This window comes from Mytilus trossulus, chromosome 5 (assembly GCF_036588685.1).
Source record: "Mytilus trossulus isolate FHL-02 chromosome 5, PNRI_Mtr1.1.1.hap1, whole genome shotgun sequence".
Taxonomy (NCBI): domain Eukaryota; kingdom Metazoa; phylum Mollusca; class Bivalvia; order Mytilida; family Mytilidae; genus Mytilus; species Mytilus trossulus.
Window position 1 is genome coordinate 64,063,632 of NC_086377.1, and position 144,179 is coordinate 64,207,810.

General features: G+C 32.3%; 4 protein-coding genes and 1 long non-coding RNA gene across 5 annotated transcripts; 1 reads left to right on the plus strand and 4 right to left on the minus strand.

The window, feature by feature from the left end:
- Window positions 1–28,564: 28,564 nt before the first annotated feature.
- On the minus strand, window positions 28,565–33,999 carry LOC134718194 (putative mediator of RNA polymerase II transcription subunit 15). The gene is made up of 8 exons (XM_063580687.1): window positions 33,994–33,999; window positions 33,331–33,405; window positions 32,810–32,877; window positions 31,788–32,076; window positions 30,973–31,326; window positions 30,179–30,226; window positions 29,461–29,641; window positions 28,565–28,920 (listed from the first exon to the last, which is right to left on the minus strand). Exons 1-8 carry the CDS (start codon window positions 33,997–33,999, stop codon window positions 28,832–28,834), a joined length of 1,110 nt encoding a protein of 369 aa, XP_063436757.1. The 3' UTR covers window positions 28,565–28,831.
- Window positions 34,000–34,297: 298 nt separating this feature from the next.
- On the minus strand, window positions 34,298–36,178 carry LOC134719799 (uncharacterized). Its single transcript, XM_063582757.1, has 2 exons — window positions 35,956–36,178; window positions 34,298–34,562 (listed from the first exon to the last, which is right to left on the minus strand). The coding sequence occupies exons 1-2, from the start codon at window positions 36,143–36,145 to the stop codon at window positions 34,402–34,404; spliced, it is 351 nt and encodes a 116-aa protein (XP_063438827.1). The 5' UTR covers window positions 36,146–36,178; the 3' UTR covers window positions 34,298–34,401.
- A 10,970-nt stretch (window positions 36,179–47,148) lies between these two features.
- On the minus strand, window positions 47,149–54,101 carry LOC134719800 (uncharacterized). The gene is made up of 4 exons (XM_063582759.1): window positions 53,889–54,101; window positions 53,244–53,305; window positions 50,753–50,886; window positions 47,149–48,006 (listed from the first exon to the last, which is right to left on the minus strand). The coding sequence occupies exons 1-4, from the start codon at window positions 53,901–53,903 to the stop codon at window positions 47,789–47,791; spliced, it is 429 nt and encodes a 142-aa protein (XP_063438829.1). The 5' UTR covers window positions 53,904–54,101; the 3' UTR covers window positions 47,149–47,788.
- A 7,555-nt stretch (window positions 54,102–61,656) lies between these two features.
- On the minus strand, window positions 61,657–63,177 carry LOC134718195 (uncharacterized). Its single transcript, XM_063580688.1, has 2 exons — window positions 62,330–63,177; window positions 61,657–62,068 (listed from the first exon to the last, which is right to left on the minus strand). The coding sequence occupies exons 1-2, from the start codon at window positions 63,175–63,177 to the stop codon at window positions 61,657–61,659; spliced, it is 1,260 nt and encodes a 419-aa protein (XP_063436758.1).
- Window positions 63,178–109,952: 46,775 nt separating this feature from the next.
- On the plus strand, window positions 109,953–111,915 carry LOC134719042 (uncharacterized). The gene is made up of 2 exons (XR_010107487.1): window positions 109,953–110,523; window positions 110,578–111,915. It is a non-coding gene; the product is annotated as an uncharacterized LOC134719042 (long non-coding RNA).
- The last annotated feature ends 32,264 nt before the right edge of the window (window positions 111,916–144,179 follow it).

Below are 144,179 nucleotides of genomic sequence, written 5' to 3' on the forward strand. Positions count from 1 at the left end.
GTTCATCAATAATAAAAGAAAATAATGTGATTACCTGGCTTTCAAAACTTTCATTGAACATTTTTAAAGCTCCATCGTCAACCATCTTCACTAGTTGTATATATTCCTCTGCTTTTATAGAAACGCTTTTTTTGTCCATTCCTTGTATTCTGTCTTATATCCACACACGTCTTTCTTTTGTGACCGTTGATACCAACAGTTGGGATATCCCCACACACGTCTTCCCTTTGTGACCGTTGATACCAACAGTTAGGATATCCCCGAACTTCCTCCTGTGCTCTCTATATGGCATCACCGTATTTGATGGTTATAAGCGTGTTCATTAAGGTAGCATTCAAATTAAATATTGAAAAAGGGATTGAGTCAAAGAGACAACAACCCGACCATAGAACAGACAACATTAGAATGTCAACAATAGGTCTTTAATACAGCGAGAAATTCCCGCACCCGGAGGCGTCCTTAAGCTGGCCCCTTAACACATATATATATCTATACTTGTTCAGTACAAATTATGTATACGGTATTACACCTTTGAGCATATTGGCGTACGAATTAAAATATTGATGGTGCTTGAAATGCATTGCCTGTCCAGACACACTTCTCTCAATCCCTCTCGTCGTCCGAGAGGTCCACGTAGTCCAGTCTCTTGACTGGCAGTTTCCTCTTCTTCTGAGGTGGCTGAGTCTTCTCCTCTGAGGTCTGCTGTTCCAGACATCTGAACGCTTCCTCTTCCTCCTACACTCTCACACTGTTCTAAATAAAATAAAAATACAATGAGTTTGGTGTCATGATGAACTCTTCAGTGAAAACAGAAAAAATATGACATCTCAATAAAAGACTTTATCTCCGAACATTAAGACAATTTGTCACAAGCACCTATCGTTAGCACCAATTTAGTTAGAATTTCATCGTTATTCATCAAAATATCCTTATTGCAATAGACCTTAAATAATAAACCGCTATCGTCGTTTTTGGTTGCGATAGATCTTAAATAATAAACAGCACTATTCATTTTATCATCGTAAACGACGTTTAGCAAGATGTTTTATCATTATTCATCATAATGGCGATGCAATTATTAACCTCATTAAATTGTGACCATCAAAAGTTATCTTCATAACATAAATTATATAAATAAACATCAAAAAACGAAAAAAAAGGAATGAGTTGATTCTATAACCATACCACAAAGCGCTTTGTATTATTTTTTTTAAAGCAGACAAGAAGGACTTCATTGGTATTTTATCCAATAAACATGAATTTCAACAATAATGAATGAAAGTAATGTGCTTACCTGTTTTTCAAAACTTTCATCGAGCAATTTAATTGCCCCGGCATCTACCATCCTCATGGGTTGGATGTATTCTTCCGCCTTAATGGAGAAGCTTTTCTGTTGGCCATTTCTTGCAGTTTGTCTCAAATGAACCCATGTTTTTCCGTTGTGGCTATTTATCCCTACGGTCAAGTTGTCTCCAAACTTCCCCTGTGCTCTAAATAAGTTCAATGATATATATATATATATATATATATATATATATATATATTTTGCCATTGAAAATAATAAATTATAACCAAATCATTTAAATTATATTAAGATTTATTTAAGAAAAAAAAATCGGTAATCTTTCGTCTGGTCTGGTCTGGTCTTCATTAAATTGGTCACAATCATTCCTACAAAATAGAAATAATGAAAATTATTCAAAATTTTTAGAATCTAATACGTTACACCTTTAAAGATGGCTGAATTACTAGTTGTGTCAGGGGTATAGTAGATTTTTTTATTTTACATGTATTATGATATTATATTCAAATTGAATTAAAAGTATTTGTATCAAATTGATAATTTAAAGAAAATATATAATTTCATATACTTTAGCATGATTATAATTACATGTTACTACAATTATTTATATGCAAATAAACTGATAATGTGAAGAAGTTTTTGTAAACAAGCACCTTTTCAACATATATGACGTCCACTATCACTTCTTCTTCTTCTATGTATCCTTCATCTTGTACGTCTTCTTCTTCTCCTTCTTCTGACGTATTAGAGTTTAGGGGGTGGGCATTCCATTGTACATGATGGCAAATATTTCTTCCCTAAAATGAATAAATGATCTTTTGTTTTAGACATCTAGCAAAGAAGGATTACCTGCATGGGTTTCAAGTGTGATAAGTTCTACAATAGGTGAGACTTTATTTATATTCACATTTATTTTCATAATTTTTTTTCTCTAATTTATTATTTTTTCTTAATTATTTTTTTTTCACTTAATTTTATGTTCACATTAAAAAAAATTATCATCCAATTGAAAATGAAAAATTATATAACCCTAATGAAAATGTATTATAATATAAAATTAAAAGAGTGCTATAATTTGTTTGATTTCAGTGTCATAAGTATGTTCTGTTATTGGTTTTGTATATTTCATCCGTAGAAGAATATCAAAAAAAAAGAACAACGTCAACAACCTACAAATAGTCCAGATTTTGAATTGAGATGCCAATTACATGCCCACACACCAGAATCTTATGAACTGTATCTTGAAAGACTTGCAAATCCACAACAAGACATTACGCAGCAATTTATATTTAATGATTCTCATAGTTTTGAAAGTGTTAGTTCAGATGACTTGTTTTCTTCATTGTAGATTGGTTTATATATATAATTGTCACTATTATAGCTGTTTCGGAAGTGTTTTTAAGAGGAAATCAAAATTTAAGAAGAAGATTGGAAACTATTCTACAAGTAATAATTTATCTGAAAAATCTCCTACAAAATAACCATAATTTACTTCAGCAACGACCTAATCATCAACAATTATATGCACCTCAACAATTACCTCAACAGTTACCTCAACAATTACCTCCTCAACAGTTACCTCAACAATTACCTCAACAATTACCTCAACAGTTACCTCAACAGCAAATGGATCAACAACCCAACTTACGAAGATCTCAACGTATTCGTAATCCTGTTGTGAGACTTAATTTGTAAAACTTACCTTTCAAATAACATTTTCCAAATTGCATCATGAACATGTCTCCCTATTCCGAATCCATATTTGTCCTTCTCCATTATCTTTGTTGCAATATATTGAACATTACAAAGTTTGATAGCGTCCACATTATAAAAGTTTTCTTTTATTTGATTATGTGATAGATGCAGCATCTGATGGTAAATCTCCTTTAAATATGAACTGAATGAATTCTCCTCCATAGGTAGCTTGTTCAACAAATCTCTCTCCATGCGTATTTCAGCATTCCCATCACATATACTGCAAGGAAAAGTATTCAAATTTGTAATCAGTGAATATGGATAATATCTCAACTCTACCAATACAAACTCCCTCATCGCCTCTGTAAATTCCATAATAAATTGTTGTTTTTCAAGTGAATGAATATATGAAAGAAAGTTAATTCTTAATAAAGTAAAAAAAATAATCTTAAATTATCTATTAGGATTTAAATGTGTGAAAAGGGTTAACTACAAAAAGAGGTTATAGGTGTCATGAAAAGATTAAAATATGTGTTAAGTGAAAAGGGTTGGCTACAAAAAAGGGTTATAGGTGTCGTGAAAACATTAAATTATGTGTTAAAGATAATAATTTTTTTCTCAGATGTGTACATTTTTATCATAATCAATTTTCATGATTAAAGTGAAAATTTAAAATAGTTTGAGAGAGAGAAAAAAAATACATTCTATAAAATTTGTATAAATGTACATATTGAAATTTTTTTATATACTAGAGTGAAAACAATGAAGGAAATAATGATTCAATATTTAGATTAATTTTAAAAGTTGATAAAAACATGATACTATTTAGGTTTGATTAAATGAATTTCAAAGAAGAAAATATCTGATGGTGTTTTTATAATATGATTTATGTTGATACTTGTGAATGAAAACCTCAAACTGCTGGAAGTAAATGAACTTTTTATAGAATATGTATATAATGTGTATATGTTATGATATTATTTTTTTTTAATATTTTAAAAGATGATGTGATTTCATTCCTTTTTTTTTTCCAAGATGATTTTAAGTATCTTTTAGTGTTCATGTAATAGTAACATCTGTGAAGTTATATAGACATTGTAGATGTTTTGTTTTAAAGGAGGTAAAAATGTTACAAATCATTCCATTTATATTATAGAATTATCATATCATCCTTAATGATCTCTCAGATTTTTAAAGTGTAAGCTTTATATAGTTTTGTTATTATATGAGATTTGTTTTTACTGTCTCATTCCAGTTTGTGCTTTTTTTTAATATATTTTATGTGATATTTATAAGCACAGTTTTTATATATTTTTTTTATTTTTCAGATGGGTCTTCATTCATCATTTATATCTCTCAGGTGTTTAATGTAAATGATTTGTTTTAAGTGAGAATGTTATGTTTCGAATAGTTTCAGTTATATGGTATTATAGTATTATAATATCATTCTCTATGATCTATCAAACTTTTGTAGTGTTAGTTTGATATAGTTTTATTATTAGTTTGTGTTCTATTAAAAATATTATATGTAGCATTTACAAGTATAAAATGAAGAAAGTTTTTTATCTTTCTCAAACGATGAAGTTTTTTACATAATCTTAATCTATATCTTTTAAAAAAAATATATAGTGCTTAGGGAAATTTTGAGTGGATATATATTTAAAATGATGCAAAAACAATTGGTGCTGATTTTCTTACAACTGATTTATAATATATGCAAAAAGAAAATGCTTTTTATTTATTTGAAAGAAGATGTGTTCTTAAAAAATTAATATATGGTGCTACATTAAGTTGTTATGTATATATGTTTTTATGTTGTTAAAATAAAAAATTTGACTTTATTCGTTTGTTATTTTGAGAGAAAGAATTTGGATGTTTAGTATTTTTCTTTGAACATGTAGAAAGGTGTTACATTTGGGTAAGTTCCTGTTGAGTGATGTTAGTATTGACAGCTATTGTTAGTTTTCATTATCCTCACACTTTGATCCTATTTGAAAGTGATAGATAATGGTAAATAATAAGTACTTGCTCCATTATAATACAAAGGAGATTAATATACCATTACCTAGTAAATAAGTGCTAACATGTTACTATTATCTTTTAGAAGAATAAAGTTTGACATAGGTCTTTGATGTTGTATAAGTAACACCTGAAAATGTTGACATTTGTTCAATGATAGATACTATTTCTTATGAAAAGTAGAAGTTATAGCTTTTAGTATATAAACAAAAAAAATAAATACAGATATATTTACCTACATAAACTATGAATGCAGTATTTGAACAATTTGTCTATTGATGTCTTGCTTCTTCAGTGGCTCTATTGAGATGTTGTCTTATAGATTGTAAATATTTCCATTGGATTATGGTCAGAGTAACTCCTTTGATTGTTGGCTTGTTATTGAGTAGCTGTCTAATGTCTAGAAGAATACTGTTGTCAACATATTTGCAGACTGTTACAATATAATCATCCGGAAGTCTGAACAATTTCATATATCTACATATTGTGGTATTGAAACTTGGTAGATTATGATCATTTATAGTATAAGATGAATTAGGTAGAGTTTTTTCAAAGTTATATAAATTAGTAGAAACAGTAAGGGTAGATGCTGTTAATACTAATAGAGATATTGCACCAATCCATTTTAATATATTAATATGGATGTTGTAGTGTTGGTAAAGGTTAGATAAACTTGATGATAAAGATTTGTCGCAAAATCTCATATTTTCTGGTATATATTCGACAGAATTTATGTGTGGAAGTGACATGTTGCGTTGGTGAAAATTTGTGAAATGAGATTCTTTTACAAGTGAAATCTATTATATATGAATAGTTTTTGAGTGGACTGTGTTAGTACCGATTTCGATTAGTGAATATTAGTATATTTATTTAATTTTATAGTTGTATTGATAGGTGTAATTATTTGTACAACTTTTACAGCGTGTCGGGTTCTTTGTAACATTCAACCTTTTCTGGAACAATAGTATTTAGACTCCGCCCTAAAAATGTGTTACCTTTTCCAGAACAATAGGATAAGCAAATACCGCGGATTCTTTTGATCTGAAACGTGTAGTAATAAAATAGGGTGGTTGAGCCTGGTTGAGACTGGTTGGATCTATTGTTCTGGAACGTGTAGCCACTTTTTCTTTTGTTCTGGAACGTGTAGTTTATAACTACTTGATTACTAGTATCATGATTACTATAAAAATTCAAAGATGTGGTATATTAAATATGAAAACTATCACGGCTTTGAGAAAGAAATTGTAGGCCTGTTACGACCTTCAATAATGAGAAAATCAATACCCTATACTATAGTCAAAGTATAAAAGACCTAAAGATGAAACATTGAAACAATTCAAACTGTAAAACTAATCATGCTAATTGCCTAGTTTATAACAAAATGAATTACAAAAAATAAATATGACCGGTATGAAACAACAACAACAACCACTACATTTTAGTGTCAGACTAAACTGATAAAAGCTACAGGCTCTGAACTTTGGACAGGCACAATAGGAATATGGCAAGGTTATATAAAAATAAGATGTGGTATGATTACCAATAAGACAACTCTCCACCAGACAACCAATGATGTAAATTTCCTGCAAACATGGACTTGACTACTGTAAATCAACTAATTTTTCGTGAATACTTTATCTTGCATTTTATACTTTCTAGTCTACATCGCAGTTATTTATTTTTCTCGAGTTCAATTTTACTTAATGTATTTTAATAAGGAAAGATGCACATGAAAAACATTTATTGCTGTTTCTCTCTCCATTTATAACATTTTATTTGCTTTTTTTGTGTATTTATAGGTGATCAGACATCTCGGTTTTCATGATCAATAGGTCATTACTGAAGAGGAAACTTAAAGTTGAAATTTATTTACATAGTGCATAATTGGATTAATTTGAAATGGAATGTGTGCTTTCCTGCAAAAAAAAATTAGGAATTTTCAACATGTGATAATGACCATATAAACCAAAATTGAGTTCTATCATAGATACCCGAAAACACTATTGCATAAAAGCAACAACATATCTTAATCAGAAGAAAGGAGAATGCAGAACAAATACTATTTTGTTGTTGAAAAAAGGAACACCAGTTTTATCCACTCATTTACATCGCTCCCTCATATCAAATATACAGAAGAAGATCATTGAAGAACAATTTGCAAAAATGATTTCTCTTAGAATTGAAGGGAATTGTTTAGTGAATGGAATAATGTATTCACTGAATTCTTACATAGTGGATTGAATAACTGTACACAAGCTGAAACAGAAGAAATTCTAATTTAAAATAACACGAAAAGTGTTTATTTTATTATTTAATCTGCAAATATATAAATATTTTTTTTAGAACACCACAAATGATATAATGACATTCAAATTGGTTGCTTATTATTGTATCGCATTGAAACAATTACAAAGAAAACAGAAGCATTTGCTCCAAAAAAATTATAAATCAAAGTTAAATTTATATAAAAAGTATAAACAATACCTAGATCTAAACAGTCAGACTGTATTATTTTCAATGTCATTAAAATTTTGAGTCAAACATTTATTATTAAATTTTTAAATATCATTTGCATCAATTCTACAGTCTTTTAATAATTATATTCATACTGTTTGTATACATGGTGTAGTGAAGAAATGTTTAACAAGTAAAAATAAGGAAAAACATTTCCTTAAGGGAAATTTGATGTTCAGAAATTTCCTTAGAGGAAATTTGAAGAATAATGATTTCCTCAGAGGAAATTTGTTGTCATGAATTTTCCTCCAAGGAAAAGTGTTTGTCAAAAATTTCCTCACAGGAAAAAGTATTTCCTCAAAGGAAAATGTGAAGCTACAAATTTCCTCACAGGAAAAAGGATTTCCTCAAAGGAAAATTTGAAGCTGCAAATTTCCTCAAAGGAAAAAGAATTTCCTCTAAGGAAAAAGAATTTCCTTTAAGGAAATAGAATTTCCTCAAAGGAAATAATTATGCAGCAAATTCCCGAAGGGAAATCTTTTTCCCTTGAGGAAAAATCTTTTTCCTTCAGGGAAATTTGATTTCCCTTGAGGAAAAGTACTTTTCCTCTGAGGAAATTGTTGAAAAAAGGGGCATAACTTTTTCAACAGTGGTGCTAGAGCCAATTTTTTTTAGGACAAATATCAGGGAACCAATACCAACCAAGTTATCAACTTTGTTTTGACTTAACTCTAAAAATTAAGGTGACAACTTTTGCACTCAGCGGAATTGCAAACTTGTCCCGGAGACTGTTTATACCACATTCCTGTATGTTATTTCATTGTGACATCAGATTTAGACGTAGATTTGAGGATCGGACGTTGATTAGAGACCGTACATCGATCTGAGTCTTACATATATGTAGGACTCTAAAGTGTGATGGGGACGCTAATGTGTGATGGTCACCCTAAAGTGCGATGGAATACGCTAAAGTGCGATGCATCCACACACTAAAGTGGGATGGTCCGTGAAAGTATAGACGTAAGAAATGTAGTTTGATTATGACTTTATCAGTCGTTTATGCAAACCAAAAATGAACATGTCAGAAGACATATATTCAGAATATTTTATTAACAATTTTTACAATAAATGTCCATGACTTTAATACTAGTACTAGTTATTGATTTAAACTTAACCGTTCTTTGTCGGCTGTAGCACAATTTTTTTTTTTTCAAGTGCTGGAAGGACTTGTATTCTGTAGTTTACAAATTTACTAAATACATACAAAACAGTATACAAATACTTTTCCTGCTTCTATTAGAAGCAAACGGATACATTTGAAGCATTGTTTATGTGACAGTTTACTTTGTGATCCTCGTTAAAATGCTGTCGATTTTAATAAAAGATACGTCCAGTGTCATATGGTATTTTGAACCCCTAAAAATTGAACCCGGGGTCAAAATACCATGCGGTAAAATGACCCTCGGGTCATTTTTCACATATGGTATTTTGACCCCCCTGCGGTATAATGAACCCCCTTATTTTTGAGAAATGGTATAGTAGATAATCTAATTTACAATTTATTGGCTGTTACTTTTTTAATTTGAGGTTTTGAGTAGGGGGGTTCAAATACTGCAGGGGGGTCAAAATACCATGGCTATGTAAAATTTTGCAAAATATCTTTTCCAGTATGCTAAATAAATAAAAACTACTTATTGGAGTATTATAACTATGTTAAGGAGTTAGAATAGCTTGGATTTTTGAAATTCAAGGTCTATTATTAAGAAGGGGTTCAATATACCCCAGGGGGGTCAAAATACCATGGCTAAGTAAAATTTTCAAAATATCTTTTCCAGCATGATAAATACATACAAACTACTTATTGGAGTATTATTACTATGTTAAGGAGTTAGAATAGCTTGAATTTTTGAAAAATCAAGGTCTATAGTATTTCACGGCAAAGAAAAAATATCCAAGGGAAATATTTTTCTCCGGATAAAAAAATAACAACAACTACTGTGACATTTTTTCCTCTGGTTTAAATTTCACCTGGATATAATTTTGCTTTACACTATCACACATGTTATACCTTAGCATACTAGCTTTTGCAAAACTTTTTTTAACCACTATGTTTTAACCACTATGTTTTAACCACTCGAATTACCCTTTGGACCATTGCACTTTAGCGTAATACACCAACGTACTTTAAATAGCGAGCAAACAACCATCGCACTTTAGCGTGAGACACCATCGTACTTTAGCGTAGACCATTGCACTTTAGCATGACCTTCGCACTTTAGAGTACCATCGCACTTCAGAGTCCTACATATATATATATGTCCTTATGACATTCATAGACATAGTCCCTAAAAATGTCCAAAAATATCATAAGGACCTAAAAGCTATAGTTCTGCAGCAAGTCTCAGAGACACATGTACACTTCACATGTCTTTTTTGAATATTCCAGAATTTAACAAACAAACAATTGAGAAGTTTTGCTATTGCACATTATCAGTATGTTTTGCTTTATATATCAATCAGAAAGAATCAATGTAAAAATAAAAAAAATTAAGCAAAATAAACCCCAAAATTATGAAGAAGAAAATCCACCCCCTCCCCCAAATTATTTTAACCCTGTTTTAGCAATTGCCCCCAAACTCTATCCATATAAAAAAGAAGATGTGGTATGATTGCCAATCAGACAACTATCCACAAAAGACCAAAATGACACAAATGCTTTTCCTTTCTGGTATATTACCTTGCAGTACAATTTCAGAGAGATCTATCACTCACTTAAACACAAGTTATTGTCTGGAAACTAGAAAAACGAATTTTTTGGCCCCTATTTGGCCCCTTATTTCTGCATATTTACTGCAATTAATTAACCCCAAACTACCCTATATGATATGGAACCTTGTGGTACAATTTCAGAAAGATCCATACACTTATACACAAGAAAGTGTCCGTAAACAACAAAATTGCATGTTTTTGGTCCCTTTTTGGGCCTTTTAGAATTAAAATTTCTAAACTGTTGATATCATAACCCTGTAATTCAATCCCAACTTACAAACTTAACTGGCATTTTACCCATATATATTTTTAGCCATGTTGGCCATCTTGGTTTGCAAACCAGTTCATGGGACACACTTTTAAAACAAGATACCTCAATGTTAATAGGAGCCAAGTTTGGTCAAATTTAATCCAGTAGTTTCAGAGTAAATGATTTCTTTAAGAAATTAAAGGATGATTAAATAAGGACAAAAACTCTAGTGAAAATAAAGCTTAAAAAAAGTACTTGTTATATTTTTCATAATTCATATGGAAATAACTTTCTTAAATTGTACTGTTTGTTACACCACTGTCCCTGGTTAGGGGAGGGTTGGTCCAATACTGCTTACGCTTTCAACTCCACCACATTTGTATGTTTTTGCCTGTCCCAAGTCAGGAGCCTGTAATTCAGTGGTTGTTATTTGTTGATGTGTTACATATTTGTTTTTTTTTTATAAATTTGGTTGATTATCGGATAGTTTGTTTATTTGATTGAATTGTTTTACATTTGTCATTTTGGGCCTTTTATAACTGACTTTGCGGTATGGGCTTTGCTCATTGCTGAAGGCTGTACAGTGACCTACATGTAAGCTCACCAGGGATAGCTCTATTAGCCAGGTGACATTAAAAAAAGTAAGGTTAGCAGTTTAACTTGAAACCTTTGATCATGTGACAAATTGAATATTTGTTTTACCCCTGCATTTATTATGCTTATCTATGGTAATAATGAGACCTCCTCCTAAATTCTTAAAAACTACATGTACTATTCTGCATATATATATATATAAATAGAAGACTACAAAAAGGTCCAATCAGTGAATAAACAATGTTCTGTATCGTCTAGAAAAGACGATACTGTACAGATAAGGAAAAACAAATTAAATAAGTCTATCATAATCAATAACTTACAAAAATAACGAGGTCCAATTTGTCAGCCATCATGGGGTAAAAACTACAAACCAAAGAATTCAACTTTATATATATAGCCAATATATAGGAAAAAAGGTATTGATTCAAAATTATATCACTCCAGACCCTTTTGTTTTACACATAATTAATATTGCCAATAATTAACAAGTTCCAGGTCGAATCTGATACCAATACCAATAGTATGTTCCTATTGTAGTATCTTAATCAGTAATACTTTCTACGATGACAATACGAATACTAAAAATCTGGACTTAAAATAAGGCGTATATATGTGTACAGTTTTCAATGTGTTAACCGGCATGACGTAAAACAGCAAATCAAAGAATTCAACTTAATTTATAACTTATATAGGACAATGCTTTCGTTTTCCAAATAATTAATATTACCAATAATTGACAAGTTCCAGGTGGACAGGTTGAAACAGAAAGATTTTGAAAGCAGTGCATTTTATAATCAACATGACAATCCCAATACAAAAGTAAGGCTTACACATAGTTATATGTACTTTAATTCAGTTATGGGGTATGGGCTTTGCTCATTGTTGAAGGCCGTACGGTGACCTAAAGTTGTTAATGATTGTATCATTTTGGTCTTTTTGTGGGTAGTTGTCTTATTGGCAATCATACCACATCTTCTTTTTTATATGGACCTGTGATATCACTGGTGTGTTCTAGTATATAAATACAAGATATTTATACAAAGTTAAAACACTAGCACTAAGTAGTGAATTAATTAAATTTTCCTTTCTCTAGTTTTTTTCTTTTTTCTTTTATCTTTCACACTGTGCTGTACATATGATATGATATTTAATGATCATAATATGGTTACTTATTTGTTATGTATATCCACAAGTTGTAATGATGTTTGACATCCTTAGGGATTACCACCCATGAAATTTAATGTTTTCATACATTATTAACAAATTGGGAATGTAAACAAGTTATAATTTCTTCACAGTCAGCAGTTTAAACATACACACTATTAACCCAGCAGGATATGTGATCCTATAAACTGATACTGCTAAGGTTAACTGCACGGGATAATACATTAATTAGGATAAATGGTCTCTTTAACAAACAATGCAAAATTTAGATTGTGTTATAGACTCTGTGCTAATTTAAAAAGTTTTGGTTTAAGGTATAAACCAGAGGCGGATTTAGGGGGGGGGGGGGCCAGGGGGTCTTTTTGGAAAAAAAATTGGTTGCTTATATAGGGAATCACTGAAGCGTGACTGGAGCGGGCCCCCTCTTAGGTCAGTCAGTGGGCCCCCACTTATGAAAATTCCTGGATCCGCCACTGTAAACAGCATTTAAAGTTCACAATCTGTTTAGAAAAGCAGTAGAATTTTCTAGATATTAAAATTATTAAAATTAATATATCAAAGATATGTGTGCTGATAACTTCTGAAACCATTGTTTCCTAATATTTGTGTAGCATCATTGCATGAAGATTATAATACTACTTAAAATATTTCATTTCCAACAATTTCCTATTTAATAGAGGGGTGGGGGTAGGGGTCCTGATCCTGAAATTCCAGGGGTCACCGTCTAAATTATTTTAAATTGTGAAATCCCAAAATTGGAAAAAAATAATTCCTGGATCCCAAAAAAGTCTCGAAATCGCGAGCTTTAAAAAAAATCCCCTTTCCCTATATAATTTATTATTAAATAAAATCTTCCGGCGACTCTGGTATAACCTTTTTTTTTTTGACATTTGAGAAAAACTGTCATTTGGTTGGAATACCCCCCCTTTTTATCCTGGGTTGGGAACCCCCTATTTAAATGGCTGGATTGATCAGCAATTCATAGGACTATGGTGATACATTATAGGAACACATCAACTCATAGTATCTCCATCAGCCGGTTATAAATCCAAAGGGAACCAGTAACTTGAAAGGGAACCAGTTTAAAAAGATAAAAAAACTTTCTATGACCTTGATTTTGGATTATTGATTTTTGAGAGGTGCAAGATGAAACTTTATGCTAACCGACTCTGTGTTGAATCTGTGAAAAGTTTTGAAGATCTTTGAAGATAATTTGTAAGGTTTATACAATATTATGGGGTCTGTAAGGGGGGGGGGGGCTGGAGTATTTCATATCTATAGGTTATGAGGGGGAGGACAGGGGTAAGGGAGACAGGGAGAAAGGGGGTAGGAGAAAGGAGAGGAAGGGTGGAAAAAGGAGAAAAAGAGTTGGAGAAAAAAAAAATTATGAAAAAATAGTAAATACTCATGTGAAAGGACTAAATTTACACTGGTCCAAATAATTATGAGGTCTTGGAAGGCTATTTCAAATTTTTGCTTTTGATGCCTTCCTAGCCTTTCAAGATGTCATAATTATTTGGACTAAATTTGCACCTGAAAAAGTTTCACATTTGTCATTTTGACTTATAAATAGGTCTTGGAGCACTAAAGTAAACATGATTCTAAGTTCTATTATAATTGCAAGAATGTCTACTACCCAATTTCATAATTTATTATATTGTTGTCTCATTAAGACCCTCTTGAATTTTTCAAAATAAGGAAGTACATGTATGTAGTCTTGAAAGGCTATTAACATTTTTAGGCTTACATGCTTTACTGCTGTGATGCGTCAAGGTAAAAAAAAATTATAATAATATTTTTAAGACATTATAACTATTCAGTGGCGGATCCAGAAATTTACAAAAGTGGGGGCCCACTGACTGAATTAACAGGGGGCCCGCTCCAGTCATGCTTCAATGATTCCCTATAAGCAACCAATTTTTTCCCAAAATGGGGGGGGGGGTGTCTAAATCTGCCTCTGCTATTATCATTTTAACTAAGGGTGACATTTAGGGGCTGGGGACATATATTTTTTGTCTGATTAAGTGTTTTATTTAAAGCTTTTATACACTACTTAATATAATAGTATCTATAGCCATTTCAATTAAAAAAAATTCTTAAAAAAAGGAAAATCTGGATTAAGAATTTTTCTTATTGTTAAAACACAAAACTCCATATTTGAATAGGCAGTGGTGGCTAATTAGCAATTTGCAGAGATGGCAAAATAGCCACTGCACTGCCTATTCAAATATATGGAGTTTAGCAATTTGCATAGAGTTTTGCTATATATTGAATTGATTGACAGTTCTTAACAGACATAATTTCACATATATATATATATATCAATTATGTTTAAGAAAATATCCAACTCTGAAAGTAAAACAAATAAAATTTTCACCATTTAGTGTTAACATAATTTCTATGTGTTTGTGTGTTTTACTATAAAACGTTGTGGGCATACATGTATTGTTTTACCCCCTGTCTGTCCTTCCGTCGATACGTCCCATTATGGGTATATAAGTGTTCTGCATATATCTCCTACTACAGTTTGAAATTTCAGAATCCTAGGAAGTTTTCACTTTGCTGTCTGTTTATACATATATATTGAAGGTGTGCATGTGGTCTGGGTTTAGATTTTATCCTTTGATTTTCTGTTATGTAAACTCAATTGTCCTACATATTTCATAGAAAAAAGAAATGATTTCGTTTTACATCTTATTTTGGTCATTTTTTAGCTCACCTGGCCCGAAGGGCCAAGTGAGCTTTTCTCATCACTTGGCGTCTGTCGTCCGGCGTCGTTAACTTTTACAAAAATCTTCTCCTCTGAAACTGCTGGGCCAAATTAAACCAAACTTGGCCACAATCATCAATTGGGTATCTAGTTTGAAAATTGTGTCCACTGACCCGCCCGACCAACCAAGATGGCCGCCATGGCTAAAAATAGAACATAGGGGTAAAATGCAGTTTTTGGCTTATAACTCAAAACCAAAGCATTTAGAGCAAATCTGACATGGGGGTAAAATTGTTAATAAGGTCAAGATCTATCTGCCCTGAAATTTTCAGATGAATCGGAGAACCCATTGTTGGGTTGCTGCCCCTGAATTAGTAATTTTAAGGAAATTTTGCTGTTTTTTGGTTATTATCTTGAATATTATTATAGATAGAGATAAACTGTAATCAGCAATAATGTTCAGCAAAGTTAGATTTACAAATAAGTCAACATGATCGAAATGGTCAGTTGACCCGTTTAGGAGTTATTGCCCTTTATAGTCAATTTTTAACGATTTTTCGTAAATCTTAGTAATGTTTTACAAAAATCTTCTCCTCTGAAACTACTGGGCCAGGTTAATTATAGATAGAGATAATTGTAAGCAGCTAGAATGTTCAGTAAATTAAGATGTACAAACACATCACCATCACCAAAACACAATTTTGTCATGAATCAATCTGCGTCCTTTGTTTAATATTCACAAAGACCAAGATGAGCGACACAGGCTCTTTAGAGCCTCTAGTTTATATTAAAAAGGCTGTCTAAGTTTTCTCGTTTTACATTGTCATATTGGGGCGTTTTATAGCTGACTATGTGGTATGGGCTTTGCTCATTGTTGAAGGCCGTACAGTGACCTATAGTAGTTAAGTCTGTGTCATTTGATCTCTTGTGGACAGTTGTCTCATTGGTAATCATACCACATCTTTTTTATATTCATCTTTTATCTTCAAACTTCAAGGATAATATCATATTGGCATTTTAATTGATATTTTTCCTTATTCAAAACTATTTTTATAATTTATATTTGAGTAATTGAATTCATATTTATATATATATATATTTGAATTAAATTGTCTTAATTTTAATGTATTAGAAAATATTACAGTTTTTCATAAATATTTAATTTTAATATTTCAAAGGATATATTTTGATAGAACTTTATCTTTTAATTCAATTTTATGGGTTTTTTTTTTAACTGATTTTCTCTCTTTTTTAGCTCACCTGACCTGAAAGGTCAAGTGAGCTTTTCTCATCACTTGGCGTCCGTCATCCTGCGTCCGTCGTCCGTAAACTTTTACAAAAATCTTCTCCTCTGAAACTACTGGGCCAAATTTAACCAAACTTGGTCACAATCATCATTGGGGTATCAAGTTTAAAATTGTGTGGCGTGACCCTGCCAACCAACCAAGATGGCCGCCACGGCTAAAAATAGAACATAGGGATAAAATGCAGTTTTTAGCTTATAACTCAAAAACCAAAGCATTAAGAGCAAATTTGACGGAGTAAAATTGTTGATCTGGTCAAGATCTATCTGCCCTAAAATTTTCAGACGAATCGGACAACCTGTTGTTGGGTTGCTGCCCCTGAATTGGTTATTTTAAGGAAATTTTGCAGTTTTTGGTTATTATCTTGAATACTATTATAGATAGAGATAAACTGTAAACAGCAATAATGTTCAGCAAAGTAAGACCTACAAATAAGTCAGCAAGAACAAAATTGTCAGTCATTCCCTTAAGGAGTTATTGCCCTTTATAGTCAAAAGTAAACCATTATAGAGGTCAATGTACGGTGTTCAACACGGAGCCATGGCTGCTTTTGTTTTTATAACTTCAAAAATTGTGATTTTGCTTTGAAAAAACTTTTTTTAATTTGTTTTGATAGCGTTTTTCAAATTTTTTTGGAAATCACAATTTATTTTAACAGTCAGGGGCGTTACTTAAACAAGTAATTTTTTTAAGTTACTTATTTAAGTAATTTTTGTTTTTAAAAACTATAAAATTACTTAATAGAGTTGAGATGAATTGGACAACTCGTTGTTGGGTTGCTGCCCTAAAATTGATAATTTTAAGGCAATTTTGCAGTTTTTGGTTATTATCTTGTATACTATTATAGATAGAGATAAACTGTAAACTGCAATAATGTTCAGCAAAGTAAGATCTACAAATAAGTCAACATGATCAAAATTGTAAGAGGACCCCTTAATGAGTTATTGCCCTTTATAGTCAATATTGAACAACTTTTCTTCATTTTTGTAACTTGTACAAAAACCTTTTCTAAAACTATGGGTCAAATTTAACCAAACTTGCCCTCAATTATTACTAGGGTATCTATTTAAAAAAAATGTCTAATGACCCCACCTACCAACCAAGATGATTGACATCAGTAAATACAGTAACAGGTGAGCGAAACAGGCTCTTGAGAGCGTCTAGTTCAATTTGTTTTCATGTAATTTATTTATGTTTCTTTTATTTGTCATGTTTGTCAATTATGTAAGATATATTTTCATGAAAATGAGCCATTTAGATAAACAGAAAGATCTGAATAATTATGATATAATATTTTACAATACTTCTACCAGTAGATATATTTAAATGTTGAAAATGACATTGAAAGTTATGCAAATTAATTACATGTCAGAGGCGGATTTAGGGGGGGGGGCCTTTTTGGGAAAAAAATCGGTTGCTTATATAGGGAATCACTGAAGCGTGACTAGAGCGGGGCCCCCTCTTAGGTCAGTCAGTGGGCCCCCACTTATGAAAATTTCTGGATCCGCCACTGCATGTTTAGTTTAAGAAAAAATCTACATGTATACATGTACAAAATGTATCTTCAATAAAAAGTTTATTATTACATCCAAGCTGTGATCTGGTATATTTGTTACTGTCCCATATAATTTGTGTTAGAAGAAAATTAACTGCTTGATTGGGAGCAATTATTTAAGGTCAGTACAACTGTGAAGAAATTTATTGCTTTCAATTAGTTGGCTATGTGGCACCTGGTTAGAACATAAATCAGACAATGTTAGTGTCTGTATACCTATGAGAATAAAGATCTATATAGGCCAATTCACTAGAATAAAATGAGTGCCAGGGACCTCAATATCCATTGTTTTCACTTGATATGATTTATTAATTACTTTCAATTGATAAAACTTATGTTCAACATATTGTTCTGCCTTGTTTTGTTCGACCTGACAATTCATTTAGTTTGTTCTTTTAAGCTTCAATCATTTAGAATTGGTAATTTTTTTTAAAGAACAATGCAGTTAGACATTCCTTGGAAGATAAAAAAGTAGAGAAATTATTAAATAATATAAGATAAGATAGATTGGTAGATTGATTGTTGGTTGCTGTATTAATGTGACTTTTTATGTCCAGTGTATGATAAGATAGATTTCATATATATCTGAGTTGGGTTTTTTTTCTGTTTTTTTTTCAAATTTTGTATCACTAATTTTGAATCTAACACTTTCCTATTCCTACAAATGATACACTTACTGTGTAACTATAACAGAATTTAGTTAATTGATGTAGCAACTAAGCCAAACGGGATACATGTATATAAAATAAATTAATATATATTTACTAGTATATATATATATTTATAAAGTCCCTTGAAAATCAACCTAACAATGTTTGAGTAGATCTGATTTTTAGCTTCCTATATCCGAGTGGGGCTGGAACCTGTAATTTATATACCCTGAATTCAGAAATAGATATAGGAAGATGTGGTCTGAGTGCCAATGAGACAACTCTCCATCCAAATAACAATTTAAAAAAAAGTAAACCATTATAGAGGTCAATGTACGGTGTTCAACACAGAGCCATGGCTGCTTTTGTTTTTATAACTTCAAAAATTGTGATTTTGCTTTGAAAAACCTTTTTTTAATTTGTTTTGATAGCGTTTTTCAAATTTGGAAATCACAATTTATTTTAACAGTCAGGGGCGTTACTTAAACAAGTATTTTTTTTTAAGTTACTTATTTAAGTAATTTTTGTTTTTAAAAAATATAAAATTACTTAATAGAGTTATTTTAATTTTCAATAGAAACAGTTTTCATGAATTTTTACATTATTTTATATCATAAAATAAAGAATTTGTCAGATTTGAGGGGTGTAAAGAGATAAAGGGTTACTTTAAAAATAATGACAAAAATATTACTTGAATAAGTTCTTTTATACATTTTTGTAAAAAAAAGTAATTGCACTTTTCTAAGGAACATATGTAATTGATTTTGGTTACAAATTATAAATAACTTCAAGTCTTAATTAATTCACAAGTATATATCTATTTATATCAGTCTACCTTCAAGATTATGGAGGAAAATGATAGTTTAATAGTCCCAAGAGACCAATCTTTGACCAAGAAGCATCGGTATGAAAGATAAGTGCTCAGAAAGTTAATTAGTGTTTCAGAAGAATTAGATTTTATATTTCATGGAAAAAATAACCAGAAGACTGTGAAAATTAGTCAAAACTAGTAAAATCTGTATTTTTGGACAACTATAAAAATTATATTCAGATAAGTTACTTATATTATGGAAGTAATATTTAGAAGGAATATAAGTAATATTTAAAATAGCCTCGTTTTCAACATAATTTGTATAGGTAATTTTAATTGTTACTTGTTTAAGTAATGCCCCTGACTGTTTAAGATAGGCATGCAGTTAAATAGGTATGTGATAATTATAATTAATATACATAAAACTTACTCTTAAACCTGTGACTTGGTGAACTTCTAACTGGTATTGCTTTGATATCATGGAACTGTTCAGGGTCTATGTCATTATGTGCTGTTTCTGATGAGTTTGGACTGTCTGAATGATCCGAATTTGACTCACATTTGTAGAGATTCTTCTTCCATTGAAATTATGGTATCATCTAGTGGTTCCAAGCAAACATTATCGGAGACGGGAGAACAATGCTGGTCTATGTCAAACAGCTACACATCATTTGGCAGCTTCTGTTCCAAAGGTGTACTTGTGGAATTGGAACGTGATTCTCTTCAAAACAGAAGGAATTGCTTTTTTCTGGATAGCTGTGATTCAGCAGGGATGCACCTAAACTACAATTGGTAAACAGTGATTCCCCTAAAGGATTCAGTAAAGAATCACCCAATACATGCTGGAAGTCTTCATTTATAATATCATAACAGTCATCAAATATATCTTCAAAGGCATGTTCCTGGATTGTTACCTGGTGTTCAACTTTTGAATATGTCCTCATCTGTAACAATTGAAAATAAGTATATTTAGGAACTATAAACAAAAATTTTTGATTTTTTTTTCATTTAGTGTTAGTACATTTATGACAAACTATATTATTTTTTATTACATATTTTTTTTTCAACCTGTCCTTTATGATTCACAAGTGTTTTAAATTAAATTAAAGTGTAAATTAAATGAATTTTAAATCCACTTTGATGAGTTTTTGAAGAGATTGATTAAGATTCATTGTGTTTACATATAATATCAAACTATCCCAAACTGATCTAGAATTTAATACCATACCATTTTCTTCTTTGGACTGTTTGGCTCCTCTTGTCCTCCACAAAAAACACCACAAAATAACAATATAAATACAACTTGTAATAAGAGTAGAGAATACATGATGAATTTTCAGTATAATACTTAAAATAAATTCTATAATTCCCCAATTTATATCAGAACTAAAGGTGGATATCAACAAAAATCACAGTAGCCAATCAGATTAAAGAGAAAATATTTAATGACTACACAGATCTTTGGAGGTCATATTTTCTTGTTTTATTTGGAAGTTTGTGATTCTATAATTCTAATAGCATGTACATTTGCAAAATAGAAATATTATTACATACTCCTTACAGTTTTAAAAATGGATATTATAGAATATGAAGGGGATTGGTCTGTTTGTATTAATGAAAGTGAATTCATATTCAATGAAGAAGGATTAGAATACACTATATTGGACATACAGCCAGGGAGAGAATTTATTGTAAGTTTAATTAATTGTAAATGCTCCTTAGATTTTGATCTGCAATCAATGCAATAAAATATATATTCATTTAATCATTAAATAAAACAGTAAAATAAGTAAAAAGTTAACAGTTTCATTCTATCGAGTTCACCCTTCCATTCTTTCTAATGGTAAAGATTATATATTGATACTATAAATTAAGGTGTATAATGGAGTAAATTAATTGACTGTGACAACAACTACTATTGATTAGATGTTCTGTTAACACATTTCTATACATATATATTTTCCCTATCATTTCATTGAAAAATGGTCTCTATTATCTGTTTCAAAGTAAAATTTTGAGCTTAAATGGTCCGTGACCACCTAATTTTTTTTCTCGACCAATTTCATTCATTTTGTTAAAAAAATAAAATAACCAAAAATATGGCACTTCTGATAGAAACTTCGAATAGGCCCGAGCCACCTTAAGGTAAAAGTTTTTGGTCAAGGTAGTTTTTAATGAAGTTGTGAAGTCCAATCAACTTGAAACTTAGTGCACATGTTCCCCATGATATGATCTTTTTTAATTTTAATGCCAAAATAGAGTTTTTTCCCAATTTCATGGTCCACTGAACATAGAAAAGGATAGTGTGCTATGGACTCATTCTTGTTTTTTAATTTCAGAATTTGCAAGTGTCTTTAATAAATCAGAAGAAAGAGATGAAAGAAGTAATGTTAATACAGGTAATATTTTTTTAAGATATTTTGAGAATTCTTGAAAAAGGAAAGTATTTATCTTATGGTATCAAGCTAGTAATTTATCCCAATGCAGACAAAAAGAACAGCATGTAGTACATATTTTGAACAACGTAGTTCCTTCACATAACTGTAACTTTGTCAACAAGTAAATTAGTTTGGTAATTTAACTATCAAATGCAAGCTTGTTAATAAGTACAGTACTTGAAATCACAGCCAATCCCTTGTTATATTTTTAGTAACTTTTGAAAATTTAAACATAAAAGAAATTAGAATAGGAGAGTATATTTGCATTAAGGCTTTTTGCTCAATTCAGAAGTACTGTATAATGTTAAGCACATAGTGTGAAGTCATGATAGGGTAAAGTTTTAACATGGAATGACTATCACTTTTTTATAACTAAAGAGAACATACCTATGAATGCTTGAAGTTGCAAAATTGAAAATAGAAAGCAATGAGGCTATGGATATGTGGTATTATTCCTAATGCATATATATATATATATAAAAGTCTATAAAAAGGACCAACCAGCAAATTTACAATGTACCGGATCGTCTAGAATAGGCGATACTATGCAGATAAGGAAAAAATTATATCAGTCTAAAGATTTGCACAACGGTACTGATATAAGGTGTTATAAAACGAAAATGTTGTTATAAAATCGTGTTGACAAATATTTCCGCTCAACAAATGGCCTTCTTCTTGTGTCACAAGTTTTAACAATACTGATTGTATTGTTAAAACTTGTGACACAAGAAGAAGGCCATTTGTTGAGCCGAAATATTTGTCAACACGATTTTATAACAACATTTTCGTTTTATAACACCTTATATCAGTACCGTTGTGCAAATCTTTAGACTGATATATATATATATATATATATATATATATATATATAAAGTAATTAAGTTCCACACATAGGTATATATATGCTGTGGCTGCAAAGAAATTTACATCGACAAACTGTTAATAGTTTAGTAGAAGGTACAGGCAGTCATCAACAACATATCTGACAGCTGCAGTATAGGGAAATCCCTCTTAGCGATCATTTAGATCGAACACAGCAGAGGGCCTTTTTGAATTTTCCCCTTCTTTAAAATTAATGTAGTGTGACATTAGAAGATTCGTAAAGGAACAATATTTTATAACCGAATTCAAGCAGAGGCTAAATGCACATTAGGCTAAATTCCTTTCAAATTGGCTTTCAATATTTTACTTGCTGTTTATCTCCCTTTTGTAATTGTTTTGTGAAGTTACATACTTAACTACCGTCTCATAGTTACAATATATATAGTGTGTCTTTTAAAGCGAAATACTAAATATATTGTCAAGGTGCAACTATAAGCTTTCTCTGCTTTTTTAGCCTTCTAATTTGGCAGCCAAACAAATATTTTATATTTATTTAGTCTTTTTGATAACATCTGTCAGATATTCACAAGAATAACGGTTATGATATAAAAAAAGATGTGTTGTATGAACAGGCCAATGACAAAACTTTTCACGATTTAAAAACTATGTAAAAACTTAATATAAGCTACTATTAATTTTTTTTTTAGGTTTGTAAGATTTTAAAAAACCTACTGTAAAGCAATGCTCGTAAACATCTGCAGTACAATTTGTTGAAATGATATGATGTTTTTTCGAACATATATATCATGTGTACATTCAAGTATACATAATTTTTATGTTTGTTTCGATTTAGTCAAAATTAGCCCAAATACTTTTATCACAAATATGATACATAATCATTTTCATTCTTGTAAGACGATGATTGCACCTAAATCGGATGATTTGTTTTTTCCATCTGTATGCAAAATAATCTCAACTGGAGATTAATTGCTCATATCCTAGAGATGCATGTTCAGTTGTTGAAAAGATGTCCAGATGACAACAAATACATGAGTTGTTACAAATAATTATCCTTATCTAAATTGTTTAAATACACTTATACTTTGTAATTTAGACAGAATTAATGGAGACATTTTTTGTAGCATACTGGTAAACCAAAGTTATCCTATAGGTATTGGCAGGAGATATTTTTGATTATCTTTTTACAAACTTTTTGATTTGAAATTATACTTCTATTCTATCTTTGCGAACAAACAGGTGACATAGATGAAAATAAGACTGAAGAAGGAAAAAGCAGAATTACAAATGAATGTATTTTTTAAATTTTTACAATAAAAAGTTGAAATTGCCAATTAAAAAATAAGAAAATACTATATGATTTCCAAGGAGACAAATGATACAATGGTGTATTGCCATCAACAATGAGCAAAACCTATACTTCATCATGAGCCAGCTATTAAGAGCCCTTTAATGATATATAAAAAGTTCTAACAAGAAAATTAAATAACAAATATATGATTAATCATTTATGAGATGATGTTAAATTAAATAGGATACACTGCTTTTATCATGCTTTTCAATAACACATGGTAAAATCACTCTCCTATTAAACTATTTTGGTGTAAACAAAATACACTGATTAGGCTAAAGGCATGCTCAAAAAATGAACCTAATACTAAAACCGGTCACATATTACAAATGGCTTTAATACCAAATTGGACCTTTTTTTTTTCTCCGAAAAATGGAAAATGATGTAATATATATATACTCCTTAATTTAAAATGTCATTCATATGACCTGAATTTACGTGTGCAGATGTTGGTAATTTTGTGAAGCTTGCAAGGAAAATGTCATCCAAAATAACTGAGTTTTTAAATAATCATACTATAGTCCACCCATTACCTAGAGCTAAGGATACTCACATAATAGGAGGATTACAAGGGATATCTGAAACGGATGATCATGATTCAGAAACTGATTCATTGGTTAATTATCTCAGTCAAACATACAGTGTATTAAGGAACTTGAAAAATCAAGATTTATCATCAATGATAAATGACCTGGTGATTTTTATTAAAGAAAGTTCCATACAAGGTTTGTTTACACAATATATAATTAAATTTACACAATTTAAATCACTAATGTTTCCCAACCAGAACTTGTAAAGGGGCAAACTTATACTGTGAGCTTATGTTGTTTCACAATAATCATAGTTTGAAGCTTTGTGTCATTGTAATGGGCTGGTTTGGATTTAGTTATTTTGTCACTATTGTATCTTTCCTTTAACTAAATCGGAAAAAAATATTCTCTCAATCCACTGGTCAAATTTAAAGTAAACTCTTAGTAACCTGCATGATCGTAACAGAGCATTGCAGTGTAAATGTCATTCATATAATTTATCAGAAAGGAAGAAAATATTTAAAAAAATGTTCTTGGTTTTAGTTGCAGGCTAGACAAATAGAAAATTGTAAAAGAGTAAATATCCTGTATGTAAGATTTTTATTTTATTATGATGATAATTTTTTTGAAAATGAATGATTTTAGGCACCTTCGTTAAGAGAATAAATTTGTAAATTATACTCATTTGATAATATTTAATTCCATCACTTATATTATATTCCAGTACACAATAAACATATTTTCTTCTTCATATTTCAAATATTCATTTATATTAATACAAGAATATAAAGTACTTCACTCATATATATAGTTTTTAAAGTACAAATTGTATTTACAAACAAAAAATAATTTAAAAATCTCAATAATTCTGTGTATGTAAATTCAAAAGTCATATGACATGTACAGTTTGACACTGATTTTAAAGCCAATCTATCTTTGTGGAACATTTTTTAACAGTTCATATTACACATGTACAGTTGGTAATTTCTTATCAGTCATCTATAATATTCTGGTCATAAGACAACCTCCTACTGTGAAGATAAATAAATAAGTGTTTGATTAAATGAAGTATCAATAAGTGTTTAATTGGTTTAATGTTCTGGCTATATTTAGCTGATGAAACCTGGTATTTGTACTTTAACTATGATCAAAGACTTGTGCTTGTGTGTTGTTGTAGTGTAATATGTTATAAATGTTAAAAAAAAAAATTACCAGGGAGTAATTGATACTAAATAATCTATATGCAAATAGCCTTTTAGATGAAAAATGCAATTGTGCTCAAAATTATTTCTATTAAAAAATTATAAGGTATGTTTGCCAAAGAGATAACTTTCTGCAAGAGACAAAATATCACAGAAGTGAACAACTTAAAAGGTCACTGTCCCACCTTCTACAATGAGAAAAACCCATATCCCATAGAAAGCTAAAGTCTCGGGGGGGGGGGGGGGGGGGGGGCACTTCCTATGTAATGACTGGTAGGGATGAGCCGCTGGAATAGGTCACTATGTCATGCTTCATGATATATGAAAAGGGTGAGAAATGCAGATTAAATATATCAATAGGTTGATATTATCACTTGCTGGATATATATTATAAGTATCTGAAACTAATCAAATGTTCCCGTTTTTAATGCGGTTAATCCACAGTCGTAAATGCATCAGCTATTTGTTAAACTAATTAAACTCTATTTATTCAATGTGGTATTTCAACTGAGGTTAGATATAGGAGCAATAAATCCAATCATTTTGACATTTCCACCTCATTAACATTCAAAGGTTTGCATACATGAAACATTAGAAGAAATTCCATAGCATAGTGTCTGCGTCCTTCAAGAGGGAACGACAAATCAGTTTTTAATTAATGTAAACTCAGTAAAAGTGATACTATGATATCTGAAGTGTTACTACAATTATCTGATAAAACATTATCTATTGTCTTTTCAAATTGAAATTTCTTCATAATTAAAGTTATAAAAGGGGCAAATAGCACTGACAAAAAGAAGAGTGAAGAATTTATTGGAAAATCAATGTGTGATTATTGCGACTGCGTTGCTTCTAAACAAAAACGTAAAATGAGCGGGACCTCAAAATTTTTGTAAACTCTAATGTAACAGAAGATGAAAAATATCCAAATATATCTATAGGTCTGTTTTTTGTTCATTAATATATGACAAGGTATATATTTTTGATAAACAAAATATATGAAAAGGGTGGGGTACTTGATGGCTCAGCTGCTCACCCCTACCCAAAAAAGTTTGAAGTGCCCCCCCCCCCCCCGGGGCTAAAGTGGCTCCCCAAATGACAAATGTAAAACGATTCAAACTAGAACAACTGGATTTATATTATTGTACAATACAACAATGAAAACAAATATAATTTACACCGAGAATCACCAACTACTGAATGATAGGTTCCTGACTTGGTACAGGCAAATATAGAAAGTACCTGTTTTAAACAAAAAAAGGAGGGTTCCCCTGGTTCCCCTTGAACCTTCCTCCTGGATTCGCCAATGTATACCTATTGTGTAATCGGTATATGACATCTAAATTAAACCTCTTAATTTGTACATGAAGCAGTGGATAAAAAGAAAAAAAAGAATGTTGCTATTTTTATGCCCCACCTACGATAGTAGAGGGGCATTATGTTTTCTGGTCTGTGCCTCCGTTTGTTTGTCCATCTGTGCGTCCGTCTGTGCGTCTGTCTGTTCGTCCGTTTGTCCTGCTTTAGGTTAAAGTATTTGGTCGAGGTAGTTTTTGATGAAGTTGAAGTCCAATCAGTTGGAAACTTAGTACACATGTTCCCCATGATATGATCTTTCTAATTTAATGCTAAATTATAGTATTGACCCCAATTTCATGGTCCACTGAACATAGAAAATGATAGTGCGAAGTTCAGGTTAAAGTTTTTGGTCAAGGTAGTTTTTGATGAAGCTAAAATTACATCAACTTGTAACTTAGTACACATGTTCCCTATGACATGATTTTTCTAATTTTAATTCCAAATTAAAGTTCTGACCCCAATTTTCACGGTCCACTGAACACAGAAAATGATAGTGGGAGTGGGGCATATGTGTACTATGGACACATTCTTGTTAGATAATGACTTAAGAATTATTATGAATCAATGCAAGGTATTACCAATGTTATTACATTTAATCAGGCGGAGCTTACGCTTAATTTGCATACTAAGGACAGTCTATATGAAGATGTGTATGATAAGGATGATTGCTGCTATAATTATTACTGATTTCGAATCACCTAGGAGTGTCATTAAAGGAATTTACAAAAGAATTACTAGACACTTAATTGATGTGTTTATCGTAAACCACCTATATATAGATGGACTGGTTTATTATGAGCATACTGCCTCTAGCAGGAAATTCCAAATGTTAGTTCGGAAATTTATGTACGGAGTATTCGGACTTCTCCGAGCTCCAAAAAAATATTTTCGTGCAAAATGAGAGGTTTTTGAAAAAAAATCCAAGCTGGTCTCCGCATATATTCGGAATTCCAAAATTTTGTTTGGAGATTTGTTTAAAATTCCGCATTCTATTCGTGAATTATTCGGAGTTATCAGAAAACTCCGAACTGACCTCAGAAAAAAGGTCGGAGTTGTCCAAATACTCCGAATTGACCTTTGAAAAGCTGTCGGAGTTGTCCAAATACTCCGAAGTTAGGTCGGAAAATTATAATTAGTTTGGAAATTCACTAAAACACTCGGATAATTTCTCCGAATAATTCGGAAGTATTCTCCAACTCATTCGGAAGATTTCTCCGAATCATTCAGAAAATTTCTCCAAAACATTCGGAAATATTCTCCAAATCATTTGGAAATCTTTTCCGAATCATTCAAAATATTTTCAAAAATTATTTAGAAAATTTCTCTGAATCTTTTGGAATATTTCCCCAAATCATTCATTAAAAATCTGCAAACCAGTCAGGAAAACATTACCAACATTGTAGGGAAACCCTAAATTATTAAGCAATTTTTCTAAATAATTCATTAGAAGTTCTGTTGGGTTTGCAGATATCCCAATTTTTTGGTCGAAAAGTAGCTCATCTCCAGTTTTTTGCTTCTGTTATGGTTTTTGAAGGTGTTTCAAATATATCTATCCCATAATTCAATATTATTACAAAAAAAACAATTCTATGAAAAATAAAATTTATTAAACTTCAACATTTGATAACAATATAGAAAATAAATACATGCAGTTGTCACATAAGAAATTACTAAAATTGAACCTCTATTTTTAAACAATCATTGGGAAATGACTCATACATATCAAGTATCATGAAAAATATAAATATTTGTCTTAAAAAAAAATGCACTATTTGTAAAAGACAGTTAAAGCAAACATGGAAACAAAATCCTTATTTTCTTGAACAAACTCAATTACTTGCTGGCACTTGGTTTCAGACATTCAGCTAGCTTGCCGTTGATTTCTTTTTTTGACACAGTGGGCCATCTCTTGATTATGATATCTGTAAAAATTAAAAAAATCAATATATTTCAAGTTTATGAGATGTTGTAACCTAATAAAAAGCAGTTAATGAATTCTTTGAAAGAGCTAATACATAGCTAATCCTACTGCAAATGTCTGAAGTATTCATATTGACCTTTACCCTGACAAGGATGATAATTATTTATCATGTTCCTCTTGGTATGGATTCAAAGTCAATTCCAGTCAATTGTATTAAAATTGTTCTACAACACTTCATGACTAAATTAAGTCTATGAGCTGATAGAAAACAACATCAGCCAATCAGAAGAAGTGTTGCCTCAAAAATTTCATTTTTGCAGAATTTTTTGCAGGATAATGTATTACCGGTAAAGAGGCAAGAAAGATGAACAAGTTCAAGGTCCTTTTGGTTTTTTTTAAGTTTGTACAAAACACATCATTACACAAATAAGTTTAGCTGTAGAAAGCAGTTTTAGTGTGCTGCCCATAGATTTTGGTAGTGTGCTTTGTTTAAAGACTTCACAGCAGTAAAAATTTGAAATTAATACATTCTATTACATACCATAAATAACCTGAATTCTGTTAGGATGTTGTAATGCAGGTTTGGCCTCATACTTTGAATTAGCAGCTACACCTGATATACTCCGCCCCTGACGTTCCTGGTCACTGTATAGTAGTCTCAGTAGTACCTTTGCACATTTGCTGAAGTTTTTCACTTTGGAAACCTTGGCTTCTAGGATTTCCTGAATTTAAAAATAAATTGTAGTCATATGCTTTTAAATACATGATCATGTTAAATAAAATTTAACTTATGAGATTTTTTAAATATCAATGACATAACATATTCATATTTAAATAAAAATATATTTTGAAGTGACTTACTTTAAGTATAACACAAAGAGAAGCTATTACTAAATATATCAAAATTCATTTTGTTTTAAATTTATAATTCAATAGTATTAATAATAAGTTATTAAATCAATCAATTTAGGTGTACAAATCTCTTAATTGCTTCAATATTAAATTTGGTAGCTGTCTCATTGATTTCTACCATTATCTAAATAAACACAATTATGTCCTTAGTACACAGTTGCCACACAAGCACTATTATTTCTATACTGGGTTGACCAAATTGGTTTATAGTTCTAATTTGGCCTAAAATTAGATGTGACTTATCTTGGGGGACATGTGTACTAAGTTTAATATTGATTCACCTTCAATTTCATTAAACAGACCCAAAAAACATGACATCACTTGGTTAAGCATAAAAAATATAATACCTGTGTGTAGTTGTTGTAAAAGGCAACTGTGGAAGACGCTGCTGTATCCTATAAAATAAAATAAACCATTAAACAATCCGAAAGATAGCATTGTAAAGAATTAAACTTTAGACAATTAGACAGTTGGTTAGCCTGTTTTTCACTAGTATTTTTTTTTTTATACATTTCTATACTATTCTTTAGTTTTCTAAGTTGTGTGTGCTATTGCTGTCTGTTCGTTTTTATCATTTTTTGCAATAGTGTTTTCAGTTTATTTTTGATTTATGAGTTTGACTGTCCCTTTGGTATCTTTCGTCCCTCTTTTATAGCTTGTTGATCAGTGTGAGCCACAGCTCTGTGTTGAATGCTGTACCTTGACCTATAATGTTTACTTTTATAAATTGTTATTTTGATGGAGAGTTGTCTCATTGGCACTCATACCATGTCTTCCTATATCCATTTGTATCTTTCAAATTAGGTCATATTGATTTTTTTTCTGTTGCTAAAAATTAATAAAACAAGTGCTTTTTCCAAGCCTTTTGGGGCTTTTCATAGCTGTGATAGTTGACAGAGAGATAATGTCTGTGTCTCCTGTGAAGAGTCGTCTCGTTTGGCAATCATACCAAATTATCCTTTTTATATATAGCATAAACGCTTTATTATTTCAGTGTAAATGTTGTTATTTTAAAAAAGAAATAATCATTTTCATTAGGTTTTTTTTTACAAGTTTTCATTTTTGATTTAGAGGAAAATTTTAACATTTAAAGGTAGACATACAGTTTCAAGGTTTAAAAAAAATTTAAGTGATATAATACCTGAATGAATGATGAATTGGCCATTGGTGTTGTACTGACTGGAATACAGCTGATGTCAAGAGTTTCATTCTGTGAAGTGGCAAATGTAACTCTGTTTAAAGATGTATGGTGGTCAGTTGACTGAGGAGTAGATGACTGAGGAGTTGACGACTGAGGAGTTAACTGAGTTGTTGATGGCTGTGGAGTTGATGACTGAGTAGTTGATGACTTAGGAGTCGATGGCTGAGGAGTTGATGGCTGAGGAGTCGATGGCTGTGGAGTTGATATCTGTTGGTTGTTGTTTCTGTCTTGTTGAAAGCTGCTCTCACCTCTATAGCAAGTACTAGGGTCATTGCGTGAGGACTGAAACCAACCCTGAAATATAAAAAAAATATCATTACCCTATTACTCGGCAACTGGCTTGTTACCATTATCAGGCATTATCTGTACTACTCTAGCACATATAACTATAAAAATTTACAAAATAAAAATATTCAGTTATATACAGTAAATGACAGAGATCCGTAAAATTACCTTTATCATCCATAATTTAGTCCTGTATCTATGAGTCACAAAAAGCCTGGTACATTTAATTTAACAAGTATTTAGATATATATTAAGTTGTTGCAATATTTTTTTTGTATGAAGCTTTTTAATCTTTAGATTAAATATCTATTTAATTATTTATCATGTCCCTACTAAACAATTTAATTTATGTCAAATATTCAAATAATGTTATTTTTACCTACTTGGGTACAATGGGAGAACTGTTTGTTTCTATAAGCATAAATCTTAGGAGGAGAATTATTGGTATTAAGTTACATGATAATTCTTACCGGATTCTTACTCCACATTATCTGCACATAGTATTGGAGATTACTAAGTTGATGTTGTAAGCTCTGGTTGAGGTTTAGTGAAGACTGCAGTTGGCTCTTTGTTGAAAGGAGCTGGCTATTATAGGACTGCAGCTGGTTTTGTAGACCACATATCTGGTTGGTGTTGGACTGGACCTGTTCCTGTAGAACTGTACAGTCAATACAAACGTCACGCTCTGGTGTTGCTGGTCGAGAATCGGTTACCAAGATATCCATCGACTCTCTTATAACTTGGCTGATTGGTAAGTACCTACAAAATTTAGAATTTGTTATGTTTGGACAAAAACACTAAGCATTGTCATTTTTTGATGATTTAGATTTAAAATAAAATATTATTAAAATAGATTAAAACTTTAATGTTATTTTATGCTATAAATATGTGTAACTTTTATAGATGTGTTATCTTGCACCAGATTCATATGTACATGTATATATATATTAAATTACTTTATCGAATCATATTGGCATTTGGTGTTACTTACAAGTAACCAATTGTAATACGCCCGTCTTTTAGACGGGACGTATTATGTATACCGTTGTCTGTCCGTCGCCACACTTCGGACAATAACTCAAAAACACTTTCACCAATTTCCATGAAACTTGAGTGAATTGCTTATATCTATTGACGTAAACTCCCTTTCGTTTTTTTTTTAATTTAAGATTTTAAGTTTTAGATTTATGGGGCTTAATTCATAAAAAGGGGGGATTTTCAACACTTCGGACAATAAACTCAAAAAGGCTTTCACCAATGTCAATGAAACTAGTGCCAATTTTTTCATGCATTTTTATTTATTATTTTTTTTTTGGGGGGGGGGGGTATTTGACAGGGCTCACACTTTTTCTAGTTGATCATATAATTTCATTTAAAGCATAAAAGACGAGTTAAAAGAGCAACGGGCGTATCATGCGCTAAAGTGCAGCCCTTTATTAGCCTACTGTTGTGGGTTTGATATACAAAATGTATTTTCCAATTATGTACTTACCGGTTTTCCTCAAGCTGCTGGTGAAGCTCTGTTACCTCCAGTTCTCTGGCAACTGTCTCAAGGTTTTTCTGAAAATTTAAAATATAGGTCAATGGTGTTTTCATCATAAGACAGTGTGTTTTCTTGTTTATATAAATATTATCACTTTTGGGTTCTTTCTAGCTTGAAGTTTTAAGTGAGCAAGGACTCTGCATAAAAGGCTGCTCTGAAAGCTATAATTCTTACTTTTAACTACATAATAATCATTAAAATACATTGTTTCTTGGATGAAGAATCGTCTCCTTGACATTCATACCACATCGTATTCATATTGTGTCTTGGATAGAGCATTGGCATTAAAACCACATTTTCTTATTTTAAAAAAATACTAAAATCATTTAGGCGATACTACATGTACTACCATTTAAATAGCATGAATAGTGCCAGAATAGAAAAAAAGATGAATTTATGAAACGTTCATATATATTCATAACATAAGAAGAAAAAAATCTGTTGATAACATTCATACCAAAAATACATACCTCTACTGGTTTGGGTGTAGACTGTTCTTTTTGTATCTTGCGCTTTTTGACCAACAGGAACAACAGGTTTTTCAACTACAGGAGTTTTGGAAGATGTCTAAAAAAGATATAAAAAATAATGTTTTACATGATAATAGCCTTAATATTTAATATATACAAGGGCAACGGTTGGTACCTATTAAAATGTTTAAACCTGCTGCATTTGTTTTCACCTGTCCTATGTCAGGAATCTGATATTTAGAAGCAATATATAGTTGTCATTTGTTGATGTGGTTCATAAGAAGGTATCAATTTTATATACATAAGACTATTGGTTTTCCTGTATGAATTATTTTACACTAGTAATTTTTGGGTTCCTGTATAGCTTGCTAATCGGTGTGAGCCAAGGCTCCATGTTGATGACGTACTGTACTTTGACCAATTATGGCTTACTTTTTTGTGACTTTGATGGAGATTTGTTTTATTGGCCCTCAGGCCTAAAATAAAATATTGTTTGTCTCCCAAATCCCGACCGACCCTTCAAAATTGCTGCTACTCATAAAATTTTAATTGTCAAAACTGAGTCAAATATTATTTTCTTCATTTTGGATTTTCAGGCTTGTCGGATCGTCCGAAAATATTCAAGCTTTTTGGAAAAATTAAATTATTTGCCTACCTATCTACCCACATCTGGCTTGGCAGGACAGGATTGGGGAAACAAACAAAAGTTTAATTTAGGCCTCATACCACATTTTCTTATATCTAGATGTCTCATTTTCTTACATACAATGCATCTTTTTTTTTATTTTGAGTTAAAAAAAATCAAATGGTCAACAATCCCCATAAATCTTCTTTAAATATTTGAACCTTTATATATATATATATATAAGCTTGTGAGAGCTGTATACTATGATTATAATATCAATAATTTTATCTCCATAAGATTTATAAAAAAAATAATTTTTAAATGTGGTATGATTGCCAATGAGACAACGTTCCACAAGAGACAAAAATGAAATGATGTTTATTAAAGAGCTTAATATGGTAACTTATGATAATGATCATAGTCAAAGTGAACCCTGAAAAAACACTTTACACTTGGTGTTTGACCTTCCATGCAATATTTAAGATAAACACCTTGTCGGGGATCTTTTCTGTTCTTTCCTCTTGGTCTTTGTTGACATACGTCTTTACAAGCTGATTAAACTGGCCACCTTTCAGACAGTCTTCCAGCTGCTGCTTCTCTTCTAAAGCTAAAATAAAGATACAGTATATAAAATGCTATAAACAAGCTTTTTTCAAAATAAGATAATTCTTAGAAAAGTAATTTTCATACTTTGACAATTGCAAGACATTTGCTCAATTACTACAAGATATACATGTAATATGATCAGAGCTAGAAAGGGGTACATTCTGCATTTTGTAAATATGTTATTAGTTTTCTTATTTAAAAAAATCTATCAAAATGTTATAGTCATTCTGTTGCATATTTTTATTAGACTTGTGATTTTAAATTATTCATGTAAATTATTCATGAATGTGGTCACATATGATTAAATAAAGGATGTGTATTAAATATTCCTTTTTGTTATGTCAGATATCCAAATTACTTCTTAATTTTATCAAGATTTTATTTTAATTGCTGCCTATTTGCAAAATGTTTTATTTCAAAATTATCTAATTGTTTAAATGAACCAATTTTTCAAGACGTTTCCGCCATTGGCCTTCTTCAGTTCTTTATTTTCCCTCTCAACTACATGGCTGACATTACATTTGTATTTCCTTTTCAATCATTGATATAATAAATTTATGATAAATTATCTTTTTCTCTGCTCTTTAACAATTGTCTTTTATTTTAATCTAAAATATATATATACCTGTCGTCAAAATCTATTAATTAATTTAAGCCTTTTAGTGGAAAATGATGCAAGAAAATATAAGCATTTTCACATGTTTTACATTTTCCTAAAAAAACAACATATAATCTTAACTGACCATGAATGCATTCTTATCCAACTAACATGTTTACATTATGTATGTATGTGTCTGTCCCAAGTCGGTAGCCCATATTCAGTGGTTGTCGTTTGTTTATGTGTTGTATATTTTTTATATTTTAATAAGGCTGTTCATTTTCCTGTTTGAATTGTTTTTCATTATCATTTTGGGACCATTTGAAGCAGACTATACAGTTTGGACTTTGATCAATGTTGAAGGCCGTACGGTGACCAATAACTTTTTTAATTTCTGTGACATTTTATTCTCTTGTGGACGGTTGTCTCCTTGGCAATCAAAACCAGTATATATATTCTTTATCATGTTTATTAACTTATTTAAAAAAAAATTATAATAATTTTGTTGGCAGATAATGATATTCTTCAATTTTTTCATTTTAGATCTTTAGGGAATAAAAGTTATTTATAAATGTTAAACAAATTTAATGGTGAATTTGACCACAGGGAGTTGCATTTTTTTGGGTGTGGTACTGATTACACGCCCAGGTCATAACATGGGTGCTCCGTTAAGGAGGAAGTTAATTTGGAAAAAATGTTTTTTTTTTCTCTCAAAACTAATTTAACTTAAGAATGAGATAAAATTATTTAACCTTATTCACAACTTCTACTAAGATATATATATATATGCACTTACAACCAATCATTGCAATAACACCGTTGTGTACACCACGAAAACCAGGGCACTTTGCTGTTACTTTCTCACCGACACTGTATTCATTGAAGGCTTTGCGTGGCTCGGCGATGTTAGTAACCTTCACAACGTTGCCTTTGATAGGATCGTCGTTTACCCAGATGATAAGAACAAACATACCAGTAGAAGCCATTGCAAATTACACTTTTCATCGCCATGCTGTATCACGGTGTTTTATATTTCAAAATATTTACTTTTTTTGGCGCCGCCCAATCAGTTCACTGATTGGTCAAGTAATTTCATTCGATAATTTCCGTTCAATCCCGGAATGTTTTTACAACATCATTGTAACAAAAACTACATAATTTCACAACGATAGTGCTCTAAATATTTCATTATTAAAGAAAATATTAAAATCGTAGTGAAAAAATCTGTAATATCGCTAAATTTCAATGTTGATGATAAATTTTGTTTTCCCACAATGCCATATATGTAAACATTCCTCCATCTTGGTTGTTTATTGACAATACAGAATTTTAAAAAATACTACAAGAAGGAAAAAACGATTTGTAGGTACATAGCAAATGCAGGTCCTTTATAATAAATCATAGTTGTAGTATCACTTCCAATTTCCTGATAGACCTTAAAATAGATACACAAGTTTATGAAACGAACATTTGCAAATTTCCGAAACAAGTACCGAGCAGACACATAACTGCAACTTGATGAGGACAAGTGCTTAAAGAACTACTGCACATTAAGACACAAAATTATACCACTATAAACCAAAAGCATAGACATTAAAAATACATTAAATACAAACATGTATGCGTAGATTAAATATTTCAAACTTTGATGGTCAGAATTTAACAAAAAACACTGGTTTCATTGCAATGCTTTTTGGCTAGCAGTAACAAAAAAAAACCTCAACAACAACCCAAATAATTATCCAGTATAAATGGAGCATTTGTACAAGAAAATGTATTTATTTTAATGTGTAGGACAATGTATGAAGCTTATCATTATTTTGTAAATTTATGAACACCATCTTTTTGTAAAGTTATCAAATCACCGCTGGTGGTTGTCAAAAATTTCTCAAAAGAAGCCAGTGTGTTCTTGATTGCATACCTGAGGTGCCTTAAGTCTTAAACAAACATGCAAATAAATGGCTTTATAATGCATAAATAAACAGCTTGAGTTCCTTTTCAATACCTTTCCAGGCTAAACAAACTTTTAGTGATTATAATAACATGTGCAGCAGGGATGGGGTAATCGTAATCTGTAATCGTAATCGATTGTAATTGATTACATTTTTTCAAGTAATCGACAGTAATCTGTAATCGAAGACATTTTCGATTACATGTAATCGTAATTTAATCGATTACAGAAAAAATTTGGATGTAATCATCGATTACTTTTCGATTACATTTCGATTACTTTAGTAAAATAGTTTGATGAAAATTTACCTATTTCAGAGGAAAATATGCACGTTATCAATTTGTAGTACAGATAAAAAAAAGTATGCATCAACAATACTTGAGAGTTAATCAACTGCCTTATTTCTATCTATTGTCTCAATCTGCATTATGAGTAACCAGATCCTCTACCTAAATGTACTTTTATATCTAGTGTTTGAAACAAATGGATGTATGTGCTTGTCAATAATTCAAGAATTTATGATATACATGTACATTTGTATATAAAGTAAATTAAAAAAGAACACAAACCCTTTTAGCAATGAACCAATGGCAATGCATAGCAATTCTTTTCAGAAATAGATACATGTATCCCTTTGACACTATAAATATATATTTTGTATATAATTTGATTGAAGAAGTTACAAATCTTAACAAAATTGCCTTTACTAATGATATGATCAAAGTCTTCTAATCAATAACAAACATACTTTGGTTTTATTTCAATTATCTTATGTCTAATTAAGAAGGAAATTTACAATATTTGGCCCCAGGTTATAAATTGTACTCCAGTGGCAGTTAAATAATCTGTAATTAGTGTTGTTATCCAAACAAAAGGTTTAAATCATGCATGTCATTATAAAAATAAACTTTGATCTTAAAAATTAGCTGAACTAATTAATTATGCTTTTTTTATATTTTCATTAAACATTATACTTAACTATGCTAAAATTGTTTTTTTATAAAGAGTAAAAACAAAAAAAGCTAACATAAGTCAGTAAGATAGCTTAATTTTTGAAAAACAATTATTTATGAATAAGCGATTATTGCAATGCGATGACATCTTTCATTTATGTAGAAAGTCAAAATTTCAAGATTTTTTTTAATTATTTTTAATCTTCATCAAAAGATTTGATATAAAAAGCAGCTATTAACTTATAATTTAGAAACATGCAATGCTTTGAATGATGCATTTTGTAAAGATCTTAATTTCCACTATTCAAATGGTGATCAATATAATTGTGTTTTACGGATGTTATTTTTTGTTGAAATGTTGAAGTATGTAATCGACAGTAATCGAAAAGTAATGTAATTACTTTTGATAAAGTAATCGATTGTAATCGATTACTTACTAAGATTTGAGTAATCGATTATTAATCGATTGCACAAAAATCCTTCATGTAATCGATTATTAATCGATTACATTTGTCAGTAATCGTGCCCATCCCTGATGTGCAGCTTATAATCCCTTTGTTGTTTATATCATATTAATTAATTACGGATTGATTTTTTTACCACAACAAACCTTTGCTGATCATGGTCCTAATCGACATTTCCGTATTCATTAGTAAGCTTCACAGCTGGTGTTACACACATTTTTAATAAAAAAAATCTGGACTATGCAATTAATAATTAAACTCTTGGTTTACAATTTGTTGACATCAAATCTGTCACTGTATCACTTTATTTAATTTTATTGTTGGCTCCCCCCTTTTTTTACTATGTCAAAATGTTTACTGCAATTTGATGGACTATACCTTGTTATAAATTTAATTGGCTTGACCAAAAAGATACATGTTTTCCTTTTAAATACATGTACATTTGTATGTGTGGCTGAAAAACAGTTGGCAATATTATTTTATTTTACAGACATTTATTAGCTTGGTTACTAAGTAGGAAATCAGTAGAGATTTAAATATTCCTCCTACAAAAATGAAATAAAAATTTAAGGGTGAGCAAGAGATATGTATATTAAAAAAATAAATAACATCAGATTGTAATGTCATATTGATTTGAAATTTGTTTATTAGGTTAAACATTTCCTGATTACATTGAAGCCATATTGTTTTATGATCAATGAGGTCCTTGTCATTCTTATTAATCAAGAATTGTTTATGTAGGTAAAATCATTTTTTTTAAATTATCCCTTTCAATTGATTTGAAAGTTGTTTCCTGTGATAAGTGTAATGCCTGCATTTCCATTTTACTGCCAATTTTGACACTTCCATATTGACAATAAACAAGCTTTAATACAGTTTTTAAAAAAAGGCATGACATGCAACTCCAAATAACATTTTAAAGTATAAAAAATGGAAAAATGAACGATCAATCTGATAATATTTTTCATCTTAAATGGTTAATGTAAAAAAAGTTCCAGGGAAAAATGTCATACAATTGATATATGTACATGTATGGAAAACAGTAACAAACCAAACAAGAAGTAATCTTCTTGTTTGTTAAAATGCTGAATTATGTTCAAATATCATTGTTTTTCTCTCATTTTTAAGTAACACACAACTATCAACATGCAAATGTCATGTTGAATGGTAAATTACAGGCATATTAATTATAGTATAAGGATATATAAGAATAAGAATATTTACTTAATACCATTAAATGTCCTATTGTTGACAAATGTTTGAATATAATATAAGGGAATAATCTTGAAATATTTTCTTTTTATAACATATTTATTTTTAAGTGTACAAAATTGTTCATACGACTTGATAAATGAATATTTATTCAGTTTAATCAATTTTAATCATGCAAAGGATATATTTCGTGGCACAATAAAAGCATTTAAGTACCAATAATAGAAATATAACAAACTGGAATAATTATAATATAACTAATCGCCCTATTTGAATTTAAAAAATTAGACAAAGTGCGCAGCACCAGTTTAATCCATAGCGGCGTTCTGTCACAAGTTGTCTTATTTTTTATATTCAAATAGGACAATTAGATAAATACTTTTTATTACATTGGCTAATGGCTTTTTTTTATATGAAATTAATGTAGAAAAAGTACGGAACTATATGTTTTTTCTACGCATTCACAATTTGTTTTGATCCACCGTTATCGACGTCTTGACAACGCCTATTGTTGTCAGAGAGTGAAATAACCACGTTTATTTAACATGTCAAATTATCAGTTTTTATCTAACTGGGCAATCAATGTAATTTATTGCAACCAATGTAATAAATATGTTTAATCATTAGATTGTTTTCTTCATCTCTATAATTTTTTTCCTTTCCTCTGAGAGCTCATTCACAGAGAGAAAACTCACACCATTAAAAAAAAAAATATTTAGTACAAACTGGCATGACTAAAAACTTTTTTAAATCATCAAAAAGTTATAGATAGTCTTCTCCTAGAAATTACCTTTGTTCTTTGAGCACGTTTTTTCACACAGAGAGTAAACTTATTATTATGCACCTTTCTTAAAACTAGCATCACTGAGAAATGATATGAATAACAGTGTGCTAGTTTGTCTTCTCTGCTGAAATAATTCAGCCGTTCTAGGAGCACCCATCTAAACACTGAGACAGACACTACTAATTGTACATTCAAGCTCCCATGGATGGATGAAATGAAAAACTATTTAAAACTATCAGCAGAATGCATCTGTGCATATAAACAGTTTGAGAAACAAGAACCCAAAAGGTGTTTCACTCTAAACATTTCAAGTAGTCTTCCAACGAAACACGTTATCATGTCTTTTTCCCTAGGTAACTAGAAGTTTAATGGGAAAGTTATAAAGATCTCCAAATACATGTCAAACCCCGACACTTTTATGCAACTGTTCTCAATCAGAAACCTCTAGCCTTTTTTAGTCTTGTACTTTTTTTAAATATAAGATGGTGTGGTATGCAAGGTATGAGTTCCAACGAGACAACTCTCCATCAAAGTCATAATTTGTAAAAGTTAACCATTTCAGGTGAATGTACAATTTTTAATACAGACCCTTTGCTCACACTCAACAGTTAGCTATAACAATGTAAAAGGGCTGACCCAAAAAAAAAAACAACTAGTTTAAAACCGTTCCAAAATGACAATAAAAAAACATATGTGAACCATTTCTCAAAAGAACACCGATGAACATCAGGTATCTAAGGACAGGTGCTATCAATGCAACCGGTTTAAATAGGTACCTTTATATGATCACCCTATCCTGAACCAAAAGTGTAACATCATTACATTGAAAGACACAATCTTTGTTTTGAAGTGTAGAGTGATATCCATTTTTCTGATCTAGTATACATTAGCATTTAGGAGACTGCTCAATCCCGCCTCTGTCTGTGGAATTTTTTGCTTTGTTGAAGGTCTATTGGGGATCATTGGTGGCTCTGGGTTGTTTTGTACATTTGTATTATGTTGTTACAAGTCTCTTTGCGACATCGGGTGATTCATGAATCCCAATTTCAATTCTTTTTCTCAAAGTATTTAAGTAGGTACAAAAAGTTAACACCAAAATTATTAAAATTTATATATGGATTCTATTTAACATATTTTTTTGACGTTCTAGATGTACACTATGTATATATGGCTATAATTCTCACCAATTAACCAAAATAACAATCTTTATTTTTAACTATTGCAGAATTACAATGGATGAAGAAGAGCTTGAGGCTTGCAGAAAAAGTGACAAAGAATGGTTTTGTCCAGTTCCTAATTGTGGAAGATCTTTATCAAGAAAACAAACTCTACAGAAGCATTTATGGAGCTGTCATGAAATTAAAGGTATTTTCATGAATCGTTCGTTGTTTGATATATTTTTTAAAGAATGAACAACAGCCAGAAACATAAACATGTATATAATCTGAAAAAAAAAATGAAATCAAAAAGGTAGCTCACATCAATTGATCAAACATATTGATGACAAATGGACAGATTTTGGGGCCCTTTATAGCTTGTTGTTCGGTGTGAGCCAAGGCTCCGTGTTGAAGGCCGTACTTAAACCTATAATGGTTTAATTTTTAAATTGTTATTTGGATGGAGAGTTGTCTCATTGGCACTCACACCACATCTTCCTATATCTAGACAACAGTATACCGCAATATGTCCCATAAACAGGCATATAAACACTTTAGTACAAAATAACATTTAATAAGCTACTACTTTGAGAAATTTAAAAACATCACAACATGCACAAGAGCTGTAGGGTTATAATTATGCATACTTATTTACTTGATATCAACTTAAAGTGTAAGTGAGTCGAATGTCGAACATGAATATGTCAGTCAAACATATATATTATTATAAATCAGCTTTTTTAATCCATGTATAGTACCATATTTCGAAGTTTGTATGAAAATTGATCAAATACATGTAATGTTAAATAAAATGTTGTTTTTATTATTTCAGCTGGTAACCCGTCAAAGAGATACAAAATATATAAAGTCAGTGAAGACGTTCCATTGCCAAGGAGTACCTTTTACCATCAGTATGTTTTCAATATATACATTGTTCTCCTTAAAGATAAATAAATTAGAATTGCACTAAAAGACTTAATGAATAGGCAAAAAAAAGAAGATGTGGTATGATTACCAATGAGTCAATTAGAGACCATATGACACAGAAATTAAGTTTACAATACGACCTTCAACAATGAGCAAAACCCATTCTGCAAATTCAGCATTTTGGACCTAAACTGGTTAGACAATGACACATCACTAGACACTATAGTATGAGTGAGTCTTATTTTCCTATAGACACATATTTTTGTTTCTACTGATCCCAAAATAAAACGATAAATAATTGACTATTTGTCAATTTGAATATCATGTCTGGACACAGTAAGTGTTAATAGTGATAAAATGACCTTGAGCTTAAAACTAGTGTATAGTTAACTTATGTGTAAATCGAATCAAAAAACAAATTTTCAGTAGATCTTTAATTTTTGAAACCAAAGTTATTGAATTTGAAATAACATTTTTTTTTAAAATCAACAAATGTGTCTCAATGTCAGGCTAGCTTATATACACTAACTTAGATCATAAATATATTCAATTTTCTGAACCATGTTTAAATTGTTGTTTTTACCCCTTTTTGCAGGAAAAGCCAAGAAGAAAGAGAACTACCTGAGCCACCTGCTGCAGCAGAGCCACAACAAGCAATGCCAGTTCAGGATACTATGGCAAGCATCGGTGATAATAATGACAATTCTCCAAACGTTATACATGATACTCAAGTAGACATGGATATTGAAGATGAAGAAGAGCTAGTTGAAAATTTTGTTGAAAGTTTTGGACCACCACTTTATGTCTTGCCACCTAGTCAGCAGGTATACAACGCTCCAATTCCACAGTATCATCATTAAATGACCATGTGTGCTTTTGCAACTTACCACAGTCTATCAGACAGAGGCTTTCGTCATCTTATCCAATTAATGGGACTCCATATACCTACAGAAAACCTCATGGAAACCAACATCGACACACTGAAACAAGTATGTGGTTTTGACACAGACTGCCTAATACATCACCTCTACTGTCCTTCATGTAAAAAACTTTTCACGGGTGATGTAGAAAACTGTAAGACACCAGGCTGCCTAGGAAAAAAAGAAAAGAAGACCGCCAACTATTTTGTGACTGGAAGTATGCAAGCCCAGCTAAAAGAGATCTTGGAAAGGGATGGCATATGGACAGCAGTTCAAGACTATGTAAGCACTAGATCTTCTGACCACACAACAATTTCTGACATCTTGGATGGTGAGGAGTACCGAAAGTTGAAGGAACCAGGTGGATTTCTGGCTGACAAGAACAACATCACCTTCTCCCTGTTCACAGATGGTATACCACTTTTTCAAAGTTCAAAAGTATCACTCTGGCCTGTGTACATGATTTTGAATGAACTGCCACCAAAACAACGCTTCACTAGAAAGAACATGGTGTTATGGGGAATTTGGCAAGGTTGTGGTAAACCACAAATGAACATGTTCCTGCGTCCATTGGTGGAAGACTTGGGTCAGCTTTTCCAAAGAGGTATTGAAGTCAACATTCAGCAAACTGAGATCAGAACTAGAGCCATGATGATTGTTGCTACGATGGACCTGCAGGCAAGAGCTTATGTGCTGCAAATGACTCAACACAACGGCGAGCATGGCTGCTTATATTGTCTAGAGCCAGGAAAAGTAGTGAAGAGCGGTAAAGGAAACTGTAGAAGCTACCCATACAGAGATGTTGATCCAGAACCAAGAACCAAAGAAAACATCAAATCAGATGCCCAGGAAGCAATTGCTAGTGGAAAAAGGGTTCATGGTATAAACTCAGAGTCAGTCCTGTCTTGCCTTCCATACTTTGATGTCACCACAAATGTTGTAATTGACTACATGCATGGTATCCTTTTGGGCATCCTAAAGAAACTGATGAGTTTGTGGTTTCATTCCAAAAACAGCAAAGAACCATTTTATATTGGGAAGAGAGTTGATGAGGTTGACTCAATCATCAAGACCATACAGCCACCATACTTTTTGAGGAGATTACCCCGTAAGATTAATGGAAATTATAACCACTGGAAAGCGTCTGAATTTAGATCCTGGCTGCTGTATTTCTCCCTGCCAGCATTACAGAACATTTTACCAGATATCTATTTAACTCACTATACTCCGTTCTTAATGAGATGCTCATAAATATTCATAACATGTTCAGAACGAGGCTATATTCGGTCACTAAAGTAAACAATATGGCGGCAAATGACAGCGAGAAACTAACGGACCATACTTCAACAAAGGATTTGACTTGTTTACCGGCTATCAATTTTAGCTTTGTCGAGTCTATCGTAAAATCGGGAAGTAAGAGTCAGGGAGACAAAGAATTATCAAAGGGATATAAGTATTTCAGCGAGAAATACATATTTTATATTTCAGGTATTTGTTCTTCACTTTTGGCGCCGATTCCTCATTTTTAACCCTTCTTAATTTCATGTTGTTTCAATATAGTATACACTGAATTTTAAAATAATGAACGATCTGTTTGTCTACGTAAACCATCAAGGGGCCTTTAAATACATGTTAATGTTGGTTTTGGCTTCTTCATTATTTTATAAGCCTCATGTCATTGTAAAATTAATTGTTTTGTTTAAAACTGCTCATTCAGAATTTGACTTTTGGAGCATCCATTGGGGAAATCATCCCTCAAATAGTGACCGTACGATTGCCAATAAGTCAACTCTCCATAAGAGATCAAAATGACACAGAATTTCATAACTATAGGTCACTGTAAGGCCTTCAACAATGAGCAAATCATGTTAATCCTTGAGACAGAGTGCAGTCTTGATATGACATTAGATCAGGAATCAACCACCATTTTGTATGCAGATGTACATGTACAGTATATAATTAGTTGTCTCTTCTTTTTTTTAACCCTTTATAAGCATGAAGCACATGTGTCCGTAAATATTGTGAATTGATTAAAAATTCAATTTCCTTTGTGGCCTAAGGGTCTGGCATAAGATACACTGTACCATCCATACTTTGTGTTTTTCAGTCACTCCTTTCTATGAAAAATATTCAGTGCATTAAAACTGATTTATTAATATTCCATTTTTGATATAGTGTTGTTTAATCTTTAATTTAACTATGCAATTTGACATAATGCAGACATCAATCAATTATGTGTTAATCTTAAAGCACTATTTGTTTACTCTTGAGGGTCACTGTGGCATCAGTTTCAGTTACATTTGTATTTGCATGCTTTCATAAACTGTTTAAATTTGTTTACAGTTCATAAATTGGATAATGGTTGTATGGTAACAGCAAGATGTCACAGATCCCAAAAAAAGAATGAAAGTCCACATGAAGTAGAGGTAAACAATTAGAATCCCTGTTACCATATATAATGTGTCTTAAAATAAAATAAAAATAGGTTTAAAACAGAATCATTTGAAAGGTGTATATTTTTCATGTAGGCTACCACAATATTCTTTATAAAGAAGTGGCATGAGCACCTATGAGAAAATTCTCTATCAAAGACAATGTAGTTTAATAACAATAAGCTGCAGTGTATAGTCTCAATGTAGAACTTAACTCTTCCAAAAGAGCAAGCTATTTACTGCTGTATACATGATATAAGGTCCTATTGTTATGTTTTGTGTTAGGTTCATTATGTGTACTGATACTTTGAAGGAAGGCGATCACATCTCTTAAACTGTTCAATGCTGCATAATCTATATTTACAAACCTTGTTAGTATAATGTATTACACTTACCACTGGTAAGAGATTGAGGTTCAAGTCCTCAACGGGGAGTATATAGATGTGCATTTATTGTGTTGACAGTTTGATTTTTTTTGTTTTAATTATATTGGTCCAAAAAAAAATATATAATCATCTACTTGTTAGTTATATACGTTAACTGAATATCAGACTTCTGCTTGTCATCACTTTCGTTCATTTATCAATGAGTGACCTTTAGGTTTTTAATTTGTTGAAAATATCACCCTTCTAGTTCTAAAGCACACGAGTTCAAATCAGATATGATGATGAACAGAATTTAAAGCCCTTCTCATTGTGTAATTGTCATTTTTCTATGTACAATTTGTATCATCCCACAAAAAGTTTATTAAAACAGCCATTACTCCATATATCCCTTATATTTTTTACCTGATTTTGATTTGTTATTCTAACAAGCCCAAATGACAGAAGCTATATAAGCACAAGATATAGAATTTTGATTTACTTATACATTGTACTTATCATTTGACATTATCAATAAATAAATGGTGATGAAGTCTTTGTGTATCGGTATACATGTTCATGTTGTATCTTTAATATTACATACACAATTTTGGTATTTTATGCATATAATGGATGAACAAAGAAAACTGTTTTCTTGTTTGAATTGTTTTACATTGTCATATCGTGGTCTTTTATAGCTCAATATGCGGTATGGGCTTTGCTCATTGTTGAAGGCTGTACAGTGCCTATAGTTGTTAATGTCTGTGTTATTTGGGTTTTTTGTGGACAGTTGTCTAATCGGCAACCATACCTCATCTTCTTTTTTATTTTAAGAAAAAAATGAACATTTATCATTGACGATTTGTGTCTTATTCTCATTTTGTAGATATCCTTAGTGGAAGGACCTGCTTTAGAGTCCAGCAATTGTTCCTGTGCAATAGGAAAATCAGGTACATGTGGCCATGTTACTGGTCTTCTTTACACATTGGCACATATGAAAGTTTCTAATCTGAAATCAATTCCATCTGACATCTTGAAGACTTCTTTGCCTCAGACATGGCATATACCAAGAGGTGAGAAACTGAAAGGCAGCCCAGTTGACGATGTTGTTGTTTGTGGATACAATTCCAAATCTCCGTATAGGCAACCCCGTGGTCTCCGATCAACTCTATACAATCCGTCAAAAATAGATTTTTCACCTGTAACAGAATTATGTGAAGCAGTTGCCAAAGTTGATAGCAGTATCTTAATGCTTTCGGTCTGCAACAGTACTAGCCAACAAACCACAGACACAAAATTTGGTAAATTTCCTACAGGGTCTGCAATAAGTTACCAACAAAAGCTGTCATCCCATTATATATTAAATATCCTAGATGAGGACTTCCCAATACTGCCAGTAGATAACGTCATGCTAAACACTCTACAAGTTGCCTTAGACAGGAATAAAACTACTAGCTTCAATGCAATTCAAGTCAGTATGGATGAGACAAGGACCATAGAAGTAATGACAAGACTCCAGAGTAATGACCCTAGGTGGCATGCTGTTCGTAGAGACAGGTTGACAGCATCAGTTGCTGGTGACATAGTCAAGAGGAGAGCTGGTTTGTTTTCTTCCAAATTATATGTGTTATTCAATTCTATGCATCGTACTTGTGATAATCCTTTCATAAATAGTCTCCAACTGTCTGTGAAAATAGATTTAATTTAACAATGAGGTGAAATAAGAATACTAGTCTTATTTGACATAATTGTATAGCTATACATAAAAAAAATATTTAAAGACTGCACATAATTTCATTGCTTTTGACCTATTTAAAGGAGCTCATTAACAAACAAGTTCATTGTTGAAGACTCTACATCAACTGTTAAAATAAAGAACTCAACAGAAATATAAACCGTTGTCATTGATCATTTCAGTTTTTTTCATTGCATTTTGTGACATTATGATGTACATCAACTCCATATCCATTTATATCCTATAAAAGACAGACAATTGAAAAATATAAGATAATTTTATTAACTAGAACAATAGTTAAACTAAGATAAATGTACATGAATGGTTGTTTAAATTATTATCTACTAAAAATTAACAAACAATAATATTACTTCAAATGACCAAATTATTAATGCATTATAAATAAAAACATACAATCTCTTTAAGGTGGTACCCAACACCTTCACAAAAAAATTATTTGGCTCGTTTAATTTTCATAAAATTTTAACAAAGTATTTACTCTGACCCTTTGACCAAAATTTCAAAATATTTGAACCAACAAAATTATCAGAAAAATTACACTGGTTATATAGAAGTTTGATAAACACTTATTTTGATCATTGAGAAGTTTAATATCCCCTTAACAACACACCGTAATTCAAACGTTTAGCTGATTTTACAGAGTTATCTCCCTGTAGTAATAGGTACCACCTTAAGGTAGATTGAAACCATTTGATTTAGCATCTTAAAAATTTGAAAATTACCAATCTACAGTATGCATGTATTTGTGTACTAGTAATATTATTTCATGTAAAAATTAATTACCCTTTTAGTCAGTCCATTTAAGATGTATATCCATATTTTATTATCATTTTTTCTCTCCAGATAATGAACCGTTAGTAGCAAGACTAAAAACAACAAGAAAAGTGGTGACAGAGAGTATGCGTCATGGGTTGACGTTTGAGGCAGTGGCTGCAGATTCTTATGCCAAAGTAAGGGTATACAAGAGTGCACACACTGAAATGTCTCACCTTCTTTATTTACCATTTATATTATGTTAATTATCCTAAAATACCTTACAATCATTAAGTACACTATATACAGTTTACCTATATTTCTTATAGTTTCTAAGAAACAGATTTAACCATGAAAACTAAACGCTGACCAATGAACCAATCTAAGTACATGTTTAGATTCGGCATATCAAAGGAGCCCAAGAATTAAATTTTTGTTAAAATCAAACTTGCTTTAAATTTGGACCCTTTGGAGTTTAATGTAGACCAATTACAAAACGGGACCAAAAATTAAGAATCTACATACACAGTTAAATTTGGCATATCAAAGAACCCCAATTATTCAATTTTTGATGAAATCAAACAAAGTTTAATTTTGGACCCTGATTTGGACCAACTTGAAAACTGGGCCAAAAATCAACAATATAAGTACATTTTTATATTCCGCATATCAAAGAACCCCAAGGATTCAATTTTTGTTAAAATCAAACTAAGTTTAATTTTGGACCCTTTGGACCTTAATGTAGACCAATTTAAAAACGAGACCAAAAATTAAGAATCTATTCATATTTACTTAAGTTAGAGTGCGACTCCAACGTTATACCAATATACGACTAAAAAATTTTTGCGGTCGTATAATAAAACCTGTGAGACTAACACGCACATCATAAAATATTTCTTTACACCAAGTATAGTTTACCTATTCCAATTTTTGCATGTAGTGCCCAAAAAAAAAGACCAAAACTCAAAAACAAATTTATGACCACTGAACCATGAAAATGAGGTGAAGGTCAGATGACACTTGCCAACCTTGTTAGTTAAGGTAGTAATACACAGTTAGAAGTTAAGTTTCGCATTATGGCCATGGTGAATTTTTTAAATGTGAAAGTTTTTGTGTAATAAAATAGGTTTTTAGATGATTGAAGAATAATATATCCTTCTTAGTGGGTTTGTATGAACATTTATATAGTTTTTTAGCATGTTTTAAAGGCCATTTATCTGTTTTGTAGTCTGTATTTTCCTTTCCATACCGCCCATAGGTCCCTAAATTATTGTACTGTTTATTACTTGATTTTACGCTCGATCTTTTCAATTCAATTTTATGGAAAAACGAACAGAAATGCATGTGGACCAAATTTTGGAGACTTTTGTGACATGTTCACATGGAAGATTCTCTTTCTATAAATATATGCATGCATATCACAAATATTAAGCATTATTTGTAAAACAGAAGGGGGAAGAGAGTGTTTAAAAATTATGAGTGTCAATTTTAAGTTTTTTTCCTTACTGTGTATTGCTACCTATCGCTGCTGAATCACTATCAATATGTCGTGCTTTCTGTAACAAAAGTCGCAGGCTCAACAAAAATGATTTTTCCAACTATTATTACATCACTTTATTTGATTTTTAGCCAGTTCAAATCATGTTTTTTATATAAAAAAAAATTGTTTAGAATGTGTCTTCTCAATGAGAAAATAATATGAGATTCGTTTATTTCCTTTTACTAAAAAAACAACATAGTTTTTGTCTAATGCTTTTAATAAATAAGCATTTCATAGTCAAAGACCAATTTCTATTTATTAAAAATTTACTAAAACCCTTCATCAATCAGAAATTGTCATAGTTAATTCAATTAACTTATCTAGTTACAGAATGAAAATGTGAACATTTTCCCCAGCGGAATAATTGTCAGCCCATTCTCACCTTGGTTGGCAGCAAGTCCGGACAGAAAATTGTACAATCCAGCCATGTTGCCACCATACGGACTGCTTGAGATCAAATGTCCAGTGAAGCCGCTGGTTGATTGTTTGTACTTAAGAAAGGATGATGATGGTAACCTGACATTAAAGAAAAATCATAATTATTATCAACAAGTGATTATGCAACTTGCTGTCACTGGTCTTAAGTGGTGCCATTTTTATGTTTGGAGGGCTGATGAGCAACATCTGGAGACCATAGAATTTGATGATGAAGAGTGGGGAAGAATGAAGACAAAACTTGACTTATTTTATTTTAATTATTTTTTGGATTAATCAGTATTATAAATATTCCTTAGGCCAAATAAAATAATATGTGTGTTTCCTTTTACATATTTGAAATAAAAATTGGGTAGGAAGCTAGGGAATTTTTATTTTACACTTAATTTCTACATTTAGTCCGAGAGAGATTGCGACTTTATCAGTGCTTATCAAAAAATGTGAAAAAAAAACTTTTAAGATACACTAGTATCTTGATTATTTAGCTTAAAATTTCAGGTAGGTTGGGAAATATGAAACACACCTATTGTTTTATTTGGCCTTTCTGTGGTACCTAGACTAAAATAAATTCCTGCTCCTTTAATTTTTATTAAATTTGACAAAATATTTACTTTGACCCTTAACTTTGACAAAATTATAAACATTAATAAAAAATTTACAGCTAATTTCCTACTGCATGTAGAGCAAGACTTGGGTTAGCTTGCTTGCTTTGTTTGTAGATGTATATTGTACAATTGTAATTGGGATAACATTCAATCAAATTTAGGTATAATATATATATACAGGTTTAACTATGCCTATATATATTGTTTGAAGAAGTCCATGTTAATTACAAAGCGTGAATTAATGTTTATACAAACAGAGCAAGCAAGCCTTCCAAAGTTTTACTCTACAAGCATTAGGAAATTAGCTGTAACCAAACACTTTCTTTGCAAATTTACATTGAATAAAACATTACAATGTAGTTTGACAAACATTAATTTTGATCATTGAGAAGCTTTCTATTTCCCTCAAAATACAATGTGATTATCTTGGCATTAAAAAATAAAGACCTAACACTTGTGATACATGTATAAGTATCTATGATGTTTCTGTTCAATCACTTTATCTATTGACAAATCTAATATTCACTGCCACTGCTTTACAAGTGGACCTCTGAAAAGTGTCAGAATATTAGCAACAGTCCAAATTTGATTGATTGAACCAATCATGCTCAGAGGTATAGGTCTGTCAAAAAGGTGAAATTCTTTTACTCTTCTAATGTGCCTTTCAACATGTATCCTAAGGCGAGCAATAGTTTGAGTTTCCTCTACCTCCTGCTTAGTGAACTGACCCTTATTCATAAGGAATGGGGGTGTATTGACAGTTATGCCAGTTCCAGATAAAACATTATTTAATACAAAACCTTTATCAGCCATAATGGAATCACCTTCCTCTAAAAGTTCAACTAAACCACAAAGCTTTGTTATCTCAACATCAGACATACTACCAGTATACAATGAAGAAATAAAAATAAGGGCACCATGTGGTGCAATACCAACAAGACTTTTAAAAGTATGTGTACTCTTATAAGTAGAATAAAACTTAGAATTGAGAGCCAAAGATGATGGTCTCTCAGTTGGTATCTCAGTACAGTCAATAATTACTCTAGTAGTAGGATACAAAGTTTTAAAAACCTGAGGCATTTTGTTCTGAATCTGATTCCTTGTTGGCCATATATTTATACTACCCAGTACAAAGTACAAAAAATTTGACCAGGTTATTAATTTTCTACTAACAGTTGAAACATGAACATTAAATCTACAAGCTAAATCTTGCTCAAATAAACCACACTTTAGTCTGCACAGAAACATAAACAACTCGTCTATTAAAACCATAGTCCTTTGTCTGGAAGCAGACAAATTAACAGTGTCAGTGGCTTTATAATAATAGCTGGTCATAGAATTAGCAGCTGGTTGAATGTAATTAAAGAAAGCCAAGAACAAAGTATAAGTGGAAAAACCAGTAAAAAACATAATCATTGAATTATCATTAGAAAATCTGCACACCCCAAAACGTTCTATTCTTAACTTCTCCTTTAACTGTTTAATCTCTTCATCTCTCTCTTTCAACTTTCTCTCTAGTTCTTTCTCTATGTTTTCAGCTACCACACCACTGAAATTTACATTATTCAAATTATTTAATCAATGCAACAGCAAAATATGAGAAAACCCAGAGCTGATATTTACAATTGTGTATTAAAACAAAATACTACAGAAAAAAATTTGCACCGATTCTTAAATTTGGTTAAAAACATTCAAGTTCCTTTGCAATTTTAAATTTATACAAATAGTCCTAATGTCAATATTAGAAATTATGTAACTGAAATGTCAGATACATTTATATTGCTCTAGGCACTACTATTGATGGTAGGGCTCTAATTAATTGATTAATCATACCTAGTATCCCCCAAAAGTTCTTCAGATTCTTCAATATCTTCTTCCTGGTTAACCTCCTCTGACTGAAATAAGAATTTATGACTGAAATTAACAATCTACATGTAACTGGCTGTCTGGTCTTATAATTAGTAAACAGTACAAACATCAGTTATACATTGTACTTAAAGCCTGGCAATGACATTCATCCAGATGAGAAATTCAAAATATTGTATGATTTGTAAAATGACTTTATTAACAATGGAATACATATTATACATATTTGCTGAAATAAAATTTATAAATTCAAGATTTAAGAACTGATTTACATTTGACTATGAAGTACATGTACATGTTCATGCTTCCTATATATATTTAGTCAATGCTATGTTTTAGTACATAATGATATACATTTATATACAAGTAAAAAGATATGATATGAGTGTCAATGAGACAACTCGCAATCCAAGATACACTAATAGTGTATCCTGGAGCATGTAAAGTTAATGTTTAAAACATGTTTAAGTAAAAGCAACTGAAATACATGTACTGGTACATGTATGTGTGACAATATACAAATTTCTGTTGCTCATTTAATGTACTTTTTATTTTATGTCTTTACAAATTATAACTTATACATTGTGTAAAATGTATAACAAGTTCACTTACAATACTATCCATCATCTCATGCTCTGACTGCAGCTTAGTCTTCTTGTTTGGTGTGATGTGTTTAAAAAGAGCTCTTCTTGGGGTGAAATCTCTTGTCCAACTAAACACTGTTGGTACAGCATCTGCTGTCAGAGTTTTCCTAACTGGTGTCCACTTGAAGTCCTCTTTTGTAAAGTGCAAGGAACACACAAATGTGGATGCATTGATCTAAAAATGAACAGTTGCTTTTAGTATATAAAATAAACATGTATTTGTTTAGGGACAAATGACTGGTTGTTATCACCTTCCCACATCCAATTTCATTTATATTACATACATGCAGATGTATGTGAAAGATTGTTTTCATGTTTAAAAAAAATATGATGATCCACATTTAATAAAGTCGGTACTCAAATTTGGGTAATTAAATAAGGAGCACGATGAGTGTGACAAACCACAGAAAAAAAAACAAGGATGCTGATTATCACAAAATAAATATTGAGCATTGAGACATATAATTCTGAATTATGTGCTGTCATCGTTTGATTGCGATGAAAATATAATTCAACAAAAAAAGATAATTGAATAAATATATCAGTTGGGGAAACTCTGCATCGTCTATACAAAAATAATAATTAATTCAAATTAATCTTCATAAAATCCATTCAATGTAAATAATTAGTTATAAAATGCAATACATATAAATAAAATAAAAATGTTTTAAAAGCAATATGACTGCATACATATATATACATTACTATTTTATGCATGAGATATTGTTGACTGGACCTACAGTACAGGCTTGATCAATTTACACATCAAACAGTCCAGCTGCATGAAGTTGTCTTTCAAATTATCCAAAGTGATCTTTGATTGCAAACTCATATTTAATGTCAATATTAACCAGCAATATTGGCAAAAGTTTGACAAACAAAAACCATTTTGAGAATAATTTTTGTATTTTTATTAAGATGTTCCAGCATCAATCGTCACAAGGCTGGGCCGGGTAAGGTGATGATCCAGCATCTATAAATTGTAAACTGCTGATGGGTAAAATGGCAATCCTCAAAAAGTATTCAAAGTTGCATTATTAATAATAATAATAATTCTTATTATGATAAATTAAAATAAAAAAATATATAAATCAAATATCTTATATCTAATTGTTAACTAAAGGAAAATGAGAATACTGGTATACTAATATGTGTTAAAATTGAAACCAGATGTGCGATAAAAATAGATGAAATAAAAGTACATGTAAACGTAGGACGAAAATATGTCAACAAACGAGTACAACTTCTGTCCACAAAAAAATAACAATATTTATATCAATCCTTTCTTGTTTTCTATTTAATGAGGAAGAAAAAACACCGTGTATGTGGTGATATATCGGTAACAAATAGTTTTGAAGATTATGTTGGTTAAACAACGATGATTTAATAAACTAGTTGACGTTGTAATCAATCAAGTATACTTACATTGAATAGTGGTCCAGGGTCTCTTCTGATTGCCTGAATCCACGAGTTTCTCCTTGCACCAGCCTGAGGAAATCTGTGGAATGAAACTTGATGGCGACGACCATTGCTGTTACAGCTAGGGACGCAACAATGTTGGTCACTACCTTTGCCAATCTTAGATATTGCCAGGAACTCTTTCTCGTCGTCACTCGTGGCGGCCATGCTTGTTGAAATGTTTACCGAATATAGCCTCGTTCTGAATTTTTTAGCGGGATTTATGAATATTCGTTAAGAAAGAAGTATAGCTTGCTGGTAGAAGGTACCTTCATTCTCCTTGGTGAAGGCATTTCAGAGGCAGACTTAAGAAGAGCAGATCTCCTTCTAAGAACCTTTGTTAGAAATTTAAACTTATTGTACAGAGACAGTATTGTAGGCCTAAATGCACACAATTTAATCCACCTGACAAGATGTGTTAGAATGTGGGGGCCACTTTGGGCCTGGTCCTGCTTTGTTTTCGAGTCCTTCAATGGAGAAATAAAGAAGTGCATTCATGGTACTGGAAATGCTTGCAGGGAGATATTTTGGTCCCTTCAGTGCCAGAAAAAGGTAGAGGCAATGGCAGTTCAATGCAAAGAAGACCAACTCAGAGACTTCTACCAGTGTATGACTGAAGGCAGTAATGCACGACAGAAAGGAGGCGAAGATGCCTACCAGTGTGTTGTCTTCACCCCTGCCAAGATTCAGAAAACATTTAATTTCTCAAATAATGTGAAGGAAGAATTGGTGAGACTCTGTGGTACATATGACACCAACAACTTCATGATAGTCAAAAAGATTTCAAGGAATGGATTTTTTATGTTTTCAAAACAGTGTTCACGTGTTGTAAAAAGAAACTCCTACACAATAAAGATGGTGGATAATACAATTGATATATAAAACTGTGTTTGTGTGTGTATTTCCTAAGCTGGCTTTGCTCGTTGTTGTAGGTCGTACAGTAATCTACAGTTGTTAATTTCTGTGTCTTATGATATCTTGTAGAGATTTGTCTGATTTGCAATAATATCACATCCTCTTTTTTTATATAAATTTCCCCAAAAGATAATTTCCTTTCTGCTCATGTAACAGAGGCTATTAATTAGATCTTTTTAATAAGTTCATATTCTGTGTGAAATCGTAAGCACGCAGTCTGGTAGTTATAAAATAATTCATTACTCAATCAAGGATATTACGATTGAATTGAATGTATCGTCTTTGCGTTCAGGTGAAGATCCAAGATTCTTAATAGAGGGAGCGCAATTCTCAAACCATTTGGACGATTTAATGCTAAAATTTGATAAATTTTCTTATCATTAAAATTATAACCAATCAACAGAGGGGGTGTTCGCCCTCTACACCACATGGATTGCCTTTCAACACTAAGGTTCTTAAAAATAAAAAAAAGTTACTACCACAATATTTTCCAGAATATAGATCCAGAATTTGATCCTGAAAAGATTGGTCATGCCTCAAGTCATTTTGTGGGTCTGTGTTAATGGGTCAGAGCCATGGATGTGTATGACAGGTAATGTTATATATATATACAGTGTCGTCACCATGTTTTAAAAGAGAGGCATAATGGGCCTTGCTCATTGTTGAAGGACATACAGTGACCTATAGTATTTCGTAGAGACGAGGTAATTGGCAAAAGTATCAAGATAATGGTATATCTATATTGTATATTTGAATTAATTTGTATGTTGAAAGGTTTCAATCAAATTGTAATTGTATAAACTGAATGATTTAATATGAAAGTTGAAGGTAGGGAGAGATTTTATCAAGTCATACGAAGATATCTTTGCTAAGAATGATCAAGATATTGGCAACACTACAGTGAAACATCGAATATATTTTTTAGAAGAACATCCGTTTAAACAACGATACAGGCGTATACCACCAGCCATGTATGATGAAGTGAAGGCACATCTCAAACAGCTGTTAGGAAATGGAACTATAAGACCACCACACAGTCCTTATGCTTCAAACGTAGTTCTGGTAAGAAAGAAGAATGGAAAGCTACGCCTATGTACGGATTATCGTCAGCTAAACAGAATTACGAAAAAAGACAGCTATGCGTTGCCTAGGATTGAAGACCTTTTCGATGCACTTGCAGGCAGCTCATATTTCACATGTGTAGATATGAAGAGCGGGTATCACCAAGTGGAGATCTTAGAACAGCATAAGGAAAGAACCGCCTTCACAGTGGGTCCACTCGGATTTTACGAATTTAACAGAATGCCGTTTGGTTTGACCAATTCACCTGCCACCTACCAAAGAATGATGGAGGAATGTTTGTCAGATTTACTCCTCAAGATCTGTTACATCTTCATAGACGACGTGATCATCTTTTGTAGAACCTATGAAGAACATCTGGACAATCTCCGCCTTGTTTTTGATTGATTGATTGATTGTTGGTTGCTTTACGCCGCATTAGCACAAAAAGGCTATATCGCGGCGAGAGCTAATTCGAATATTTTTACAATTTAAAGCATATTTCTAAAATAAGACAAAAGGTCCTTCAATATACTAAAATTCTTGACTAAAGCAAATTGAGTATATACAAATAAAAATCAACAGTAAAATAACGTGATAAAAATTAAAATCGATTTAAATATAATAACAATTTTATATTCTATAATAAATTCCAATTTCTTTTAAAAAAGCAACAATATTTGTAAATGGAACATTATTAAATAAATCATACATATTATTGACATTGAAATGCTTCTTACGAATATCAGCAAAGTCAATACAATTAATTAAAACATGTTTAATAGTATACTTGCAGTTGCAAGGAACACATTGTGGTTCATCTTCATTTTTTAAAAGATACTCGTGTGTTATTCTAGTATGACCAATACGGCATCTAGTAATAACACACTGATCTTTTCTGCACATAATATTATTAAAAGGTTTGCCTAAATTAGGTTTAATTTCATGCAATTTATTATCATCTTTTTTACTCCATTTATTTTTCAATATATTAAAAACATATTCCCTAATATTAGATTTAAAATCAGTATATGGTATATCACAGTTCGATAGAGGGTCACCCAGGGCATTCTTTGCCTCAAGGTCTACAGCTGTGTTTCCAAGGATTCCAACATGACTCGGAACCCATAGAAATATTATTTCTTTCAGAAGAATTTTTAAATTCCTCATTACATATAAAATTTTCAGGATTGTTGTGTTTTTAATTTTAGTATTTCGTATAGCTTGTAAACATGAAAGTGAATCCGAACATATAATAAATTTGGATTTATCTGAAGAAGCGATAAATTTTAAAGCCAAAATTATTGCTTCTGCTTCAGCAGTAAAGATGGATGCATCAGATGGCAAACGGAGGGTTGCAGCTCTGTCCCTGAAGACAGCAGCAGAAGCAACTCTATCACCATCTTTTGATCCATCAGTATAGACAGTTGAAAAATCTAGATAATCGGCTTTAATTTCAGCATAGTGTTGCTGAATTAAAAGAGGATTTGTTTTATTTTTATTGTGTTCACGGAGATCAAATATCATTTTTGGTTTGGGAAGTTCCCATGGAGGACATTTGCAAGTTTGAACTTGAGCAACAGATTTTAAATCAAAAGAAGCTAAATGTGGTTTTAAACGTAAACCTAACGGAGGAGTTTTATTTTCATGTTTTGCAAAAATATCTTCATAAATCGGATTAAAAACACAGCTGTAGGCAGGATTATCTGAATGGGCTTTTAGTTTGACAGCATATTGAAGTCCAAGCTTCAAACGTCTGTCAGTGAGTGAGTGCTCATCAGCCTCTACATACAGACTCTCAACTGGTGAGGTTTTAAATGTGCCAAGACAGAGACGCAAACCTTGGTGATGCACAGCATCGAGAATCTGTATGTAGGACTTCCTTGCAGAGCCATACACTATAGAGCCATAATCTAGTTTAGCTCTAACAATAGATCTATATAAATTGAGTAAAATGTTGCGATCAGCACCCCAGTCAGTGCTGCCGACAACTTTTAAAATATCTAAAGCTTTTAAACATCTCGCTTTTAACATTTTGATATGGGGTAGAAAGGTTAACTTTTTATCGAAAAGTAAACCAAGAAATTTGGTTTCATCAACCATTTTAATTGGGTTGCCGTACAAAGTTAGTTCTGGATCAAGATGCAATTTTCTTTTGTTACAAAAATGCATCCCGACCGTTTTTGAAGTGGAAAATTTAAAACCATTTTCCGAGGCCCATTTTTCAATTCTTCCAAGACATAATTGTAATTGTCTTTCAATGTTATTCATATTTTTGCCTCTGTAACATATTAAAAAATCATCAACGTACAATGAACCTTCAATATTACTTTTTAAAACTTCAACAAGGCTGTTGATTTTAAGACTAAATAATGTAACAGATAAAATACTGCCCTGAGGGACACCCATCTCTTGATCATAAAGATCAGACATGGTCGAATTAACTCTAACATTAAATTGTCTGTTAGAGAGAAAATTAGAAATAAAATTAGGCATATTGCCTTTCAACCCCATATCAAATAGATCTTTTAAAATACCATATTTCCATGCAGTATCATAGGCCTTCTCAAGGTCGAAAAAGACCGACACCACATGCTCATTTTTCGCAAAACCATTACGGACAAATGATTCGAATCGAACAAGATGATCAAGAGTACTGCGACCCTGTCGGAATCCACACTGGATATTGGCCAATAGCCCATTGGATTCCAGGAACCAAACAAGGCGATCATTGACTATCCGTTCGAGTGTTTTACAGACACAACTGGTAAGAGCAATTGGTCGATAATTAATAGGATCCGTATGATCTTTACTTGGTTTTGGAATAGGCACGACGGTTGCAAGCTTCCAGATTGATGGTAAATCACCAGATTCCCAGATGTTATTCATGAGCTGCAAGAGAGCTTCTAGCGAGGAATCTGGCAAGTGTTTTAAGAGTTGGTAGTGAATATTATCAGGCCCACAAGCTGTATCATGGGCTTTTGACAGAGATGTTTTAAGTTCTTCAAGAGAAAATAGTTTATTATAATTTTCACCATTTTTTGATTTAAAGTTTAATTTAATTTTTTCTTTTTGTTTTTTAACTTTTTTAAAGTCTTCCCTGTAGTTGTTACAAGAAGAAGACTTCGCAAAAGTTTCACCAAGTTTGTTGGCAATTTCCTTTTCAGATGTTAATAAATTATTGCCGTCTTTCAAATGTTTTACAGTGGCTTTAGAATTTTTACCTTTAATTTTATTTACCATATTCCAAACTTTTGTCATCGGAGTGCGAGATGTAATCCCCGAGACAAATTTTTTCCAGGATGTTCGTCGGGCTTGCCTACAAGTCCGCCGTGCCTTAGCGCGAAAAATACGGAAATTACTCAAGTTTTCCGTCGTTGGTTGTTGATTGAACCGTCTTTCAGATTTTTTACGGTCACCTATGGCTTGATCACATGTGTCATCAAACCATGGTTTACTGGGATGTTTTGGATTTGCCGAGGTCTTAGGAATAGTTCTGTCAGCAATTGACGTTAGAACTGTATTAAAAGTTAAAATTGGATCTTGCACAGTCTCAAACATCTTTGACTGAAGTTCCGCTCGACAGAGATTCTCAAACAAGGACCAGTCCGCCTTGTCAAGTTTCCAACGTGGTACTCTCTGTTGGGCAGAATTAAAAAGATGTTCAAGTACTATTGGAAAATGATCACTTCCACATAGATCATCATGAACACGCCATGCATAATCCAGAAGCAGAGAGGGATCGCATATAGTGATATCAATAGAAGAATAAGACCCGTTTCCAGGATGAAGATATGTATTAGATCCATCATTAAAAATGCATAATCCTTCTTGAGAGACAAAGTCCTCAATGATCTTACCTTTGGCATTATGAGTCTTGCTACCCCATAATGGATTGTGGGCATTGAAGTCGCCCATAAGTATAAATGGTGAGGGTAATTGATCAGTGAGGTTTTTGAGTTTTGCTTTATCGATAATTGAATTAGGTGGAATATATATCGAACATAATGTAATTGTTTTGTCTAATGATAAACGAATTGCAACTGCTTGCAGATCCGTTGTGAGTTGGACTGTGCTATGAATGACGTTGTCCTTCACAAAAATGGATGATCCGCCTGCAGCACGTTCATCTACCTTAGAAAATGTACTATACATGTTGTATCCTTTTAAAGATACGTTGTCACTTTCTTTTAGATGAGTTTCTTGAAGACAAAATGCAATAGGTAAAAAAGACTGAACTAGAAGTGTTAGCTCGAGAAGATTTATTTTAAGACCTCGGCAATTCCATTGGATTATATTTGTCATTATTTAATAAAAGAAGGGCGAATGCTGTCGAGTTTGCCAGCATTCTTATTTCGCTCACCCTGAGATCGTGATCTTTCGGGTGGCGGAACACTTTCGGTTTCCATTTCAGTTTCGATGATAAGTGTTGAAAATCTGTTGTGCGAGGAGAGTCGTCGATCTCCAGGACTACGCGCAGCTGGTGTTACTCCGCCTCGACCCCTACCCCGCGACCTCGAATCAGAAGACTTCTGAGAGGATGTATTTCCTGGCTTCTTTTGGACATCCTTCTTTTCTTGAGAACGAAGAGGAGATGGGGCTCTGGTAGACTGTGTACTGGACGAAGAAGATACCTTCTTGGATGTAGATGAAGGAAGACTTTTGGAGGTGGAAGAATCATCTATGTCACTGGGAAGATCCCAGACAGATTCACCGCTCCAATTGTGTATTTCTACTGTTTCTTTTTTCTTTTTATTTTTTTTCTCATTTTTTTTTGGTGATGATATTGAGCTCTGTAAGGAAGATTGAGTTGACTGAGTACTGGTTTTGGAAGATTGTGGTTTTCTTGGAATTATTATTTTATCGGTAGGTTCTGTTTCAACAGGCAGCATTTTAAAATTGTCCGCATCAATTGGCCAAGTCATTCGAGTTTGTGTATTCTCGTGACTGAATGAGCGGACAACTTTGCTGGCGTACGATGGTCTGTTTGAAACAAGGAGATCATTCGAAACAGAAGCTATCTGTTTAGCTTCTGGGTAACTAATGTTTCTTTCTGTTTTAATTTTAATAATATTTTTTCCTTTAAGGTAAACAGGGCAGTCCCTAGACGATGAAAAATGGGATTCACCACAGTTTACACATTTAGAAGATTCAGAGTGACAGTTTGTTCCCTCGTGTCCTTCGTCAGAACACTTGAAGCATCTCTGCTTACCACGACATTGTTTGCTTCCATGACCAAACTTTTGACAAGTAAAGCATCGAATTGGGTTTGGGATAAACATGTCAACTCTGATTCCGAAGCAACCTAAAGTAATAGATGGAGGAGGAGTTGGAGTTCTAAAGGTCAAAAGATAAGTATTTAATTTGATTATATTTCCATTCTTTTTAATTTGAAATCTAATAACATTAGTTACACCTTGGCTTGAAAGTTCCTCACCGATTTCTTCCACGGTAAGGTCACCAAGGTATTGACTTCTGTCTCGAATGATCCCCTTACAGCTGTTCAAACTGTTATGAGGAGAGGCAGAAACAGGAAAGTTTGATATTGTAGATATTGTAAGTAAATTTGTTGATTGACTTTTGTTGGAACATTCAACCAACAAATTGCCAGATCTCATTTTTGAAACTTTTTTAACAGTACCAGCAACGCTTTGAATTTGTTTGTGAATTACAAAGGGCGATATTTTTGAAATTGGTTTTTCTTCTGTTCCTTTTATTACAATAAATCTGGGCCAACTGTCATCTTCCCGACAGGGCTCTGAATCATCACATTTTCTTTTCTTATGTATTAAAGCTGATTTAGAGGGTTTGTTTTGTTGTGCCATATGAAAGGAGAAAGATTCACCATTCTTGCCATCCACCCACCTCGGAGTGCCTACAAGGGCGATGCTGTGATTCCGTGGCGAACCGGGATCGAGTGCTAATGCTGAAAACGAGCTCCAAATATAATGTAGCTGGTCCTCAAAATCAGCACCCAAGATCCACTGCGGAAAGCACCAGATGTTCCAAGAATAGTATACTCAAGCAGAGCGTATCCATCAAGCGAAAAAGAAAGCGTACCACTTGATTGACCCATGAGCCATCGCCTTCTTCAGTTATCCAAAATATAAATAGCTTAATTTAAAATACATGTGTATATTATGAAAATTGTTACAAGAAAGCTTATTGTTGAGGATTAACTGAAGGGCTCGACATGACCAGCCGATTGATCGAACCGGGTCCATCCGACCTCCCGTTTAGATGATTTCGAAGCCAAAGCAGCTTATTGAACTATAGTCTCGTCCGTCCGGGTATTTTTGACCGTAAGGAGTCTGGCTATAGCCCTCATCCACAAGGATCTCGTCAACCACCGACACGGGTAGCAACCCACGGCAAACGGGTTGGAGAGCCTATTTTATTTAAAACATCGGGCATCTCACGATGTTCGGATCACTTTAGTCTGGTCTCTACCCTTCGACCTGTCCAGCATGGGTAACCCTACCAGGAGACGAAGCTCCAGCTGGCATAGCTCTTGGGGTCACTGAGACACGCAAGCCCTCCGACCACGGCAAGGATAGCGATCCACCGGAGGGCCTTGTTTTTGACAGGATCCGGAAACACCACATGAAACTTGCACCAGACAAGTGCTCATTCTTTAAGACCAAGGTGAAGTACGTTGGCCATGTTGTTTCAGCGGAAGGTGTGGAGGTTGACCCAGCCAAAACAGACAAAGTAGTGAATTGGCCAAAGCCTACAAGTCCCGAAGATGTAAGACGATTTCTTGGATTCGTAGGATATTATCGGCGCTTCATTCGAAACTTCAGTAACATCAGTAAGCCACTTACAGAATTAATGCCGAATCCAATGAAAAAGAAAGTAAAGAAACATGAACAGAAACCATGGCATTGGGGTCCTGATCAAGAAAAAGCGTTTGAAACACTAAAGGAACGACTTGTGTCAGCACCTATACTTGGATATGCCATTAGCAATCTTCCATACGAGTTACATACAGATGCATCAGGATTTGCACTTGGAGCTGTATTGTACCAGAAACAGGGAGAACATTTGAGGGTTGTCAGCTATGCCAGCAGAAGTTTATCAAAGTCAGAGAAGAGATATCCACCACACAAGTTTGAATTCCTCGCTTTGAAGTGGGCTGTTTGTGAGAAGTTCAGGGATTACCTCTTAGGCAGCAACTTTACAGTCATGACAGACAACAACCCCATGACATATGTGTTAACCACGGCTAAACTCGATGCAACCGGTCACAGATGGTTGAGCAGCCTTGCAGACTTCAACTTCAACAGAGGCTATTAATTAGATCTTTTTAATAAGTTCATATTCTGTGTGAAATCGTAAGCACGCAGTCTGGTAGTTATGCAGAAAATAATTCATTACTCAATCAAGGATATTACGATTTAATTGAATGTATCGTCTTTGCGTTCAGGTGAAGATCCAAGATTCTTAATAGAGGGAGCGCAATTCTCAAACCATTTGGACGATTTAATGCTAAAATTTGATAAATTTTCTTATCATTAAAATTATAACCAATCAACAGAGGGGGGTGTTCGCCCTCTACACCACATGGATTGCCTTTCAACACTAAGGTTCTTAATAAATAAAATAAAGTTACTACCACAATATTTTCCAGAATATAGATCCAGAATTTGATCCTGAAAAGATTGGTTATGACTCAAGTCATTTTGTGGGTCTGTGTTAATGGGTCAGAGCCATGGATGTGTATGACAGGTAATGTTATATATATATACAGTGTCGTCACCATGTTTTAAAAGAGAGGCATAATGGGCCTTGCTCATTGTTGAAGGACATACAGTGACCTATAGTATTTTGTAGAGACGAGGTAATTGGCAAAAGTATCAAGATAATGGTATATCTATATTGTATATATGAATTAATTTGTATGTTGAAAGGTTTCAATCAAATTGTAATTGTATAAACTGAATGATTTAATATGAAATTATTAAAAAAAAAAATTCATTGAAATGTTTTTTGTTTATTGTTCATGATGTTTATTGAAAAATCAAAAGAAGTACCAGGAGGACAATACTACACACACTTCTAATCATGAAAAAAATCTGTCCATTGGATGTATGACTTTAAATTGTTATCAAGAAATCCAAATTCAATCCCATCTCTGACCTACAAAAAAAGTCCAAACCTCCAGATCATCTCCAACCTTCAAAAATGACAAAGTCCAAACCTTCAAACCATCTCCGACCTACAAAAATGACAAAGTCCAAACCTCCAGATCATCTCCAACCTTCAAAAATGACAAAGTCCAAACCTTCAAACCATCTCCGACCTACAAAAATGACAAAGTCCAAATCTCCAGATCATCTCCAACCTTCAAAAATGACAAAGTCCAAACCTTCAAACCATCTCCGACCTACAAAAATGACAAAGTCCAAACTTCCAAACCATCTCCGTCCTACAAAAATGACAAAGTCCCAAACTCCGAACAATCTCCAACCTATAAAAATGACAAAGTCCAAAACTCCGGATAATCTCCGACGTATAAAAATGACAAAGTCCAAAACTCCGGACAATCTCCGACATATAAAAATGACAAAGTACAAAATTCCAAACTATCTCCGACCTATAAAAATGGCAAAGTCAAAAGCTCCGAGCTTTTTCCGAACATAAATTGACAAAGTACAAATTTCCGAACATTTTCCAAGCTAAAAAATAACTAAGTACAATTCTCCGAATTATGTAGGTCGGAACTCCAAGCTCAAAGCTCGGAATTCCGACCTTAGCCTGGAATCTCCTGCTAGAGGTGGTTAAACTCCATCCAGTCAAGTGAAATAAATCGAGTAATAAATGTTTGCTTTTTTTCATAAACTTGTGTCTTTTTATTCTCACAGGAACTGTTTGAGGTTTCAGAAAAGGTGTCAGCATATTGGAAGCCAGAAAAAAATGGTATCCTGCAAAAATATTAGAAATAACTAAAAGAGGAAATAAACATACTGTATGGTTCTTTTTCATTGTTGGAAGTCAAGACAATTAATGACTTTTTAAATGGCCCTGGTAATCTTGTTTACAATTGCCATTGACATACATTAGATTAGAGATAACACATGTATTATATATATCAAGTAACTCACAGGGTTACTCACAAGCAAAATCATTGCTCTTTGTTAATTAAAATTGGTACCCCCCATGTCTTCCATTTAAATAAAAATTAACAAAATTATTCAGTGTCAGATGTATACATTTGTAGTTCTTTGGGAAAATTTATTCACTCAGATAGTATGAATATGTGCTCAATTGTTAAAAAATGTGTTTTAATGGCCTTACATTGGGAAGCTATGCTAAGTGTAATTCCCAACTTGTTCTTTGTGCATAATTTTAAATTGGAAAAGCCAACAATCATTTAATATCTTGACACATGAAAATAAATCCTGGTCTTATAGCTACATGTTCATCTTTTCTACTGATATAATGACTAGAATCATGCAAATAAACTTAGGAAAAAGGCTTGTAAGCACCCCCAAACACGTCGCAAAGAATTTATCCTTTGAAATTGTTGTTGCACACTAAAACCCCCATGGGCACTTTCAAAAGTTGGCAGGTATGTGTATTAAGTTTTTGGAATTTGGACCCTGTTTTTATATTGGTCCACATGAGCTACATGGAGCATTGGCTCACACATATCAGCAAGTTATTAAGAGCCTCAAAAATAACTAGTGTAAAACCATTCAAACAAACAAAAACATGGGTCTAATCTGTATTAGAATTGTGAAAAGAGAAACACTGATGACCCATATCAACAAAGACAACTACTAAACATTAGATTATTGACCTGGGACAGGTGCAAACAGTTATAATGCAGCATGTGTTAATGGTACCAGACCTTCATCCTTATCTGAGACAAAAGTGTAACACCACAACATAGAAAGAAACATTTAAGATATCAATTGAAGTTGCTTATCTAAATCAAAATACACATTAACACGACTGCTTCTATTGCTATATATTAACCTTTTGTTGTAGGATACAAATTTATTTTTAATGACAATTTGGTGAGAGTCTTAAAAGTTACAGAAATAAAGAAAATTAAGAACAGAAGATTACCTGACTTAGATTAAAGGACTATAGATTTGCTGTTATATGTAAAATTGTTGTGCTTTAATTTATTCTTGTGCTGTATAAAGTAATATGCTAATAATATGCTGGTACTTTTAATCTCCAGTTATGCTTTCAGTGCAGATCATCAGTGTTGTGTCTTATGAAGCAATTAATATGCAAATGAAACAAAAATCTTTGGAATTAAACAGATCATTCAGACTTATCTATCATTTGTTTCTTTAGATATAAGGTTTATTATTACCAGTATATATTTCCTGAGATAGAAATGAAGAATTTACTATTCCTTTTTGACAAAATATAATGAAATATATTTGTCATTATGCTATTTTTCAAGCTACAGGTCCTGCAAAATTGCCCAATTTTGCATATTTTGTTCGTAAATAAAAAACAAATGTTGGTGCATCAAAAGAAAATTTAAAGACAGATTTTCAAAATAAATAATGAGAAGATGGGTTTTATGATATGCCGTAAGAAAGTTAAATAATGGTGTAACCAAACTTGTTTTTTTACTACCAATAAAAAATAAAAAGTTACCTATCATTCGAGTATGTTTTTTTAAGAGTTCTAGGACCCCTTAAATATTGTAAGTTGAAAAATTGATTCTTAAAATCACAAAGGTCTAATATTTGTTTAAACAATTTTAATAATGCTATAAATCACTTATTTGTATATCCCATTTTAGAAAAGTGGGGTTGTACTGTTATAAATTTGTCTGTCTGACCACCAGTCCATCCCTCCATCAGTCCTCCTGTCCCTCTCATGAATATGTTTAATTGCATAATTTCAGGATCTACTTTAAAGGATTTCTGAAATTTAATATCAGGGTTTCTATTGGTCAGCTTTACTGTGTAATGCAATATAACTTCCTGTTTACCAAACATTTCATTATCTTAAACATGAACAGCAAAGATAACAAAATTTGTCACATTTTTCTCAGTAACTACAATACAACGGTTTCTGAAATTTATATAAGTTAACTATACCATGTGATGTGTTTTCAGAAAATTCACTTTACAACTTGCTGTTTACTGATATATTAGGGTTGGGGTATCATCAGTGAGCAGCAGCTCAGAGCTTTCCTTCTTCCTTATACCAATAAGCAGTCTTATTAATAAATTGCAAAACTGTCTTTGAATTTGTAGAATAAGGAAAATAACTAGATTGATTGTGTACTGAGATTGTACAATTAAATATGGTGGTATGCCGTAAATCTACCTTAAACAAAAGGGAATCATGATGCTCAAACATCAACATATCAAGGCAAATTTGTTTTATGCCCATCTTTATCATGTTAATGGCATTTTGTGTTTAGATATGTGTGTCAGTTTGTTCATTCATTTGCCAGTTCTTCTGTTCTTCAATTTGTCCCACTTTAGGTCAAAATGTTGGTCAGGGCAGTTTTTGATGATGTTAAAATCCCATCAACTTGAAACTTAGTACACAGGTTTCCTATGACCCATTTTTCAAGGTCAACTTAACATAGAAAATAGCAGTGTGATTGGGCCATTCATGTTCTATTACCAAACTGTTAATTACCATCTCTTTAGAAAGAGTCTGTTTTGAATTTTGCAGATGTATTATTGTTCAATTTTTGCTTATTAACTCAAATTTGTTTATTATTTGATTATTCTAACCTATTGTATAAGGTTTGATGTGATATATATATATATAAAAAATTTGTTAGGGAAAAGTTTCAAAAGTTTTATTTTGAGGATTATGTTCTAATAAGTTTTAAAGACTGTAGACTGATTTTTTTTTGGGTGCTTCCACATTTTATTTTAACTCTTGTATAAAGTTTGCTTTTCTTAATTTTAAACAATAGAGAGAGGGAAATTTGTTGTATATTATTATTTACAACTGCATATAAAACAGTATGTTTGAGGAATTTCCCCGACAACAATTTCTGTATGAATATTTGATTAATGCAAAAGTTTTTGTTGTTTCATGTGAAAAAAAAATTTCGGGATAAATCCCGAAGTTGTTTCATGTGAATATTATTTTGGGATAAATCCCGAAAGTTCAAATTTGTTGTTTCATGTGAAATTCTTTTTTCGGGATAAATCCCGAAAGTTTAAATTTGTTGTTTCATGTGAAATTCTTTTTTCGGGATAAATTCCGAAAGTTTAAAGACATTCTTTTTATATTTTTGCATGTAACTTGCTCATTTGGGATTTTCCCCAAAATGTTTAAATGCCTTAAATAAGAATTATAGCCTGTAAATTTAATGTGTTAAGATATCTATGTCTCAACATTTGGTTTCGGGATTTTTCCCGAATTTATATGTGAACAGAATCATTGTTAATAGATATAGGAAGATGTGGTGTGAGTGCCAATGAGACAACTCTCCATCCAAATAACAATTTAAAAATTAAACCATTATAGGTTAAAGTACGGCCTTCAACACGGAGCCTTGGCTCACACCGAACAACAAGCTATAAAGGGCCCCACAATTACTAGTGTGTAAAACCATTCAAACGGGAAAACCAACGGTCTAATCTATATAAACAAAACGAGAAACGAGAAACACGTATATATTACATAAACAAACGACAACTACTGTACATCAGATTCCTGACTTAGGACAGGTGCAAACATTTGCAGCGGGATTAAACGTTTTAATGGGCCCAAACCTTCTCCCTTTTTCTGAAACAATAGCATAAGATCACAACATATAAAAACATACGATAAAATATCAATTAGCAGACTTAACTCAATCAAAAAACGTATGATTACACAAAGAACGAATAAATTTGATCTGCGATATCTGAATACAAATGCACAGTTAATTAAATATTAGAGACAAACAGTCATGACCAAAAGGCTATCAAACAAATTCAAACACACTGAGAAATATTTAACCAATCAATGTTCACTTTAGAAAAAAACCGGTTTTTTATAATCTTGAAGTTTATACAAATGTTGTAAGAATAAGTGAAAAATTGAAGATATTACAAATAATCAAAGCTGGTATACAGCCAAGATCCATATAAATAAAAAATGACAAAAAAGCATTATAAACAGTATCAACAGGTCGAATTAACAAGGAAATACGATTTGAGAGTACTCGCAGTTACTGGCAGCTAGTTAAAAGCCAAAACCAATTAATAGTAAAAAATCATGCATCAGAGACTAAAATCGACTAAAACACATCACAGGGATTTAGTATTTTAACGTCATTAATAGTCAAAAGAAGACATGACTTGTGCAATGCCAAAAATAAATGTATCGACAGGTAGTAGTATAGTGAAGAGCGACTTCTATAGAAATAAAAGTTAACGTGGCTGTGTCCCCTATACATCTCGCCTCAAAAGATAATGAAATTTAGTTATGTTTTAATTTGCTAATGACAAAATCAATATTAGTGCCAATGTGAACTATATTCAGAGATCTAATTACAATATTGGTACGATAACCCTTACTTATAAGTTTGTTTAAAGGTTCGATGAGTTTACAAGGATCACATAGTGATTTCCTCGCTTTAAGTACAATATTACCATAAAATTTAGGATGAGAAATACCATCTTTAATAAGCTTTCTACAGGTATAGCCAAATTTACTAATCAAATCTTTGTATCTATGAAAGAATTTAGTAAAAGTTTTAAGTAATTTATGGTATCGAAATCCCTGACACAACAATTTACCAGTGATGCATTGATTACGTTCGTTAAAATCTATGACATCAGAACACACACGGGCAAACCGAACGAGTTGCGATATATAAACACCGTATGATGGAGCCAAAGGCACATCGCCGTCTAAAAAAGGAAAATTAACAATAGGAAATGAAAAATCGTCTCTTTTGTCGTAAATTTTAGTGTGAAGTTTCCCGTTTGAAATTGAAATGTCTAAATCTAGAAAAGGACAACAAAGTAAGTTCGTTTGGGTAAATTTCTGAAGTATATTTAGAGAACTCTGGATTATTCAACGAAAAAATATCATCCAGATAACGGTAGGTATTTTTGAAAGTATCAACCAAATGTAACAATGATGGGTCTTTACTGAGTTTGGTCATAAACTGAGATTCATAGCAATATAGAAATAAATCTGCTATTAAAGGGGCACAGTTGGTGCCCATAGGAATACCTACTACCTGACGATACACTTTATCGCCGAAACGTACATAAATGTTATCAAGCAGAAAGTTTAAAGCTTCAATCATATCCTCACATTTCCAGTAAGTGTATCTAGCATACTTTCCTTTTTCGTTACAGAAAAAGGCCTTAAACGAGTTACAGCAAATAAAATTACAATGAGATTTTTCGAAAGACCATTTTATCAAATACAAAAACTTTTTCTTTATAAGATTGTGACGAAGTGTAGTGTACAGAGTAGAAAAATCATAACTGTCAACAGAATTGTAAGTGTTGTTTTATGTGAAAATCATTTTTCGGGATAATCCCAAAATTTTAAAGACATTGTTGTTATATATTTTCATGTAGCTTGACTTTTTGGGAATTTTCCCTAAAAAAAAGCTGTCTCTTCTTCTTTTACTACAAATTCTTGAAAAAAAGAATATATGTTGGGAAGTTTCCCAAATTTTGAATGCATATTGAATCAATTGTATGAATAAAAGCAAGGAATATCATCAAAATTGTGTTTTTCTGCCTTAATTTCAGGTAAACATTGCAAAATCTTATAAAAAGGAATAAAATGGATTTTACTCTTTTAAAATAGAGTCTGTTGTACATGTATAGGTTTAGAGTAAAAGGATTTGAATAAAAATATAACAATTATAAGAAGAAAATTAACTTTACTTGTATACTATTAACATATTTAATTTGTTAACGTTGACATTTACAACCAATAGTAAATAAATAGATTAAATCATATAGATTTGGAAAAAGATTTGCTTATCTATATATAGTTTTCAACAAAAACAAGTGAAACTGCGAGCTACTGCTCACTGATGATACCCCCGCCGCAAGTGGATAATATAAATAGTGTAAAAATATGCAACAGGAAGTTGTCGAGTGATGAATCTGAAAACGCATCACACGGTATAGCTGACTTATATAAATCCTGAAACCAAATTTCAGAAATCCTTGTATTGTAGTTCCTGAGAAAAGTGTGACGAAAATTTTCAACTTGGCTATCCTGTGTAAAATCATACAAGTGTTCGGTAAACAGGAAGTTGTCAAGTGATCAATCTGAAAACGCATCACACAGTAAAGCTGACTTAGATAAACACTGAAACCAAATTTCAGAAATCCTTGTATTGTAGTTCCTGAGAAAAATGCGACGAAAAAATAAATAGTGTAAAAATATGCAAGTGTTCGGTAAACAGAAAGTTGTCGAGTGATGAATCTGAAAACGCATCACACGGTATAACTGACTTATATAAATCCTGAAACCAAATTTCAGAAATCTTTGTATTGTAGTTCCTGAGAAAAGTGTGACGAAAATTTTCAACTTGGCTATCATGTGTAAAATCATACAAGTGTTCGGTAAACAGGAAGTTGTCAAGTGATCAATCTGGAAACGCATCACACGGTATAGCTGACTTAGATAAACCCTGAAATCAAATTTCAGAAATCCTTGTATTGTAGTTCCTGAGAAAAATGCGACGAAAATATTCATGGGACGGACTGACTGACGGACGGACGGACGGACTGATTGACGGACGGACTGACGGACAGACAGAGGTAAAACAGTATACCCCCCCTTTTTTTTAAAGCGGGGGTATAATGAAAGAACATGCAAATTTATACTTTCCACTACATCTGTACTTTTCTTGTATAATTCCTCCATCTGTAAAATTTAAGAATATATTAAATCATATTTCTTTATTATTATTTTTTTTTCACAGATTACTAAACCAAATTTTAAGTCTTTATCCGACACAAGTGGGAGTACTACTGACAATGAACTGATGACTGATACAGGTAATTTTAAACATGGATTTTTTTTCTACATGTTTTAATGATATTTTTTTTTATTAATTCTTGTTTCTTGAGAATGCATACTATAATAAATCAATAACTTACAACATGGACAATTTACTGTTTTCTGTTTGTTTTTTTCCTTCTTCTTATAATATATAAAATCTTGGAAATTCTATCCTACATTTGTAACTATAATTTCTATAGATATTATTTATTTAATTTTGTATATTTTTCAAAATACTGAACAAGTTCATGGTGAACATAATGTTTGTCATCATGTGCTAAATGTGTGTAGTTTCTTTCTAAATATGTGTTCCTTACATATTATCAAGTAGTTAGATTACAGACTGAAACAACACTTCAGACCAAAAGCTTATAATGGGAAGACTGTAGAAAGTTAAGAATATCTGCCAGCAGTGCCAGTTAAGGAAACAACAGACAGCACGAACTTTATACGTGAACATTTACACCCAAAATTTGTTGGAAATAAATTCACTGAACATAGCCAGCAGGGAGAAATAGATGCAAAAGTGAATCTGAACTCGAATGAACATCAAGTCCAAGAGAAAGGCGTTTGTGTGTCACAACAGGAAAACTGGTTATCCGTTAGTCCAAATGGAATTTTTTATGGACAAACTCTTCTAGAAATAAAGTGTCCAGTGCCTTCTTCTAGTTGGTCAACATTTAATCAACTATTTGAATCTGGAAAATATGATGTCGGAAAAGATGAAAATGTAGATCTTGTTGTAATGGAAAAAGGGAGTAGAGAAATTTACCTACAAGTTCAGCTCACTATGAATTGTACGGGATTAAAACAGTGCAAGTTGCTTGTATGACTGGGCGTAGATGAACATACATATATTGACATTCTGTATAACGAGATTTACGTTAATAACGAAGTCACCAGACTTAAAACTGTTTATGTAAAAAAAAACGTCTTCCATGTTTAGTTAATGAGATCCAGGATGACCGTCTGATGACATATTTGATAATATATATAAAAACATCTACATTTGCTTAATCTGAGCAGTCAGATTTTGAAGGGAATGTATAATGTATAAATGAACAACGATGTATGTGCTTATTGTTTGTTGGTTTATCTGATCATATATACATGTTCCTGTATATATATATTATTTGTGAGATGTGGTATGATTACCAGTGGACAACTTGATTGTTGTGATTTTTCAAAGTTACTCTTGATGCATGTACTTTTATTTTCATTATACTATTGTATTGTCAGTCTTTCTGCATCTCTTAGGATAATTACACAATTATGTGTCTACATGAAGTCACTTATTTCTATTATTCTTATAATTGAACATGTAAATATATACTTCTCACAATTACAATTATAAGTGACACTTATGGCAAATGTTAATGTAAAGATATTATTCTGTAAAAACTAAAAAATTGTGAAACATTGTTCATAATTATGAAAATGCTTTATCGCAATTGTCATATTCAATCCATTGAATATTTTTTTAAACTTTTTCTCATTTATTGTTCTATTTTTTTTCGTTTATTTTTAAACACTCCTTTGAAAATTATCCTGTTTGACATCCCCATTCTGATTACTTTTCTATATTTACATCATTATTGGAAAATTATATTTATTTCTTTCATTCAACTACTTGATGTAATTTGGATGCAAACTTTTTTCTATCCATGAGTTCATTAAAGATTTTGTCTGTTAATTGTCAAGGCCTCTGTAACACATTAAAAAGAAGAGACGTATTTGATATGCTGAAGTCAAAGAACTGTAATATATATTGTATTCAGGATACTCATTTTACAAATGATATAGAAAACATAGTGAGATCTATGTGGGGTTATGAGTGTTATTTTTCATCTGTTAGCTCAAACTCTAGAGGTGTAGCTATTTTGTTCAATAATAATTTTGAATGCAAAGTGTTGAAAGAAAAAAAAGATATAAATGGAAACTATTTAATTTTAGATATTCTTGTAGAAAATAGAAAGATAACTCTTGTATGTCTATACGGACCAAATACAGACAATCCTGATTTTTTGTCTAATATTATGTCTGTTATTGATGATTTTGAAAATGAATACTTTGTTATTTGTGGTGATTTCAATCTTGTCCAAAACCCATGTATAGATTATTGCAACTATGTGAATATAAACAATCCCAAAGCTAGGGAAAAAGTATTGGAATTTATTGAAGAAAGAAATTTGATAGACCCGTATAGAGAACTTTTTCCAGATGTACAGCGATACACTTGGAGGAAAAGAAATCCTTTTAAACAGGCTAGATTAGACTTTTTTCTTCTCACCGAAAACTTTTTAAACAGTCTAAAAAATTGTAATGTACTTCCAAGCTATCGATCAGATCACTCTATGATTTTGCTAGATTTAGAATTTAACCCTTTCATTAGGGGAAAAGGTTTGTGGAAGTTTAACAACTCTTTATTATATGATATAGACTATATAAATACTATTAAGCAAAAAATTCAGGAAGTGAAAAAACAATATTGTGCTTTAGTTTATAATATGGAAAATATTGACAAAATAGATAATACAGACATTCATTTTAGAATTAACTGTCAGCTTTTGCTTGAGACTCTTCTTATGGAAATCAGGGGGAAGACAATTTCATATTCAAGCTATAAAAAAAAGCAAGATGAAAAAAGGTAAATAAATCTTCGAAATGAAATAACTCAATTAGAGGAAAGAGTTGATGAACATTCCATTAATGCATTAGAAGCAAAAAAAACATGAGCTTGAAAGTTAACGAACACAAAAATTGAAAGGGAAATTAGTAAGATCCCGTGTCCAATGGATACAGGAAGGGGAAAAACCTACTAATTATTTCTGTGGATTAGAATCACGAAATTTTATGAGTAAAATTATTCCCAAAGTAGAGAAAGAAAATGGGGAAATTATAACAAAACAAAAAGATATTTTGAATGAAGTTAAATATTTTTATGACAATCTTTATAAAAAAAAGGGATACTAAAAGTACTTTAAGTGATCTTAAAAAAGACTTGAAAAATTTAAATGTTCCTATACTTTCGTCTCTGGAAAAAGAAAACTTGGAAGGTACAATTACTGTTAAAGAAGCTGGAGAAGCATTAAAATAAATGAAAAACAACAAAACTCCTGGAACGGATGGTTTTTCAGCAGAGTTCTATAAATATTTTTGGAAGGATCTTCAAATTTTTATTGTAAATTCTTTAAATTATGGTGAAAAAACAGGGGAACTATCTGTTACACAAAAACAAGGAATTATTACTTGTTTGCCAAAAGGGAATAAACCCCGCCACTTTTAAAAAAACTGGCGCCCTATATCTTTACTAAATACTGTGTATAAAATTGGATCAGCAGCTATTGCAAACAGATTTAAGAGTGTCCTTGATAAACTGATAAATTTTGATCAGACTGGTTTTATTAGTGGAAGGTATATTGGGGAAAATATAAGACTCATTTATGATATATTACAGTACACAGAGGAACATGAAATACCAGGGTTATTACTTTTGATTGATTTCGAAAAAGCTTTCGATTCAATATCATGAGATTTTTTGATAAATGTTTTGAAATTTTTCAATTTTGGCGAATCTATCATCAATTGGGTTAAAGTCTTTTACAATAATATCAACTCTGCTGTCATCCAGGGGGGAACCTTTCAGATTTTTTTACTATTGGAAGAGGTTGTAGACAAGGGGACCCCTTGTCTCCATATCTTTTTATTTTATGTGTTGAGATTCTGGCATTGAAAATAAGGGGAAATAGCGACATTAGTGGCATAGAGGTCACACGGGTTGAGCATAAATTGTCACAATTTGCTGATGACACCTCTTTGATGTTGGATGGGAGTGAAAAATCTTTACAAGAATCATTATTAGAATTAGATTGGTTTGCAAAAATATCTGGACTGAATATTAACTTCACAAAAACACAAGTTATTTGGTTTGGGAGCAAAAAATATAGTACAGATACTTTATGTCCTAACAGAAATCTGTCCTGGGGTGAAACTTCTTTTAAATTACTAGGAATTAATTTTGATGTAGATCTTGAAAAAATTGTTAAGATAAATTATTCTGAAAGAATTGTACAGATTAAAAATACTTTAAATCAGTGGTCTAAAAGGAATCTAACTGTTATAGTGAGAATAACTGTGATTAAAACTCTAGTCTTGCCTATTGTAAACCATCTCATTATCTCTCTGCCAAATCCTTCAGACGATATTATTAAGAGAATAAATGAACTTATTTATTCATACATATGGAACTCACCTATACATAGAGTTAAGAAGGATATTCTAATCAAAGATTACTTGGAGGGTGGTTTGAAAATGCTTGATTTGAATATGTTCATTACAGCACTTAAATCCACATGGATTAGGAGGATTTTGCAGAGAGATAGTAAATGGCAAAATATTTTCATGTCAAACATAGATAAAAGAAAGTTGTTTAGTTATGGTGTTGATTATATTAGACAACTGTATATGACAGTTAACAACCATTTTTGGAAAGATGTACTAAGATCCTGGGAAATGATTATTCAAAAAGAAAGAAATTTTACTTATGATTCATTTTTATCAAATCCACTATGGCTAAACAATAATATTAAGATTGGTCATAAATCAGTAATTTATCAAGATTGGTTCAAAAGTGGTATTAGATTTGTAAATGATATAGTTGACCAAAATGGATTGTATATTTCATTTGACCAATTTAATCAAAAATATAACATTAACACAGATTTTCTTAAATTTAACAGTGTTATTTCGGCAGTGAAAGAGGCATCAAAATCTTTCCCTAAAGGATCTTACAAATTAGTTTGTCCTTTTATACCATCATGTCTACAAATATTTTTAAAACATTGTAAAGGATCAAAAGATATGTATTCTGTACTGACAAAAAATAATGTTATTCCTACTGGACAGCTTAAGTGGGTTAAAATTTTAGGTGAACAGAACCTGAACTGGAAAAAGATTTTCAGACTGCCTTTTGCTGTTACTAAAAATAGTAAATTACAGTGGCTGCAATATAGGATTAACCATTGCATTATTGCCACAAATCAGTATTTAGTAAAAATAAAATTGACTGATGATCCTTTGTGTACATTTTGTAAATCAGATAATGAGTCTATAGAACACCTATTTTGGAATTGCAATACAAGATTTTCTACAGGATGTTGATAACTGGTTCCTTTCCGGTGGAATAAGTCTCCCAATGAATAAATTAAACTTTCTTTTTGGAGACTTATCCAAGATATTTCCCAACAACCCATATAACATGATTTTTCTTTATATTAAACAATATATGTATAATTCTAGATGCTTTAAAAAGAATCTCTCATTGCAAGCAGTTATAATAAAACTGAAAGATATGTATAAATTAGAGAGTATGATAGCTGTAAAAAATAAAAAGATAACTGAATTTGACAATGTATGGAATGTTTTTGAAAAACTATTATTGTATACTGACTAATGTCTTTTTTGTTGTTGTTACAATTACTTAGGACTACTTTAAAATTAAAATCTTTATTAAAGAAAATATTATTGCCATGTTATGTACCTGATCAGTGTTGATGGCTGTTACGAAAGAAATATGTCTCGTAAATATAAAAAAAATAATTTTCAACATAATTATGTGATATTAAAAATAAAGATAGGGATGTAACTGGATAATCCTTTTGAGTTTTGTTTTTGTTTTTTTGTTTTTTGTTTTTTATTTTTCCTTCTTTATTTCTTTATTTCTTTATTTTATTTAATTTTATTTTTCTATTTTTTTATTTCTTTATCTTTTCTATAGAAAATGTAAAATATTTCCAATTAAGATTTATCTATAAAAATGATATTGTATTTATCTTATATGTAATATATTGTATGTATGTCATGTATATGTTGTAATTGTTGGAAATAAAAAAATCAAAAGTTAAAAAAAAAAAAAAAAAAAGTTTGGTTTAGATAATGACAGCAGGGAGTCTTTAGTTGTACTTGTTTGTTTACATTGTTCAATCAGAAATATGTCAATTAATTGCCATACTGTGTTATGTAATATTTACACAGTAAATACCATGATGTGTCTTACACGGATTATCACCGTAGTTGTGTGGTCTGACTAATCACAAAGAAACCGGTGTTATTTTTAAGGACATTTCAACTGCTTGTCGGTTGTAACTTCCTAACAGTGTCATCCCATTACATCAGTTAAAGAGTAAAATATCTTAAAAGGTTAACCATAAATATGCACGAAACCATTTATTGATATAAAAAGGTGTCTAAGTTTAATGTTTTCATTTAAATACTTCCAATGCTGTTTTACTCTTTGATTGATGTATTGCGATGCAAGATTTATTATAAATTATGAATAAGAGGAGATGAGTTGGACAATGTTATACATTTTACATAATCAAGTTGGACAGGTAAAATGTCTTTACGAAGATTATTATTTAAGATCTATCACGTCTTTTTTGGAAACATTTTTCTATGTTGCCAATTTAAAATATCAATGGATATTTACCCGTTTACATTATAATATGTGGAAAATGATTTTGTAGTCATCACTATTTTATCAAAAAACATTCAACTAACAAGACTTATAGTGTTTATTCTACTTCCTTCTGAAGTGCCGACTGGTACGATATCTGCCCTTACAGAAGCTGGTAGGATGTTGGACATGCTTATGGTTATATCTTCTTCCTCATTCAAGATGAAGAGTGCCACAACAAGATACCTTGAACAGAGAAAGTCTTTTATATATCCACTCTCATCTGTGCACACTAGAATATCATCTTCTTCTTGCAAGCTAAACCCTTCAACTGTCAGCATTTGAATCTCTGCTGGAGCTTCTTCAGTCTTAAATATAATAAGGAGCATATAAAGTTATACTTAAATGTTTGTACAGGTAGCTTTTCATAAGTTGATTATGCAACCATGATAAGTTTCAAGTTATCTTTTCAAAGCATACTTTTTAATATCTGTGACATTTTGTCTCTTGTGGAGAGTTATCTCATTGGCAATCATACAATTTCTTATTTTTTTATATTGGCAGTGTTATACATGTAAGGCACTTGTGATGAATTTCTTTCGGATTTTAAAATTGGAAAATATCCAAAGTAAAAATGAGTTAATGTACAGAGTTCTTTCAAAATACACGAATGCGAGGACTGTCGACTGAACTAGTATGTCTTAGAAGGTTGAAATAATATTGGCTAAACTTCTTATTGTGATTGTGGTATTGGAGAGACTATTAAAGCAGGTCTCATTCCTGAAGTAGTTGGTCTTTACATTAACTACTCAAACATAAGACCCACGGTCAATGGCAGTTGTTTATAGTTCCCCCGAAGTGTTATGTTCCCTCTACACTATTTACTCGGATCCAGATGTTCCGAACAGGAACCTGTTCTCCTGACTCAAGGTTCCTCTGCTGAACATCATCAATCTAAAAAGAAGTTAAATGATCAAAATTCATGAACAGACCAATAAACCGTGTTCATACTATATTGAGTAATTGCTGATAGTTTACCTTGATTCAGCACAAATAATGAAATTGCATCAAGTCAAGATTTAATATCTATATATACTGTTTAATGATTGTTAATAAAGTTTTTATCCATTGAATTGTCTTTCTCTTGTGCCATAGTGTGGGCTTATTTTCAAATTGTACATAATAGATTTTAAGAGTTTAAACACATTATTAAAACTTATTGACCTTTCTGTGATTCTCCCCTATGCAACTAGCACTATATTTCCAACAAAACTATTACGTAAACACTTGTATGTGATGACGTGGGAATAGAAATTGGCTTATTTTTGTTGTTCTTCTACTTTCTGTTTCATGTGTTATAATCCTGGTATTTTTGATAACTATTATGTTTGGTGCTATGACCTCTTCTGGGCATCTTCTTTGATGTGTTCAGGAATTTCACCAATACCTCCTGTTAGTGACATATTTGTAGTTATTATTATAGTTTCATCCATGTAGATGTAATTTCTTAGCATCACTGAATTTCCTGTCTTCATAGAACTAAGCTTTTCCTCATCATAACCCATAGTCTTGACTGCTGATGATACATCAGCAAGTCCAATAATTGTCCATGGCTTATCTTTTCCCTCCTTTTTGTATCTTTGTCGGGGACGCTGTCACATTTTTCTTTTTTAGTGGTGTGGTATATACCACATTTCCTTTATTGGATTTAATTTTTAATATGTTATTCATCTTGTAGGTTTCTTGAAAAACAAATATATAAAAATACACATATTGGTTAACAATCTACATGAATGTAATAAGGCGTTGTAAGCATACTTTTTTCAAATAAATATATCTAATAAAGCTTTATTAACACGTGTTCATTTAGTCAAGGAAAGTTTGATCAATTCACTTGGTTTTTCCCTAATAAAGGATTTGTTTTTGAATTTTACGTAATAGTATTTTGGAAATTGATAGAAAATTGCACATGTAATTTTTGACAACACTCCAACTAAAGGAAATGATAGAGGGATGAGCGGATACATACTTGAATTTCCAAGTCTTTTACGATCTGAATTCTTCATCTTAATCTGTTGTTAACCTAGTGGAAAATATAATGGGAGGGTATGGGGGTGACAAACATGATAAACCTCATATGGTCCGAGTACACAATTATTTCGTAGTGCATTTCCTTTAGACAATAAATGGAAATAAAGAAAATCCGTCCTGCGCTTTCTCCATAATATTTTTACAGTGTGTTGTACTACTTTTGGGACAAATTATAGAAAACTTCATCAGCTCTAACTCAAAATATGAACAATTTTATTTGAAGGGGGTCTTGAAATCTTTTCACAGCTTCCGAAATGCTAATTTTTGACCTTTTTCAACTGGACCAAATCACTACTTTACATTATAATTCATGAATCAAATTTTTTTAGTGTAATTTTATCTCCCTTCTTGCTACTTGAGGCATGAAACATAAATACATTTGGAAGGGGTATAAAAAAAATTACACTGTCCACACTAGGGACGATAACTGTGTACTCGAACCATATATTAGTGTATGTGGCTATATAGACAATAATAGTATATTGACTTGACATATCAACGATATAAGGATCAGGCTTATATATATATATAATTAGAAACCAGTCTACCACACAGCCCTCTATCTATCGCTATTCTGGAGCGCTCTCTGATCTTGTATTAAATGTCAATTAAGCCAGTATTATCTAAATACTTGTCACTTTCAATTAGATCTATGATTGTTTTCAATTGTTATCTGTAAAAAGTTAAACTCTGTACCAAATGGTATGGTGTGTGTAATATGACTCCCAACAATGTAAACACTACTGTTCTTGTTGAAGATGAAGATTTCAATTTGTGAAAAATTTAGAGTAAGTAGTTTCAAGATCTTAAATTTTATGCAAATGTCAAAAAAAAGAATAATTAAATGATTAATTATAAAGGTTTTGAAAAAGGCATGAATATATTACCAATAACATTTTATTGCATCTCAAACTTTGTTTTCTTAGCCTTTCGTTAAACCAAACTGACATTAACTATATCCTTAGGATTGCACGTTTGATTTTCCGACAGAATGCCTTATCAACAGACGAGGACATTAAAGTTATAAATGTTTATCAATGCCAACAAATATTTTGCCTGAGACAATGCTTGATTCAGCAACATATGAAGCAGGAAAGTACTTGATAACAAAATATATTGCACCCTTTGAATTGTTTGGATACAAGAAGTCTGACATCCACGATGTTGTGACAATTGAAGGTCCAAAGGAACTATTGAAAAAACTGAAGGTTACGAAAGGTGTCACTATCAGAAGAACTGGTACAAAGAAAGAATCACTGGTCAAAAGTGAAAGAGATGTCAAAGAAAGTAAACGCAAGAAGACAGTTACGCGACAACATAAATAAAGGCAACAGTAGTATACCACTGTTCAAAACTCATAAATCCATGGACAAAAAACAAAATCGGGGTAACAAACCAAAACCGAGGGAAACGCATAAAAAAGTAGATAGTTTAAGTTCAGAAATGAATGCCTGCCAGGCATTTATGAATTCTGATTGCTTAAAACCGAAAGTTCAGAAGTCGACTGGAATTCAAAGGCCTTACTTGATGAAATAAAAAACAGCTTTGGGCCAGGTGAGCTAATAAAAGTAGGTTTGTAATCAGAAAAGAAAGACTCCGACAGTCCAACAGTAACATTATTAGTACATGTTAAGTTTGTAAAAATAACATTTAGGGATGATTTGTAATATGTTGTGTTTTCTTTCCAAATCTGAGAGAAATCATAGTTAAAGAATAACTTTTCCAAGGAGTTATTCTGAACATCAAAATTGAAATCCCCCATTAATATTGTCTGTGATTTGATTGTAGTGTAAAACTTTTCCATCATCACAGCAACATTAGCAAGAGGAGCTATTTTGGGGAACAGTAAACATATATTATGTTTACATTAATGCCATTTTTCTCTATGTCCTGGATGGTAATTTCAATGCCCTGAATATTCAACTTATTCGTCAAGTATTGACACAGAACATCTTGTGAAAACCATAGTTCCATAATATGGTCTTTTCAAACTGTTACATGCAGCATCTTTTCTGAAAGCGTTAAACCATCACTGGAAAACAGAGCTTCATTGTCTGAGGGCAACAACCTTGATTTAGCAATTCAAATCACATCGGCAGAAGACAAATAATTTTCTTTTTGCAAATCTTGCATATGCAGATGTAAGGAACGAGCATTATGGAAAACAATGCTTATGCTGTTATCTATATTTTGAAGTTCAGGAACACAACTTAAGAGATAGGCAGATGAACGCAGTCTATTTATTTCAGGAGCTACATCAAAGCTTAGTGGTATTTAGTCCTCACAGAACTTGAATATGTACAACACATTAAGACTACGAACTCTACTAAGTCCAACGTAATGCATATGGCATTTTTCTTTTCTTTTACCAAAATGTACTACAACGTTATCAAGTGTTGACCTTGTGACTTGTGTATTGTCTTTGCAGCAGATAGACGAAGAGGGAAGTGACGTCTAACAATCTGATAGGACTGATTGTTGTTTAGTGTAAATTTTCTGCTCAATTAAAAAAATGGGGTCCAGGTCAATTGTACATTTTCTTTGAACAAATGCTTAAACAGGCTTCTTTGTTCTTGTCCAACAATTTTATCATCAAACATGATCCAAACAATGCTACATCTTTCAGAATTTTCAACTCTGTAATCTTAAAACATTGCATGTCCAGATGCTCCATTTGTAAGACCATCATCAACACTAACATTCAAGGTAACATCTATGTGCAGTCCTTCAGCTATCTTTAAATGCTTATTCACACCCATGGTCTTAGATGGATCATCTGGTATTTTACTTAATACCTTTGTATGTAAATTTACCTCCAAGTCACCACATACAGAATCAATTGATTCAATAAGGTCACTCTTCGTTGATGATGTCTGTGAAAATACATGTTCATTGAACTCATCTACCTCAGCACGTATTGTAAACAAATGAGTGAAAGCAGACAAGTGATTACTGTGGGAGTCAACTTCTCTTGTTTTCAATATTTCTATATCTGTACCTGTTTGGCAACCTTCTCGTAACCTGTTGAGCAATGCTGCAGATTCTTCATCCTACTTTTGACGAATTTTTAATTTTAGCTCGTACAATTTAAAGTTGTCTTTCCACAAATTAGCTGCAAGAACCCCATATTTTGTTGCTGTGTCACAATCACAAAATATCTAACTATTCATGACAGGTTTCAACTGATAAAGGTCCCAAACAATTATAACACTAATTCCACCAAATTGTCCTGTCCATTGTTTCCTATAGCCGACAATAAATGAAGTTGAACATTTTGCACTCAACCATAGATATTTTATAATTACTTTCAAACTTTTAGTGTTCAGGGTTTTGATTTTAATTGCTATTTGGTCTTGAGTGTTTTGTTGAGTAAGAAGCAATTGTGTTCCAAATCTCAAAAAATAGGCAGAAGGGAAATATAACTGTGTTTGATAATATAAATCACCAGTCTTTTCTGAGTAGTGAATTTAAAGCTTAGTTTATCATTTTTTTTATTATAGTTGCTGATGAATGTACTGTGATAATTGGCCTCCTGGTCCTGCTGAAAGAAAGACCAGAAAAGGTTATCTGTTTCAAAGATGCAGCCAAGCCAGATTCAACTATTATATTAATGTTAAAGATAAACTGTTGTCAGTTGACAATTGTGCATTTGATGTTGTAATAGAAGGAGTTACAATTTTCGAATGTGAAAACTTCATTGAAGCAATAAGTAGTTTAATTAGATGTATCTATACATTTAATTTAACATATCCAAACCTTGGGAAATATTTTTACATTTATTCAAAATGTGATCATCGGACTTCAAGATTATGAGGGAAGAGTCAATTTAGACAGACAAATTTTGACAGTTCTAAGCAGCATCAACTCTGAACTCAGTAAAGCCTGATTCCTTGTTTTATACTTTACTTTTGTTAAAGTATAAGTGTTCTTAAAACTTTTAACATGGATTTTCTCATAATATCTTTTCATATGAAAATTCTTACATACATAATACTTAGTTTGATACTTACCATTATTTTCATTCATGATGCTTAAATACATTTTAGGATTGGGGTCTTAAAATCTTATGTGCAACTAAAAGTTGGTGGGGAGGGGGCATATTGTGTTAACCCTGTCTGTCAGTTTGTCCCATTATAGGTAATTAGTTGCTCCAGATAACTCCTTTTATAGTTTGAATTCTAGGAAGTTTTCACTTTGCCTGCTGTTTGTACATATATTAAAAATGTGCATGTAGTCAGGGTTTTGATTTTTATTGATATTTGATCCTTTTGGAGAAAGATGAAAATGGTCTTTTTGGGGAGTATATACTTAAATAAGAGGTGGATTGTGATCACTCCTCCTACAGTTTCAATTTTAGGAAATATTATTTTTTTACTTGCTGTTTACAACAGAAAACAAATAGATGCACAATTACAAATGATAAGACATTTGACAAAATTCCATGACAATAACAAATATAATATCAAAACTTAATAAATGAACTTGGGATGGAAAAGAACCGTGACACGTCTTATATCAATGTGAAGTCACACTCAGCAAAACATTCACAATCGGAAATAAGTCACGTTCAGTAATAAAATCTAACACGTAGTAAAATGTCCATAGTTTATTTGGACAAAAGAATGGAAATTTCCGGGTATAGATAGAGTCGAATCGTGGATTGACGACATGCGATATGGCCAAATATGATTGATTGATTGTTGGTTGCTTAACGTCCAGTGGCAAATATTTCATGCATATTCAGGACGAGAACAAAACAAACAATAGGTAGGTTGATACAATAGAGGTCATCTGGGATGATGGTGGGGAAATTTGGACTGCTACTGGAAAATGAGGGCATATTGGATAGAGACAGAAATTTTGCCTTGCAACAGGCCACCTACGGACCCCTCAAAGAGTTGTTGCAAGGGTTCTTAACGTGCAAAGAGCGTGGCTTTCTCTTTACACGAGACATCGGAGTTAACGTCCCACTTCTGGCCAAATACCGTATGATGTACGGAGATATTTACAATTTTCTAGTTGAGGCAAAAGCAGTTGACGGTCAACAAATGGCCTTGAAAGGTTTAATTATTATTAAAGTGGAAACGTAGGTGTTACAACACATTATATTATCAATTTTGTGTAAAGGAGAAGTACGATCGTCTCAAAGTCACAAGAACAAATGAGGTATCTGTACTTTGTAATGAAGATGGATCAATAGTAAACGGTTGGTGTTCGTGTATGGCTGGTCAATGACATACATGTTGGGTCAGTTTGGTTGAAAATTGAACATGCAGTTATAAACAATTTTATCGGTGTACTATGTACGGATGCAAATGCAAAATGTTTATGTTCATGTCTTTATGTTTTTGAAGTATACTGATTTTTTTATATGAAGATAACTCCAAATGCAAAATATTCTTAACTTGAAAACGTGTTTGTTTTGAGTAAAATCATCTGAAAAGTTGGATTAAAGGGTATTTGAAATTTCCTATTTTTATGTCAACGGGGGACACATATTCGCCGTTTTTAAATATCTATTTAAAACCAAATAACTGCAGCTTTAAACAATATTTATCAAATAAATTTTATTTTAATAATAGCAGACATTTGAAGGGTGTAAAAAACTGAAATTTAGGGCAATCAGACAAAGAATTACTAAGGAATGCTTCTTTGAAATCGTTTTTGTCATTCAGGAAGTTTGTTGAAAATCGTTGTCCATTTTTCGGTCCAAAAATACAATTTAACGGCATATTTCTTCCATTTCAACCATCCTTTGAAGTTTTTTCACCTCAAAATCATAAAACGGCGAAATTGTGTCCACGGCGAATATGAGCGCCCCACTCTGTAAGGACCATAACGTTATTGATCACGGGAAGTATCTGTCATTGGCAGAACATTGGCTATCAGCTAGTCCAGATGGCATAATGAATTGGGACACTATACTGGAAGTGAAATGCCCATTTCCTATTGCAAACAAATGGAATTGTTTAGACGAAGTTCTAATCGCCAATACAAAATATGATGTAGAAAAAAAAACTAGTGAGGAGATTTATGTATTGAAGAAAAATGGGAACAGAGCCTACTTTATGCAAATACACTTAATAATGTTATGTACCGGGTTACATAAAGATAAAAAAAAAAAGAATATTTGGAGATGGTAACATTCTTATAGATATAGCTTTTGATCAAGAGTATATCCAGCAACTAGTTAGTGGATTATGGAATATTTATTCTAATAAAATGCTGAACAGAATAGTCGAAGAGATTGACATTGATCGTCTTGTACTAAAGTAGAATATTTAGAAATTAGTAATTAAAATTGCACAATCTTATTAAATTATTTCTATTCTTTCGTTAAATTTAACTTAAGTTAAACCTTTCACATATATATTTTAAGTAGTGAAACTTTCTTTTTTTAAAATATGACAAATGTAAGCATAAAACAAAATAATGCTGGATACATTTTTTTAGTCAGTAAGAACCGGTTTGTGTATGTACATTTGAATCATTAACAGTGACAAACAAATGTTTAAACGAGTAAAATTATGTTTATTTTTTAAAAATGTAATCGGTTGTAGCGCATGTACATGTAAGGGTGTTCATTTAAACAAGGTAAGGCAGTATTTCGTTTTACAGGAAAAAAACTAATTAACAATGAGATATTTAATTTAAATAGTCAATCTCATTGTTATAAAACTAATCTTCACGAAAGAATGTGACATTAAATTTACAGAGAATTTAATTACAGATGATATACAGCAAACTAACAATACATTAACCACTGAATTGATTAATATAGCATGTACCCATATTCCTATTAAGAAATTTCATAAAACAAACAAACCTTGTGTTCCTTGGTGGACAAAGGAATGTACTTCAGCTATAAAAGCTAGAAACAAAGCTAGAAATAGAGCAAGACATACTGGAAATGGCAATGATTTTAAAATTTATAAAGATAAAGAAAGATTTTGTAAAACAGTATTAAAAGATACACAGGACAACCATTGGTCAGATTACTGAACTAGTCTCAATTGTAATAATAACATTTCAGATCTATGGCATAATGTAAAAAAGATGTTAGGGAAGATAAGTTCTAGGAAAAACATTCCTATTCTGAAATATTTTAATAGATTTATTACAGATACGAAAGAAAAAGCAAACGTATTTGCAGAAAATTACTGCAAAGTCAGTAGTACATCAAATTACAATAACGACTTCAAAGAATTTAAGAATAAAACAGAAAAAGAAGAGATAAATGATTTTATTGAATATTACAAAATTAATACAGATTGTTTTAATGAAAAATTTACATTGCAAGAATTTAAAGATGCAATAGCTGATACTAATGATAGCTCGCCGGGAAAAGATAGAACAACTTATAGTATGTTTCGCCATTTATCTAATAAAACCTTAAGCATATTTTTACTATTTATTAATAAAATTTGGATGTTACAAGAACTTCCAAAGGAATGGAAACATTCAACAATTATTCCTAGTTTTAAACATGGTAAAGATCCCAGTGATCCATTATCATATAGACCTATTGCATTAACTTCTAATTTTAATAAGATAATGGGAAAAATGGTTAACAACAGATTAACATGGTTTCTGGAAAAAAATAATATATTTAACCCGAATCAAAACGGTTATAGAAAAAATAAAAGTACGATACAGCAATGCATACGTCTTGAAAATGCAATACAGAAATCTTTTGCTAAAAAACACATATTAGTTGGAATATTTATTGATTTCCAAAAAGCTTTCGATATGTTATGGAAACATGGTTTATTAAAAAAAATGAAAAAAATGGGTCTTAAAGGCAACATGCTTGCTTATGTTAATAATTTTCTCTCAGATAGAGTATTGCAGGTTAAGATAAACAACACTTTTTCAGATATTTTTGTTTTAGAAAATGGTACCCCCCAGGGAAGTTGTATAAGTCCAACGCTTTTTAATATTATGGTTAATTACATGTCAGACTGTTTAAAAAATTGTGAAATGTCACAATTTGCAGATGATGGGGCAATTTGGAAATCTAGACCATCATTAAAATTTTTACCAAAAAAAATTCAATAAGACTTGAATAGTATAAGCAAATGGTGCTCAAATTGGTGTTTTTTTTACTTTCACCTTCAAAAACAGTCGCAGTTATTTTTGCTAGGAAATCAAATTGTAATAATATTATATTAAAAATAGGAAATCACATTTTAGAAGTTGTTAAAGAAGTTAAATTTCTTGGAATTATTTTTCATAGATATCTTACTTGGAATAGTCATATTCAGTATATTAATACAAGATGTACAAAAATTTAAAACTGTATGAAACTTTTAACGGGAACGAAATGGGGAGCAACAAGTTATACTCTTAAGAAAAATTTATATTGCTTTAAAAAGATCAAAAATTGACTAGGGTTGTGAGGTTTACAATACAGCCTCTGCATCTATTAAGAAAATTTTAGATAAGGTACAAACACAATCTCTACGTTTATGTACAGGTTCCATGAAGTCAGCATCATTAAAAGCACTTCAGGTGGAAATGGGAGACCCTCCTTACGAAATCAGAAGAAAAGCGTTAATAACAAAATCATATTTAAATATTTCTACTTTCGAAAACAACCATCCAGCCAAAAAATCAATTCAAGATACTGCTACTTTTGAATTTTATAGTAAAACTGTTAAACGTAAACCATTTACATTAATTGCAAAAGAGACTCTAAAAGGAAATAATTTCTCTGAAAATAATGTAGTTATATATAGAGAAAGTCAAATCCCCCATGGCATTTTACAGTACCTATAGTAAACATGTTTTTAAAAGATTACATTTCTAAAAAGGATTTACCACATTTAATTAAAAGTGAAGCCAATATTATGATAGATACTCAATATAAACACCATTTAAAAGTATTCACTGACGGGTCAAAAGATCCAAATAGCAATGCTGGTTGTGCCTTTGTCATTCCAGAGTTAAAAATCAATAAGGGATTTAAGTTGAACAATCACCTTTCTATTTTTATGTGTGAATTGACAGCAATTTATTTATGTATATCATGGTTACAAGACTTTCTACCTTTTAACGTTGTGATTTTTGTAGACTCTCTATCAGCGCTTCAAGCACTGAAAATACCTTTAAACAAGATAAGAAACCAATTCTTACTTGACATTCATTTTTTTACTAAGATCATTGTATCATTCAGGTACAAATACAATTTTTGAATGGATACCGAGTCATGTAGGAATACAAGGCAATGAGTTGGCTGATTTTCATGCTAAACAGGCATTAAGTTTTCAAAATATTTATATCTTTGTACCGTTGTTCAAAGATGATTTTAAAACATTGTGTAAAAATTAATGAAAAAAATGTGGCAAGAAGAATGGGATAAAGAGAAAGATAGAGCATTGTATCAAATAAGTCCAAAAATTAATTTTGACATAAAAATACCAAAAATGTCCAGATACAAAGAAAGACTGATTTTTAAATTAAGAACTGGTTATATACCATTGAACAAACATCTTTATAAAATAGGCATATCTGACACTAAATTGTGTGAGGAGTGTCGTGTTGAAGAAACAGTAGAACATTTCTTATTACACTGCAAATTATATAACGCAGAACGATCTATTTTATTTGACAGTTTAAGAAAGTTACAAATACAGAACTTTCAATTAAAAAATATCCTAACAGGATATAATTTTTTACCAATTGATACATACGTAAAGAGCACGAATAGAATGATACTCTAAAAGTATTACTTTTATAATACTTGTACAGGAAATGGATTTTATCTTTTACATAAAATAATTGGGGTCTACCTATATTAGGAAGAACTCATTGAGATCTGTCCCCACAAAAAAAAATAAAAAAATGTGTAAATGGATAAAATGTTTGTTAAACTTATTTTAGATTTTAAAATTAAAATGCTGCATAACAAATGAAAATAATACTGCTGGTCGCACATGTATCTTTCATTATACATTATACTGCAAAGTTGCACACACTATGCCTCATTGTCCACAGGACGCCAATCTCTGGGTCCAAACAGTATGGTAGTAGTAGTTCCCGTAGTCACGGTGTCAATAGTGGGTTACAGTTCAAAATTTAATTACCAGATTGATTATTCGGTGGTCTCATGGTCAGTGAGGGCAGTCGGGGTCAATACACAGACCACGACAATCCTCACTGAACAAGGGGACCATGACTCAAACTGGTCTCTTTAATTGGTATCTAGGGGATTTAACATACAATTTTTTTTTTTAATTCTTTTATTTATCCCAATGTAGGTGACATGAGTATGCGACAGTCTTTTTTTACCTGGCGCATACATATATTTGGCAATTTTTCATTAAATAATTGACACCGGGCTATCGGGAAGCATTATCTAATCTCTATCTTCAGCGATGGACATTAAGATTCATTTTATACACTCATGTATATTAATTAGCTACTACTACCACACAAATCAAAGCAATATATGAAATTAGCCATGCAACGAAACAAAAGGTTGAACGACAAAATAAATATTTTAAAAATCTACAGAATTTTACAAAAGTAAAACCACAATACATTAAAGACTTAGAAAAAAAAAGAACAAAAAAAAACTCACAACTTAAGAACTCAAGTGTAGTGAACAAAACACGAAACACTAAGTTTTTTTTTATTCTTCAAAAACAGTAACGATAAGTGAAATTAGGGCGCAAGTTCCATAGCAGGAAAGTCGCCTCCCAAAACATCAATATAATAATAATATAAAACTAATATCTGTTTTCAGATTTGAAGATTCAGATGTCATGAACAAGTTGTCATTGATGGATATTTCCCTCTATGAAGAAATTCCCTGTACACATGGCCTGACTGAGATGGTGGATCTGGCAGTTTACTTTCAAATTCACCGTGACAATCTTGTACCTGAATGAAAAAAAATCATAGATTCTCATAAACAGAATAGAGAAAATTTGTAGAAATGTATTTCATTTGCATGTGTTTTGAACATAAATCATTATTTTCTAATACAACAACAAATGGAAGTTTTTAACGACCTTGACTGGCTATACAGCCCTTGCAGGTTACAATGTACCAAATAAAATTACATGGGCGCAGCCATTTTATGAAGGGAACATGACATAGAGATAAAAATAGATGGCTCTCTGTGATTGGTTGTTATATCTTTTATAAATTTTTCTTCTGGAAAGCATTATGAATGAAGTTTCATGCAAGCACAAATTTGTCCTAAAATGTATAGTATGAAATGCCGAAAATAATTTTTTTATGTTGCTCAAAATTAGGGAAAATTTTCTGCGAAATCGTCAGGTATCGTGAAAACCCCCAAAATTCAATAAGAAAAGCCATGGGACCATATATATTTGAGTGCGGTAAAATCACAAATAGATATAGAGCTTCAATTAGACACCAACAGATTTTCCATAATTAGTTTAATGAAAACGCCTTATTAGGAGATAATTGCTAAAAATATCATTGCCGGCAACGGGGCCACCATTTAGTTCTTTATATCCTATAATGGTCTCAAAATATGTCAAAAATTGTATTTACAGAAAGATTTAGACATCAAAAACGCTTTACTAGTGTTGTGATTTGTGTGAATAATTCCGTTTTCATGCTATAGTCTGTTTCTTATTTGCTTTCAAAATACGGGTAGGTACAGGATTTCATCGCCTTGGTGTGTCTTTTCTGTTTTTATCCAAAATTTGTCTTACAGGCTTGATAGCCATACATAGGCCTAACTTTTGGCGATACTTGTTTGATCTTGTCACATCACATGACACAGAAATCTTCGGATTTAACCCTCCCCCTTTTTTGGTAAAAACGGCTCCAAGGGTATTTGCATACGCTTAACGATTTTGCATCATTCAAAACATTTACCATACTACTTGTATAGCTAATATAGACCACCAGAAGATGTTTTTTACGAAAAGAAGCTAAAATGTGCACATGTATCCGATTTATAAAGCTATAGTCCGTTTCAAAATAGTGAATTTATTTCATATTGAACTGGTCCGAATTTTTTATTTGTTTTTCAGTACAGTGTCACTCAAATTAAATTTTCTGTTGATCAATATCAGAAGCACATGATTACTTCGAAAAGGCAATACTAACAAAGAGGCAAAATATTACACCTGCAACAAACAGTACCGTAATGTCTATAAAAATCAGTGTAATTTTTTACCAATTTTTAAACAGGGGTAGGCTCCAGAAATTAATTCCTGTGTATTATACAGTTAACAATGAAATATTTTGCATAGTAGAATGAAGTCAAGCCATGTTCAAGTAACTAATGCGGCAAAAAAAATCAAATTTCAAAAATTGTTTATTACCGTATAGGTTACAATGTACCAAATAAAATTACATGGGCGCAGCCATTTTATGAAGGGAACATGACATAGAGATAAAAATAGATGGCTCTCTGTGATTGGTTGTTATATCTTTTATAAATTTTTCTTCTGGAAAGCATTATGAATGAAGTTTCATGCAAGCACAAATTTGTCCTAAAATGTATAGTATGAAATGCCGAAAATAATTTTTTTATGTTGCTCAAAATTAGGGAAAATTTTCTGCGAAATCGTCAGGTATCGTGAAAACCCCCAAAATTCAATAAGAAAAGCCATGGGACCATATATATTTGAGTGCGGTAAAATCACAAATAGATATAGAGCTTCAATTAGACACCAACAGATTTTCCATAATTAGTTTAATGAAAACGCCTTATTAGGAGATAATTGCTAAAAATATCATTGCCGGCAACGGGGCCACCATTTAGTTCTTTATATCCTGCACGGTCGGCTTAATTTTCTAATAAAGAGATAGACATAGCATATATATTTGTAAGGTTAGATCATTGTACACAGAGTGTGAAGATTTTTTACACAAAGACTTGAAAGCGTCACACAGGTAGAATTAAAAATGTATTTGTCATTGCAAGTACATACGATTCTAATTTAATCATAATCATAACCAGGGATTACTAACAATTGTAAACACTGTATTTGTGTGTTTACCCATTATAAAAAGGAAAAATCAATAAGTTTAAATTTGAATCCCCATATTTGTTATGTAATGCAGATGAATGGAGAAAAAAAAATGATTTTGTCGCTTCCAGTATCCAGGATATTATCTAAGGATAAGGTAAAAAGTAAAATAACTAAAATACAGAACTCAGAGGGAAATCCAATCGGAAAGTCCATCATAAAAAAAGACATGACAAAACACATCAAGCGACCAAACCAGTCTCTAAAATATATGATTATTCCTTTGGTTCGAGGGCTGAACATGTGAAAGCCAGTTCGTTACCTTTGCCGAATTCAAACAACCATATTTTCTATGGTGTGTAGAACGAATGTAGGACAGAAAGTCACAGGACAAAAAGTCACGGACAAAAAGTCACAGGACAAAAAGTCACAATTCAGTTTTTAGAGTATTTTTCTTTAAACAAGAAAAAATAGTTCTGAAAACAAAGTTTTTGTTTTTTTCTTGAACTCTTATATATAAAGCAACTTTGTAATTAAAATTTATTCAATAAATATCAATGATGAACAAATAATTGTTCTGAAAACAAAATGTCAAAGTGACTTTGTACTTAAATGGCTTCATGGTGCCAAGAAATGTCCCCTTTGCATGATTAAAATTTGATAACTTTTCATTTAACAAAGCTTATGATCAATGTCCTACACTGAAAAATAAATAGATGTAATAAAAAGAAAATATTTCAAGATCTTTCTCTTATATATTCATACAATTGTCAAAAAAATAATTGTGACTTTTTGTCCTGTGACTTTTCGTCCTATCAAATTTGTGACTTTATGTCCTGTGACTTTTTGTCCTGTGACTTTCTGTCCATTTACCGTGTAGAACTACCGCAAAGGATTTCTTAGTGCACGCAAAGGTAATTGTTTGCACTAAGGACACCAAAACGATGTTTTAAGACCCTAAAGAACACACGAGTACTTAACTCATATTTATAAAGTCTTTAACCTTGCTGCCATTGGCGATTGCAAAATAAAATTGACCACAAAATGGATCTTAATATTTTAATACTAAACAGAAAACAATAAACTTGTGGCCAAGATATTATGCCACCAACATGAGGTATCAATATTTTTCGTACACATGGTCGGGATTTCGACAATAAAAGTCTCTTCAGTGATGTTGGGGATCGAAACGGTATTTGGAAGGCCATATAATTTACCTCAATTTAGGATAGACTCTTGAATTTAAAAAAAGTCAAATAGGATGTATGGATCATATACTTCGGCGGGAAAATATGATACAAGCCCAAACGAAAAAACGTAAATAAGTTTAAATTGAAAACGACGTTCAATCATATATATATTAATTAAATAAAAAAGTAAAATAAGTAACAAGTTAACAGCTCCATTCTATCGATTTTATCCTTCCATGGGAACTCGGGAACTAACTTGTTACTTATTTTACTTTTTTATTGAATGACTATAAAGTATCTGCACATGTGAAAAATATTTTTTACGCCTATATACATGTATATATATGTTTTTTTCAAATATACAACAGTTTGCGAAAATCGTATATATAGTACATCATGCAGACAATTAATAACCTTGCATATACCAAAATAGGAGAAAAACGCTCGTGTATGACCCTCATGTATAGTCAAAGTCGTTGAACACCCCCATAGTTACAGAAATAAAACACACAGTATTGCCGTTAAACATGGTAAATGAGGATTGCCTCGCTCGACGACTTAATTCAGTTTATTTACGATTTATGAGTTTGACTGTCCCTCTGATATTTTTCGTCCCTCTTTTATTTAAAAAGAACAGATATAAAACACACAGAATTGTCGTTAAACACAATGAATGAGGATTGTCTCGCTCGCCGACTTTATCGAAAGAAGACTAGTTGATAATGTATGGACAGATATTTTTACTGAAAGATAAAAACTAAAACATGTAGATTTGCCGTAAGCCATGGTGACTAATTCTATTGCTCGCCGGCAATGATTTTGAAACAATCAACTGAATGAGGACATAAACATATCAGGCAAAAGTAACTTTTATATAGATTTTTTAAAAACATAATGTGTCGAAAAAGTTCGTTGTGTACGATTCTGACGCCTCGATTAGATTTTCACGTTCAGCTAAATTTAAAATATGACGGAACACAAAAAACGATCAGTTCGGAATGAACATGCATATTTTTATTTAGAAATTTTGTCTTTCCCATCAATGTAAGTACATTTTTTCATTCATTTTTTTTGGTCTTTTATTGGTACATGTTCATTTTTGTAGTGTAGCGTGTATGCTATTTTAGATTTTCGCAATAGTCTTTGCGCCGTCAAACCATGGCGGAAAGTGCTAAAGGAAAATGATCAAATACGATATGATTTCGTATTAGACCAAAAATAAAAGATGAAAATATCAGCACGAAAACGTTAAAAAAAGGGGGGTATACTGTTTTACCTCTGTCTGTCCGTCCGTCAGTCAGTCCGTCCCATGAAACTTTCGTCACGTTTTTCTCAGGAACTACAATACAAGGATTTCTGAAATTTGGTTTCAGGGTTTATCTACGTCAGCTATACTGTGTGATGCGTTTTCAGATTGATCACTTGACAACTTCTTGTTTACCGAACACTTGTATGATTTTACACATGATAGCCAAGTTGAAAATGTTCGTCACATTGTTCTCAGGAACTAAAATACAAGCATTTCTGAAATTTGGTTTCAGGATTTATATAAGTCAGCTATACCGTGTGATGCGTTTTTAGATTCATCACTCGACAACTTCCTGTTTACCGAACACTTGCATATTTTTACACTATTAATATTATCCACTTGCGGCGGGGGTATCAGCAGTGAGCAGTAGCTCGCAGTTTCACTTGTATAGGACTAGTATAGGGGCATAATGTTTTCTGATCTGTGGGTCTTTTCGTCGGTCCGTCCCACTTCAGGTTAAAGTTTTTGATAAGGTTGAAGTCATATCAACTTGATACTTAGTACACATGTTCCCGATGATATGATCTTTCTAATTTTAATGAGTTTTGACCCCAATGTTATGGTCCAGTGAACATTATTGTTCTGTTCTGTTATTGTAACAAGGGACATTTATCCACTGATTGCAATGACTCTCACACTGGGTAAACGGACAGAAAGTCACAAGTTTGGTAGAACAAAAAATTCACAAATAGTATGTTGAGAATTGTTAGAATATATAAGAGAAATATCTTGAAACATATATTTACATTAAAGTTTAGGAAATGTGTCATTATACTAAGTCTTGTAAAATAAATATTTATTTAATTTTAATCATTCAAAAGAAAGATTTCTTGGCACCATGCAGCCAATTAAGTGCCAATCTATATCTAAAATAAAATCTCGCGAGAATTGACGAGGGATAATCTTGTCTTTGTTGAGACGCCGACGAGAACGATCGTTCGATCGTCCACCTGTCTCCTTATTTTACATGTTGGCCACTGGAATTCGTTCATTTTTTTCGAACATTGATAGTTGGTTGCTTAACGTCCAGTGGCAAATATTTCATGCATATTCAGGACGAGAACAAGTTCACAATAAATGCAATAGATAGGTTGATACGATAGAGGCCATCTGGGGAAATTTGGACTGCCACTAGAAAATGAGGGTATCTTGGATAGGGACAGAAATTTAGCCTTGCAACAGGCCACCTACGGACCCCTCAAAGAGTTGTTGCAAGGGTTCGTAACGTGCAAAGAGCGTGGCACTCTCTTTACACGAGGCATCGGATTTAACGTCCCCCTTCTGACCGGACGTGACTGCGAACTTGATTCATCTCGCACAGCCAAACGGGACGCCCCACTTCGGCAAGCGTTTTACTGCCGGTCGGGAGAAGACCAAGTGACCATATTTCTATACCACTATCACCCTTGGGGTGTCGAACAATTAAGGCCATTCCTTTTTGTGTTTTAATGATCATTTCTTCATTTCGGGGCCTTTTCAAGTTGACTGCAGTATGGGCTTTGCTCATTGTTGGACGTTGTACAGTGACCTGCTTGTATACATGTAGCTTTTTATTTCTGTATCATTTTGGTCGATTGTAGAGAGTTCTACCACACATTTCTTTTTTATATACATTTACCACATCTTGTGTTTATTTTGTATATTTTTGTGTTAAAAAATACTTTAGTCATGAAGGGTACACGTATTTATTTGTTTTTGTGTGACAAGTTTAAATAATCTATTATAATTCAAATATTATAATTGTCTGTCATACATTGTATGCAACTACCGGTATATGCATTTATTCAAACAATATGCATGGTCTTTCACAATATCCTCCTCATCATTTTGAACTTCCATGGTATTTAAAATATTATTTTTAGGTCTTTCATTTTCACATCACATGCCTTTCTCGGGGCATCTGTTGTTTTCTGCAGCTCACAAAGCACAGATACCAACTCTTTCTCCTCATTGACAGTGTTTGAGTTGTCACTCTCTGTGTCTCTTAGTGTGAATTCTCTTTAAGGAAGCAGCAATCTCATGTTTCCCATGGTTAAGTCTTTCTGTGAGTCTAGTTATTGTTTTTATTTGCTTTTCCGTACAGCTTTTGCCTCTTTGTTGTTATTTGAAAGGTAACACTTCAAACTTCTGCCACGGCTATTTTTGCATCATCTGCATTAAATCAGTCCAATGCAGTTTCAGCCATCCCCATTATCACATGTTTCCCACAGCTTCTTATATCAGGATAATTCATATACTCTCTTAACTTCCCATTCATGAAGGTCATTTTCTTCTTTCTCAGTCCATACTCCTTACTAATTTCATCTTTTGAATATAGTTTTATTTTCTTTGCTGCAATAATCTTTTCTCTGTTGAGTGGCGACGACAGTAATTCTGACATGTACTATTATCCATTTTAATGATACTAATTTCACATATAAATCTCACAAGAACCGTATATCCATTAAACAATCATTTTGACGGTATATTTGTATTGATAGTTCATAGCTTTAACCACCTCTGTCTCATCCTGTCCAATAGCAGTTATTCCATTTTCTGAAAAAGGCTTTCAATTAAAATTTTCATTGACGAATGAATATGTTGTTTATGTGTTTATAAATCCGTTTTTGGGGAATCTTTTCTAATTTATGTGATGTATTATTTAGCTGTTCAGAATGTAAATGTAAAGTTATTATCATTGGCTGATGCAGAACTTTTTAAAAGGGGGAGGGAGGCTCATTCCAGTGATTTTCTATATAACCAACCATTTAAAATCATTTGTTATGTGCAGATCCATTTTTATAATCAACACGTGACGGTAAAACGCAAAAATGCCCATATGCATAATTAAATGTTAACCTACCCGGCAGGCATGCTCATATTTATGTGTAAAAAACTATATTAACCCTATGAAAACGTGGATTGTACAGAAATCTTTAAATATGTACAGGCTGTGTCTTAATTCCATTTACACGGTTTATATCAAAGGACCGTGAAGTACACATTCCTTGTAAAATTAACGAAAGTTGGTTAAACAAATTAATTACGTTCACAGGAGTGTGGCAGCGGAAATTCACGTTTCACTTTTTCATGTTTTATTGTATAAAATTGAGAATGGAAATGGGGAATGTGTCAAAGAGACAACAACCCGACCAAAATAAAAAAACACAACAGCAGAAGGTCACCAACAGGTCTCCAATGTAGCGAGAAATTCCCGCACCCGGAGGCGTCCCTCAGCTGGCCCCCAAACAAATATATACCAGTTCAGTGATAATGAACGCCATACTAATTTCCAAATTGTACACAAGAAACTAAAATTTAAATAATACAAGACTAACAAAGGCCAGAGGCTCCTGACTTGGGACAGGCGCAAAAATGCGGCGGGGTTAAACATGTTTGTGAGATCTCAACCCTCCCCCTATACCTCTAACCAGTGTAGAAAAGTAAAAGCATAACAATACGCACATTAAAATTCAGTTCAAGAGAAGTCCGAGTCTGATGTCAGAAGATGTAACCAAAGAAAATAAACAAAATGACAATAATACATAAATAACAACAGACTACTAGCAGTTAACTGACATGCCAGCTCCAGACTTCAATTAAACTGACTGAAAGATTATGATTTCATCATATGAACATCAGGCACAATCCTTCCCGTAAGGGGTTTAGTATCATACCATCATAATATATATGAGAAGAACATAACCCGTGTCATGCCAACAACTGTTTTTAGAATAAATGTGTTTAGTTCCGACGCAAAGACCTTATCAGTGACTCAATATTAACGCCAAAATATGCAATCTTTAATGACTTGACAACAGTATCGTAATTATATCCCTTCTTAATAAGTCTATTCAAAGGTTTTGTAAGTTTATGAGGTGAATACTGACACCTTTGTGCTTTATAAAGAATATTTCCATAAAAAATTGGATGTGAAATACCTGAACGTATAAAAAGTCTGCATGTTGAGCTATATTTACGAATGATGTCTTTATACCGATGATAAAATTTAGTAAATGTTTTGACTAGTTTGTGATATCGAAAACCCTGGTGTAATAATTTTTCAGTAATACATAAATTTCTCTCGTTAAAATCTAAAACATTGTTACATACACGAGCGATATATGTATATGTTTTAATAAAGATTCTTATTTTCATGATTTTTATAATAAAAGCTCATTTCTAAGTTAAAGATATCTGATTTCACATGGAAAAATATAGTTTCGTAACTTTTAATCTTCATAGCATTGTTTGGTAAAATTTCGTTAAATAAAAAAATTACAAGTCAATTATCAAATACTTTTTCACAAAAGATAGCAAATAAAGGATTACATATTTAGTACAATTTCCTTCTCAATAATTTAGTTAATCCGTCTCTTGGTGACATATGTGAATCACATGATTCACAGCGTTACCTTAAGTAACGTTGAGGTACCCACAGGATTATTTGTTTTTCCTTTGTTAATCATAAGAAATTCCCATAATTAACCTCGCCTGGAAACCAAGCTTGATATCTGGACAAGCGTTTCTGGTCACTTGCATTCGTGACCAGCAAACAATAAACATCTATTTGTATACAAGCTTGTTCTTATTCAGTATTCTAAGTTGCAGTTCCAGCACAAGTTAACATATTACATGAACAAACATCTGCAAGTCCAGTAAATCTGTATTACCCTACCCAAACAAAGTTCACAAATTGGTGGAGCGTCAAAAGGTAACGGTACCTATGCCAAAACCCAAACAAGAACAGAAAGGAGCTACTCCATTGAATTCTACTGTACTTCCTGCAACAAGATCTTTCTCAAAACAGATTACACATGTTACAGAGGAAGAAACAATCCAAAGTCTCGCACGTCAGATAATTTTCAACAAGATATTGGTTTGATACTGTTAGATAACAACAGCGACTCAGCAACCGTTTCAAATAACACTGCAATCAGACATTGAAGATAACATTTCAGAAAATTCTAATAATTCAATTATTTCTTTCAACTTAGATTGAGACTCAGAAATGGCTTCAGGTCTCTCCTTGCAAAAATTCAGCGATGAAAGCTGTTATGTGCCAGCAATATGGTGGACTTTTTTCGAATCGTATAGAGCATTACACAATGTTGACAATAATAAAACATTGGGCGTTCTGCCTTAACAACTAACAGGGCATGCGTCTTCATGGTTTCATAACCTTGATGCAAACACTAAAGAGGATATTGGTTATTTAAAAGCAGCAATTTTAGCTCGATTTTCCAACACAAAAACTAACCAGCAAATCTATAAACTACAACAGACAATTACAGAAAGTAGTCAAGCGTATTTGGCTAGAGTTCAGCAATTAGCAATGGGAGCTGAAAATGTAAGAGAAGCGGTAATTGTTGACTTTCAATGGTTTACAACCCAACTTAAAACAAACCGTGATGCAAAAATCACCAAAGACATTTGAACAACTTTGAAACTCATTAGAAATAGCTACTAAAGTGACTGAATGTGCTAGTTCTAGCACACCATGTACCTCGCAAGATATAAATGCTATGTTTTCCTCTTTTTTTTTTAGAAACAATGAAATCTGCCGTAAAAGGTGTAATACCACCAAATCATGGTACGTCACATCCGGTTGCATACGAAAGTAGGTCTAAAAAAATTTCCCTTTAATTTGACCGTTGTAGGTAATTAATCCTACATTTTATTGCAGTTAAACTATTTCTGAGTCATAAACATATGTCTTGGGTATTTCAAATCACCATTATTTTTTATTTGTAATTTCTATAGAAAATTTCGTAATCTTGAGGTTACATGGTGACTAAACCTTGTACACATATAGAATAAGGGGAGAAATTTGATTGGTTAACTTCCAATGATGGTTATTTTCTTATATGCAATGAAATGTTATGTGAAACTTTTTCTATAGAATTGGTCAGGATAACACTTTACTCATGCCAAGTATTTCTTTATTTGAAACAAAGATAAATTCTGTACAATTTTTTGAAAAGTGCAAATTTAACAAAGACTAATAGCGGAAAATCAATGGTGGTATTACACCTAAAACAGGAAGTGTCTGAAGTGATGGCTGTAACACCGCGTTCTATGCTAACCCATAATTTTCAAGAAAGACAAGAAAAAAGGCAATACAGACAAGACTATGCGTGCTTTGGTTGTGGTAAGTCTTGCACTTATAGGAGATTATGTCCTGCTTTTAATGTGAAGTGTTATCAACGTGTTAAACGGTATGAAACTGTATGACAATACGAACAAAAATGAAGCTGCACATAGGGCCATCAGTGCAAATTTGCCTAAAAATGTGTACTTTAGCAGAAACATGAAAGGTCGAATTGCTGCTTATGTCTGCCGTAGTAACAATTCCCCCGGCACATCAACAAAAATGAAGTAACACAGACTGGGTATTGAACATAAGTAACTTGAAGTTCTTGGATTGAATGAAGGTAAATTGAGGTAAACTGTTTAAAGAAATAAATTTTGGTATTTGATATAAAACTAAGTGAATCTTTCATGTAACTGTAGAAAATAAATAACTCTTCTATAAAGCTTTTTTCCTATATAAAGATAATTAGAAAGTCTATAATGTTATGTTGCTAAGTATTTGATGTTAAATTCTTCCTATTGGACACTGCGCGTTATAAGTAAGGTTTGACAGCTTAGACTCTTAGATTGATTGATTGTTGGTTGCTTAACGTCCAGTGGCAAATATTTCATGCATATTCAGGACGAGAACAAGTTCATAATAAATACAATAGGAAGGTTGATACAATATAGGCCATCAGGGATGATGGTCGGAGAAATAAAGACTGCCACCAGAAAAGGAGGGTATATTGGATAGAGACAGACATTTTGCCTTGCAACAGGCCACCTACGGACTCCTCAAGAGTGCAAGGGTTCTTAACGTGCAAAGAGCGTGGCATCGGATTTTACTCCCCCTTTGACCGGACGTGACCGCGAACTTAATACATCCCGCACAGCCAAAGCGTTTTACATATTTCATGATGGAGATTACTACTGGTACTTGTCTTCAATGTACCCTTATTTAGATGCCACTATGTCCTGCATACTGGGAAATTAATATACCCCACTTTAGAATCACTAGACATATGAATTTCAAGCAAAGGTCAAAATCTAGAACGTCCAATTAATCTATGACCTTGACCTCCATTTCAAGGTCATAAACCAAGGATCCCAAATTAAAAGACCCTAGGTCTGTATTATGTAGGGTTCATGAGTAATATCACTTTACGCATAATTCTAAATATAACAGGGGCAAAAATCCCATTTATTCTCTTCGCACCCTTCCAATCAAAATTTATAAGTTACGACATGTCGCAACTAACAATTTAGTAAAAATAATTTGTTGAAATCTTATAAGGTTAATAAAAAAGAGTGAAAATAAGCCAAAATTTAGAATTTGACCTTTGACCTTGACCTAATTTTCATTTTTTGGACCAAGGATCTTAAATCAAAAGACCCTAAGCCATTACTTTATAATGATAATGAGTTATATTACCATACAACTAATATAAGATATAAAAGGGGGAAAAGTCGCATCAAATGTTTACGTACCCTTTAAACTAAAATTTACGTGTTAACACACATTTTGTGAAAATATTTAGTCGATATCTTATTGGATTTCTGAAAATAAGAGATAACAAGCCAAAATCATATTTTTGAACATGACCTTGACCTTTGACCTTGACCTCAAATCAAAAGACCCTAGGCCTCTATCACTAATTGTTTTCCAGTAACAAATTTATTTCATTTATTTCATTACAAAAGGGGAAATAACTCTCATATGGAGTCTTCGTAAAGTTTCGGTGAAAATAAAACGTAACATCCTGGAATATAAGGAGCAATTTGGAAAAATAAATTTGTCCCTTTCTTTTAAGGTTGCGGAGGAGATCTGATAACAAGAAAAACAGTGTTTGGGGAGATAACTCTTAAAAGTGTTCGGTTAAACAGGGTCAGTTTCAAAAGCGTATAGACTGAATGATATCATATACAAAAAAAACTATGCGACATATTTTGAAACATTTTTACACCGCAAGAAAGAAATAAGGCGGAAGAAAAAAAAAGAATCAGAACAAATTCAATAGGTCTTTCCACAAGAAAGGTGGACAGACCTAATTACACGAAGGATTTACTCTAATCAAACAAACATATTCTAAATTCATCCCGAACTAACTAGTTGGATCCGTAACAAATCTTGTATTAGGTACTAGTATATACATAGTATTCTTTTTGTTTGCTCTTTGCATGCTAAATTTACAAATACAATTATGATCATTTATTAATCCAAATATGTATGTATTTTTTTCTATAGATGTTCAAGCCAGGGAAAATGTTATAGAGAACATATTAGATGCAAGGAAATTTGTGTTAAGCCAGGAGCTAAATTGGAAGAACAGGCAAATATTGCATACCAAAGACTTCATGCAGTTCAAAAACCCAAAATAGTATATATAATGGCCGGGATACCAGATATTTGCACCACAAACTAAAGCCTTAGCATATGTAGAAAGTTTTACAATTTAGATGACAGAGATCAATTATTAACTATGCAAAATATTTTAATTCAAACAAGAACAAAATAAGAATCTAGCAATTGTAAGGTTCTTTTTGTAACTATAACCACCATGAGCTTTCATGACAGGAATATACATAGACCAAATTGTCACAAAACTTCAAAATTAATATATTTAAATCAATATGTTGGCATGCAAAATCAACTTAATTTAGTTCTGCATCAGCTGAACAAATTTATAACCGCTTCAAATGAAGATAATAATGTAGTAAGGCCATTTCTTCATACATCTGTGCATAAATTTAGGAGAGAAAGAATTTTTATAGCTATTCAAAATTGGTTGATGGTGTTCATCAATCTGCAGCCTTAGCAGAAAAATAGCGAAAATATTTAAAAAGAATTGATTGTGAAGATTAATGAACGAATTTTATTTGAATGAACAAAATTATAGTGGAAGCATCTATAGAACAAACATTGTATACATTTTTTGAACTAAATAATATGTATTTTTAAACACTAGATGTCAAATACTTTTAGCTAATAAAGACTTTTATAAAGTAAATAGACAAAACCTAGAAAAAAATTTCAGTTGTATTTGGGAAGTATTTTAATTTAAAAGGAACAAAGGAATTATTCATCTTTGTTCACAGGTAAAAGTTAGATAATCTGTTTACCATGGACGCTAAGAATTAAGATGAAATGATAAACCAAAGCCTACATGGTCACCAGGTAATTGATGCCAAATGCAATTAATTATGGGAAGTCGTTTTAATTACTATTTGGTATTTGATTGGAAAAAATAGAAGAAGTTCTTCAATCCAAAGGTCATGTGACTAAAATTGCGAATATCCAAAATTGTGTTTTAGCGTCACTTGATCTTTGGAACCTGACAATAACATCTTTCCTTACAAAATTTCTGTTTATTTTAGTAACTTACAATATAAAACCGAAAAAAAACATCAGCATAAGACCATGAAGAATTTTTTTTTTTGCAGTCGTGATTTTTACGCAGTATTAACGAAATACTTCGACATCACACACCGCTTGAAGTTGAATAGATGATGAAGATTTACGAAAGAATAGATTGATTGATTGATTGTTGGTTGCTTAACGTCCAGTGGCAAATATTTCATGCATATTCAGGACGAGAACAAGTTAACAATAATTACAATAGGTAGGTAGTTGTAATAGAGGCCAGCAAGGATGATGGTCGGGGGAATTTGGACTGCCACTGGAAAATGAGGGTATATTGGATAGGGACAGAAATTTTGCCTTGCAACAGGCCACCTACGGACCCCTCAAAGAGTTGTCGCAATGGTTCTTAACGTGCAAAGAGCGTGGCACTCTCTTTACACGAGGCATCGGATTTAACGTCCCCCTTCTGACCGGACGTGACTGTGAACTTGATTCATCCCGCACAGCCAAACGGACGCCCCACTTCGGCAAGCGTTTTACTGCCGGTCGGGAGAAGACCAAGTGACCATATTTCTATACCCCAGTCACCCTTGGGGGTGAAAGAATAGATGAAGATATACACAATTGTGTAAGGCCCTTTAAAGGGCAAGCAAATTAATTAAAAAGGAATCTTTTAGTTTGTTCTTGTTTTATTAGTCGGGGTTATTTTTTGGTTAACACTACTTTATCAAATACCGATGGATATGTACGTACTACATCTACGTTCAAATCGCATGTGGTATGAACGTGTATACTTGTTAATCATTGGTATAATGACTAACTGTATTTGTCACTGGACATTTAACATACGGTATGGATATCGATGATACGTATGTACTATATGTAATATTTGTCACAGTACATTTTAGTCACGTGAGGTGTGAAACTGTATTATAGTTACCAATGATTATGTATGAGATATTTGTCACTTTAGTTTAACAATCGTCGTCTGTTTGCCTTGTTTACCTTCGATGTTGTCAGTTTATGTATTCAATTTATGAGTTTGAATGTCATTCTGGTATCTTTCGTCCCTTTTTAAGTCTGTTGTCCATAAATCCTATTTAATACAAATTATGAATATAGAGATGATTCATAACTCTTTCGTGTTCGAGTAGCGAAATAGGAGAATGTATACATATCTTTGCAAGTAAAAAAAATAATATTGATTACATAATATCATGTTTGTGTGGAAAATACGTAGAATGACCAGTGGAAGAAGGATAATTTTCCAGTGTGCACATTAAATACTTAAACAATGCAAAATGGGAACAATGAATAATGGATTAGGTAATTGAGAGTGTGTACTAAGTATGTTTTACCACATCCATCCATCCGAAAAGTCAATTTTAAAAACATATCAACGCATGCACTACTAAGCACATGAATATTATTATATTAACGCATCCTCAATCGTATCTGTATAATGATGGAAAATTGTATGTTGGAAAAGGAAAATAAAATAAAGTAAACTTAGACAAATAAACTAATAAATAAATAAAATTGAATTAAATCGTATTGCTAAAGCTCCAAGGCAAAGTATGTGACGTAAGATTAAGTTATAAATAGTTTCGTCTTTTTTTAATAATATAGTTAATCTCATTTCTAGAGTTCTTTTGATCAAAGCTATTAATCTGACGTTGAGAAAGAAATTAAATAAACTGTCATCTTTTCAAAGAATAAAAATGTTTGTAATTTGCCGTAGGAAAATAACCCTTAAAGTGTTTCTATTGTCCACTTAATAATTCTGTAAAGTAAGTCAAGATTTTGATAATCCTTTAATTGCTTTTATGTAACTAAATAAAATATATATCTAAGAATTGAAGTATTTATTAAGTCTTATTTAAAGATTAAAGTTGATGAATAATATACTTTAATAAATTAATGGAATTCATTGATACCGGGATGTTACTTAGGTTATAGGTTTATATTTAGATTGTATCATTCAAGGGAGAGAACTCATATTTACTAAATTTAGAACATGCCGTCTTTAGTATTTGGAAACAAAGTTTTTAGGCTTAAATATTTATTGTTGTACTTAATAAGTTTTCTTAATAGTGACAACAGAGATGTGGGAAACTATGGAAAAGAGGTATTTCGTTTGTATCTTTTAAAGTAGAATATTAATTGTAAAAATTATATTTAACAAGAAAGGTTTTTGTACTGATGAATATGTATGTATTGCATTTTAGCAGGTCTCACACACAATATACTTTAATTGCTGTTTTATAGAATTAATGCGAAGTTAAACAATTTAAGGAGAGATAATATATTAGCAAATAAAACCTTTAAGCTAGATCCCCCCTATTTGAATAAATTATAGAAATACAGAGTATTTACAGAGTAATTGGCATATTATTATTATGATTGATTATTGTTTAATAAATTGTATGTATATATGAATCGATCTTTGGAGTTACAAAAATAAAGACTTATTTTAAGAAGAACTTCTGTTTATTTTAGAAAGCTGATAAACATCCCCCCAATCAGCATAATAGATTTATGGTGGAGGCGAGAGGATAAATTCCGGTACCTCAAGAAACTAAATGCAGCTAAACAGACCGCTAAACAGACCGACAAATTATCTATTAAGATCAGCAGGGTCAACAGAGTTCACTAATACAACATTGGAACCAATCCGAGAAGAAACCATACATCAAGAAGTTCCTATAGAAATCCATCAAGAAGATCAACAAGTCATGAATAACCCAGCAGAAGTTAACAATCAGGTAAACTTATCATCAGTAAACGTACAACCTAACAGATATAATGGATGTACCAAACCAGACATTTGGCTTAAACAATTTAATAGGATATAAATCTATAACATAAAAAGAGAATAGTTGACCAATAAAAAGTAACTTTATAAAATTCAAAATTGACGCTTAAATTTCATAGGTGAATAAAATAATTCCAATCAGCACGTGATGTTGGGGTTAAAAAAGGAAGACCGCAACTTCCCAACATCACATATCACACTTAAATGTAGATAGCTGTTTGGAATAAATAATTGAAACATCATTGTATTTTATTCACCAGGTATGTAAATTGTTAAAGTATAAACTATTTTCAAATGAATTTTAAAGTAAGAATTTAGTTTCTGATTTAATAACTTAGTTTCGTATTCAAAACTTAACTTAAATTTATAAAAGATTTTCATTAACAGAAATAAGTTAAAACAAAGTTAACTATTTGATCACAGATCACATATCACACTTAAATGTAGATAGCTGTTTGGAATAAATAATTGAAACATCATTGTATTTTATTCACCAGCGCCAGGCCTCGAAAGGAGAAAGTGTCCGAGATGAGGGACACGACAGCAGAAGGTGTTACATAGACCTGAATATGAGCGAGCTAGTATTCCCCAGATTACAGAGCGAAGATATTGTCCGATGCTAATTTAGATTCCTTATCCGAGAATACGATATAAGCGAGAATAGTCCCCAGTAAATGATGCCAGTCCCCCGACATTTAAATTTTACTAACGTTTTCGAGGAAAAGGGGAGACAACCCGACAGTGCAGCGATTCTTCCCCCTTTTCCCGCATTACAGATGGTGGAGCAAGAGGAAAGATCCTTGGTACCTCAAAACTCAAAAACCGGCGTTTGGTGAACTAATATTTCAAAGAACCAGTCTAAAGTGCAACTTTACAAAAGAATTCGGACCTAAAATAGGTGTTATATACCGAAAAATTGGAAATTTCCTAAAGTTTGAACCTGGAACATTATACCTGTTGTATGTGATAAGCTTTTCGGAACCTATCGTTATTCGAATTTGCGGAGAAGACATGAAGAAAAATCGGAACAATACAGAAACTGAACTAAAACGAAATTATCGGACCATAGTGATTATGTTTTCAAAATATTGTGTGAATTGATAATGTATATATATGTGTAAATACTGTGTGAGTATTGGTATGTGTGATTTGTTAAAAAAAAGATTTGCTAAATTAAAAATAATTCAAATTCTTTAAAAAGAATAAGTAAGTTTAACTAATGGAAAATGATCATATAATATGTGAGTTAACGTAAAATAAGCGAAAACGGTTTTAAAAATAGGCTTATAACATATTCATAAAAAAAAGGTGAAGTCGAAATTCCTTTTACTTAATGGGCAAACGTTGATTTGCAAAATCCTTTGTATAATTGAGGACTGAACAGCGGTTAGAAAAACGCTATAAAAATAGTAATGATGAAAAATATAAGTAAATGAAAATAAATAAAATGAAAAAATGTGTTGGAAAACAATAAAGAAAACGAAGAAAACAAGGAAGGCAAATAATGTAAATGGTCGTTGAAAAATAATGAAGAACAAGATTCGTTCATGAAAATATGAAATAGAACATTAATGAATTTAAAATGTAATATTATTTGGAAGCTAAAGTTCAGGCGGTTAATATTCATTAAACTGTAAAGGATTAAAAGAAATGCCTCTGTTTAGATGATAACCATAAAATAATGCCTCAAATTTTAACTTACAAAAGATAAAAAGTACATAAATTTAACATCTGTATAGAAAAGTAAAATAAATGTGAAAGTTGGCATTGTGTGCTGCAACGATTATTTGAATTTTAAGTTAAAATTGATATGTAAATTTCCCTTCAAGAGGAATAAAGTTTGTTTGAGTCGTAAGAATTTGTGGGTATTCATAACACCCTTAAAATTAGTGCTATGTATGGATTCGCCATCCATATAAAAACGTGACCAAATCAAACATAAATAGTCTCTTAAAGATTAATTTTGATATAAATTGAAAAACTTACTAGGTAATCAAAATGTTGTAGAGTAATTATACACTTCGTTTAAAAACGTGTCTAAAATAAGAACTAAAGCAGTATAGTAGTATTTGAGAAAGAGTATTTAAGTCATGTACTTTGAGGGTATGACTCACGATAGAATTTGGAGTCGGAGCAAACTACCAAAGAAAACGGGCATACGCCGAAAAATGGGTATGACACCGAGGTAGATTTGGAGTTCGAGCAAACTATCAAGAATGTGGGCTTATCACCTAGTAATTTGATTAAATACATAGAGGATAAAAACTGCTTAAATATGAAAAATGAATAAAATGAACAAAGAACGAACGCCATTATGCCTTGTAAATAAATCAACACCGTTGAAAGAAACATAAATAGGACCATCATCAAAATGATAAGCTTTGAAAAATCTCGTCCTATGAATAGCGCTTTGAAATATAAGTATGTAAATCAACATTTACTTGAAACAATAAAATGGATAAAAAATTGATAATGCTAAATAAACTCATCAATAAAATTGCGGTAGCAATTTTTTTCGAAGAACAGGGATATATAATGATGGAAAATTGTATGTTGGAAAAGGAAAATAAAATAAAGTAAAATTAGACAAATAAACTAATAAATAAATAAAATTGAATTAAATCGTATTGCTAAAGCTCCAAGGCAAAGTATGTGACGTAAGATTAAGTTATAAATAGTTTCGTCTTTTTTTTAATAATATAGTTAATCTCATTTCTAGAGTTCTTTTGATCAAAGCTATTAATCTGACGTTGAGAAATAAATTAAATAAACTGTCATCTTTTAAAAGAATAAAAATGTTTGTAATTTGCCATAGGAAAATAACCCTTAAAGAGTTTCTATTATCCACTTAATAATTCTGTAAAGTAAGTCAAGATTTTGAAAATCCTTTAATTGCTTTTATGTAACTAAATAAAATATATATCTAAGAATTGAAGTATTTATAAAGTCTTATTTAAAGATTAAAGTTGATGAATAATATACTTTAATAAATTAATGGAATTCATTGATACCGGGATGTTACTTAGGTTATAGGTTTATATTTAGATTGTATCATTCAAGGGAGAGAACTCATATTTACTAAATTTAGAACATGCCGTCTTTAGTATTTGGAAACAAAGTTTTTAGGCTTAAATATTTATTGTTGTACTTAATAAGTTTTCTTAATAGTGACAACAGAGATGTGGGAAACTATGGAAAAGAGGTATTTCGTTTGTATCTTTTAAAGTAGAATATTAATTGTAAAAATTATATTTAACAAGAAAGGTTTTTGTACTGATGAATATGTATGTATTGCATTTTAGCAGGTCTCAGACACAATATACTTTAATTGCTGTTTTATAGAATTAATTCGAAGTTAAACAATTTAAGGAAAGATAATATATTAGCAAATAAAACCTTTGAGCTAGATCCCCCTATTTGAATAGATTATAGAAATACAGAGTTAGTCCCCCTGAATAGTTATTTTTATTTAAATGTCTAATTTGTGTGAGACTGCAATAATATTATGATTGGCATATTATTATGATTGATTATTGTTTAATAAATAGTATGTATATATGATTCGATCTTTGGAGTTACAAAAATAAAGACTTATTTTAAGAAGAACTTCTGTTTATTTTAGAAAGCTGAAAAACATCCCCCCAATCAGCATAATATCTGTATAGTTATGTTACACCACCGCATCCTCACCTATACCTGTATTTAAATCGCTGTATATAAAAACACAAGTCACCATGACTCAAGTGTCAAATTGATTTAGTGACAGAAGCAACCAAATGTGATTACGAGCAGCTTGACACAAATTTATTGAAAAGAGAAGCTGTGGTTACCATCGACAAGTATACTTAATTATTTGTGTAGGGGGACGACTACAGCAAAAGACATTCATTCATATCGTGGTAAAGGTTAAACAAATTAAATTCAACAGAAACGTGTGGTTTGTAATCTGAAAGAGAGTATAATGTTTCTATATTCTTTTATTAAAGGTCACTAAACTTTATTTATTTGGAGAACAATCGTCATGACATGTAGAAGAAGCTTCGAACTACAGTCTTGGTCTATTCTTTTGCCGAGGTGTAACGAATTCATTACAAAGAAAACGAAAGAAACGTGTTCAGGTTGCCAAGTTGAACACCCCAGTCAACATTACCACGAATGTTTGGCGAATGGAGAGCAGGAGTACTTTAAAAGACATTTTGAAACAGCATACCGTTCGTTTTCACTTATAGATGTGTTGATAAAATTCGAAGCAGACTTAAAAAAACTGAATATGTCTTCAGAATTTGTGTGCATTCACTTCTTACTTAACGTGATTGTGTTGGACATGCTACCTAAGCAACCTATTAAAGACAGTGTTTACCGTTAAATGGAACGAAAATAATTAAATCAAGTGACGCTTAATATGATATTATTGTTTTTACATATATTGTACATTGTTTGTAATTTTATATAAAATTTATATTCTTGTATTCGTGTTCGACATTTGTGCGTTCAATAAATATTTCTTAACTTGTTTTCTTTTTGAAATTTGTTGCTAGAACTGAGGCTTTTCTTTCACAATGACCAGGAGCCGATGGAATTTGATTGATTGTTGGTTGGTTGCTTAACGTCCAGTGGCAAATATTTCATGCATATTCAGGACGAGAACAAGTTCACAATAAATGCAATAGATAGGTTAATACGATAGAGGCCAACTGGGGAAATTTGGACTGCCACTAGAAAATGAGGGTATCTTGGATAGGGACAGACATTTTGCCTTGCAACCGGCCACCTACGGACCCCTCAAAAGAGTTGTTGCAAGGGTTCTTAACGTGCATGAAGCGTGGCACTCTCTTTACACGAGGCATCGTCCCCCTTCTGACCGGACGTGACTGCGAACTTGATACATCCCGCACAGCCAAACGGACGCCCCACTTCGGCAAGCGTTTTACTGCCGGTCGGGAGAAGACCAAGTGACCATATTTCTACACCCCAGTCACCCTTGGGGTACAAAGTGTTGAACTTTATGTTTATAAAGCAATAGTGAAATCAATGCATCACTATTAAGTGTGGACCCTAGGAGCAAAATAAAAATCCCTTAATATAAAAGAAATATATGAATAAATTGTTGTTTTTTACATATACTTGTATGCTATCATTTTATAATAATCCGTATTTCTATTGTCCCCTTTTTTTTTGTCTCTGCATTTTGCCGAATGCAATGGATAATGGATTATATATCCTACAAAAACGATAACAATGCCACATGAAACAAAACCATGAAACGAGATCGTTACGTCTTTCTATTCAAACACAGATAATTTTGACACAAGTCTGGTAATCATTTATCGACTGGTATAAGTAGATACCGTAAGGATTTTGCCCCTAGTAATACTTATAAATGTGTATCTCATTATGATGTTTGTATTTCAAAATAGTTCATATTTTATATTTCTCTTATTTAAGGTATTTTTAGTAATTTATCAAAGAATGCGTTTTTTGTAATATCTATTGATTATAAAGATCAGGAAATTGTTCATCAGACTTGATTAATGAAGGTTTATTTAAAGGTTTCTATTTTATTGTATAATATTTGTACGCACTTTGATCTCTAATTTCCAAGAATAAACATCTTTATTTACTAGAACCTACTCTTTTTTTACACAAGGCGCTTAAAGTTATGAGACGTAGCAGAAACAACAGTACGAAATTTGGTGTTTTATTCACACAAAGGATGTATTTCTTGGCACTATAAAGCCATTCAAGTTCAGTGCTGAGCCACTTTGACATTTTGTTTTCTTAACAATTATTGCATCATCTTCGATATTTTTTTGATACATTTTAACAAAGCTGGTTTATAAACAATAGTTCAAGTAAAATACAAAAATGTTTTGTTCAAATAAACTCATCATAGATACCAAGACTAAACTTTGTATATACGCCAGACGCGCGTTTCCTCTACAAAAGACTCATCAGTGACGCTCAAATCCAAATAGTGACAAAAAGGACAAAGGTCAAAATCAGTGTTCAAAGAAAATAATCTGAAAACATAAAATGTGACTTTTTGTCTCATTTTGTGACCTGTGACTTTCAGCTGGATAGAATGAATGACGACATATCCCGTCTTAACTTTTCAAATAATGTGAATAATATTCTTGTTACTAAAGTTATCCACAGTTAATTGATATTTCACTCTATATAAATTAAACAACAGTCCTCTCCAAGTGAAAAGGCTTGATCAAATGTTCTAGTTAGAGATATTTATGATAAACCATAGGTATATTCACACCTTCGTTTTTAAGATGAAATCCTGAATATAATATTTTTAAAATGTAGGATACAATTTTTAAAATGTAGGATACAATTATTTTTTTATTGAATGAACACATTCGCATATCAACAAATTTTACACGATGGTCTTGAAGTAAAGGTACTAGGTACAAACGTTCTTAACATGATTTAATTAGTATTTTAAATGACGAAATATATATAGCTTGAATGTTTATGTCGTTAATTGATATTTCACTCATTCTAAAGTTGACAAAAGTCCTTTCGAAGTAAATTAAATTGAAATTAATACACATGACTATGAATCGTATTGACCATTGCTTTATCGATGTGTTTCTTTACAATATTTACCACCTAAAGCATTATTGGACTGATGAAAACACGAGTTGTTCCGTCGTTGTAAGGTTAAATGTATTGATAATATCTTGAGTAAGACGGATTTACAGGTAAAACCATAGATATCTGACCAGCTGTTTTAATGATCAATTGTTGGTTGCTTAACGTCATGCATGTTCAGGATGTAATCAAGGTAACAATGAATACATTAGGTAGGTCTTGTCATAATAGAGGCCATCCGCCTTCATATTGAAAAGGGACAGTTGTTTTTAAGCTGAAATCTTGAATATCATATTTCAATCTACTAATTATATTAACGTTTGTAAACGGCAATAAAAAATATCGTATGCTACTGCTAACAACTAGCCTTTGTTCTGAACTAAAATTATTTGATTGATTGATTGTTGGTTGCTTAACGTCCAGTGGCAAATATTTCGTGCATATTCGGGACGAGAACAAGTTAACATTAAATACAATAGATAGGTTGATACATTAGAGGCCATCTGGGATGATGTTCGGGGAAATATGGTCTGCCACTGGAAAATGAGGGTAAATTGGATAGGGACAGAAATTTTGCCTAGCAACAGGCCACCTACGGACCCCTCAAAGAGTTGTTGCAAGGGTTTTTCACATGCAAAGAGCGTGGCACTCTCTTTACACGAGGCATCGGATTTAACGTCCCCCTTCTGACCGGACGTGACTGCGAACTTGATACATCCCGCACAGCCAAACAGACGCACCACTTCGGCAAGCGCTTTACTGCCGGTCGGGAGAAGACCAAGTGACCATATTTCTATACCCAAGTCACCCTTGGGGTCAAAAATTATTTTAATAAACTCAGTCTACTTGTTATAACTAAACTCCTCCATTGAAAACTTTCACTAAGCCGACTGTAAGGATTTAGCTGTCGGTTGGATGACGACCAATGGCTGAATATATCTGCATAACCCGGTCAATAATCACATACAGAACAAATACTAGTATTTGATTCCTGAAATTAATTACGATTGCGAAAATTGTTTGACCAGAAATTAATTTTTATTAACCCTTACTCCTTGATGCCACCACGATTATGACGGATTTACAGATTAAACTATTTTCCAGTGGCAGTCCAAATTTCCCCGACCATCATCCTCTATTATAACAACCTACCTATTGTATTTATTGTAAACTTGTTCTCGTTCTGAATATGCATGAAATACTTGCCACTGGACGTTAAGCAACCAACAATCAATCAATCAATCATTTTTAACTACAGGTATATTCGTCCCTGTTGTTTTTTAAGCTGAAATCTTGAATATCATATTTGTCTCAGTTCAGGTAGTTTAAGGGAATTTGAAAAAAATGCCAGAATTTCTAATACTTTGTCAAGAAGAACATTTTACTTTGCTTTTTTAATTGATTGTTGGTTGCTTAACGTCCAGTGGCAAATATTTCATGCATATTCAGGACGAGAACAAGTTCGCAATAAATACAATAGGTAGGTTGATACAATAGAGGCCATCTGGGATGATGGTCGGAGAAATTTGGACTGCCACCGGAAAAGGAGGGTATATTGGATAGGGACAGAAATTTTGCCTTGCAACAGGCCACCTACGGACCCCTCAAAGAGTTGTTGCAAGGGTTCTTAACGTGCAAAGAGCGCTTTGCTTTTTTAAAAACAAATGATAAACAGTACAGATCACCGCACTATTATTCAAGGTATGAGTCGTTCAAAATTACCAAAATTTGTTTTGATTGTTAATTGTTTAAAACAATATTGTAAAAAGACGTTGAATGTATTCACATACCATCGGTGTAATGCAGTAAACGCTTATTGTTATAAATGCAGACATCATAGAAATTTTGCCTGTATGTGTAAAGGAGGGACAAAAGATACCAAAGGGACAGTCAAACTCATAAACATAAAACAAACTGACAACGCCATGACTAAAAATGAAAAAGACAAACAGACAAACAATAGTATACATGACACAACATAGAACACTCAAGAATAAACAACACGAACCCCATCAAAAACTAGGGGTGATCTCATGTGCTCCGGAAGGGTAAGCAGATCCTGCTCCACATGTGGCACCCTTCGTGTTGCTTATGTGATAACAAATCCGGTATTTAGTCTAATTCGGTAGGTCACATTCATGAAAGGGAAGGGGATTGTAGTTACGACGTAAGGAACATATCCGATATCATTTGTGAAACGGTTATTCCATAACGGTCCACCAACTCGTGATGGCGTCCGTAAAATTTACGAAGGGATGATTTCAACTTCACTATTTAGAACTCTTGGTTTAACAGCTTCCTTGTGAGCAGCAACCCTCTATCAAGAAAATCAATCCCCAAGGGTGACTGGGGTATAGAAGTATGGTCACTTGGTGTTCTCTCGACCGGCAGTAAAACGCTTGCCGAAGTGGGGCGTCCGTTTGGCTGTGCGGGATGTATCAAGTTCGCAGTCACGTCCGGTCAGAAGGGAGACGTTAAATCCGATGCCTCGTGTAAAGAGAGTGCCACGCTCTTTGCACGTTAAGAACCCTTGCAACAACTCTTTGAGGGGTCCGTAGGTGGCCTGTTGCAAGGCAAAATTTCTGTCCCTATCCAATATATCCTCCTTTTCCGGTGGCAGTCCAAATTTCTCCGACCATCATCCCAGATGACCTCTATTGTATCAACCTACCTATTGTATTTTTTGTGAACTTGTTCTCGTCCTGAATATGCATGAAATGTTTGCCACTGGACGTTAAGCAACCAACAATCAATCAATCAAGAAAATCATGATAGGAAATGCAAGCACGGGAATATCGTATGAATTGGGAGATATATACCCCGTATGCAGATGCTGCAAGAATGTTGCTACTTAGAAATGGAAAGTTCACAATCGGAAGCTGAAATCATCTCTTTTGTCGTAAAGTTTTGTTTACAACCGACCCTCATTGTAAATTTCTAGATGTAAGTCAAGATATGTGTAATTTTCACGGACAGTTACGTGATAAATCAAAACCCGAGAAGAAAAAAGTAAAAATTTCAAAACGACAGCGATCGAATGAGAATGTTTATAGAGACAATAACCGATTGAAGGACTAAATGTCAAGCAAATATATTTCTACATGCTTCATGCATGTCCAATCCGTGAAATAGCACTGAAAGAAATTGATGTGCTCAAAAAGTGAAAATAAAAAATTTGATACCATTATTACGGATTATGTTATCCTGAAGAATAGTTTTGACAAGTTTAATTTGGAACCTTTCCAACATGTTCGGCTTATGAAAACGATCGAGAGGGAGTTGGCTGAGCATACCAGTAGAACTAAAACAAATGAAAGAAATGATGCTGTTGAATGAGGCGATCCTTAATTTAACGAACAACAGATACCGTGCGTGTAACCAAGAATTTGCAAAATAATTAGATGTAAGATGTTCATGTTATCAAATAACTTCAAGACGAGATTCATAAACTTAAAAGTACAAAATTTCGTCAATATACTTGTGTATCAACATTTGCTTCGTGAACCTTCATTCGCCGACTTTTTAATTCAGCAAACTCGGAGACCTAGTTCAAATGAAGTATTGTCGAATATAACCAGGAAGATTTGGATAATAGGGACTGGGAAATAAACCCAATTCTAAGTGCTATGTACAGTAACAATTTATTAATATATTTATCTAACTATTTTCATTTTTTTTTATGGTTTTATCAATTCTTTTGTTAAAAATATGTTCGTCGTAATGAAAACTGCTTTCGACTCTAATAACTTAATCCGTTAAACACTTACCTATTCTATTGATAATGTTTATAAACTGGAGGATAACTTTACCAGAAACCTCAGAATTAAAGAATACTTTGGTAACAAGGATAAAGAGGAGGATAATGAGGAAGACACAGACACGTCCAACTCGGAGGACGAAATCAAATTCCGGATTTTAAAAAGGAGTTCATGGATTCCAAAGCCCAGCAAATCTGCTACACTTGAAGATGTTATTGACAAAATCAAATCGGATGATGTTCACTCGTCGTTTTATAACACCTCTTCTGACAAGAAAAAATCCATACAATCCTAGCTTGAATCAGAGCGTATTAAATGAGTGAATCAGTTAAAATCTTTCACAAAAAATAATTGAATCAATTGAAATAGACATTTAAGTGTTTAAAAATTGTCCAAAATCTTTCGTCAGATGAACTTGAAATTTGAGGCCAAAACCGGCTCTTAGCGGACCCACTCCTTTCACCTTAGCCGACCGAATACTCACTTCACAAGGATTAGGCTCTCAGTCAAACCAAAACCATTGACTTACCCTATGTAACAGGAGGGTCGGGTGGCTATGCGTCACCATTCCCTCTTTTAAGTTAATCGTTCGTTTCTCTGTGACTGAGCTCTGGCAAATAAGATCAAATACAGATGTTCAGATACTTTATTAAAATAATCCACATATTTTACATGTGCAAAGTGAAACAACAACAAAAGTTAGGTTGTGTAAAGCAAATCTCATTGGTCGGATTAATGATAAATCCATGAAGTAATGAATGTAAGGCGGATTAATGATTAATGATAAATCCAAGTGGTCAATTTGAGACCCAGTACGCAATATTTCTTTAAAAAGTCTATACTTTTCACAGGTCCATTTAAGAAGGTATCATTCATCCATGAGAATGGCAAAATCTTCTCTTAAATATCCAGTAAGTTGGATGAAACGTCTTCTAGATCATTACCATATAATTTATCTAAATATACACTTTGATATTCCTTTCTCTGACAGTGAAATAGTTCACTTTGCGTCATTTCGTGTTTAGCAAAGGGAGAGTATATCACAGCTGCGCATCTCCGTTACACCTATATGTATAGCGCAGGCAACATTGATAATTAATTTAAACACTAGTGTTCGAAATTAAGCAACCAACAATCTATCAAATCAAATTGGTGATTTATTTCTGTTCTGCAACATTATGGTTTTACATTATTATTCATTTGACATTTCTTGTAAAGTATGATATTCAAGATTTCAGCTTCGAAACCAAAAGTGAGAATTTACCTGAGTTGTTACCTATGTAATTAAACCCCTTGCGATACCTATTTCTTAATGATCGAACGAGTTAAACTGCGGATGACAACCACATATTTTCTTTATAAAAAAAACGTCCAGTTTCATTAGAAACTCTTCGCATAGCCGTGTTTGGTCATCAACAGGTTTATCCTTGTCCAACACTAAATCACCACACTTTCTCATCAACTCGATCGCTCCATCGTTCCACCAACAGTTTAGATGTAGCATAGCTAAAGTGTACCACTAACTTCTCTTCGCTGTACTCCGATGAAGTGATTGTGGGTAGCATTCCCCTTTCTTGTTTTACTGCAAACTTCCACAAGGCCAGAATACAATAATTGCTTTAGCATTGGGTTTAACTTAACTCTTTTCTAAGGGGCATGTTGAAACCCTTCCACGATCTTCCACCGTCAATGGGGGCAAGTGTGTTTAATTAAATACAAAACTTTGAAAAGTGTTTACCATACAGTTTTTCTCTGAGTTCCAATATTTTTTATGATTTTACTTTTTTATTCAGTACAAAATATCGGTCATTATTCTTTAATATACTCTTGTTTATATTTACTCACTAACTTGTATAAAATCTTAAATATAAAAGTGCATTTTCTAACCATTTTAGATGTAAGATCGTGCATATCTCAAATTGTATTAAGGAAAAAAACACGTAATGTTTTTTTTTATTCAGATCATTTATTATTTTAATTATCGTTAATTTATTCTCTTAGGCGCTCCCGAGCGGTGTTTATTAGAACCGAAAAATCCTGTTGAATTGAGATTTGCCAATTTAACTTGCTCAACTTATAAAAAATAGGAAAATCCTAATATTGAATCATGCCCACTGTCTACACTTTTGATGAAGGAAATAAAACCATTGCATATATGTATACCAACGTACCCTTCCCTATGATGAATTGAAGTATGGAAAAAACATGGTTACTAGCCCCACTTATGTAAGAAATGATTAAACTGTAGACTTTAGACCTTCCAATTCGGCCCACTTATGGAAACATTTGAAATGCATTTTTTTTCTTTTTTCTTTGTTGAAATAAATGTTTATTTTATGATAAATATATTCAATGTTTTTTATGATAAGTCAAGAATCATGTATGTTTTCATAATTTTATTATCAGATAATAGGTTTGCACATCTACATAAGTATGAATAACAATAACATTTACTAGTAAAACACACATAAATTAAATCAAGTCTAACAAGCACTGGCATGATAACATAAAAAGATGAAATGTCAGCACTAGAAACAAGAACATGAATACATTATTATCAGTAAGTTCAGTACTGAGTAGCTGTCTGCTTCCGCTGCCTGACCGTTAACACGACCACAATAGCATAAGAGTCTGGTTTAGATATGCTGCCTGCAATACACTGCTTTCACATGTTGAATATTATGGCTTCGTTAGTGCGGGTTTGCTTGCGCTGGTAGCGTGATATGTTTTGGAAGGAGTTGTGTTTCTTCTAAGTTTCTTGTTGATGGTGTATAAGGCTGGCTTTCCGACGTTGTTCAGGCGTCGTTGTTGGTATTAGTGGGCTGGTTGAAGACACACCACTTTGTTATCTGATAGAAGGCGCTGGTGATGCATGTTTTGCGGACATAACTGACGAACTTCAGCAGAACTGGGTCAGTTACTTGGCTGGTCAGTTTTACAAATGTTGGCTCGATGTGACGAGCTGATAATAGTGGTAAAGCCATGATGTTGCGACAGAAAGTGAATACATCATCCATGCGTTATGGAGCGAGTTGGTAACCCAGTTGGTAACCCAGTTGGGCGATTTTTTTTTAAATGGGACGAGTTGCCAGTGGACTGTTTTTTTCTGCTTCCGCCGTGTTAGTATACATGTGCGACAATTTCAATAAGCATTTATTTTCTAAAATATAAAACATGTTTTTCATAAACAATCATACTATTTAAAAACATATAAATAAAATAACACACCGTGTCACATATGAGCATCATTTTAGTAATCGATACTCTGTACTACTGAGCAATATTCGAATAAACTCGAGTACTCGTTGACATCCCTGTTATATACATAAACTTAAAATTGTGAGTACGAATCAAAAATACAAGTACTTACTTACATGTGTAAAACTTTTAAAAGTACATGGTATATCTCTTTTCATGGAGAATAATGTTGTGTTCATCCGTGTCATGAGGCTATCCAGCATATTGGCCTCGATTGATTTAACTGTAGAATATACAGCGTGGTTGATGCTGGATGTACTATCCTCCATCTGCAACAGTCATTTCTGCAATGGTGTCAATCTCTCCGATGACTTGCATGATCTTTGACCGATAGGGAGTATGGTACGACTCGCACTTTTCTTGAAACCAGTCTTGCTCACTGCAATCATATATTCCTAAGACACGCATTTTTTCTTCTTTTAAACTTAAGGATTATGTACCCTTTATGTTGATTCAATGCTAAACATATAGAAATTTTACAGAAAATCCACAGCCTTTATCCTTGTACTCTCATATTTGTCAATTTGTTGACTGAAGATATAGGATTTTTGCATGCAGTGCTAGCATTGATTTCCTTGAAACAAGTTTATGAATGTAGTTATTGGTTAAAACATATAAAAATATGAACCAAATCAAGTACACCTTTTAGGATGCACTCGACTTGAGGGACTCAGCACGAGGTATTTTGGAATTTTCAGGTTGATTAGAACTTTTTGTAAAAAAATACACACTAGCACATCATAGATAGAGTAATATGTGTTTCAAATTTAATAACAATAATCTCCGTATTAAAGGCTGTGAATTTTCTGTAAAATTCTTGGTTTGTTTGCCACAAAGTTCTCTTTTTCTATTAAGGTTCACCCCAAGGGTGACTGGGGTATAGAAATATGGTCACTTGGTCTTCTCCCGACCGGCAGTAAAACGCTTGCCGTTTGGCTGTGCGGGATATATCAAGTTCGTAGTCACGTCCGGTCAGAAGGGGGACGTTAAATCCGAAGCCTCGTGTAAAGAGAGTGCCACGCTCTTTGTACGGTAAGCACCCTTGCAACAACTCTTTGAGGGGTCATTCGGTGGCCTGTACATACATACTTTTGAAGAGAAATATATATTTTGAACCTTACTTGGCTATAAGTAATAGGAATCTGAGAATTCAGATGTTAAAATTCAGAATTAGTAATCATGATTTAGAAATAGAGAGAGGCAGATACAGGGGACTTCAGGCAATGGATAGAATGTGTAATCTTTGTAAAAAAAGAAGTGGAAGATGAACTTCATTTTTTACTTAAATGTTCATCTTTGGAAAGTGAGAGAGTTTCCATTATTTCCAACATAGTTAGTTACATAGACTTTCACAATTAAGACTATCAATCACAATTTATTTGGCTAATGTCCAATGAAGATAGTCATATTTTTAATCAAGTAAGCAATTTAATTAATAATCTAAATGTTGTTCGATAACAACTATTAGAAACTTAGAGAGTTTATATATTTTACTGTAAAAAGACAGAGGCATAATTTAGATATTTATAAAGCTTCTCATTTTAAATGTAGGATCATGAAAGCACCAGGGGGAAAACCAGAATATTTAAATTCAGTTTCCTATATTTTTTTAGGATCACTGTATTTGTCAAAGTTGAAACATAAAACATAATACATTTTATAAATACACAATAGTGTGTCTTTCTCGTCTTTTCGTTGTAATCATTGATTTAATTGTATTCAAATAATTGTAATCATTTTGTAATCATTGTATCAAATTTAACTTGTGATTATTCTGCCTGTAATGGGCGTCTTTAATTGACAATAAAATATATTTGATTTGTCCCTAGCATGTCAAGAAAAGAGATTTAAGTTTTATGTCTTTATCAGATAGAGTATACAACTAAAAGATAACAAACTTTACCGAATTGCTTAACAATTTTGATATCTACCCCTGTTTGTCTTAGCATAGGATTTCAGTATCAACAGATTTAGGTATAACTTAAAAGACTTTATTTTTAGTAGCCTTATTTTCTTTTTTTTTCTTTTGTAGCAGCTGCTTCAAACGTTATTTTCTTTTTGTGGTCTGTATCAAATAAAAACTTTTATTTGAAATTTACCAAGTTTAGTCAAGCAAAGTAATGTTTGCCTTATTGTTTAAGATGGAGCGTGAACCAGCTCATTTTTAAGTGATTTTATCTCTATGGCTTGATCATTAACACTTTCTATCATTGTTATTATCAGATAATAAAGTGAGTTAAGGAACAGTAGCAGGAACTGTTCAGCCCTTGATAAAATAATCAGTGTTTCACTCGGGGGGGGGGGGGGGGGGGGGGAACATTCTTTGCCCTTTGCATTGTGTGACACAGTTAGTTTTATCTGGGCTTAAACCTTGGCTTTTGAGCTTACCTGGTGTAAAACAAGAGAAAGTTCTAGTAAATATAGATGTTTATTTCTTGAAATCATTAATCAAAGTGACCGTTGAAAACATAAATTGTTTCCATGCGGGCGTGGTCACATGATCACTGATTTCTTAACTTTCTCCTGTTTTCACCAATCAAAAATTACCTTGTAAAGCTCTCTTGACCACAACCTATTTTCACTGGTTGGTCAATAATCCAGTCATGGGTGACAGGTGTTATAAACAATTTCACACATGAGTAATAGGACAAGGCTGTTTTACAAAAGCCCTAATTTACATGTAAGGTACATAATCCCAAGTAAATTTTCTGCAATTGCCCGTAATTGTTCCAATGTGGCTGGCTTTGGAAAGGTGTTATGCACAGTTTTCCCTATTTCCCATCTGAAACCTTGAATAGCAATACCTATTTTTATGTTGTCAGGAATGTCCTGTCCTATGGTGCTTCCCTGTAATCTCGCCATAAACTCATCCACTCTTTCGTTTTGACCTTGTTTTAATTGAAGAATGATAACATCAAAAAGTCCTTGGGATTTTTCAAACCGTTTGAAAAATTCATCCTTCAATAGCTGTACTGAATTTTGCACTGTTTGTGTAAGTGTAGCAAACCATTGTTTTGGATACCATCCGCCATAGAATGGGAAGGAATTACATTGTTGTTGTTCGCACTTTATTGAATGAGGGTCCAACGTATAAAGTATCCCCACCATTGTGATGCGGATGATTTCCCATCATAATTGTTGAGGTTGATTTCTGAAGGCATGTTTACACTTACTTCTCTTCTTACTTGGACTACTGCAGGTGTTGATGCAGTTGATACTGTTGATGTTGCTGATGCAGTTGATATAGGTGTGGTCACGGTTGATGTGTTTTCTGTAAATAGGACAGGACCTATCGATGTTGAAGTCTCTGTTGCTTGCTGATGCACTCTTGCTTCTGGTCTTATTGTATCTTGACTTCGGAGAAGGTAGCTATTTTATCTTCTTACTTGTTTTGGGACTAGCTTTGGATCTTTCGGTCTCTCCACCAAATGTTGTACCGACTTTTCCTGCTGCGTCCGATGACTTTTAGCACCTGGTGTAAAACAAGAGAAAGTTCTAGTAAATATAGATGTTTAATATTGAAATCAGTAATCAAAGTGCAACAGATTTTACACAATAAAATAGCAAGTCTCACTTGATAATAAATTTAGAATTTCACTAATAAACTAAATTAAAGGACACAACTCTACGCAAATTTTAACTAATTAAATAAAACTTGCCCAAACTTTATTTTATCAAGTGAAACTGCTTTACAAATCTTTACGTACAGGTTAATGCATAATACAATATGTTAAATAAACCGAATCGTTTCGACTAAAATGAATACTTAATTTCAAATGTTTTGCATAATAACTTGTTGCTATGGAAACGATAAACTATTTAAAATTAATAAACTCTATGTCAAACTATCTCTATATTCAATCGCATATAATCCAATACCAAATACAATTTATATCTGAATAAATTGGTATGTAAAATAACTTTGCATGAGTCTTAACAGTATTTACTTTTATTGCAAAATATTAAAATGAAGAATATACCCATGTTGCTTAGCAACAACCATGTACATCTGTCATGAGTTCCGTGTACTAGTATGTGTGTAATACAATAAAAATTAACTAAATTCAATTTAAATATAAATTCTAAAGTTGATTCAAAATGTTTTAACAATTTTGTAAACAAACTGAAATCATGCGGACAAGTGTCGCTTTCCAAAACCTTATTTATGAACTAAATATACATTCAATATACAAAATATAAAAACACAACTTACAAAGTAATAAAAGTAGAAAGTAAGGTTTCATGTCTTTGTTATTTAGCTTTCGATTTAACTATATAATCATTCCTTGATCAACAAAAGACATAACAATATTGCTTGGCTCCTTTTTATCTAAACATTTATTTTAATTTATTTAAGATTAAAGAAATAATAGTATAAAATTTGTTTAACTTCTAATAAACTCATCTACAAAGTTTAAAACCTAAAGATTAAAAATAAAATTTAAATTTACTTCAAAATATATGATATTCAAGATTTCAGCTTTAAACACAAGGTGAGAAGTTATCTGTGTTATTACCTATGTAATTAATACCCGAACACACTCCCGAGATCTATTAATTATTAAATGAACGTTAAAACCGCGGATGGCAACCACATATGTTCTAAACCTACAGTGGAAACTATTTACATTACCGTTCATAAACTTACCACGTCAAAGCGTAATTGTTAGGTGAAACACGTGCACATTCGCACACGAGTTCGTATCATTGTAGCCATACTCGTGTGCGGTTTCGAATGCGTTTAGATGTTCAAACTTTGTTTCCTCCATGTTTAACCGGATTTTTGTGACAAAAATGTCGGTTATTGAATTGGGGATGTACGGAGGGCGGGCGGCAATCAAATGTTGTCCGTGCATTAACTCATGAACCGTTCAACGAAAGCTTTTAAAATTTTGATATGGTGTTATTGACAACTAAATGAAGGTCAAGTTCAATAATGGCGATTTTGACTTTTACCGTTCAGGAGTTATGGTTCTTGAAAGATTGAAAAATGGAGTTTCCAGTCGTGTCTGTGCATTTACGCATGAACTGTTTTACCAAAGCTTCACAAATTTTAATATGTTGTTACCGATGACAAAATGGAGGTCCAGTTCAATAATGACAATTTTGACTTTTACCGTTCAGGAGTTATGGTTCTTGAAAGATCGTAAAATAGTGTTTCCATTCGCGTTGTTGCATTTACTCATGAACCATTCAATCTAAGCTTTTTAAATGTTCATATGTTGATACTGATTACAAAATGGAGATCAAATTTGATATTGACGATTTTCTCTTTCAGCATTCATCAGTAATGGTTCATGTGATATTGCCAGGACACAAATAAATGTTGATAAATGTTGGGGGGGGGGGGGGGGGGGGGAATGGTTGGACCACTTTTTATTTGTTGGGAAAAGTTATGCACCTTTGTTTTCCTCCACATAGGAAATCACGATTCGGGGACTGGATATTTTAATTGATGTTGGTGTTCAGAATGAGAGTAATTAGAATAGAATAGAAAGGAAATTTCTAGACTAAAGGACAACAAATCTAACTCTTTTTGACAAAAATTGGTGGGCCTGAAAAGGACCGTTTATTGATCTGAAGTTTGTGGTCTGGTTATATTGCTGTCTTACAAACCCAAGTCTCTTTCAGACGTCGTCATAATCTGGAGACCACAACAAAGTTTGAAAATACTTAAACGTAATAATCTCCCCATGGGGTGGCTTCTTGAAGATCGTATAAGGGATGCTGCCTGTATACCTGGTCCTTTCATCAAAATGCATACTGGCACAACTTTGTAGACATGTTTGATGTAGGTAGCACATTGCAGTTTTGTCATGTAAGTGTTCCAGAAGAGACGTATGTTGGTAACAAGTTCCTCTTTAGACATCATGTTGATAGTACACATATGTCTCTTCAGCTAGACCCAGACCATCTCTATTAGTTTCTGGCACTTTCTGCAATAGATTATCACAATTAAACTGTTTCTAAAGCGTTTGAAAAGATTGAGCAGAGTCATAATTTACACTTAGACTGCTGTAAAGGATATTTCTGGCTATTTTTTAAACTTTCTTCGAAACGCTTCAAGACAATAAATAGATATATAACCGTATTGACATCTTAACTGCCAATATAAATTTAGGGGAACTGTCCGAAAACTTTCTCATTATATTGTCTTTTGAAGATAACTTTAGTCATTATTATATAATCAGTTTGTGTTGTTTTAAAAAACAGTAGGATTACTCTTCTTCTTTTTCTTCACCTATAAACTTATCTACTTAACAATAACCATCAAACAATTAGCCACCTATCCCACCAGTTAATGCCGTTGGCCGTCATAAAGTTTGTTGAAACGTTGGACCGGTGTCTTGGATCATTGTCCATTTGGAATCGGTGCTCATAGGAAGCTTCCGTATGACGTACGACAGAAAGGTGTCCTCACGATGCGGTCGGTAAAGAACTGTCCATTCATAATCCCGTCGAATACTAGAATGGGTGTAGTGATACCAACCCAAACCCAAACATAAACCTTAAGAGGATGTTTTGGTTTTAGTAATGATGATGTCTGACTTAGAGCAATCTTCTGAAAATGTTTACTTTATTTTGATGGAGCTGAACGGTACACTCATCCGTGAATATCATGTCATTAAACTGATCATTTGTCTCCGCCAGCATCTTGCAAAATGCTACTCTCTTCTCTTTATTTACGTGTCGTACCATCTGGCAATACCTTGGTTTGGTACAGGTGAAGCCTGCATGGACTATGGCTTTGTCGTAGACAGAATGACTTTAGACCTGCTTAAGTTTTGGTAAATGACCTTTAATGAGCTATTGCAGTCTTTTATGAGAAGAGAAAAGAAAAAGGGGAAAAACATATTACCCTGTATCGTAAGGAAACTATCTGGAGTAACTATAAGGAGTCCGAACATCTGACACATTCAAAAAACTCCCCCAAACTAGAACTAGCCAATTCGTTATAAAAACACATTCATTTTTTTAATTAATTGTTTCATGACTTTAACAAGTTTGAGATTTCCTGAAATTGACCATCTCGTTCTACAACTTCCAACAGTAAAGCATGCATTAATTGTATATGCATGTTATGCATTCATATTATTTAAATTTGCATCTAATAAATTTAAACAACTATCTAGACTGAAAGTTTTAAAGAGGTTAGCATGAAATTTAAATAATTTACAGTAAAAGCTTTATATGGATCTTTGATGATGGTATAAGTATTACAGCATTTGTGGATATTCACCGGACCATATGAGTATTTGGACCATATGCGTATCGGATATGTTCCTTACGTCGTTACCTCAATCCCCTTCCCGTTTATAAATGTGACCTACCGAATTATATTATTTACCGGATTTGTTATCTCATAAGCAACACGCCGGGTGCCACGTGTGCAGCACCTGAGATCACCTCTAAGATTGCTCTGGTACCAAAATGCTGCATTTTTACATCAGTGACAGCAACCTCACAGATTGTAGAGAGTCAACCAGTAGCAACTTACACAGAAAAGTATCATAAGCTGTTGCAATCACTACAGGATCCAGACAATACAGACATCACCATTGACAGTCATTGCAAAGACATTTTCTGCGGCTATTTGTGTTCCGACTACCAAGCTACAAATTTAGAAGCCGCAACAAGGAACCAAGCCATTAGCCCACTAAGGTTTCAACACCGTATGGGGCGTGTTACAGCATCTAAGGCCCATGGCGTTTGAACACGCAAAGACACCACATCACCTGACGTTTTAGTAAAGCGCATTGTTGGGTATTCATCATATGACCTGTTCAACAAAGCTGCTGTCAAGTGGGGAGTCGACCATGAAGAAGAATGCAGACACGCCTATATCACCAACCAAAGCACACAACACATTGATTTTGAATATAATTTGTCGGGTTTTACTATTAACAATCAACACCAATTCTTGGGATCCAGTCCCGATGACATTATCAACTGTCAGTGTTGTGGTAAAGGACTAATTGAGATTAAGTGCCCATTCAATCCTAAGGACATTACTGTTATGCAAGCTGCATCATCTGATAAAGACTTTTGTTTGGACAAGTCTCTACACTTCAAGACCAACCACAGATACAACACACAAGTTCAATTCATGATGTTCATCCTCCAATTGACATTTTGTGACTTTGTTGTCTACACTAAGTGTGAGCCTTTACACAGTAGGGTCATAGTAAGAGTACCCATTGGTGTGAACTTTTGTCATGCCTTAATAAGCATATGTGAACTCTTTGTGAAGACGTATGTAATAAGGGAGTTAGTCACCAGACAGCTGGAAAACCAACAGCAAGCCACAACACAACCACCAGAAGAAAAGAACAACGAAAAAGAGATATGGTGTTTATGTGTCGAACCGGAATATGGCATAATGATCGAGTGTGACAAATCAGAGTGTCTGTGTCAGTGGTTTCACTACAAATGTGTAAATATCCGACGAAAGCCAAAGGGAAAGTGGTATTGTTTGAGCTGCAGTGAATAGACTGGACTGAGTATTGTGTTATTTTGACTTTGTTTTATAACGATTAATGCTAATGGTTGTAACTAATGTATTTTGTGGATTTTTTTTCTGTACATATATTGTCTCATTACTGCTTGCATGCTTTATTGTGATGACACTCATCAACAAAGATGAAGACCAATAATAAATAAAAATCATTTATTTTATCATAATACATTTACATTTTTAATAAAGTTAACATTGCACAGTTCTAGTGTAATGGCAACATGGTATACATGTATCATTTCTTGACAAGGGTAAACTTTTTTCAATGAACATATATCAAAACTATTGTTTTATTTAACCAATTATTTTTTTATTTCATACTAGATTTGTACTACAGTAATTGTTTTGAAATGTTTACTTAAAGTGTATAATATGTATTTTACTACTTCATTTATATATCAAAAGTACAATCAGTAAATCAAGACACAAGTTTAGGATGTAAATTACACCCTGCTGAACATTATGTAATAATACTGTCTGAATGAGGCACCAAATAAATGCTCATATTACTACTTAAAATGTTTAAGTTTTTTAACTGTTCCATTGCCCTCTCCACATAAATGCGCACATGGGCAATTTTTCTTTTTTGTTCCACTTCTTTTGCACTAAGTTGGGATTTACTTTTGGGAAAGCATGCATAACTAATGATGCATGGCGACTGGCTAACTCCTCTGCGATTAAAAAACCTCGGTCGGCTTGAACTTGGTCCCCATGCTCTAATTTATCCACAAAAAAAACACTACGCTGAGTTATAACTTTGTCTGACGTTCTACCTCCAAAGGCTTTTGACACAAATGATATTGCTCCGGTAGGTGTTATGGACACTAAAACCTTGATGGTGGTGTGATGCTTAAAATTCGACCAGGTTTGTGCCCTTGCAGTTAAATTTGCTGGTCTTTGGATGAATACTTCGAAACAGTCTATTATGCTGATGTACCTTGGATAAGAAAGTTTAAATACTATGGGCATGTTCTTAATGAGATCGTCTCTATCTGGCCACTGCACTAGAAACGACAGTTTTTCAGCAAGTTTTGTAATACCTTTGTTAAATATATCGGATACAGTAGTGACTTATACATTGCACCGACAAGCTATAACTTGGTGTTAATTTCTTGGTTTACTTTTCGATAAAAAGTTAACCTTTCTACCCCATATCAAAATGTTAAAAGCGAGATGTTTAAAAGCTTTAGATATTTTAAAAGTTGTCGGCAGCACTGACTGGGTTGCTGATCGCAACATTTTACTCAATTTATATAGATCTCTTGTTAGATCTAAACTAGATTATGGCTCTGCAAGGAAGTCCTACATACAGATTCTCGATGCTGTGCATCACCAAGGTTTGCGTCTCTGTCTTGGCGCATTTAAAACCTCACCAGTTGAGAGTCTGTATGTAGAGGCTGATGAGCACTCACTCACTGACAGACGTTTCAAGCTTGGACTTCAATATTCTGTCAAACTAAAAGCCCATTCAGATAATCCTGCCTACAGCTGTGTTTTTAATCCGATTTATGAAGATATTTTTGCAAAACATGAAAATAAAATTCCTCCGTTAGGTTTACGTTTAAAACCACATTTAGCTTCTTTTGATTTAAAATCTGTTGCTCAAGTTCAAACTTGCAAATGTCCTCCATGGGAACTTCCCAAACCAAAAATGATATTTGATCTCCGTGAACACAATAAAAATAAAAACAAATCCTCTTTTAATTCAGCAACACTATGCTGAAATTAAAGCCGATTATCTCGATTTTTCAACTGTCTATACTGATTGATCAAAAGATGGTGATAGAGTTGCATCTGCTGCTGTCTTCAGGGACAGAGCTGCAACCCTCCGTTTGCCATCTGATGCAGCCATCTTTACTGCTGAAGCAGAAGCAATAATTTTGGCTTTGAAATGTATTGCTTCTTCAGATAAATCCAAATTTATTATATGTTCGGATTCACTTTCATGCTTACAAGCTATACGAAATACTAAAATTAAAAACCCAACAATCCTGAAAATTTTATATGTAATGAGGAATTTAAAAATTCTTCTGAAAGAAATAATATTTCTATGGGTTCCGAGTCATGTTGGAATCTTTGGAAACACAGCTGTATACCTTGAGGCAAAGAATGCCATGGGTGACCCTCTATCTAACTGTGATATACCATATACTGATTTTAAATCTAATATTAGAGAATATGTTTTTAATATATTGAAAAATAAATGGAGTAAAAAAGACGATAATAAATTGCATGAAATTAAACCTAATTTAGGCAAACCTTTTGATAATATTATGTGCAGAAAAGATCAGTGTGTTATTACTAGATGTCGTATTGGTCATACTAGAATAACACACGAGTATCTTTTAAAAAATGAAGATGAACCACAATGTGTTCCTTGCAACTGCAAGTATACTATTAAACATGTTTTAATTAATTGTATTGACTTTGCTGATATTCGTAAGAAGCATTTCAATGTAAATAATATGTATGATTTATTTAATAATGTTCCATTTACAAATATTGTTGCTTTTTTAAAAGAAATTGGAATTTATTATAAAATATAAAAATGTTATTATATTTAAATCGATTTTAATTTTTATCACGTTATTTTACTGTTGATTTTTATTTGTATATAATCAATTTGCTTTAGTCAAGAATTTTAGTGTATTGAAGGACCTTTTGTCTTATTTTAAAAATATGCTTTAAATTGTAAAAATATTCGAATTAGCTCTCGCAGCGATATAGCCTTTTTGTGCTAATGCGGCGTAAAGCAACCAACAATCAATCAATCAATTTAAAAAATGTGTCCGATGACCCGTCAAACCAACAAAGATGGCCGCCATGGCTAAAAATAGAACATAGGGGTAAAATGCAGTTCTTGGCTTATAACTCAGAAACCAAAGCATTTAGAGCAAATCTGGCAGGGATAAAATTGTTGATCAGGTGAAGATCTATCTGTCCTGAAGTTTTCAGACGAACCGGACAACCTGTTGTTGGGTTGCTGCCCCTGAAATGGTTATTTTAAGGAAATTTTGCAGTTTTTGGTTATTATCTTGAATACTATTATAGATAGAGATAAACTGTAAACAGCAATAATGTTCAGCAAAGTAAGATCTACAAATAAGTCGACATGGCCAAAATGGTCAGTTGACCCGTTTAGGAGTTATTGCCCTTTATAGTCAATTTTTTACCATTTTTCGTAAATCTTAGTTATGTTTTACAAAAATCTTCTCCTCTGAAACTGTTGGGCCAAATAAAACCAAACTTGGCCACAATCATCATTGGGGTATCTTGTTTAAAAATTGTCCGGTGACCCGCCCAACCAACCAAGATGGCCGCCATGGCTAAAAATAGAACATAGGGGTAAAATGCAGTTTTTGGCTTATAACTCAAAAACCAAAGCATTTAGAGCAAATCTGACATGGTGTTAAATTGTGCATCTGGTAAAGATCTATCTGCCCTGAAATTTTCAGATGAATCCGACAACCCATTGTTGGGTTGCTGCCCCTCAATTGGTAATTTTAAGGAAATTTTACTTTTGGTTATTATCTTGAATATTATTATAGATAGAGATAAACTGTAAACAGCAATAATGTTCAGCAAAGTAAGATGTACAAATAAGTCAACAAGACCGAAATGGTCAGTTGACCCGTTTAGGAGTTATTGCTCTTTATAGTCAATTTTTAACCATTTTTCGTAAATCTTAGTAATCTTTTACAAAAATCTTCTCTGAAACAACTGGGCCAAATTTAACCAAACTTGGCCACAACTATCATTGAGGTATTTAGGTTAAAAAATGTTTTGCGTGACTGCTAACCAACCAAGATGGCTGCCACAGATAAAAATAGAACACAGGGGTAAAATGCAGTTTTTGGCTTATTAACTAAAAAACCAAAGCATTTAGAGCAAATCTGACATGGTGTTAAATTGTGCATCAGGTAAAGATCTATCTGCCCTGAAATTTTCAGATGAATCGGACAACCCATTGTTGGGTTGCTGCCCCTGAATTAGTAATTTTAAGGAAATTTTGCTGTTTTTGGTTATTATCTTGAATATTATTATAGATAGAGATAAACTGTAAACAGCAATAATGTTCAGCAAAGTAAGATTTACAAATAAGTCAACATGACCGAAATGGTCAGTTGACCCATTTAGGAGTTATTGCCCTTTATAGTCAATTTTTTTTTAAACATAATAAATAAAAGTCCTGAAAAAACATAAAATGAGAACATTGTTTATGTTTACCATACCATAAGTTGGACACACACAATCTTTTATCGCAAAGAGATCTTTTTTTTTGTTTGTTTTTTACACTATAAATAAAAACACAGAAAAAAAGTAATATATACAAATGTTCAAGGAAATAGGTAGATAATTTTACTATTTAATGCTTATAAGATTTATATACATTCAGTTGAGCTGGATGATAGTTAGGGTCCCTTTGGTTTCTGAATATTTGATGTTCGTTCGTGAATTTGGTCAGTTGCTGTTGTTGCTGGGCCTTTGTCTTTGCGTCCACCAGGCGTTCCAACATTGTTGTTTCCTTGGAAATTAAAGAACAATGTTGATTGATTAGAATTCTCCTCGTCTTTATTAAGTTATTAGCTTTTGCCTTTTTAATTTCATGGTTATGTTTAGCTGCTAAAATGCCTTGGTGTTCAGGCTCGTTCATATTTTGGGCTGCATCCTTTTTATTTGCGCTTGTCACATTGAAATTTTGTAAAAAAGACGGAGACTGGTTGGTGGTTCGTATCTTTTCAGTATTTGTTTGTTTATGTTCAGATGTATTTTCATCTTCACTTGTCGAATCTTCAGATTCATGCACGCTATTGTTCTTGACATTGACTGGCTGTTCTTGAGTGTGGGCAATAACGGTCTCGAAATTTGGACATTCAGCTTTCTTATGTCCTGGGTTATTGCATGTAATATTAAATTGTGTGTGATGTATTGAAATTGTGATGTACATTAGAATTTTTATGTTCTTGTAGGTAAAGTTTTCATACGGTCATTTATTTGATTATTTTAATTTTCAGATTTACATGGTCCATGCATCAAGAAAATGGCGGCCCTTCGTATCGGAAATGAATTACTTCATGAAGATCTTGGCAGGTTACAAGCATCAAATATTACTCTAAGAAAAGAAGTTAATGACCCAAGGTTTAGTGTCCAAGCAATATTCATTGACCGTAAAACACTATTTTACACAGCTGTGTCAAATAAAGCCATTTTCATGTGGTTAGTTTCATTTTGCCTGACAATATTACCATCCAGCAAATTAATGTCTCCGTCAAATATTTTATTGTGTATTTTAATGAAGCTGAGACTGAAGTTGAGTAAGGCTATATCGCGGCGAGAGCTAATTCGAATATTTTTACAATTTAAAGCATATTTTTAAAATAAGACATTTTTGTACGAATTTTTCAAACCTCAATAGTATCAAAACTAAAGATAAAATAAATAATAGAGATAGGCCATTTAGTACATGTTCCTAGGGGAAACTTGATGCAAAGCATTAGTTTTTACTGTTTCATTGCATTTGATAGAAAAAGAGGACTTTGTGGCAAATAAATCAAAATTTTTATAGAAAATCCACAGCCTTTAATACAGAGATTTTTGTTATAAAATTTGAAACATAAATTACTCACTTGATTGTCTATGATGTGCTAGTGTTTATTTTTTACAAAAAGTTCTAAGTAACCGGTAAATTCCAAAACACCTCGTGCTGAGTCACTAAAGTCGAGCGCACCCTAAAAGGTGTACTTGATTTTGGCCATATTTATACTTGTCTTAACCAATAACTACATTTATAAACTTGTTTTAAAGAAATCAATGCTAGCACTGCATGTAATAATCCTATATCTATCAGCCATCAAATTGCCAAATATGAGAGTACAAGGATAAAGGCTGTGGATTTTCTATAAAATTCTTGATTTGTTTGCCACAAAGTCCTCTTTTTCTAATAAATGCAATGGAACAGTCAAAAATAATGCTTTGCATCAAGTTTCCCCTTTGGAATATGTACAAAATGGCCTACCTCTATTATTCATTATATCTGTAGTTTTGATACAATTGAAGTTTGAAAAGTTCGTACAAAAATGGCTACAGAAGGGTACATAAACCTTAATAACTTTTTGAGAGGTACCTTGTCAAATGCTCTGGAGAAGTCTAAAATAATAAGATCAATTTGTACACCATTATGGAGGTTACTAAGTAGTTCATGACTTAAAGTAAGTAGCTGTGTTTTGATCTGAAGCCATGCTGATTGTCCACAAGGATGGTATGTGTGTCCAGATGTTTTAGTATGTAACTAACAACAATGTGTTCGAGCAGTTTGCAGCGAATGCATGTTAGAGACAGGTCTGTAATTACTGGCTAGGTATTTTTCGCCTTTTATAAAAATAGGGATCACATTTGCCTGTCTCCAGTCTGTTGGTACGGTTTACCCCAAGCTGTGCACTAAATTTGACAGAGTTAACTTGTTTTTAAGATCTTTAAAAAAATATAGATAGAGAAATTTGTAGAACTACATTTCATCTATATGTGTGCTCTTCAACTTTGTACTTTATTTGGCCTTTTAACATTTATTGATTCGAGCGTCACTGTCTTTTAGAAGACGTACGTCTGGCGTATATATATAAAAATTATAATCCTGGTATCTCTATAATGATTTTATTTTCATCTATATAGATGTGTTTTGAACATGAACTTATATTTTTGAATTAAAAATATTGCATATATATATGTGTAAGTTTAGACCATAACTTGATTTTGCTATAAATCAATATCAATATAAATTCGAAATGATACGTAAATGCATATTTGTTTTGTACACAGAGTGTGAATATTCTATACAACTTCATCACACAGGTAACAAAAAATGATTTTGTCGTTGCAAGTACTTCCGTTTCAATTCTAATTATTTTCATGTAAACACTGCATTTGGTGAATATACCCCTTTACAGAATGGAACATCAATAAGTGGAACACTCGCTTAATGAATTTCTATTCCTATTCCTAATAAGCTCTTTATTTCCGTCCAATATGTAATCCAGGTAAATGAAAAATGATTTTGTCATAATGAGTATCCAGTATAGTAAATTTAGAGGTCAACGGAAAAAAGTCACAATAAATAAAATCATTTGAAAGAAGTATGTTTTAAAATAAATAATTTAAAAAAATTGCTGTTTTGTTATTACAATAAAATTAATTCTACTTGTAAAAATGTATCAGATCAATTATTTTAAGTAAAAGTTTGCCTGAAAAAAATTATATAGGTAAAGCGCACATCGATGTTAACAGATTTCTTTTTATTTATGGGTTAATTAAAGAAAAATTCTTCACAGTTTTTTTTAATAAATACACCAACAAATTGATAATAGTAATAGTCTTTTGACATATACTTAGCTGTCTAATTCGCCTCTAATTTAAAAAGATATGAAACAAAAATAATTACAACAAAACATGTATCAGTAACATTACAAAAAAAATCCTCTATAATGACATTGAAGACCTGTTGTTGAACTTCTGCTGTTGTCTGTTCTGTTGTCGGGTTGTTGTCTCTTTGACACATTCCCTACTTACATTCACAATTTTATAATAAAAAAAGGATATGGTGTACTAAAACACAAAACCATACTTGCACATGAACAGCTGAAAAAAAACCATACACAGACAATAAGCAAATGAACGGATACGAATATATACAAAATGTATCTTGCCTTTTTTCACCAATATATATGTGCAGATCATATGACAGTTTTCGGGATTAAAACCACTTTCCATTTCCCATTCTGGAACATGAATGTTGAATGAATTTAAACTTCCCAATGTATTAATATTTTGAAGAGAAAAATAAATAAATATCCAAGAACCAACATAAGAGCACTCAAAAGAGAAACCCCTTCACCTACAATCCACGTGGAACATGTAGAACCACTAGGGTATCAGTGACCCTTGAATTGTAAATGAAGACATTTCAAATAAAGAAAAAGAAAATAATTACAAAATATTTCACAATAAATTAACTTCCCCAACTAATTGAACATATACAAATATACGAAAAAACATTATTTTCCCTTTGCAGCCTTCATTTTGTCACAGTCTCTTGTCTGATGACTTGTACTGTCGCAAAATAGACAAGCACCTCTCTGACGTATTCCAGAATTTCGGGGTCTACCCCTATAATTATTATTAAAGCCACCTGGATATGGCGGTTGCAAGTAAGGCATAGCATTGTATGGATACATACAAGGAGCCTGGTAAATTATGCAATGGCGAATCCTCAGGTTTTGGAGTAGTTTCCTTCTCAGGTTGCTTTTCCTTTAAACATTTTGACACAGTTTTTGTGATTGCATCCGCAACCTTACCACCCAGTACGGACAAACACAAAGAAGAAATATCTAATTCAAAATATATATTGTGACTTTTTTCCTACATTCTCTTTAGATTAGCGGACATACAAATCTCAAAGAAGTATGTGTCGATTAGTTTGATGGTTGAGTATGTGAGAGAAAGTTCTTCACTTTTTACAGAATTCAAACAACGATAATTGAAACACACGCTGAATTAATGTGATTATATCTTTATTCCTATTTCTTTCTGTCCTTATTGTAACAGGAGGCAGTCGTAGTGTCAATCTGTGTTCAATAAGATCTACATGTTATGTTTGGTATTTGTCGATTGAGTCTTGGAACGATGCCTGAGCAATGACCATATGTTTAAAAGTAAACACACCATACCAATAGACTTGTTCAGATTAAAACTACGATAGATGCCAAGACCACGTACAACAACTTCCTGCTGGGATCTGGGTCTCTGTTTATTAAATCAGTGAGACGATAAAGATTTCATATTTTAATCACCATAAAACATATATTTATGCAAGTATCTTTTCACAAGACAACATACAATCTTCAACAATAAATATTTTTCTCTAATAAATTCTGCCAAGTTATATTTTGTTAATTTCTATACTTGACCCTTATCTTATTGTAAAGGTTAATCCCATTTCTATATTAATGAATGAACAAGTTTAAATATCCGGGTGTGGCGATGCCTTTAAGGTACAATAAACTCATCATAGATATCAGGACTAAATTTTGTATATACGCCAGACGCGCGTTTCGTCTACAAAAGACTCATCAGTGACGCTCGAATCCAAAAAAAATTAAAAGGTCAAATAACGTACGAAGTTTAGGAGCATTGAGGACCAATGGAACAATGTAATAATGATGTAAACGGTTAAAAACATCACCCTTGCATATAGAGCAGTGGACTGTTTTAAATACAGGATATCTCGGCAGACTACAAACAACTCTGCCCATTATAAATATGGTTATGGAATTGGTTCTTTAAAAGCAATGTTACATAATTACGATGAGGAATAATATCAATAATTCTTTTACCATAGGTGAGATATGGAAAACGTTAATGTATCCATAACCTTCCCTTTATAAAAAAAAAACGAATGTTCTAAAAACAACGTCATATTTTAATCCAAATTTTCAAATTAAACATTATAAACAACAGAGACTGAGACAAGTGTTTTGTATATATAGTCGCTGTTTATTTAAAAAAAAACTAAAAATGTTTGTATGGTTTTTATATTAAGAATCTGGGACTGTTATACTATCTACGTTTTGTGAGATTTCGTTAACTGTCCTTGTCTGTTCTCCCCGCTGGTTTTCCAATCATCACAATACTGAAGAAATTCGCATGTGAGATTCTGCAGTCCATCATCATTTTCGTCTCTATGCGGATTAAGATTCTCATTTCGGCGTCTAACGTTAAGACAAAGAACTTGTTCATATGTTTAATACATTACACTGTTTCAGACACGTTGTCTCCGTAAAATACTTCTAATATAATATTTGAGCAGCAAAATTCACTTTCATACATTAGAATGGTCCAAAATTAATATGGGATCTTTTAAGTTTAGGTCACACTCTATACAGTCCGTGCAATGATATTGGACCAAATCCACAATTTGCAACAATGAAATGTCCTTGTCATCCTTCAACATCTTCCTCGTCATTTTTGTCAAATGTGGCACATCCGACACAAAATAAATATATCTCTTGTCGGTGAGAAAATATTCAGAGCTCTGTAAACTATTAAGTCATCATTATTCCTATGATTTACATGCAAACGAATGAATCTTCTGTTTGTTGATGCCCCATCACTTGTAATTAACATACATTTAAATCCTAGATCGAACTCTAAGCATTGGGAAAAGTTTATCTGCTGTTGTATATCCTCATGTTGTAAAATGAACAAACGGATGTGTCAAGTCAATTGCAAGCCCCCTCACTATTATAACTATAATGTACTCTGCTAGCTCGTGGTCTTTTCCCCGTTGTAATTCGTTCTGTCTGTTGCATCTGTTTTCATGGTAAACACATACGAATATTATATTAAATATTATTGAGAGATGAGAATTAAATAAAATATTGATAATTACCTTTGAGCCAAAGCTTTAAAAAGATTATTTTCGTGAAATATAATTTCTGTGCTTTTGACAAAATATATACCTTCTTTGTGTATTGAAAACCGTGACTGCTAACCAGTTTTAAATAACTTCTTTCTATCCCCTTTTATATCATAAAAAATGTAGATGAACGACCTTGTAGAATTGTTTCAGGCAGTTACGGTTCTTGTATGGAACTGTAAATATAAACGATAGCAAAATAAGCATAAGGAAGAACTAGTCAGGAAGCTATGCAATGCAATATTCATTTTGTATTTCAAAGAAATCACTGTTATGGTTTTTTTTCCAAGCTCTTAAATATTTAATGAAAGTGGAAATATTCACAACATTTGTTTACTACACTGAAAATGTAAATGAGTCACATTAACCAATTAAGTTTGCCAGTTTGACAATTAAGTATAATCATTTTGACTAATAGAAACAGTCAAAACTGACAATGCTGGTTTGTCAGCATGATTATTGTAAATAGTCAAATTGACTGCGTAATGCGTAATATGGTCAAATCGACAAGTTTAGATAGTTAGACTGTCTTCTAGATGACAATGTAGAGTCGGTCAGTGAAATTTTGACCAGTTTTTCAGTCTGTTAGTGGAGATTTATTTCCCCGAGGGTATCACCAGTCCCGTAGTCAGCACTTCTGTGTTGACTCGAGTTATCATTGATATGTTCATAATAATAAATTGACTGTTAACAAAGCTTTGAATTTTTGAAATACTAAGGCTTTTCTACCTCAGGAATATATTACCTTAGGTTTATGTGGCAAAACTTTTCAGATTTTTTGGTCCTCATTGCTCTTCAACTTCGCACTTCATTTGGCCTTTTTATTTTATTTTTATTCGAGCGTCACTGATGAGTCTGTTTATAAACATTTACCTCATCTGTTGATTTCAGCCATGGATACTCACCTAGAATAGATTCAACATCCTTTTGTTCGCTGACTACAAGCCTTCTTGTGTGTTGCAGCGTAAGGTCCACCAATAGGTCAACCTGGGTAATGTCTTGGTCATCTTTTTTTCTATACTCTTTTAGAAGCATCTTCATGTATTTTTCAACAGTGGTTTCATCCTCAAATAAAGGTTTAACTGGCAAGTAGTTTTTCAACCCACAGGTTGAAGGACCATGGCAAATCTTTGTTGTTGAATCAGTCTTTTGGCGCTTATTGGCCTTGACCTCCGGAAGACTTTTGTCGTGCCTTTTTTTTTTTAGATTTGGAATTTGTACAAGAGTCTTTCCTTCCAAAGATCCTGAAAAGATAGTATATATGTTGCTTACTTTTGATTGGTGACACATTCTGATTGCAGCTAGTGATCATGAAAACATAAATTAAACATCAAATGCTTCTAATATAAAAAAAAAAAAAAAAAAAAAAGAAGATGTGGTATGATTGCCAATGAAATAACTGTCCACAAGAGACCAAAATGACACAGACATCAACAAATATAGGTCACTGTACGGCCTTCTACAATGAGCAAAGCCCATACCGCATAGTCAGCTAAAAAAGGCCCCGATAAGACAAATGTAAAACAATTCTAATACAATAATTAAGCAGCAAAATTCACTTTCATAGATGAGAATGGTCTACGATTAATATGGGATGTTGTAAGTTTAGGGCATACTCTATACAGTCCAGTGCAATGATCTTGGAACAAATTCTTAATTTGCAACCATTAATTCTCCTTGTCATCCTTCCACATCTTCCTCGTCATTTTATGTTGAGTTTGAAAATTGAATTGCGAGTTGTTATCAAATGTTGCACAAAATGAATATATCTCTGTTCGGATGAGAAAATATTCAGAGCTCTGAAAATAACACTAAGTCTTATTCTTAAGGTACTCTGATATGAAATTTACTACACTAGTACTACTATATAATTTTTTTCTTTAATTCTTGACTGCATATGGTTCATTTCTTGTATCAAAATTTTATGACCTAACTTTAACAGTCATTCATTATTTGGACCAAATTGTTCTCTATTCGCTATATTTTTATGATCATTATCTATTCAAACATTTGTATG

Bases quoted from the DNA above. Each gene is read 5' to 3' on its own strand.
- LOC134718194 (XM_063580687.1), bottom strand. The intron at 30,227-30,972 runs GTATTATATCAC...TTTATTTTATAG, and splicing joins CCAATTCATCATTCATTCAG to GATACAGCAGCGTCTTCCAC. The intron at 29,642-30,178 runs GTATTATATTTT...TTTTAAATTCAG, and splicing joins TTTACAACAACTACACACAG to GAAATCCTAGAAGCCAAGGT.
- LOC134719799 (XM_063582757.1), bottom strand. From the start codon at position 36,145: ATGGCTTCTACTGGTATGTTTGTTCTTATCATCTGGGTAAACGACGAT. The intron at 34,563-35,955 runs GTAAGTGCATAT...TCTTTATTTTAG, and splicing joins TGTTATTGCAATGATTGGTT to CTTTAGAAGAGAAGCAGCAG.
- LOC134719800 (XM_063582759.1), bottom strand. The intron at 50,887-53,243 runs GTATGATTAATC...CTTTAATGTCAG, and splicing joins GAACTTTTGGGGGATACTAG to GTTACCATCATCATCCTTTC. The intron at 48,007-50,752 runs GTGAGAATGGGC...CTATTTTCACAG, and splicing joins CGGACTTGCTGCCAACCAAG to ACAGTTGGAGACTATTTATG.
- LOC134718195 (XM_063580688.1), bottom strand. From the start codon at position 63,177: ATGGCACAACAAAACAAACCCTCTAAATCAGCTTTAATACATAAGAAA. The intron at 62,069-62,329 runs GTACGCCAGCAA...ACACAATTGGAG, and splicing joins CTTGTTTCAAACAGACCATC to CGGTGAATCTGTCTGGGATC.